At 36.4% G+C, this 144,179-nt stretch overlaps 1 protein-coding gene and 1 long non-coding RNA gene across 3 annotated transcripts; one reads left to right on the top strand and one right to left on the bottom strand.

The window, feature by feature from the left end:
* The first annotated feature begins 61,009 nt into the window (after positions 1 to 61,009).
* On the top strand, positions 61,010 to 140,676 carry LOC125877074 (probable phospholipase A2 homolog 1). 2 transcript variants are annotated; one of them, XM_049558389.1, is made up of 5 exons: positions 61,010 to 61,015; positions 127,600 to 127,739; positions 127,831 to 127,870; positions 127,943 to 128,062; positions 140,005 to 140,676. In XM_049558389.1, the coding sequence occupies exons 2-5, from the start codon at positions 127,635 to 127,637 to the stop codon at positions 140,181 to 140,183; spliced, it is 444 nt and encodes a 147-aa protein (XP_049414346.1). In that variant the 5' UTR covers positions 61,010 to 61,015; positions 127,600 to 127,634; the 3' UTR covers positions 140,184 to 140,676. The 2 variants fall into 2 exon arrangements, with proteins under 2 accessions (XP_049414346.1, XP_049414345.1); XM_049558388.1 differs by lacking the exon at positions 61,010 to 61,015 and having other exon boundaries at positions 127,542 to 127,739.
* On the bottom strand, positions 114,177 to 117,510 carry LOC125877075 (uncharacterized). The gene is made up of 2 exons (XR_007447570.1): positions 116,742 to 117,510; positions 114,177 to 114,455 (listed from the first exon to the last, which is right to left on the bottom strand). It is a non-coding gene; the product is annotated as an uncharacterized LOC125877075 (long non-coding RNA).
* Positions 140,677 to 144,179: the final 3,503 nt, after the last annotated feature.

The raw sequence follows: 144,179 nt of genomic DNA, 5'->3' as shown, positions 1-144,179 counted from the left end.
AATAAATTTCACTTGATTGAAATAGTCCGTAATGCAAAACAAAATGTGTTCATTTTGATCATTTTACCTTAAACCTAGCATATTCATAAAAAAAAGTATTAAATTTAACTATGGACAATATGTGGCCAACAAAATTCATCATTTTTTTTTTGTTAGCTTCAAAGAAAAACTCCTAACATTATTATCTCTATAACAAAAATGGTTATAGGTCGATGGAATAATATTTTAGAAAAGAGAAACATAATAAATTTTGTTTGAGAAAGTAGAGAAAACAGTTTTTTGAAGCTAAAGAAGACAACAATTGTGAATTTTGTTAGCCACATAATGTCCAATCTGTCCTAGTTAAATTAAAATTTTACATTTTGATAAATATGTAGATTTATAATATAAAGGACCAAACCCAGCACTACACCTTTTGTTATATATTAAGAACCATTTCAACCAAGTGAAATAGATTATTCACCAATATTATACTTTTATGATACATTAAGAACCATATCAATCCAGTGAAATACATTAAGAACCAAAATAAAACATTGATTATTTTGGTGATTTTCTAGACTGTTATAAATAAAATAAAAATATTAAACTAAAATAACAAAGAAAATGTAACACCTTGGTATTTGAAAGAACTAGAATCAGAAAGAACTATTTTGGAAAGAGTAAAAATTGGAAATTTTGGCAAGTTATGCTTAGTATGAGTTTAGGGTCAACTTCAAACAACCATAACTTTCTGAACATGATGAGTTAGGTGGCCCATAAGATACCAAATGAAAGGTCTTGGAATAGTCTTTCCAACACCACTGAGTTTGCTAATTTTTTAGCTCGTATGAGAGAGATATGCCCTTTTGAAGTCGAGTTTAGGAAAGTTACCCGAAAATATGAGGGGTATTTTTGTATTTTCCTTACCCCAATAAGATTTAAGTGTTTTTAGTATAGAATTAGGGGTCTAAAATTATTTGGTTTAGTTTCACAATCCTAATTTACACTAGAGTTTTAGAAAAGAGTTCAAGAAGAGAAAAGAGGAGAAAAGTTAAGCGTTCGTCGAGTTCTTGAGATTTTTGGTTGTGGATTTCACCAAGGGTTTGATCCCTAAGAGGTATGTGAGTTTCTCATAGTGTTAGATTCTTTCACCCACACGCCAATCGTGTAATTTTCAGCAAAGTTTCATTCTTGAAGTTGAAGAATTTGAGTTCTTGATTGTTTCTTGAAAGTATTATTTCCGTTCTTGAATTAGGATGGATTGGATGAGTTCTTGAGATAAAAGTTAGTGAATTAAGGGTGGAGTATATTATCGTGTACATAATTTTAGTATTCGAATTTAAGTGATTGGAAAAGAAACCATTCATTTCTAGGCAAATTAGGGTCGAAAAGCTAGTAAGAAAAGATCGGGCAGAAAATAAAGTACCAAGTACGCGACGCGGACTTGTTCCTCAGAAGTGAAACTTTCCTCTCCGTGTCGCGGAGAGAACACGGAGTCCACTGTGTCAAAACTTTTTAGCGACCAAATATTATAAATTATCTCCACGTCGCGGACTTGCTCCCCAGACAATGTTTTTCAACCATTTTTCATGATTAACTATCTGAAACTCATTATATCATAATGACATCCTTCCGATCATAAATCTTAACGTTGAATTCATAATTCTAATTCAAGGTAGAGTTACGAGTTAAGTCTAGAGAGTTCTTCGAGTCTTTTCAAAAAGTCTTTTACAATCATTTAAAACTTGTTTTAAGACTTAAGCATTGAGTTTGAGGAAGAGTAGAGCTGAGTGCATTTTATTTAAAATGATATATGGGAACTAAATATTCCCAAGAGTAAATGTTTTCACATTTAAGATAAGGAGAAACACTGATTTCCAAAAGAGTTTTCATGAGCAGTTTTAGTACCATCACTTTAACAGAAAGATTTTTTGAGTAATAATCTCAAACCATAGAAAGAGTTATGTTTTTAAACATATGAGCTAGTTACATTTTGGAAATAGTGTTGAGCACCAATATGGGACGAGTTCAGATAACTCAAAGTCTCCATAAACCATGTAGCCAACGTGGGTAGAAAGGGTCATACTTTTTAGATGATTCCTTAATGTTTTTTAGCATAGACTAGTGAATCCACTTAGTAGTAGGTTCTATATATACCCCGGCAAAGTATACGACAGTTTTGGCATCGTGGGATAGACGGTGTATCATCACATAGCTCATAGTGATGGTTGTCGGTTAGAGAATCTCCACAGAGCTACTTGTATTTTTTATATACAAAACCAAGTTATTATTGTATTTTTTAATACATTGAGTTTCTATCTACTGTTTTAAAAGCTTTTTCTTTATATTGCATCTTCATCACTACTTTATATTGAAGTGAGTTGAGTTGAGTTTAGACGATGTAAGTGTTTCTCCAATTCCATTTCAAGTTTATTTCTTGTTTTAGAATTCCCCTTGGATGCTCGTACATTCAATGTATTGATGCCATTTGGCATGCATCATTTTATGATGTAGGTATAGGTAATCAGGATCAGCATCCAGCGCTTCGTTGATCCGGTCGAGTTTCAGCTTTATTTGGTGAGCCTCTTTGCTTCCGTAGGATACCTCTATTATGTTTTATCATTTAACTTTTTTTAGGATGATTGGGGGTCTTGTCCCATCATCCTTCATAGTATTAAAGGCTTCATAGATAGATAGATAGATATCAGTTCATGAGTCTTTTCATTTTCATTCGTTTATGTCACGCCCCAAGCCTATACCCTGGGTGTGGCCGACACTCGAGAACCATTGTTGGCCCCAATCAAACCCTTGGCCTGACTTAACTCTTAGCAGAATACTTACTCATAATAAAAGAACTTTAAAAGTAAGTTGTAACTCAAATGATAACTTAGAATAGTTTGCATAGAAACATTCAACTTGCCAAAGTGGAAACTCAAATCTCAACACAACTGAATGAAAATGAAAAGACTCATGAACTAACAAGATCTAACTATCTATGAAGCCTCTAATAACTAAGATGGATGTCGGGCAACACCCACGACATCCTAACAGAACTATAATGATGAAGCAAATAAAAGGGATTCCCCAGAAGCAAGGAAGCTCACCAACAACTCTAAATCTCAACTGGGTCAACAAAGCACTAGATGTTGATTCTCGTTACCTGTATTTGCATCATAAAAGATGCAGGCCAAATGGCGTCATTACATGGAATGTACGAGCATGTGAGGGGAATTGTAAAACAGACATAAGCTTGAAATGGAACTGAAGAAAATTTACCTCGTCTCAACTCAATTCAACTCATTTCAATATAAGGTATTGATATAAATGCAATATAAAGAAAAGCTTTAAAACATGTAGATAACAACTCAGTGTTTTGAAAAAAACACAACAATAACTTAGTTGTATATGAAAATACAATTAACCCTGTGGGAGATTCTCTAACCGACAACCATCACTATGAGCTATGTGATGATACAACATCTTGCCTAACGCATCCAGGCCCTATACTTTGCCTAGGTATAGAACCTACTACTAAGTGGATCCACTGATCTCTGCTAAAAGCATTAAAGAATCATCTAAAAAGTATGACCCTTTCTACCCATGTTGGCTAAACGGTTTATGGAGACGTTGAATTATTTGAACTCGTCCCCATATCGGTGCTTAATACTACTCCCAAAATGTAACTAGCTCATATGATTAAAAATATAACTTCTCTATGATTTGAGATTATTACTCAAAAAATATTTCTCTTAAAAGAGATGATACTCAAAAGCTCTTTTGTAAATCGGTATTTCCTCTCATCTTAAATGTGAAAATATTTACTCTTTGAGAATACTTTTCCCATATATCATTTTTAATAAAATGAAATTTACTCGTACTCTTACTCAAATCAATTCTCAATTCTTAAAACAAGTTTAAAACAATTGTAAAAGACTTTTTGAAAAGACTCGAAGAACTCTCAAGACTTGACTCTTAGCTCTACCTTGAATTTGAATTTATGAATTCAAGGTTATGATTTATGTTTATGGATTATTTCTAGATGTTTAGAAGTCATTTAGAGTAGATAGAATCGATCGGAAGTGTTAGTACACTTTAGAAGGACTCAGACGAGCTAAACGACAAAAAAAGGATGGGGGCAGGCGACCCTGGCACACTGCTGGCGTGGGGCGCCAAGCTCTAAAGTTCAAAGACCCCAAAATGGTGCACTGCTAGCATGCCACTCTAGACTTTCTGGAGCATCTGGGGCACACCGTGCCATTCCTTCCCCAGGTGATTCTGACGAATTTTTCAACTTGTTTTCTTATCTTAACTCGACTAAAATTGATTCTTTTTCTTAATTTCTCTTTAGATTCAATTACTCAATACATTTAAACAAGAACCTACTCAAAAACAACTCTTAAAATCGATACGATTATCTCAAGAAACTCATCAATCCAATCCTAATTTAGGAACGAAAGCAAATTCAAGATCACAAATCAAGAACATTAACTCTTCAACTTTTTAGGATTATATTATGCTGAAATTAACATAATTGGTGCGTGGGTGAACGAACCCAACGCTATGTGAACTCACATACCTCTTTGGGATTAAACCCTTGGCGAAATCCGCAAGAAACCTCAAGAACTTGACGAAATCTTGACCTTTTCTCCTTCTTTCTCCTCTTGAGTTCTTTTTTCTAAAACCCTAGCGTGAATTGTAATTGCGTAAATGAACCAAATCAGTGTAGACCCCTAATTAATTACTAAAAATGAAATAACTTAATTGGGTAAGGAAAAGACCAAAATACCCCTCTTAAATCTGGGTAACTTTCCTTATCTAGATAGCCCGACTTCAAACGGGCATATCTCCCTCATATGAGCTAGAAAATTAGCAAACTTGGTGGCGTTGGAAAGAGGATTCCAATACCTTTCATTTGATATTTTATAGGCCACCTAAATCATCCTATACTGAAAGTTATGATCGTTTGAAGTTGACCCAAAACTCATACTTAGCATAATTTGCCAACATTTCCAACTTTTATTCTTTCCAAAAATAGTTCTTTCTAATTCTAGTTATTTGAATCACTGAGGTGTTACAATATCTCTCCCTTGGAAATATTCGTCCTCGAATGAGATTACTCTAAGTAGCACTAAGGGTGGTGTCATCTAACACCCAACTCAAACACCCAACATGCAAATCTAACACATTCAGTATATCAATTAAAGAGTACCGAGAAGAGAATTAGTACCTTGATTTGGAATTTCTCTAGACTCAACGAGATGTGTATATCTCTTCTTCATATCTTCCTCAGCAAATTGATTTCTCCATAGAACCTTGACTGATGCTACTTCCTTGGTTCTCAATTTGTGAATCTGACAGTCTAGAATCTGAACGGGAATCTCCTCGTAAGATATAAGCTATCCTTAATACCAATATCTTCTATAGGTATAATAAGCGAAGGATCACTCGTACACTTTTTCAACATATAAATGTGAAACACTGGATGAACAACTTCTAACTCTTGCAGTAGCTCCAACTCATAAGCTATATTACCAATCCTTTGGATATTCTGTAACAACCAATATACCGGGGACTAAGCTTCCCCTTCTTACCAAATCTCATAACACCATTCATGGGTGAAACATTCAATAAACTCAATCATCTACTTCAAACTCTAAGTCTCTTCTCCTAACATTAGTGTAGGATTTTTGACGACTTTGTGCCGTTTTCAACCTTTTTTGAATGACCTTCACCTTCTCCATAGCCTGATGAACTAAGTATGGTCCTATCAACCCAGCTTCACCAACTTCAAACCATCCAATAGGAGATCTGCATCTTCTCCCATAAAGAGCCTCATACTGAGCCATTTGGATGCAAGAGTGGTAACTATTGTTATAAGCAAACTCTATGAGAGGTAAGTGATCATCCCAATTAACTTTGAAATCGATAAACACACGCCCTCAGCATATCCTTTAAAGTCTGAATTGTGCGCTTTGCTTTACCATCTGTCTGTGGATGAAAAGTAGTACTCAAATTTACCTTTGAACCCAAACCTTTCTTGAATGACTTCCAAAATTGTGCAATAAATTGTACACCTTTATATGAAAATAATGGACACCAGAACTCCGTGAGGTCTGATTGCCTCTTGAATATATAACTTAGCATAATTTTATGGTGAATGGGTAGTCTTTACCGGTAATAAATGGGTTGATTTACTCATTCAATCTAGAATCACCCAAATCGAATCATGTTGCATGCGAGACCGTGGTAAACCTATAATAAAATTCCTTATATTATGAGCCATAACACCAGGCATCTGGTGCTCTACCTTGACTTTTTGGCAATTTAGACACTTAACAACGAACTCTGCAGTACCCTTCTTCATACTACTCCACCAATAAACTTCTCTCAAGTCACGATACATCTTTATGGAACCCGGAAGGATAGAATATCTAGAGCCATGATCTTCCTCCATGATCCTCTCTTGGAGTTAGTCTACCTTTGGTACACACAATCTACCTTGATACATCAATACACCATCTCCCCCTTGTTCAAAAGCCATCACTTTTTTCTTATGAACATTTGCCTTCAATTCAAGAAAAATAGGATCTTGGTCTTGTTTCTCTTTTACATTAAACACTAGTGACGATTCTGCCCCATTCATCACCACTACTCCTCATTCGTTGGAATCCCTTAGTCAAACTCCTAATCGTGCAAGTCTATGAACATCTTTTTCTTTTGCTTTATTGTCTTCCACAAAATGGGTGGTACTACCCATAGACAATCTACTCAAAGAATCAGAAACAACATTAGCCTTACCTAGGTGATAGAGAATACTCATATCATAATCTTGAGTAACTCCAACCACCTCCTCTTTCTAAGAATGAGCTCCTTCTGACTAAACATATGATGAAGGCTCTTATGATCGGTGAACACATCCACATGAACACCATAAAAATAATGACATCATATCTTCAAAGCGAATACTACAACAACCAACTCTAGATCATGGGTTGGGTAATTCTTCTCTTGAACCTTAAGTTGTCTGGAGACATAAGCTATAACTTTGCCATTTTGCATTAACACACAACCCAACCCAACTCTGGACGCATCACAATATACCACAAAACCTTGTGTACCTTCTGGTAAGGTCAATACTGGGGCATTAGTCAACCTAGTTTTCAATTCTTGAAAGCTTTTCTCACAGGCTTCAGACCATTGAAACTTTACTATTTTCTGAGTCAACTTAGTCAAAGGGGATGAAATAGGTGAGAATCTCTCGAAGAACCTTCTATAATATCAAGACAACCCCAAGAAACTCCTAATATCAGCTTGAGTTGTGGGTCTAGGCCAATTTTGCACTGCCTCTATTTTCTGAGTGTCAAATCGAATTCCATCACTGCACATAATGTGACCTAAGAATGCCACAGACTCAAGCTATAACTCACACTTACAGAACTTAACATACAACTCTCTATCCTTTAGAGTTTGGAGAACTACTCTGAGATGACTAGCATGATCCTCCTCATTCCTTGAATAGATTAGAATGTCATCAATGAATACGATAACAAACATATCTAAATAAGGCCTGAATACTCTAGGCATAAGTTCCATGAACAGTGCAGGTGCATTAGTCAAACCAAACGACATTACCGAAAACTCATATTGACCATAACGGGTCCTGAATGCTGTCTTAGGGATATCACTTTCTTTTACTCTCAACTGATGATAGCCTGATATGAGGCCTATCTAAAACAACAAGTGTCACCCTTAAGTTAATTGAAAAGATCATCAATTCTCGGAAGAGGATACTTATTCTTGATAGTAACCTTGTTCAACTGACAATAGTGCCCCAAGTTGAGACACTTGGTCGAATAAAACACTTCTCAAGAAGATCTTTCAACTTCTCTTTCAACTCTTTCAAATCTGCTGGTGCCATTTGATATGGCGAAATAGAGATAGGACGATTATCGGGAATAATATCTATACCGAAGTCTACTTCTCTCTCAGAAGGGACTCCGAGATGATCATCTAGAAAGACTTCTTGAAACTCTCTTACTACTGGAACTGACTGAATAGGAGGTATCTCAACACTAGAGTCATTAACTCGAACTAAGTGATAGACACACCCCTAAACTAACTTTCTCGCCTTAAGGTACGAAATAAAACGAACCTTAGGCATTGTTGAACTACTCCTCTCCTCTATAACTGGCTTATTAGGAAACTGAAACTTAACAACTCGAGTTCTGCAATCGACTGAGGCATAATAGGCATGAAGCCAGTCTATACCTAGAATGACATCAAAATCTACCATGTCTAACTTAATAAATCAGCCATGGTATTCTTGTGATTGACCAAAATGACACCATCACGATAGACTCTCTCAGCTAGAATAGACTCACCAAAATGTGTAGAAACACTGAAGGGCTCAAGAAGTTTCTCAGGAAGAACATCAAAATTCATTACAACATAAGGAGTAACAAAAGATAGTGAATCCTTTTGCTCTTGGCGACAAGTAATAGCATATAGACGGTTTGCTCCTCCACTTGCCCCTAAAGTAACTACTCTATATGCAGCTCTGTCTGGTGGAGCAACTAAAGAAGATTGGGATCTATTGCCCCCATTACCATTACATTGTCTGTTCTTAGGGAACTCTTTCATTAAATGATATTTCTGACCACACTTGAAGCAACCAGTGGAGCCATCATGACACACTTTTGAGTAGGTCGTACCACACTTAGAACATGCAGGAGTCCCATTACCTTCTTGTGCCACACTACCTTGAGCCTACGCATGTCTAGCTCTGAAATTTTGGGAATTGTAATTATTGAACTCACCTCTATTTCTTGGTGCAGGTGCACTAGCAGATAATGGAGCAGGTCCCTTTTGCTTATGTTGGAAAGAATACCGATTTGCATTACTCTTTCGCTACTCTGACTCATTCCTTGATGTCTTAGCCTTCTAATTTCTAAACTATTCTCTGTCCCTCAGCTTGTACTTCTCAACCTGTTGAACATGGATCATCAGCCTTGTTATGTCCATATCTCCTAACAGCATAGCTGCCTTGCAAACAACCCAGCAACGAACAAACTCATCCTGCTCCACATGTCAGCGACCATCTCCTTAGCATAGCGGGAAAGTTGGGTGAACTTGAGGTTGTACTCATGAACACTAATAGATTCCTTCTTAATAGTGAGGAGTTCTCGTACCTTTACTTCTCTCATCTCATGGGGAAAGAAACTCCCCATGAAGGCACTCTCGAACACAGCCCAGCTCACAATCGGTGCACCCTCAGCTCTACCATTCATCCATTGGTCAAACCAAATCCTAGCAACACTCTTCAGTTGGTATGTAGCTAGTTCCACTCGCTCACCATCGGCAACGTGCATAACCTCAAACACTTTATGCAGTCCCTCTGCAAAGTTTTCCGGATCTTCAGTGACAGTTGAACCAGTGAAGCTTGGAGGATTCATCTTTAAGAACTCACAAATCCTAGAAGTATCAGCCATTTCCTGTCGACTCTCTCTCTGCCCAACTTGATTGGTCACAACTTGACTCAACATTCGGATAGCTTCTCGTAACTCAGCATTGGTAACCTCTCATTGGGTTGCACTTCAGGTGCATTAGGTTCCCCTTGTTCCTCGACATTCCTCCTAGCAGGACGACCTCTGACAACTCTTCATGGAGGCATGATCTGAAAGTTACGCGCAAGCATATTAGAAGAAACTTTTTAGAGATAAACTCTATCGCACGAAATGAGTATGAAAGAAGTGAGATAGTTCCTAAATATTCCAGCCTCCTAATTATAGATGTGGCGTGCTTCACAACGATAACTAGGACTCTACAGACACGACTTCATATACACCCTAGGACTCTTGAACTTTGTGCTATGATACCAAGTTTGTCACGCCTCGAGCATACACCTTAGGTGTGGCCAACACTGGAGAACCATTGCTGCCACAAGCAAACCCTTGGCCTGGCTTAATTCTTAGTGGAAGACTTACTCGTATTAAAAGCACTTTGAAAGGAAATTGTAACTCAAATGATAACTTAGAATGCTTTATAAAAAACATTCAACTAGCCAAAGTGGCAACTCAAATTTTAACATAACTAAATGAAAATGAAAAGACTCAAAAACTAAAAATATCTAACTATATATGAAGCAACTAATAACTAAGATGGATGTCGAGAAAAGACCCATGACATCCTAACAAAACTAGAATGATAAAGTAAATAAAAGGGATCCTCCAGAAGCAAAAAGGCTCACCAATAACTCTGAAGCTCAACGAAACACTGGATGTTGATCCTGGAAACTTGTATCTGCATCATAAAAGATGAAGGCAAAATGGTATCAATATATGGAATGTACGAGCATGTGAGGGGAATTCTAAAACATGCATAAGCTTGAAATGGAACTGAAGAAAATTTACCTCGTCTCAACTCAACTCAACTCATTTCAATATAAGACAGTGATATAAATGCAATATAAAGAAAAGCTTTAAAACATGTAGATAACAACTCAATGTATTGATAAAAACACAACAATAACTTAGTTTTTCTTTGAAAATACAAGTAACTCTTTGGGAGATTATCTAACCGACAACCTTCACTATGAGCTATGTGATGATACAACGTCTTGCCTCACACTACCAAGGTCATCCTATACTTTGTCGGGGTATAGAACCTACTACTAAGTGGATCCACTAGTCTATGCTAAAAGCATTAAGGAATCATCTAAAAAGTATGACCTTTTCTACCCATGTTGGCTACATGGTTTATGGAGACTTGGAGTTATTTGAACTCTTCCCCATATCAGTGCTCAATATTACCCCCAAAATGTAACTAGCTCATATGTTTAAAAACATGAATTCTCTGTGGTTTGAGATTATTACTCAAAAATCTTTCTGTAAAAGGAGATGATACTAAAAAACTAGCTCAAAACCTCTTTTGGAAATTAGTGTTTCCTCTCATCTTAAATGTGAAAATATTTACTTTTAGGAAATACTTAGTTCCAATATAACATTTTTCAGAAAATGAACTTCACTCTTAATCTTACTCAACTCAATGATAAAGTCTTAAAATAAGTTTAAAACAATTGTAAAAGACTTTTTGAAAAGACTCGAAGAACTCTCAAGACTTGACTCTTAGCTCTACCATGAATTTGAATTTATGGATTCAAGGTAATGATTCATGTTTATGGATGATTGCTAGATGTTTAGAAGTCATTTAGAGTATTTAGAATCGATAAGAAGTGTTAGTACACTTTAGAAGGACTCAAACGGGCTAAACGATGAAAAATAAATGGGGGCAAGTGACCCTGGCGCACTGCTGGCGCGGAGCTCCAATGCCTAAATTTTAGAGACCCCAAAATGGTGCACTGCTAGCGCGCCACCCCAGACCTTCTAGCGTATCTGGCGGGGTACCGCTCCGGCCCTCCCCCAGGTGATTCTAACGAATTTTTCAACTTGTTTTCTAATCTTAATTTGACTAAAATTGATTCTATTTCTCAATTTCTCTTTAGATTTAGTTACCCAATACATGTACACAAGAACCTACTAAAAAACGACTCATAAAATCAATACGATTAGCTCAAGAAACTCATCAATCCCATCCTAATTCAAGAATGAAAGCAAATTTAAGATCACAAAACAATAACATCAACTCTTCAACTTTTTAGGACGAAATTACACTGAAGTTAACATGATTGGTGCGTGGGTGAACGAACCCAACACTATGAGAACTCACATACCTCTTTGGGATTAAACCCTTGGCGAAATCCGCAACAAAACCTTCAAGAACTTGATGAAATCTTGACCTTTTCTCCTCCATTCTCCTCTTGAGTTTTTTTCTAAAACCCTAGCGTGAATTATAATTGCATAAACTGAACCAAATTAGTTTAGACCACTAATTAATTACTAAAAAAGGAATAACTTAATTGGGTAAGGAAAAGACCAAAATACCACTCTTAAATCCAGGTAACTTTCGTTATCTAGATAGCCCGATTTCAAACGGGTATATCTCCCAAATAAAAGCTCAAAAATTAGCAAACTTGGTGGCATTGGAAAGAAGATTCCAAGACCTTTCATTTGATATCTTATATGCCACCTAACTCATCATGTACTGAAAGTTATGGTCGTTTGAAGTTGACCCAAAATTCATACTTAGATAACTTCCAAAATTTCCAACTTTTATTCTTTCCAAAAATAGTTCTTTCTAATGTTAGTTCTTTGAAACACCGAGGTTTTACAGTTTATGTTGAGACTTGAGTTGCCACTTTGGCTAGTTGAATGTTTATTTCTAAAACATTCTAAGTTATCAATCGAGTTATAGTTTTCTTTTTTAAAAGTTCTTTTATTATGAGTAAGTCTTCCGCTAAGAATTAAGCCAGACCAAGGGTTCGCTTTGGGCTAGCAATAGTTCTCAAGTGTCGGCCATATCCAGGGTGTAGACTCGGGGCGTGACAAACTTGGTATCAAAGCACAATGTTCAAGAATCCTAGGGTGTCTATGAAGCCGTGTTTGTAGAGTCCTAGTTATCGGTATGAAACACGTCACATCAATAAGTAGGAGGTACAATATTTAGGAACTATCTCACTTCTTTAATACTCTTTTCATGCGGTAGAGTTCATCTCTATAAAATTTTCTTAATAACCCGTGCTTGCGCGTATCTTTCAGATCATGACTCCACGAAGAACTGTCTGAGGTCATCATGCTAGAAAGAATGTTGAGGATAACGGGGTACCTAATGCACCAGAAGTGCAACCTCAAGGAGAGGTCACTAATGATGGGTTTTGTGAAGCTACTGGGATGTGACCAACCAAGCTGGGCAATAAACAGAGAATCGTCAGGTAGTGGTTGATACTTCTAGGATCCGGTGAGTTCTTAAGGATGAATCTTCCAAGATTCACTGGTTCAACTGTCACTGAGGATCTAGAAAATTTTGTGGAAGAGTTGCAAAAAGTGTTTGAGGTGATGCATGTTATTGATACTGAGCGAGTGGAACTAGTTGCATACCAACTAAAGGGTGTTTCTAGAATATGGTTTGACCAATGAAAGAAGGGTAGAGTTGAGGATGCACCGATTGTGAGTTGGGTTGTGTTCGATAGTGCCTTCATGGGGCATTTCTTTCCCCGTGAGCTAAGAGAGGGAAAGGTAAGAGAATTCTTCACTCCTAAGTAGGAATCTATGAGTGCGCATGAGTAAAGCCTTAATTTCACCCAACTTCCCGTTATGCTCCAGAGATGGTTGTTGATTTGAGGAGTGATGTTTGCGTAATCAAGGACACAACTTCCGATGCAAGTGTCTACGATAGTGCACTAGAATAGTAACCCAACCAAGGGTTGGGGTCGAGTCCCAAGAAAGTGGGCGTCAAAATTAGTGGTTAAGTGCGAAAGTGCTAAAGCTAACCGTAGCTAAAGACTTTGGCGAATGAAAACATAACAAATTTAAAAAGGGTGACGCAAGCGTCAAATCTCAAATGGGGGTTTTGTCACAAGTAAGTAAAAACAACAAAATTAACAAAGAGATTTAAGAAATGAAAGGGGAATTCTTGGGATGCGAATGGAATACGGGATAGACTAAATCATTAGGTACATGCTTTTGATAGAGAACTCGTAGAGTAATTATGACTAGGCTAGACTTTAAGGAGGATAAGCTCTCTCTCTCGAGCAACTTACCCCATTTCAAGCAGGTTCCTCTCAGACACCCACTTGCCGCATGAAGAACAGCCTACACCTTAACCCACTCACTCTCTCAAGCTGAGTGTGTGGACATAGGACTAGGGTTCACTCTCTTGAGCTAAACCTTATGTCGAACCCCTCACACTGGCCATCAATTTAGAAGTCTTGTATTTGCAACTACAAATTCATTAAATTCATTCACAACTACTAAACGAAATCACAATTAAACTACGATTAAACTATCAGCCAGGAAGACCCAACAACTAATCTAACCCACATTCACAAAATCACACCCCAAGAATTGGAATATTAGCTACACATGTAGAAGAGATAAAGACGTATACCAATATCAATTTCCATCAATGGGAATGCAAGATTAAGACTTAAAGCAAGCCAAAAGTGAAGAATCCAAGAGACCAAAGTCCAATTTCTTGAAAATGAAACCCTTGAAAACTCCAAGTTCTTCAAAACCCTCTCCAAAACTTAGAGAGAATATCTACAAAACTCTGTCTAAAACTTGATAATCTAAAAACTAGGTTTAACAAGGTAAAACTCGCTACTAAGAATAAAAACTGAACTAGCATTTATAGTTTTCAGAAAATGTGCTCCTAAAGATCATTCAACGACGTTAGAGGGAATCACTGATGCATTTGACTATCCGCCCTTTGGTCTACTTCGTCGCCTTTCATCAGTTGCCTTCAGCATCACTGTGTACTGGATAATTGGGCGATGCAGCACTACTTCACGGAGTCGTTCGGCGATACGCCGATTGCTCCTTTTCACCGCTGATTTTCTCCTTTCTTTCAGGGCTCAGCACACTGGAACAAAAGGAGAGTAAGCGATCTATTGGCGATTCGCCGAATGGGTTCGGCGATTCGCGAATCTTTGTTTCTTCGATCATTCGGCTTCTTTTTGCTCCATTTTGCTAAGTATTGTCCATGCTTTGCCTCAAACTTTCAATACCTAAAACTTAAAGGTTTTAATCAGATATCGGGATAAAACATGCATTTGAGGACACAATTTCTATTAAAATATAGCCCTAAATGAGTCCAATTTGTGGACTCATCAACACCCCTAACTTAAACTTTTGTTTGTCCTCAAGCAAACTCAAGTTTAGCCGTTCAAAAAGGGTTTCTCGAACAGTGCTACACAAGACTCGATCATGAATGCACAAAACAAGACTCAATTTACTTGTGCAAAGATCAATTGTGCACTCAATGATTTAAGTAGTGACTCACCAATATCAAAGAATCTCATGCTCACAATACTTGCCTCAAATGCAAGTCCAGGCTCAACTAGAGTGTTCGAATGCCCTCACAGAAAGAATGATTCCATATTAGGACATAATGATTTAATCATTTAAAGTTCAGGAATCATATGCAATGCTCACACTCACAAAGATGGAAACAATGCATGCTTTCACCCATAGGTTTACCCGTATTTTCCAATCAACATTTTTTTCAGCTTTCTCAAAGATCAGAAAGGTCTTTTCAAGGCTTATAATGGGGCTGAGTGCAAAGGTATGGTCATTTAGGCTCAGTGACTTTCATCCTCATGAAATGTGGTACTCACAACACTTCCTTTCCTCTTCCTTCATCATTTGCTTTAGTGCTCGTGAGTCATCCTATTATTCACTTTCCATGAATTGTTTGGAAATCCCATCTCATTTGTACTTTATTCCACAACTTTCTTTTTCATTCTTTTTCTTTTTCTTTCTCTTTTTTTTTATATGGAAGGGTTCCATTTTTCTCAACACCATGGGTTAAAGGAGACTTTCCTTGCACTTCTTGACTTTCCCTTATCTTTTCACCACACCCCCAACTTAGGCCTTTGGCCTAAGTTGGCTATTCAATTAACCATAATTTTCAAGAAGATTATAGGTAGTGGATAAAGAAAGGTTATGGTTTCATCAAGTTTCTTCCAAAGAAAGGTAAGGCTCAAGGGGTGTTCAAAAGTGGTTCACACACTCACAAGGTAAGTCACAAAAGAAGTGTATGTCAAATTGCCTCACACTCTTAGAAGTTGCCTAAGATCATATCAAGAGATAGCATCACTTAGTTGACCGGACCAACGGGGTAAATTCTAGGTGTATTCATGCATGTTTCAAAGTAAGCTTAGCACACTAGGCATCGACACTAATAGTCAGACAAGACTCCACACTTTCGCTAGTGTGCAACGGTCATCACAAGAGACTCGATTCGATACTGGGCTAGTCAAAATGAGATGCAAAGAGTTCACATATTGTCTATGCAACTTCATTTGGCCTCATCGTAGCCGTGCATTCATGTTCGTTCGATTGAGAGTACTATTCAAGTCATCAGTATCGATCGAAACCGGGACTCAAATTTTGCACAAGAATAGCCATATTCACACAACAGGTTAAAATCATTTTGCAATAAAACAAATAAAAGGAGCCATAAGCTCAATCATCCACAGAAACATATAAAACATATTTTAAAGCAGAACAACCCAAATATATATATGATAAGCTCAAATTACACCTCCCTACAGAAGTATAAGCGATCGTTATCAAGTAAAGAACCCAACTTGTAGGTTGGGGTCGATCCCACGAGGAAAATGGTTTAGACTTTACTTTAACCAACAATTATATTCAATTAGTCAAATTACTTCCAGAAATAGGTAATTAAAAGGGGGGGTTTTGTTTGTGTGAAACAAATAGTAAGAATTTAATAAGTAATTAGTAATCAAAACTCAATTGTGGTTGTTCTCAAGAGGAGAGAAATAACTAGGGTATACGTGTTCCCCACAAGCTCATAACGCAGTAATCCTAGTAATAGTAATCATTTCCTAGTGTACTACATGCAAAGTGATAAGTTAGGTATCTCTAAATCCTTGGTCCGGCATCTAGAGAATTTCACCCCGCACCTTGGTCCGGCTACATGTGTATAATTTACTAACCCTTACCTCTACCTCATATTAGACATCATAATCGATGTTTGGCTTAGTTATTACTTCGCACTAATCGACACTAGCCTATTAGATAGTATCACACTAAATCTATGTTGATAATTCTTTTCTCGTTAATTACCTCCTTGGTCCGGCAAGTAGTAACAAGGCAAGTTCTAACGTTGGCCACCGTTAAAAAGACTTCTAAACGAAAGAATTATCAATGCATGCAAAACACTATTCAAGATTTGCTTATTTACTATTCATATTTTACTAATCGCTCATGGTTCTCACAACCCTAGTTGTGGATTTAGTTACCCATATTAGCAAGAACACAATTCATAGTTTTAGATGAAGAAATCATGAACTTACGTAAAGAGAATAATAAACCCGGAAATTCAACTTTAATTGCAAAGCCAAAATCTTCAAAACAAACATAGGAAATCAATAATTGCTAGGTTTTCGAATTAATCTCTCAAGTCACAAAGTAAAACTAGAATAATAATGTCTAACCCCTCTAAACAAGGTTTTCATGTCCTATTTATAGAAAACAAAGCCTAAATAAAAAGGGAAACAAATTAAGGAAAGTTTGTTCAGGCACGCGTCTTCATTCCACGAGACTGACTTACGGACCGTCAATGGATCTACGGTCTGTAAGTCCCTTCCGTCAGCCAGGACTTAGAAAATATTTCAGCTTCCAAAAATGAGCTTTTCTGAAGCAAACGACGGACTTGCAGTACGGATCGATCTACGGCCTATCAATCCCCTCCGTAGCTCCACACTTAGAATCTTCACAAAATCAGGTACTGGAACCCTCGTAGTATCAATCTACAGATCAACAGTACGGTCCGTAGATCACTCTATGGACCGTCAATTGCCACCGTGGTTCCACACTTGGTCAGATTTTCCTGATTTGTCTTCCATACCTTGCCCGCTAATCTACGGTCACAACCTACGGACTGTCAATGGACCTACGGTCCGTAGATCACCTCTGTGAATCCCCTTTTCTGCATTTCTTTTAGTTGTCTCTATACTTCCGCCCCTGAACATCTTTCCTACAAAATATGATAAAAACTAATACAAAAAGGCCCTAGACACACACAACTTGTAAGTGAAATGTATTAGAAATACCGTAAACTCACAGTATATCAACACCCTCAACTTAAACTCATTTTTTTCCTCAAGCGACGCACTACGACTCTAAACGACACTTGTATAGAAGCAAACATTTCAGGCCCAAGCAATGACATGGCTCTCTACCCCTCTCACTTTTTAGGTGCAAATTCGTTCTTTTAGACTCGACAAGCTAATTCATGTGGATCACACCATGACACAGATCGACCAACTGACACACAACATACACCTTCTAACTATCACCAAGGTACCAACTTTATGACAATGTAACTAGTGCCCTTACTTCAAACGAAATTCCCTTTCCACAAAAATGAATGCGATTCATGGTACAAGGATTTATTCAACACTCATGCTCAGAAGTAATTTCAAATACACTTAGCGCTCAATGCCATAAGTTTTCCCTTATTTTCACTACTTAGACTCTCCAAACTAGACTCTAGGATCACTATAGGACTTTCTTGGCTTGTAACGTCGGCTCAGGGTCAGGTGTGGTACATTTGGGTACTGCTTAGTAACTTTCTGCTCTCCTTGACATTACACTAGGCTTTCAACCTCTTTTTGCCCTATTTTTTTCATCCTATCGTTTTACCTTCTTTCCCTTAATTTTCTTCAACCACGGATGTGACTTCAGGCTTTGTAGATCTTTTTACTTTTATTTTATTTTTCTTTTAGCTTTCAACAAGTCACATCTGTTCCTCTATTTTTTTTTTCAACATCACGCTTTTCATGCCCATTTTTTCTTTCAGTTTCCTCTTTCATAGCCACCCTCAACTTATGTTCCATTAGTTGAGGTGCACAATACCCGATGTCGGGTCAGGACCAAGATTGAAGTTACTTTTTACATTAGCCACCCTCAACTTAGGCTTTTGGCCTAAGTCGAAGTGAACATGTCCAAGGAGGGACCGGGGCCAACATAGTAGATTATGGGAAAGTGAGTTCGGGGTTTAGAAAGAAATGGTTTAATTTTAGGCTAAAATTTTTTGGATCAAAAGGAGCACTTATTTCATTTGGTTGGATCCTTCTTTTAGGCAATTTGCGGACTTTTCAAAACAATGACCTATGATCACTTCCTAACCTCTAGATTGAATTGTCTTAGCAGGACTAACCGGGCAAGTTCTAGTTTTACACAAAAACTGTTTGAACACTCAACGATTCTCACCAACTCTTGGCACATAGTTTCAGTATCAGATTATCAGATTACCCAGTTCAAGTTTCAGCTTAAGTCATGCCATCGAGTTGATTCATTATTATATCATACTTAGAGCCAACACTTTCAACTAATCGTAGCCTACAAATTCTAGCATACATCCCAAAATCTGACGGGTATCATTTTTCATAAGCCATCATGCTTCTTTCTTTATCATGCTTCTACACATACGATCCTAAGACATGCCGGTTCAACAAAAAAAATTAAACAGTCACTTGGGGAAAAAGAACACAGGCAAGAAAACCCCAAGAGAGGATTTATGAGTTAGGTTATTCAGACTTCACCCTATCACTCACAATCCATTTACCCCACCCCAACAAAAATAGATGTGATTGTCCCCAATGCATACAAAAATAGTAAAAGAAAATGGATTGGGTGAAGCAAACCTGTGGCGCAAAGCGGCGGCGAATCATCAACGAGCAGCGGGGTTCGGTTTCCCGGAGCCCACTAGAACAATAGTGGGGGCACCCTCAGTAGTGCCAACATCAGCAATCATAGCACCCTCAGTAGTGCTCTCTATCAATCTCACCGCCCCATCAGTGGTGCTCACAACGTCCCCTAAAACAGGCTGGACCTCTACAACTGGGGCAGAGCTCGATGCCCCTGCAACTCTCTCACGTACCCTTTGCTGGCGCAACTCTTCGTCTAAAATCAAAGCCCTCCTTGCCTCATTCTCCTGCCTACGCTGTCTCTTTTGAGCTTTCTCCTCTTAAGTGCGATGAGAATGGTGCTGCTTGCCTTTGGCATGTGTAGGCGCAAGACCTCCCTCAGCGGTCCCACTGAATAGAGCATCCAACATTATATCATCAGCCAGTGCAGTAGGTGCAACCTGAGGTTCAACTGAAGAGGCAGCAAGAATGACATCAACGTTGGTCTGGAGACTGGCTAAGTCAGCCAACAAAGCAGATAGATCTATGGTAGGGGCTGATCGCTCGAGGACTCGCAATTCAAAGGCATCAAGAGCTTATTAACAGCCTGGACCTTTCGGTCCATCATCATCTCCATCCTGCGCTCCATTCTAGCCTCGGATTCGGCTATCGACTTTTGCATCCATGGCTAGATGTGATGCAGCAGTGTAGCCATCCGAGCCTCTAATTTCTGTACTCTGGCCAATGGGACAACAGTAGCTCCTAACTATGGTGTTGGACCGAGAAGAGCCAGGAGCCATATAGTTGCCTGAGATGAGGAGCCTGCGACAGTATCGGTGTGATCTGGGATACTGGGGTCACCGCCCTGTGCCTGCCCCACTGTGTCTGCAAGATCGGCACCCAAGGGAGGTACCTCAACCTGAGGCTCTCTGCGAGGTGTTGCCACATTTGCCTCATCTCGAATGAGGCCTATGTCTAATGCCCCTGTAGGGAGGACTAACTTGTTACAATGCCATATCGGCACTCCAGAGTCCCTGCACAATTGCAAAATTAGACATGGGAAGGGGTAAGTAGTGGAGGTCTTGAATGCCCTCTCGTGAAACTCTGCCAGCAGCATGCAGGCAAAGTTAATCTCCACTCATGCTACCAATGCCGCAACCATGACCGCTCTGTACCATGTGACTTGGTTGTCAGCTTTTGTAGGCGACACTCTGTTCTGTACTAGCAGCCAGAAGAACTTGGCCACAAAATTTAATGTGGGCTTTCGGATGCCCATACGTGGAACGGCGACCCATTCTGCACGCTCTCCATCTGCAGCAATGTACCTGGCCAACCATAGTAGAACAGCCTCCTGCTGCTCAGCGTTCCTCTGGAAAGCGCCACTCCGCATGATGTCTCATCTGCAATCAAACTCTGCTATGTTGAGAGACCAATAGTGACCCGTGGTAGGACCATAGAGAAAATGGTTGATCGTGGCAGGTGATATGTCCACCGAACAACCTTGAACCAAAGTGAAAGTGAGAGGATCTTGAGTTAGGGACTTTGACCGCTTGGAAATTGAACCTTCGAGAGTGGCAGCATAGGAGGCGTAGAATTCCCGCACAATATCTTCACTATACGTCCCTGGGTCTCGAGCCATCCAGTCACACTTGGGAAGGTTGAACAGCCAGTGAATGTTCGGAACAGCGTGCAAGCTCCCCGTGACTCGAGGTGCAGTGGGAGAAGTCCTAGTGTTGAGAGGAACATATGTTGGATCTGTGTTTGTGTTCGTGTCCTCATCGATTAACTTGAAGCTAGGGGCAACAGATTTTGACTTGCCCTGTTTTGAGTAGGTGACTAGCTTCTTGGGTGCCATCATACCTGCGGAAGCGATATTAGTGCCCAAGACTAACCATAAATATACTAAGAAAAAGTTTAGAACTATAAACGAATAGTAACAAAGTCCCAAAAAAAATCTCAGACAGAGGCTACAGTGGTCATCCACGGTGGGGATCTACGGTCCGTAGAATGATCTATGGTCCGTGGATCCCTTCTGTGAGTCAGAGAGCCAACAGTACTGGTCGCAGATGGAAACCACAATTGTGCAGAACGGTCCGTAGATTGATCTACGGACCGTAGTCCACATTCGTGGTTTCACACTTGATGAGATTTTCAAGTGTGTCCACCCACGACCCCAATCCAAGGTCCGTAGATTGACCTACGGTCTGTAGACGAGGTATCATGGATGTGATTTGTGCCAGGCTTCAGCCATTTTTTATTTGCAAGCCCACATCTTAGATCATTTTCAACAATATTCTAGTCTAACCATGTATTTCAATATTTAATCATGCTTGTTTGTCATTCTCAGGATTCTGATTAATCATTTTAACCAAGTATTGAAGAAGAACTTTTGGAACCCTAAGTCGAAACTTACATTTAGACTTATAATCACATATAATAAGGCTACACAATCACTATCTATCGTTCCAAGGGCATTGTAATTACCAAGTTTAACATGCAATTTCTTCTAACAAGTACCCTAGGTCAAGAGCCAACTCCTAACTTTCTATATTCAATCTATGAATCGAAATTCAAAGTGAGGGGAAAGTCTATTACCTTACAAGCAACGAGGAGTGGGGTAATTGCGTAACGACACTAAGCAAGACCAAGGAATCACCTCTTCGTTACTAACCAAACACCGGACCCTTTCTGTGGAATATGGAATGAGTTGAATTCGAAATGGAAGGGAATTTGGGGGAATTATGGAAGGGATGATATTATGGGGGAGTTATGGAGTGATTTAAGGAGGTTATGGGATGGTTGAAATGGTTGAGGAGTGAATGGAGGGAAGTGGAAATGATTTGAAGTTAGGGGAGTTTTTAAGTAAGAGGGTTCGGGTTGGGTTAGACAAAAATAGGGTTTGGACTCACGAGACCCCGTCTATGGTTCGTGAGTCAATCTACGGTCTGTAGATTAGGGCCGTAGATCACTCTTACACTTAGAAAAATTTAGAGGTTTACCTGGGATCTACGGACACCATCCACGGTCCGTGGATTAAACGATGGACCGTCGATGGGGTCCGTAGACCTCTGCACCAGACCATTTTCTGCAGATTTTTCGTGGTGTACCTGCACATGTAGCAACCAATAGGCTATTCTTTTTACATTTTATGGACAATTTTTTTAGACACGGACCCTATACTAATTCTAGCCAACACTAAGAACTAAAACACTAAAACACCTACCTAAATTAATACAAGGAAGCAATTAAACAAAGACAACTACTAAATGGAAAACAGAACCCTGTCGTTGGCTAGATTGTACATCTTGGGTTACCTCCCAAGCAGCTCCTGATTTAACATCGCGGCACGACGCAAGTGTCTTGATTACTCAGACTTCATCAAGATTGTAGGCCTCAATCACTTCTTGCACAGTTTCAGCATTTGCCAGATAGATCTTGATCCTTTGCCCGTTTACTATGAACCTTGTTCCATCCCAATTTTCAAGCTCAACCGCTCCATGGGGCACTTTTGTGAGCAAAAATGGCCCTGTCCATTTGGACTTGAGTTTGCCTGGAAACAAGCGCAACCTAGAGTTGAATAGAAGCACAAGATCACCAACCACAAATTCTCGCTTTACAATTCTTTGATCATGATACCTCTTCATCTTCTCTTTGTACAAGGCTGAACTTTCATAATCTTTTAGGCGAAACTCATCAAGCATATTCAAGTCATTTATTCTTTGATTAGATGCGGTGCCCAAATCCAAATTCAACTTCTTCATTGCCCACATCACCTTATGCTCTAGCTCTACTGGTAAATGACAAGACTTCCCATATACAAGTTGGTAAGGAGACATACCTATGGGGGTCTTGTATGCAGTGCGATATGCCCATAGAGCATCATCAAGCTCCCTTGACCAATTTGTTCTATTAGCATTCACAGTCTTCGCCAATATCTGTTTGATCACTCTGTTGGATACTTCAACTTGACCGCTAGTCTGTGGATGGTAGGGAGTGGCTACATTGTGATGGACACCATATTTCTCAAGTAGTGCCTTGAACAACTTGTTACAAAAATGAGAACCTCCATCGCTAATAATAGCCCTTGGCGTACCCAATCTGGAGAAGATATTCTTTTTCAAGAATGCGTGACACTTTTACCTTCATTGTTGGAGAGCGCAACTGCTTCCACCCACTTTGATACATAATCAACCGCAACAAGAATACACTTCATCCCATATGAACTCACAAATGGATCCATAAAATCAATGCCCCATACATCAAACAACTTTATCACCAATATAGGATTTATAGGGAGCTCTTGCCTCTTTGAAATCCCTCCTTCTCTTTGGCAACGATCACAGGACTTAGAGAAATCATGAGCATCTTGGTAGATGGTAGGCCAGTAGTACCCACATTGCAAAATCTTATGTGCAGTCCGAATACCACTATGATGCCCACCAACGGGTGATGAATGGCATGCTTCAAGTACACTCAACATCTCAACCTCGGGCACACAGCGACGAATAATCTCATCAGCACAACTACGATACAAGTAAGGTTCATCCCAAAAGAATCTCTTCACATCATGCATAAACTTTTTCCTTTGGTGAAAAGACAAATCGGGGGGCACAATATCGCTTGCCAAATAATTAGCAAAGTCTGCGAACCAAGGAATCAAATCATAAGAAGCAGCCAATACCTGTTCATCTGGAAAAGCATCATTAATTTCAGCCCTATCTCCAAGCTTTAGCATAGCCTCTTCCTCTAATCTGGACAAGTGATCAGCAACTTGATTTTCGGTCCCCTTTTTATCTTTTACTACAAAATCAAACTCTTGCAGTAACAATACCCATCTAATCAATCTTGGTTTTGCATCCTTTTTCGCCATCAAATACCTCAATGCAGAATGGTCAGTATGCACTATGACCTTAGTACCAAGCAAGTAGGATCAAAATTTCTCGAATGCAAAAACCACCGCAAGAAGTTCTTGTTCGGTGACAGTATAATTCTTCTGGGCCACATTTAGAGCTTTGCTAGCATAGTAAATAGGGTGAAGAATTTTCTCTCGCCTTTGTCCCAATACTACACCAAGCGCCACTCCACTCGCATCGCACATTACCTCAAACGGTTGTCCCCAATCAGGTGAAATAATGATTGGTGCAGTAACCAACTTCTCTTTCAACTCTCCAAATGCTCTAAGACAAGCATCATCAAAATAGAACTTACACTCCTTCTCGAGCAGTTTGCACAACAGATGTGCAATTTTGGAGAAATCTTTTATGAATCTCCTATAAAAACCTGCATGCCCAAGAAAACTTCTAACACCTTATACAGAAATGGGTGGTGGAAGCTTTTATATTACCTCAACTTTAGCTCTATCAACCTCAATACCTTTCTCTGAAATTCGATGACCCAACACTATACCTTCTTTAACCATGAAATGACATTTCTCCCAATTCAGCACCAAGTTGCAGTCTTCACACCGTTTTTAAGCACCTCGGCCAGATGATCTAGACAACGATCAAAAGAATCACCTACAACTGAAAAATCATCCATGAACACTTCAATAGTGTCCTCCACCATATCGGAAAATATCGACATCATAAAGCGCTGGAAGGTTGCTGGAGCATTGCACAACCCGAATGGCATCCGTTTGAAAGCAAAAGTCCCATATGGGCAAGTGAAGGTGGTATTCTCTTGGTCTTCTGGATCTGTAGAAATTTGATTGTAGCCCGAATACCGATCAAGAAAACAATACCAACCCTTTCCTGCAAGTCTATCCAACATCTGGTCCATGAATGGCATAGGAAAGTGGTCTTTTTCTGTCCATGCATTCAACTTCCAGTAATCCATACAAACTCTCCATCCAGTAACGGGCCTCACTGGAACAAGCACATTTCTTTCATTTGGAACCACAGTCATACCACCATTTTTAGGCACACACTGCACAGGACATACCCAACTACTATCTGTAATGGGATAAATAACTCCTGCATCCATCCACTTGAGATCTCCTTTTTAACTACCTCTTGCATAGGTGGATTTAATCTTCTCTGGTGCTCAATACTGGGCTTATGATTTGGCATGAGTTGGATTTTGTGAGAGCAAATACCGGGAGGAATCCCAATAATATTCGCAATAGTCCACCCAATAGTTCGCTTGAACCTCTTTAACATATTCACCAAGCACACTACTTGTCTCGCATTCAAATCTACCGCAATGTTGACCGGTAAAGTATTCTCTTCGCCCAAGTATACATACCTCAAGAACGGTAGTAGAGACTTAAGCTCCCATATCGGTGCCTCCACAATAGATGGTCTTGTCGGTGGGGACTCGCGATTCTTCATGTTTAACTCATACTTCCTTGGTTTGGACCGATATTCACACATATCGAGTGTGGCTACCAACTCATCATACTCTTCAATACCATCACTATCGAAATTCATCATAACTGCTGCTAGTGCCTCAACACCTAGTCGCTCTTCAATTTGTACTTTGGTCCCACTCTCCACTCAGTAAGTTATAGTAGATACTGTTTGGAGCTCATCATTCTGCTTCATGGACCCACAGATATTAAAAGTTAATTCTTCATTGTTCCGTCTGAACTTCATCTGTCCTTTTTCCATATCAACCAACGCACGTCCTGTGGCAAGAAATGATCTCCCAAGGATGATGGGAACCTCAAAATCAACCTCACAGTCAAGAATCACAAAATCTGCCGGAAAAATAAAAGACTCCACTTTCACTAGCACATAATGGAGTACACCAATGGGCCTCTTCAATGTTCGATCGGCCATTAGTAACTGCATTGCAGTGGGCTTTGGGTCACCTTGACCCAACTTCTTGTAAATAGACAAGGGCATGAGGTTGATGCTAGCACTAAGATCACACAATGCTTTAGCAAAGTGTAACAACCCTATAGTACATGGGATTGTGAAAGCACAAGGGTCTTCCTTCTTCTGCACCAGAGATCTTGTAGCAATAGCACTACAATGTTGCAATCTATCATCATCTTCAAAACTCACAGCCGTTTTCTTTGTCACCATATCTTTCATAAACTTTGCATGCCCAGGCATTTTCTCCAAGACTTCTATCAAAGGAACGTTGATAGAAAGTTGCTTCAACATAGTAATAAACTTGCGATATTTACCATCTTCAGTCTTCTTCACTAACGTCTGTGGAAAAGGTGGTGGAGGTCTAGGTATGGGGTTCACTTTCTGAGATATTTCCACTTCTTACTCTGTCGCAGTCTTAGACTCTTCTCTAACCTCCACCACATCATCTTCTTTTCTAATCTCAGCATCCACCACAGACGGCATAGGTGGATCTATGGTTTGCTTACCCCCTCGAGTAGTAATTTCCATACAATGACCATCATTCTTTGGATTCTGGATGGTGTTATTAGGAAGAGTGTCAGGTTGACGTGGGTTCACTGTAGTAGACAACTGAGTCATCTGCTTCTCTAGATGCTTTATTGACACTGCATGGGCATCAACCTTTTGACCAATACCAGACAAGTCGTTTCTCATCTCCTTCACATTCTCATCAGTTGCATCAAACCTTCTCATCATCTTCTGCATCATATCTTCAATACGCGCCATATTGCCTCCAGATTCCCTAGCACCAGATTCCTAATTTTGAGGGGGAACATAAGGTCCAACCCAATCATTTCTGTTGCCATAGTTGTTCCTATTATAGTTGTTATCGCGATTGAAGTTCCCATCCCGGACATAGTGACCCTCTCGATTGTAATTTCCATAGTTCCGACCTTGGTTCCCTTGACCTTGGCGCCAACTTTCCGTGTTGGATCCTTGGGCATTTGGTCGGAAATCCCCCGTCTGATCATTCACAGAATAAGCATCCTCTTAAAAGTGACACTCTTCAACTGGTGGTGGAGTTCTAGTTAAGTAGTTCACAATATTTACCTTTTCTGCTCCTCCGCTCACATGCTTCAATACCAACCCCAACTCGGTCCTCATCTGGGCCATCTCCTCACGAATATCATCTGCAGAATTGATAGTTGTATTATGAATGGCAAATGTGTTTCTCCCAGTATCTGGCCTCCTAGTGCCCTATGCTTTATTGTTGCGGGAGATCCTCTCCAGTTTCTCAGCAATCTGTGCATATGTACAATCACCATACGAACTTCCAGCAATAGTGTCAAGTACTGTTTTATTGTTATCATCCTATCCTCGATAGAAATATTCCTTCAATGACTCATCATCAATACGGTGATTTGGAACACCTCTTACGAATGCAGTGAATTTGTCCCAAGAGTTACTCACAGACTCTCCAGGTAATTCTACAAAATTGTTGACCCGATCTTTGTGATTGAGCTTCTTGGACACTGGATAATACTTTGCTCGGAATACCTCTGCCAGTTGGTCACATGTAAATATTGAGTTATAAGGAAGCTCAGTGAACCATACTGCAACATCGCCTGTCAGTGACAGAGGAATCACTCGTAACCTAATGATATCCATATCCAAGTCTGGTCTACCTACACAACTTTTGCAAACCACCCTTAGCTTGGCAAAGTGAGCATGTGGATCATCCGATGGCGATCCTGAGAATATGCCTCTTGCTGTAAGCATCTGCATCAAACTACTAGGCACCACAAATGTGTGCCCTGGAGGTAAAGGGGGTAGGGCAATAGGTCCATCAGAGTTTGCTATATTGATGTTGCCCCGATAGTTGTCGTTTTCTCGTGGGCCTAGTGGATCTTCCACCCTCAACGCATCTCCCAATCGATTTTCAGCTGGAACCTGGTTGTCCTCACCAACTACCCTCTGTTATTGTAACTCAACTGCATCACCAAGATTTCCTCCGATAGGATCAATTGAATCTCTTGGATTGTTCATTCTTTGCAAAGTGCGGTTCAACTCTGGATCGTAAGGAGTAAGTTGTTCACCCTGGCTCGTGTACTTGGCATACACTAGAGTCAGAACCTGAGAGAGACAAAAACAAAGAAAAAAGGTAAAATTAGGAAATATTTGACTAACGTACAATAATGTAGTTAAAATAAATCTAAAAGCCAAATTCCCCGACAGCGGCGCCAAAATTTGATAAGCTCAAATTACACCTCCCTACAGAAGTATAAGCGATTGTTATCAAGTAAAGAACCCAACTTGTAGGTTGTGGTCGATCCCACGAGGAAAATGGTTTAGACTTTACTTTAACCAACAATTATATTCAATTAGTCAAATTACTTCCAGAAACATGTAATTAAAGGGGGGGGTTTGTTTGTGTGAAACAAATAGTAAGAATTTAATAAGTAATCAGTAATAAAAACTCAATTTTGGTTGTTCTCAACATGAGAGAAATAACTAGGGTTTACGTGTTCCCCACAGGCTTATAACGCAGTAATCCTAGTAATAGCAATCCTTTCCTAGTGTACTACATGCAAAATGATAAATTAGGTATCTCTAAATCCTTGGTCCGGCATCTACAGAATTTCACCCCGCACCTTGGTTTGGCTGCGTGTGTATAATTTACTAACCCTTACCTCTACCTCATATTAGACATCACAATCGATGTTTGGCTTAGTTATTACTTCGCACCAATCGACACTAGCCTATTAGATAGTTTCACACTAAATTTATGTTGATAATTCTTTTCTCGTTAATTACCTCCTTGGTCCGGCAAGTAGTAACAAGGCAAGTTCTAACGTTGGCCACCGTTAAAAAGAGTTCTAAATGAAAGAATTATCAATGCATGCAAAAGACTATTCAAGATTTGCTTATTTACTATTCATACTTTGTTAATCGCTCATGGTTCCCACAACCCTAGTTGTGGATTTAGTTACCCATATTAGCAAGAACACAATTTATAGTATTAGCTGAAGAAACCATGAACTTACGTAAAGAGAATAATAAAACCAGAAATTCAACTTGAATTGCAAAGCCAAAATCCTCAAAACGAACTTAGGAAATCAATAATTGCTAGGTTTTCGAATTAATCACTCAATTCACAAAGTAAAACTAGAATAATAATGTCTAACCCCTCTAAATGAGGTTTTCATGCCCTATTTATAGAAAACAAAGCCTAAATAAAAAGGGAAACAAATTAAGGAAAGTTTGTTCAGGCACACGTCTTCATTCCACAAGACTGACTTACGGACCGTCAATGGATCTACGGTCCGTAAGTCCTTTCTGTCAGCCAGGACTTAGAAAATATTTCAGCTTCCAAAAATCAGCTTCTCTGAAGCAAACGACGGACTTGCAGTATGGACCGTAGATCGATCTACGGTCCGTCAATCCCCTCCGTAGCTCCACACTTAGAAACTTCAAAAAATCAGGTATTGGAACCCTCGCAGTATCAATCTACGGATCAGCAGTACGGTCCGTAGATCAATCTACGGACCGTCAATTGTCACTGTGGTTCCACACTTAGTCAGATTTCCCTGATTTGTCTTCCATACCTTGCCCGCTGATCTACGGTCACAACCTACGGACCGTCAATGGACCTACGGTCCGTAGATCACCTCTGTGAATCCCCTTTTATGCATTTTTTCAGCTGTCTCTATACTTCCGCGCCTGAACATCTTTCCTGCAAAATATGATAAAAACACATAAAAACCAATACAAAAAGGCCCTAGACACACACAACTTGTAAGTGAAATATATTAGAAATATCGTAAACTCACAATATATCAACACACAAAACACAACTATCAACACAAAAGGTGTGGGCCTCACCCCACCATAAATAAAAAGTATTTGTCCTCAAATACAACTAAAAGTATCCAAAAGTAAAAATATAATAAGACAGAGAGGGAGGTAAAGAAAGGTCCTGTCTATGCAGTCTCTCTCTTTGTGGGGGTCTTGGTGGCTGGTGTAGCAGTCTGTATATGGGCATCAGTGCCCAGAGTAGCCTCAGACACAATAGAAATGCCAGATCCACTAGGAGCTGTTGTGGACGTCTCAGTCGGCAATGTCTGGATCACCAGCTGCACAACCGTCTTTATAAGATTTGGCAAGTCTCTGATTATGCCCTCATATCTGCTCTCCTGTGTCTCCTCATCATGTACTAATATCAACTCCTCGTCGTTCTCTAAATCCAACTCTGCATGTGTTGTGCCATCCCCCTGAACATCTCTGGTGGTAGCTGGAGGAATCCCCGAGGTCTCAGGAGCATCCTCATCATTTGCATCCCGCATCAGTGAAGTGAAGTTCGTAGTCTTCAAATAGTCTACATCCTTCCTTAAACTCACAATCTAAGCTTTTAAATTCGTCACCTCAGAGGTCTCCCCCTGTCTGCTCTCACAAGAAATGACTCTCACTATCAAGGCATCAACAGAAGTCTGAAGGGGGGTCAGTACAGCCAAGATGGCACTGTCAATCATCCCTGGGATGGATCTCTCCAATAGAGTAGCTCTTATATCAGCTGAATAGGCCAACTTCTCCATCTTCAGGATCGTGGTTTGAGTAATCCTGGTAGGCTGGGAGGATGAGGAAGCACCTGGAGCCTGTGATAAAGAGGAAGAAAGAGCGGGTATACCTGAGAGCTCAGAGGCCGGAGTAGGCGAAGATGCCTCTGCTAGTAATGAGTTAACATTGACCTCTGGAGAAGTGTTTGTTGGAGGTGCTCTCCTCCTGTCAACCTCCTCCCATGTGAATTCGACCTCAATATGCCTGATATCGGTGGAGGAAGATGGGGTGACCTCAACATTCCTCATAGTGTAACAAGGTATTCCAGCTCGTCGGCACAGCTCAATGACCAGAACTAGAAATGGCAGAGATGTTAGCTTCTGTTTGGCTCTCATGGCCATCTTCTGTGACATCAGCAGTCCCAGATCGATCCGCCTCCTGTCCATGATAGAACCAAGGCAAGCCGCCTTAGGATGGAGGAGAATAGACTCGTTTTGGGATGGTATTATGGTGCTGCTGATGAAGTCAAACCAAAACCTAGAGGCGTTGTTCATGTCCCTCTTCTCAATAGGAGCCCCTACATCCATCCACTTCGGGGTGATGTGAGAAATCATTGGAGCCAACTAACCCGTCAAATCATCCAGGGAATGAACAATCGGCAACCCCTCATAAGGGAGTGCAGAGTGCAGCAGTCCACCTAATACATCATTAATATGCTCGCTGTGACACTTCACCTCCTTGCCTCTGACCATGACCGACTTCACCGGTCGAAACTCACTTTCCTTCTTCTTGTTCTTAGGCACCAACTCCCCATAAGTAGTGTAAAACTCTCTTACCCAAGAAGGAATGTAAGGGCCTCGGGACCGTGTGAACTGCTCGAATCCATGGTATCGTAGAGTTTCAAGCACATCAGGATGCTTGCCTTCCAGACCCTCCATGGATAGCACCTTCTCCTCTATGATGGTTCGTAAACCATCACCTTTCAATCTATTTAACAACCTCGGTGGAGGAACTATAGGAATTGAAGGAGTTACTGAGGGTGCCTGGACTGGCACTGAGTCTGTCGTTGGAGGAGTGGCAGTTGAGGGAGTACTAGTGGTTGTTGGGCTGAGATCTATCCCGGAGTGCATCCCTTCGGTTAATTAGAGGTTGTTCGTCCTCTGGTTCAGGGAAATCTAGCTCAATAGCTACTCCTTTTGAATGTAAACTCGGGATTTAGAAACCAACCTTTGATTCCGATTAAATTGTAATTGAAAAGCTAGGCGGCAAAGTATTCCAACTCTGAGCACAAATCAACAAACTAAAATGCTAGAAAAATGCTAAAATAAAGAAAATACTAGCTTAGTGTTAGTTTAGGAAATTCAAAAGCGAGGGAAAGTGAAGAATTTCAAATTTTAAGTCTCTTGGCCATTATAAACAATCTAGTTCGCGCCCATTCAGTGAAGTTAGTTGCACTCGCCGATCTACTCGACGACTCGCTGAGTGGTCACCTACCCACCGATTGCAAAAATTCTTTAGTTTCTTGGGGTCAAGACGGCGGTCTACATCGAGGTCGTTGTTCTGGTCAGGGACACACCAAACCATTTCGTAAGTTCATCGAGTTTTACAGGCTCTCACTTGAACTTGAATTGAGCCAAACGACGGGTCAAGTTGGGCTCGCCGTCTTCATCGGCGATCCACTGACTGACCATTTTCTTGCCAATCTATATTTTTCACCACTTTCCTCATTCAAACCTGCACCACTAACATACCATTATTTATAAAAGTAAACTAAAGAATTTAAAACCTTAGGTTGCCTCCCAATAAGCGTCTTATTTAACATCGTGGCACAACGCGAGTCCTTACTCACTCCCCATTGGTTGGGTTGGCCCTAGTGTTACTAGGTAACCCCAATAGTTTGTTTGAGTGAAGAGGAGGCACCGCATAATTCAGGAGTGTCTTGATCAGCTGGATCGATCTAGAGTGAGAGCCAACCATTTGATTCAACTCTTCAATACTTTCCTTCATCTCTTCCAACATTTGATCTTGTTCGGTGATCTATTGGAGAATGATTTGGAGTGTGTCCTCGACACAAATGGTCTCTTTGTCACTAGATTGCTTCCTCTCGTGAGGAGGTATATACCTCCCTTGACTCTTACACTGGTTTTCCACCTTTGTTATTTTTGTGGCCAACTCGTTCAGCTGAGTTACCAGTGCGGGTAATGTGAAGTCCCTCTCGACACCCACTTGCAGCATGAAGAACAGCCTCCGCCCTAAACCACTCAATCTCTTAAGCTAAGTGTGTGGACATGGGACATGGGTTCACTCTCTCGAGCTCAACCTCATGTCGACCTACTCACACTGGCCATCAATTTGGTAGTTTTAGTTTTACGACCTCTCTCTCGAGCAAGCCGAAAACACATAAATAAACTTGTATTTGCAACTACAAATTCATTAAATTCATCCACTACTACTAAACGAAATCATAATTAAACTACGATTAAATTATCAGCCAACAAGACCTAACAACTAATCTAACCCATATTCACAAAATCACACCCCAAGAATTGGGGTTTTAGCTATGCATGTAAAAGAGATAAAGACGTATACCAATATCAGTTTCCATCAATGGGTATGCAATATTAAGTCATAAAACAAGCCAAAAGTGAAGAATCCAACAGACCCAAGTCCAATTTCTTGAAAATAAAACCCTTAAAAGCTCCAGTTCTTCAAAATCCTCTCCAAAACTTAAAGAGAATATCTCCAAAACTCTGTCTAAACCTTGATAATCTAAAAACTAGGTAAAACAAGGTAAAACTCATTACTAATAATAAAAACTGAACTAGTATTTATAGTTTTTAGAAAATGTGCTTCGAAGGATATTTTGGCGACGTTAGTGGGAATCGCTGATGCATTCAGCGATCCGCTCTTTGGTCTACTACATCGCCTTTCATCAGTTGCCTTCAACATCTTTGTGTACTGGATAATTAGGCGATGTAGCACTGCTTCGCAAAGTCGTTTGGCTATACGCCGACTGCTCATTTTCACCCCCAGTTTTCTCTTTTTTGTCAGGGCTCAACACACTGGAACAAAAGGCAAATAAGCAATCTGTTGGCGATTGACCGAATGGATTCGGTGATTCACAGATCTTCATTTCTTCGTTCCTTCTGCTTCTTTTAGCTTATTTTTGCTAAGTGGTGTCCATGTTTTGCCTAAAACTTCATAAACCTGAAACTTAAAGGTTTTCATTAGATATCGGGATAAAACATGCATTTAAGGACACAATTTATATTAAAATATAGCCCTAAATGAGTCTAATTTGTGGATTCATCAAGGAGCAGGATAAGTTTGTTTGTTTCTGGGTTATCTTGTCTGTCAAGAAAAGAGGGTAAGGCAACTATGTTGATAGGGGACATGGACATAGCAATACTTATGATCCATGTGCAGCGGGTTGAGGAAGATAAGTTGAGGGATAGAGAAGAGTTCCGAAATAAGAAAGCTAGAACAACTGGAATGAGTCCGGACAGCAGAAGAATAATGCAAACTGGTCATCTTTCCAACAAAAGCTAAAGGAACCTGCTCCGTCATCTTCTAGTACACCTGCACCATGGAACATAAGTGAGTTCAATAATCAGAATTCATAGAATTTCAGAGCTAGACCTGCACAGTCTCAAGGTAGTGTGGTACAAGGAGGAAATGGGGATTACGCATGTGCTAAGTTTGGTAGGACCCACTCAGGGGTGTGTCGTGATGGCTCCAATGGTTGTTTCAAGTGTGATCAAGATGTTCACTTCATGAAAGAGTATCCTAAGAACGGGTAGGGCGGTGGAAATAGGGGAAATAGAGTCCAATCTTCTTGAGTTGCTCCTTATGTTGCTATGAATTTTGATATTCTTCCTGACCAACTTCTTGAGCCCTTGAGTGTTTCTACACTTGTAGGTGAGTCTATTCTAGCTAAGAGAGTTTATCATGGTTGTACCATTTCCGTCAATCACAAGAAAACCATGGTTGACTTAGTTGAGTTAGATATGGTAGATTTGATGTCATTCTAGGTATGGACTGGTTTCATGCCTGTTATGCCTCATTTTATTGTACAACTCGAGTAGTCAAGTTTCAGTTCCCTAGTGAGTCAATTATTGAGTGGATGAGTAGTTCAACAGTGCCTAAAGGTCGTTGTATTTCATACCTTAAGGCCAGAAAGTAAATTTCCAAGGGGTGCATCTATTACTTAGTCCGAGTTAATGAATCTAGTGTTGAGACACCACATATTCTGTCAGTTCCAGTTGTAAGTGAGTTTCCATAGGTCTTTCCATTTGATCTTCCCGGAGTCCCTCCTGAGAGAGAAATAGACTTCGATATAGATATTCTTCCTGATACTTATCCTATCTCTATTTCGCCATATAGAATGGCTCCAGCAGAGTTGAAAGAGTTAAAAGAGCAGTTGAAAGATTTTCATAACAAAGGTTTCATTCAACTAAGTGTCTTACCTTGGGGTGCTCCGGTCTTATTTATGAGGAAGAAAGATGGTTCTCTTAAAATGTGCATATATTACCGTCAGTTGAACAAGGTTACTATCAAGAATAAGTATCCTCTTCCGAGAATTGATGATCTCTTCAATCAACTTCAGGGTGCCACTTGTTTTTCTAAGATAGACCTCAGATCAGGCTATCATCAGTTGAGAGTAAGAGAAAGTGACATTCCTAAGACAGCTTTCAGGACCCGCTATGGTCATTATGAGTTTCTAGTCATGCCGTTTGGTTTGACTAATGCTCCTGCAGTGTTCATGGACCTTATGAACAGAGTGTTTAAGCCTTATTTTGATATGTTTGTTATCATCTTCATTGATGAAATTCTAATCTATTCGAGGAATGAGGAAGATCATGCTAGCTATCTCAAAATAGTTCTCCAAACTTTAAAGGATAAGAAGTTGTATGCTAAGTTCTCTAAGTGTGAATTTTGGCTTGAGTCAGTGGCTTTCTTAGGCCATATTGATTCCGGTGATGGGATTCGAGTTGACACTCAAAAGATAGATGCAGCGCAGAACTGGCCTAGACCCACATCCCCAACTAATATAAGGAGTTTCTTGGGATTGGTTGGTTATTATAGAAGGTTTGTTGAAGGGTTTTCATCTATTTCATCCATGTTGATTAAGTTGACTCAAAAAACAACTAAGTTTCAATGGTCTGAAGCTTGTGAGAAAAGCTTTCAAGAATTGAAAACTAGGTTGACTACTGCCCTAGTATTGTCCTTACCAGAAGGTACGCAAGGCTTTAATGTGTATTGTGATGAGTCCAGAGTTGTATTGGGTTGTGTATTAATGCAGAATGACAAGATTATAGCTTATTCCTCTAGACAACTTAACATTCACAAGAGGAATTACCCAACCCATAATCTAGAGTTAGCAGTTGTAGTGTTCACTTTGAAGATATGGCGTCATTATCTTTATGGTGTTCATGTAGATGTGGTCACCGATCACAAGAGTCTTCAAAATGTGTTTAGTCAGAAAGAACTTAATCTCAAACAAAGGAGGTGGTTTTAGTTACTCAAGGATTATGATATGAGTATTCTCTATCACTCAGGTAAGGCTAATGTTGTTGGTGATGTTTTGAGCAGATTATCTATGGGTAGTACCGCCCATGTTGAGGAAGACAAGAAAGAAATATCCAAAGATGTGCACAAACTTGCAGGATTGGGGGTCCAGTTAATGGATTCCAATGAAGGTGGAGTGGTGGTGATAAATGGGGCTGAATCATCATTAGTGTCTGAAGTAAAAGAGAAATAAGACCAAGATCCTATTTTGCTGGAATTTAAGGTAAATGTTCATAGGGAAAAAGTGACGGCTTTAGAAAAAGGGGAGATGGTGTACTGAGGTATCAATGCAGTTTGTGTGTACCTAATGTGGATGAACTCTAAGAGAGGATCATGGAGGAAGCTTATAGCTCCAGATATTATATCCATCCAGGTTCCACAAAGATGTATCGCCACTTGAGAGAAGTCTATTGGTGGATTATTATGAAAAAAGGTATTGCAGAGTTAATTGCTAAGTGCCTGAATTTCCAACAAGTCAAGGTAGAGCTCGAGAGGCCCGATGGTATGGCTTAGAACATAGATTTTCTAGAATGGAAGTGGGAGATGATCAATATGGATTTCATTACAGGTTTACCACGGCCTCGCATGCAGCATGATTCGATTTGGGTGATTGTAGATCGAATGACTAAATTAGCCCATTTCTTACCGAGAAAGACTACCCATTCAGCAGAAGATTATGCCAAGTTATATATTCAAGAGATAGTCAGACTTCATGGAGTTTCGATATCCATCATTTCAAATAAAGCTGCGCAATTCACTGTGCAATTTTGGAATCTTTCCAGAAAGGTTTGGGTTCAAAGGTGAACCTTAGTACTGCTTTTCATACTCAGACAGATGGTCAAGCAGAGTGTACGATTCAGACTTTAGAGGATATGTTGAGGGTGTGTGTGATCGATTTCAAGGGTAATTGGGATGATCACTTACCTCTCATAGAGTTTGTTTACAACAATAGTAATGATTCTATCATCCAAATGGCTCCTTATAAGACTCTTTGTGGGAGAAGATGTAGATATCCTATTGGATGGTTTGAGGTTGGTGAAGCTGGGTTGATAGGACCTGACTTGGTTCATCAAGTTATGGAGAAAGTAAAGATCATTCAAGACACACTACTAAAAAACTGCCGAAAAACGACAGTCAAAAGCGACAGACTGCGTCGCAATTTTGGTCAAAATTGATGGAAAAAGACTCAGTCATGTCCGTCGCTTTTTGGCCCGACGCTTTTCAAAAAGTGACTGAATGCATCGCTAAAAAGCGACAGACTGCGTCCCTTGTTGATTTGTTTTTTCAGGATTTGTTTTAACAAAAGCGACGAACTCCGTTGCTTTTTTAAAATTTTATTTTTTATTAATTTACAAAAAGTGACACAGTCCATCGCTTTTCTGGAAATTTAAATTTTGGAAATCCCATAAAAGTGATGGACTAAAGGACCTTGTCCGTCTCTTATCTGGAAATTATTTTTTTGAAAAATCCAGAAAAGCAACGAACTAACACTCTGTTTGGATCATTGTTACCCATTGTATTGTATTGTATTGTATCGTTACTATACCTACAATGTTTGTTTTGATTGTTGCTTAAAATGTATTGTATTGTATTGTTAAATTTCGTTGTTACGTAACAATGAAAACCCTTATTTTATGGAACAACCGATTTGATGTGTTCCCATTGTTACTTAATTTCTTTTTCCAATTATATCTTTACATAATATTTCAAAATATTATTTTACCCTTTACCTTATATTATTTAATTCTAGTCAAACCTCCTACCCTAGAATAATTAAGGATATTTTAGTAAATTTATAAATTACAATACTGTACAATACAATCAAACCAAACAATTAAAATGTTATTAAACAACAACAAACAATACAGTCTAGCCAAACATTGTATCTACCATACAATACAGTATAATAGAGTACAATACAATACAATACATTATAAAACAATGGGTAACAATGATCCAAACAGAGTTTAAAGGACACTGTCCGTTGTTTTTCTGGGTTTTTTTAAAAAATAACCAGAAAAATGACGAACAAAATCACCCTGTCCGTCGCTTTTTCTGCTATTTTTTTGACATTCTGCTGCCAACCTACAAATGCAATTTAATTCAATTCAGCCCAATCAAACACAATATTATAAAGAAGCTACACAAAGCATAAACAACAAACTTAAATTAACATTCAAAAGTGTCAAAATCACAATTTAAAGACTTACAAAGTCTTTCAAAATTCATTTCAAAATTTCAAAAACTTCATAAAAGCGACCTAAACTAAACTAGGGAGTGCGATCTACAAAATCATCATCCTCGTCACTGTCGTCGTCGGTGTCCTCGGCAGGAGAAGATGTAGTAAGTCGACGAGCGAGGTTCATCACTTGTTCTTTGATTTCCTAAACAGTCGTACTCATGCTTTGTTATTCAACTACCTTTCTCCAGTCTGACTCTGCCAGTGCCGATGTAAGTTGTTTTATTTGAGCCGACATAGCAGCAATCTGAACACCGTCAAGTGCCTCGGCTTGATGTGAAAGATCCAATACCTTGTAAGCCTGAGTGGAGTCGTCTTACATCATTTCTTGAGCCTATACCATAGACTCTACCCTTGTGTGTCCCCCTACCACTTTTTCTGTCCAAATTTGGGTGGACAGTTCAGGTGTAATTTGGACCAAACTATCTAGATTCTCAGCGACATACTAATGAAACACATTTTGTATATTAAATATAAAAATTGACATAAATATATATACATATCATAAATATATTCACTATTAATATATATTATTCATATTAAATAACCTACAAAAGTTCATTCGACCCTTTCGTTCACTCACACATCCGGATCCAACTCTTTTTTTTTCTTCTTCACATGAGTCTTTTCGAGAACCTTCGGTCCAATGGGAGTGCGCCCCAATTTTTTTTCCTACAAATAAAAATTGAAATTTATAACGATATATATATGAATCAACTAATTATTTATTTAAAGGTTTGAATTAGAACTTACCATCTCTCTTGTAATTGTTCCAACTGTCTTTGCACCTCCGGTGTGCAACGAGCCACCCTTAAGACTGCATCTAGCATTTTTGGATTGTTCTGACATTGCCTTAAACTTATCTGTGTTCCAATACTGACGTAATTCATCAAAAACATGAGGCAACATCCAACTCGGACGTTGATCAGTATCCCAAACTTTTTTTACCCAGCCAGACAGTCTCGCAGATGCCCTCCTCTCAAATGTGGTCGCAATGACCAAATTGTACCTCAATTCCCAAGTACAGATAGTCTGAAAAAAATTTGAATAGCGTTAATTAGATCAATAGTAAGAAAAATTAAAGTATACTAAAATTATTAAACTTAACTAAAAAATATATACCTGAAATTCATTAAACATCGCCTAGCGTATACTGTTTGGAATCTCGCTCCAAGAGTGATAAGCATGTATATAAAGTCTGCTAACACAGTCTTGTAAATCCCGGGCAATATCCTTTGCAGGATGCCATGTGCAAAACACATAATAAATATGTTAGTTCATGAATAATATATTAAAGTATAAGAAATAAATAAAATAAACTAACAAATAGATAACAAAACAAACTTATGATGATCCATCTGACTCAATCATGACTCTACCAAGTCTATCCTTCTGGCCAGGAGCTAGAGCTGACATCTAATCATATGGTGTAGCACTAGGTGCAATTGTAGATGAAGGTGATACACCAGGATGCACTAAATGTTGAGTCAAGGGAAGCGTATTGTCCATAGCATCCGACTGCTCGCTATTAGAATCTCCAATCCTCATGGCAGATAACTGAGGAGATGTACCTGTGGGAGATGGAGTACCGTCCGATATCCTACCTTCCGATAGGGGTCGTGGTCTACGAATAGCCTATAAAGGTAGGTCCTCGTAGTGCCATGGAGGCAATGCCTGTGAAGTAGAGGAAGCACTGACTGGTTGACGATAATTAGGATAATATGCCCGAGGATCCGCCGTACCAAATGAAGGAGCAAATAAATGAGTATCATGACTGATGCGCTCTGGTTCAGAAGAAATAGATCCTGGAATATCCTCAGGATCTATGGGTCTCCTAGACTTCTTCTTTTTAGCCTTATTAGTCTGGCTAACTCCAAGATGCTCGCGATGTCTATCACCGTCACCGCCTGATGACATCTGAATGAAAATTTACATGTATAATTTATAAAAATCATAAATTAAATAAAATTAGCAAAATAAATTAACTTACATATATACTAGCTTTCATTCTACTACTATTCCTCCTCGTTTGTTTCAATTCCATCATTTTCCCATTCCTCCTCCTCAGTTGTTTCATTTTCATTATCGTCCCATTCTTCGTCATCAAATGATTCATTTTTATCATTCTTGGATATTTCTTCCTCAACATTCATTATCTCATCATCAGATACTTCTTCTAATATGTGTTGAGGATGTTGTAGTGTGGTTTCCAATTCAACATCAACTTGTTAAAGAACAATTACAACATCATTTTGAAACGCCACATCTAAGACATTGTCAATTTCAATTCTTTCCACAGGCTTAGTGTTTATAACAACCCATCAATCATCTTTGTCTCTACACAATGGATATGGAGCGTAATACACTTGTTTAGCATTTTGTGCAACAATAAAAGGATCATAACTTCTGTATTTCCTGGTGTGCTTAACCTCAATTATATTATGATGATGATCCACCTTTGTGCCTTTATATGATGGGTCAAACCACTCACACCGAAACAATACAATCTTCTTCTTAGGCCAACCTGAATACCTCACTTCAATAATCTCATGAATGACACCATAATATTCAGTAGTTTGGCCAGTACCATCAACATCACCTTGTATGTAGACACCACTATTTTCATGTTCCTAGAAACTTCTTCGGTTTGAAACTTAAAACCATTAACACAATACTTATTCATTATCAGTACTTGAGATTTAGGACCAAATGCTTCTTCTTTCACTAATTGCAAATGTTGAACACTTGAGTATTCATCGTAAACCAACGTGATTGTTATTTCAAGTAATATAATGTAGTATAACATTAATATATTCTTAAATACTTAGTGATTCAATGTAAGCTTGCACACTTACATAGTTTGTTAGCCATTTGGAAAATTATGTATAGATGGCTTCATTAACACATGTGCTTACCAATAACCTGATCATTTAACATTCAAGTATTTCGTTAGTTAATGATTACTTATTAGTATGTAATTTGATAGCATATTTTAACACTTACTTGAGATATGGTTGAATCTCTGGACAATTAAGAAAAATATGTGTCACAGCTAATTGCATTTCCGTATTAGTGAAGCCTCACTTTCCACTCTTTTTAGATCCTCGATCATTTTGATTAAAAATTAATATCGGTAGAAATAAAGGATCAATATCGCCTACATCATTGAGATTGGTCTTGTTTCTCCTACATGACACATCATCACAAAAGTAATAAGAATAAAAATCACTAGTTTCTCTCCCAATATGACCTTGAACAACTGATCCTTCGATCTTTCCCCTTTGCTTAATTGTTTGCTTAGAAATGCCAATTTTTCTACATGTATATATGTATATATATGTTAATAAAAGACTTGGTGAATATATATAACTTAGTGAATATTTCAAATGGATACCTCTCAAATGGATACATCCATCTTGTTTGAACCGGACCTCCGAAGTGGGCCTCTTGTACAAGGTGAATTGGAAGATGCTCCATCACATCAAAGAAACCACATGGAAATATCTTCTCCAACTTAGTAGTAATAACAAGAATATTTTCCTCCATCCTATCTAAATTACTCTCCAACAACTTTCCAGAACACAAATCTTAAAAAGAAAAGACTTATCTGTGTGATTGGTTTCCATATCCTTTCGAGTAGATGGCTAAAAGTGTTAGGAATTTAAGTTTCCATGAACACATGACAATCATGACTTTTCATACCTATTAATTTTCCTTCATTCATATCTTCTCGCTTTCCTAAATTCGAAGCATAGCCCTCCGGCATCCTCAAATTTTTAACCCACTCATAAATATCACGTTTCTCATCCAATGTGAATGAAAAGTTGGCTTTGGGCTTAACTATTTTACCATTTTGTAATTCTTGCAGCCATAACTCTTTTCTCCTACAATATTCCTTTATGTCCATTCTAGCTTTTGGATTGTCTTACCCTTAACATCCATCACTGTGTTAAACAAATTGTCAAAACATTTTTTCAATGTGCATCACATCAAGATTATGTTGTAGCAGATTGTCCTTCCAATACGGCAACTCCCAAAATATGCTTTGTTTGGTTCAATGATGTTCAACATCATATCCAGGAAGTCTAGAAGGTGAAGCTTCTGTAACTTTAGGTAATTGAGAAACTCTCCCTCAAATTTGATAACCTGTGAGTAATGGAGGTGGGGGTTCACTTTCAATCTTATTTTTCGTAAATGAATTTTTCATCTTTCTAAACTCATGGTCCATTGGCAAGAACTAGCGATGACAATCAAACCATGTATTTTTTCTGCCATGCTTTAAAGTGAATGCCTTACTATTTTCCATGCAATATGGACATGCTAGCTTTCCAGCTGTCATCCAACCAGACAATATCATGTATGCATGAAAATCAATAATAGTCCACACTAAAGAAGCACACGTAACAAAATTCTGCTTAGTTGATATATCATAAGTCAAAACGCCTTCAAACCACAATTGTTTGAGCTCATCTATCAATGGTTGTAGATAGACATCAATCAAACTTTTTGGATTACGGGGAACTGGAATAACAAAACTTAGAAAGATGTAGGGACTGGTCATGCACATTTCAGGAGGAAGATTATACGGAGTAAGAAATACCGGCCAGCATGAATAAGGTGAAGCAGCATTAGAGAATGGTGTGAAGTCATCTGAAAGCAACTCCAATCTAACATTTCTTATTTCACTAGCAAAATCAGGATATACATTATCAAAATGCTTCCATGTTTCACCATCAGATGGATGAGACAAGACACCCGGCGACCTTCTATATTCACGATGCCATCTCATACGTGGGGCAGACCTCATTGATCCATACAACCTCTTTAGCCTAGGAATAAGAGGTGGATAATGCATCGCTTTAACTAGACCATCTTTCCAGTCGGAGTCCTCTTATAACGAGCATGTCCACAAAACTTACAATTTTCTAATTCACTATCAGTCTTGTAAAACAACATGATGCCATTAACACAACAATGAATTCTATCATACGTCAATCCTAACTTGGAAACCAAACGCTTTGCCTGATAGAAGTTCTTAGGTATGTTGAACTCCAGATTAACTAGTTCACCCAAAAGATCAACCATTGAGTCAATAGCCGCATTAGGAACATTCCAATCCAATTTAATATTCATTAATATAACCGCAACTGACAAGGAAGAATGCAGACTCCCTTCACATAGTGCACGGCTAGATTCTTCTAATTGATCATAGAAGCGTCTTGCTTCTTCATTAGGAGCTTCATCAAAATATTGTTCGGGTTCCATCCCACCTTGAACCCCGAAAGCATCATTGATCATATCATGAACCCTATCATGTTCAACCCTAATTTGGCCATGTGGTGCAAGCATATTATATTCATCCACAGGCATCGAATTATAAAACATGTCATTCAATCCATCTCTTTCTCCATGATCAATCCATACAAAATATCTAGGCTTAAATTCATTATGGTACAAATGAACTATGACTGTATCTGGTTCAAAAAAATTTAAGCACCTGCATGCACTACAAGGACACCTAACCAATCCATTATTTTTTAAAATGTCAAGTGTCATTGTATATTCAATAAAATCTCTAACACCGTCAATAAACTCATGTTTCAAACCAACACCAGTTTCATAATGCATATTATACATCCACAAACGATGATCCATCTACAAAAAATATAGTTATTCAAATCTTATAAATTAAATTTAATAATAATTTTAATACATTAATTAATTGTTAATATATATTTATAATAATTACTTAATAATTATATTTATAATAATTACTTAATAATTATATTTATTATATATATATATATATATATATATATAAATAATTAATTAGTTCATAAATACTACATTTCAAGATCTACAAAGTGCAAGCTTAATTAATTCATAAATTTTAATTAAGTTTAAGATTTCAAATAATTAATTATATTAATTCTAATTAAGTTCAAGTTATTATAAATTAAGCTCAAAGTTTTAATTAAGTTCAAATATATTAAGGTCAATAAGATTTTAAGTGGTTAATTCAAAGTTCAAATTAAGTTCAAAGTTCTAATTTATTAACTTCAAATTAAGTTCAAGTTCTAATTAAGTTTAATTATTAAGTTCTAATTAATTAAGTTCATCAAGAATTAGTTATATTCAAGTTCAAGTTCTAATTAAATTCAAGTTCATATAAAAGTAATTAGTTATATATAAACTTCAAGTTCTAAGTTCAATTAGTTCAAGTTCTAAATCTAAGTTAATTCATATCTAATTTCTAAACTTAATTATGTATAAACTTCTAATCCATGAATTGCTTATATTCAAGTTCAAGTTAATATTAAAGTTCTAAAATTAGTTAAATATAAAATTCAAATCCAAGAATTAGTTATATATATATTCAAGTTTTAATAAGTTCAAGTTTTCAATTCAAGTTCATATCTAATTTCTAAACTTAATTATATATTCAAGCTAATTAGTTCCAAGTTCAATTCAAGTTCATACTACTTAGTTATACATTCAAACATTCATCCTATATATTCATGATATTCAAACTTCATTAATACTAACTTCTAACTTCAAAATAATAATTTACTAACTAACAATCATCAAATTTACAAAAATCCCAATTCACAATAAAATTAAAGATTTTCAAATTCAAACTAGTACTTAAATCAAAAACCCTAATTCATTTGCGAACAAATACAATCAATCATTCAATAAAACACAAATTCAATAACTAACTAACAAAATCAAACAATATACCACAAATGGAAATAATTAAAAACTAATTTTATGAAACCCTAACCTTAAATTAATGGAGAAAGAGACAATGGAGAAGGAGGGCAACATCAGCAGCAGCGGTAGGGACAGTAGTAGCAGCGGCGTCGGCGGTGGCAGTAGAAGCGGCGGCGGCGGGGTCGACGCGATTTTAGAGAGAAGGAAGAGAAGAAAAATGGGGAAAATAGTGTCTGGTATATGCAAATATTTTAAAGAAACCGACGGACAACGTCTCTTTGTCCATCGCTTTTTTTAAAATGGTTGACCAATATTTTGACAAAAAGTGCGGACTAAGAGACATTGTCCGTCGCTTTCTTAAAATATTTGACCATATATTTTGACCAAGAAGCGACGGACATACAGATGTCGTCTGTCGCTTCTTTAAAAAATAATTAAACAATTAAAATTAATAAAAAGCGACGGACGGTGTGGCTTTTTTTAAATTTATAAATAATTATTTTTAATAAAAAGCGACGGACTGTATCGCTACCTATATAAAACAATTAATTATTGATTATATATATATTTGGCGTAAAAATCCGCGAAAAAAGCGATGGACTAAGAGATGCCGTCCATCGCTTTTTGCAAAATAATTTTTAAAATATTTTTTTAATTTAAAAGCGACGGACAGTGTGTCAATTGGCGTCGCTTTTTGGAGCGACACCATCCGTCATTTTTTGGTAGCTTTTTAGTAGTGAGAGATTGAGAACAACGCAAAGTCATCAGAAATCCTATACAGATGTTAGGAGAAGAGACTTAGAGTTTGAAGTATATGATTGAGTATATTAGAAGGTTTCACCCATAAAGGGAGTTATGAGATTTGGTAAGAAGGGGAAACTTAGTCCCAGGTATATTGGTCCTTACAGAAAATCTAAGAAGATCGGTAACGTGGCTAATGAGTTGGAGCTACCGCAAGAGTTAGCAGCGGTCCATCCAGTATTTCACATTTCTATGTTGAAGAAGTGTATGGGCGATCATTCACTTATCATACCTATTGAAGATATTGATATTAAGGATAGTTTATCTTATGAGGAGATTCCCGTTCAAATTCTAGATCGTCAGGTTCGCAAGTTGAGAACCAAGGAGGTAGCATCAGTCAAGGTTCTGTGGAGGAATCAGTTTGTTGAGGAAGCTACATGGGAAGCTGAGGAGGTTATGAAGAAGAGATATCCACATCTCTTTGAGTGTGGAGAAATTCCAAATTAAGGTACTAATCATCTTCTTAGCATTTATTTTAAGTTGAAATGTTGTGTAATATATTGCTTATTGGGTGTTTGAGCTGAATGTTAGATGTTACACCCTTAGTCTACTTAAAGTACTCTCATTCGAGGACGAATTTTCCCAAGGGTAAGATATTGTAACACCTCGGTATTTGAAATAACTAGAATTAGAAAGAACTATTTTGGAAAGAGTAAACATTGGAAATTTTGGCAAGTTATGCCAAGTATGAGTTTAGGGTCAACTTCAAATGACCATAACTTTCAGTAAGAGATGAGTTAGGTGGCCCATAAGATATCAAATGAAAGGTTTTGGAATCCTCTTTCCAACGCCACTGAGTTTGCTGAGTTTTGACCTCGTATGAGGGAGATATACCCATTTGAAGTCAGGTTGTCCAGTTAAGGAAAGTTACCCAAAAATATGAGGGGTATTTCGGTCTTTTCCTTACCCCATTAGATTTAAGAATTTTTAGTAAATAATTAGGGGTCTAAACTGGTTTGGTTCAGTTTTCACAATCCTAATTTACGCTAGGGTTTTAGAAAAGAGTTCAAGAATAGAAAAAAGGAGAAAAGTCAAGCGTTCGTCGAGTTCTTGAGATTTTTGGTTGTGAATTTCGCCATGGGTTTGATCCCTAAGAGGTATGTGAGTTTCTCATAGTTTTGGGTTCGTTCACCAACAAGCCAATCATATTATTTTCAGCGAAGTTTCGTTCTTGAAGTTGAGAAATGAGTTCTTGATTGTTTCTTGAAAGTATTGTTTTCGTTCTAGAATTAGGATGGATTGGATGAGTCCTTAAGATAAAAGTTAGTGAATTGAGGGTGGTATGGAGTAGATTATCGTGTACATAAGTTGAGTAATCGAATCTACGTGATCTAGAAAGAAACCATTTGATTCTAGGCGAATTAGGGTAAAAAAGTGAGTAAGAAAATATCGGGGAGAAAATAAAGTACCAGGTCCACATCGCGGACCTGTTCCTCAGAAGTGAAACTTTTCTCTCCGTGTCATAGAGAGAACACGGGCTCCATTGTTTCGAAACATTTTAGAGACCAAATATTGCAAATCATCTCCGAGCCGTGGACTTGCTCCCAGACAGTGTTTTTCAACTGATTTTCATGATTAACTATTTGAAACTCATTTAATCATCACGCCATTTTTTCTATCATAAATCTTAACCTTGAATTCATAATTCTAATTCAAGGTAGAGTTAAGAGTTAAGTTTAGAGAGTTCTTCGAGACTTTTCAAAAAGTCTGTCACAATCATTTTAAACTTATTTTAAGACTTAAGCATTGAGTTTGAGGAAGAGTTGAGCTGAGTTCATGTTCTATAAAATGATATATGGGAACTAAGTATTCCCAAGAGTAAATTTTTTCACATTTAAGATGAGGGGAAACACTGATTTCCAAAAGAGTTTTCATGAGTAGTTTTAGTACCATCACTTTTAAGAGAAATATTTTTTGAGTAATAATTTCAAACCACAGAGAGAGTTATGTTTTTAAACATATGATCTAGTTACATTTTAGGAGTAGTATTGAGCACCGATATAGGACGAGTTTAGATAACTCAAAGTCTCCATAAACCATGTAACCAACGTGGGTAGAAAGGGTCATACTTTTTAGATGATTCCTTAATTATTTTTAGCATAGACTAGTGGATCCACTTAGTAGTAGGTTCTATACCCCGACAAAGTATAGGACAGATCTGGCAGCGTGGGCTAGACTTTGTATCATCACATAGCTCATAGTGATGGTTATCGGTTAGAGAATCTCCCACATAGTTACTTGTATTTTTTATATACAAAACTGAGTTATTATTGTATTTTTCAATACATTGAGTTGCTATCTATTGTTTTAAAAGATTTTTTTTATATTGAATCTTTATCACTGCTTTATATTGAAATGAATTGAGTTGAGTCGAAACGAGGTTAGTGTTTCTCTAGTTCTATTTCAAGATTATTTATTGTTTTATAATTCCCCTCACATGCTCGTACATTCAATGTATTGATGCCATTTGGCTTGCATCATTTTATGAAGTAGATACAGGTAATCAGGATCCGCATCCAGCATTTCGTTGATCCGGTCGAGTTCCAGAGTTATTTGGTGAGCCTCCTTTCTTCCGGAGGATCCCTTTATTATGTTTTATCATTTCAGTTTTTGTTAGGATAATTAGGGATCTTGTCTCATCATCCCTCATAGTATTAGACGGTTCATAGATAGATAGATAGACACTAGTTCATGAGTCTTTTCATTTTCATTCGTTTATGTTGAGATTTGAGTTGCCACTTTGTCTAGTTGAATGTTTATTTCTAAAATATTCTAAGTTATCAATTGAGTTATAGTTTAATTTTTTTTAAGTGCTTTTATTATGAGTAAGTCTTCCGCTAAGAATTAAGTCAGGCCAAGGGTTCGCTTGGGGTCAGCAATGGTTCTTGAGTGCCGGCCACGTCCAATGTGTAGGCTCGGGGGGTGACACAAAGGAAAGAAAGAGTAGTAATTATTTTTTACTTCTATCTTGTATATCTTTATTTCATATAGAATGGAAGGTTTTATAAGCCTTCAAACTTGGAGTAGTATACTTGCTACAGTAATCTACTTGGCCTCCAAGATGAGTTGCCTCATTCACATGTACATCCAATTCTTTATTATACAACACTCCCCCTTAGATGTTCATGTAAAAGAAAAATTATAGTAAAAGAACAAATATGTATGGTTATAATTAAGGCGTATTGTTTGTTGCCTCATTACAAACTGCTTGAAGGAAGATAGGTAGGGCTACTTGTAAGTTGCTTATAAGAACCTGCTTGTGTAAGCCGCTTATAGGAACTTGCTTTCGGAGCTACTTGTAAGGTGTATTCTTGATTTCAAGCTTATTCAAGAAACTGTGTAATCAGCATCACAATATGTTGTATTTACTATTCATTGGATTTCTTCCATAGATAATGTACCTCGTTAAAACCTTACTAGGAAAAACCCAATGGAAAAAATTCTAGTGAAGGGAAAAGAGTACACATATCTTGTAAGTTGTAATACGCATAGGTAGCTGCCTCATTAAAAACCTTACCAGGAAAATTCAGTGGGACCAAACTTCGGCTAAGGAAAAAAGAGTGTAGCGCATATTATACTCCCCTGATTAAAACATCACTTAACAACTCGAAGATGATGCATTCCAATCTTATATCTCGACTTGTCAAAGGTTGAAGTTGAAAATGCCTTGGTGAATACGAAGTGTTGAACATCGGCTACATCCTTCTTTTAAAGATCATGAATAAGAAGAAGAACTAGAATATATTTTGTTCAGTATTCTTTGATGTGTCAGTCCTTTTTGTTGACCTAGACATGCATCAATGTCTTCATATAATGTTGTTGGAATGTATCTTTTCAAAGAAAGATCACATATTTTCTGGATATCTTTATTGATCTCAACAAAATATATTTTTGACAATCACTTAATTCGAGATCTTGTTGACGTAGACAAGTTGCTCGTTCGATTTATTAGCAGCAACAATCGAGCACTGACGAGCAATTTCAATAAAATTGATTGTCTTGTGGAATGACTTGATATGACAGTATTTCCAAATGAAAATATATAACTTTCGTGAGATCAAACTTCATAATTTCCTGCAATTTCATGATCAATAAACCTTGACACAATTGATCAAAATAAATAATTTATATCGATATTTGATCACTCTAATATCTCCACTGATAAGAGTTATGTTATATTTTACATGCTTACTAATAAAATTATTTATCATGAATAATAATAGCAGGATACATAAGTGCACCAATTGCACTATGAGATGGTACTTTCTAACCACTTTAATGAGATCGAAATTGATCTTTATGTTATACAATCTTAGAACCATTGGGGTACTATTCAATGGAATCACTTTATAACCTTTTAAATCCTTCAGAGATTTTCATATAATATTTACTGTCTAGCTATGATAATCAATGATCATGCATATTCAAGTTTTTCATATATTGTCAGACTGAAAGAAACCTCATTGCATCCACCTTAGGAGTATACATCTCCATACAATAATGTGAGGACTTTTGCAAAAAGCTTTATTTTTCAATGCACAAGCCGTACTTTATATTTTACGATTTTACTTATCGTACAATAATTCATTTGTACCCCACTAACATTATATCTTAGTACATGGACAAAGTAAGTCGAAAAAATCACTTTTCCAAGTGAATAAAAATATACTTGAATTGTATTTTATTTGGCCAATCATTTATCTGTAAACTCTCGGCAGATTTAATATCAAGATCATCATCACCATTTATAATTTTGACGACTCTAATGTGACATAACTTGTTGAGTTCTCTTTAATCCTTCATTATTTTCAGGTAGCTGAACTTTTGCCAAGGTTTTTATAAAGTGTTATGTCATGGTGCTCTTTCTAAAGAACTTGTCTCATTATTATTACCATTTTGATCAATTGCTCATTTTTTTCTTCAAGAAGTTTTATCTTACGAATCGATTAATCTATCACGCTTCAGGTGTGCCATAAATTATGTCCTTCGAGGACTTTTCATTGGATCATTCATAACTGGATTATAAAATAGGATCAGCAAATGTGTCTGACAATTGACTTAAATTATCTCTTAAATGAGGATCATACCAATGATAATTCATTATGTATAACTTATTTTTCAGTTGTTTATCACCCAACATTATTTGGGGACTCATCTTTGTGCATTGCGTAATGGTGGAACAATGGAATAATATACCACACATTTAAATTTCTAGATGAGAATTATTTTGGTTCCTGATCCTGAACCAATTGTGATAGGGGAACCTTGTTTACTTGATATGTATAAGTGTTGCTATACTCTAAATAATACATCTCATAAAAAATTTCTTTTGAGAGTTTTGTTCTCATACCAATGGTTTAGCTATAATTGGAGGCATATAGTTTATGCTTAAATCATTTGGATATAACCAACATTATCAATATAATTTTATAATATGAAATGTTCTCTTGATTTAACAATTCGAGCAAACAATCTTAACAAAAATCAAATTGCAAGTTGATAATAAAGCACATGTGATCATAACATAGATTCATCTATATAATAGTAAATGGTCCACATGACAGGTGAACGAGCCCATATCCACCTTTTTATATATTTCAAAATTTCGGGAGATACAATCTCAACCTTAGCTGGTACAATGATAATTTTATCATGAGAACAAACAACGCAAGAGAATTCTTGAACAATTTATTATTTCTTCAATATACATAACCACATGAATTCGCATTTATTTTGGTATCGTATTTGAATCGGGATGGTCATCAATCGGTCATGCTAACTGATATTCACATAAATATTTATAACCCACTTTGATTATATGAAGATCTTAAATCTTTTCATATTTTATAGTCTTAATATAATTTTTTTTACTATTTCTTTGAAACATAAAAAGTTTCTTTCGAGACTTACTACAATTTCAATATCATGAGAAATTTTATTTCTTTGGATAGTAGCACAATAGCTCACAAAGCTCACAATTAACATTGAATACTATCACAGATTTCATAACATTGTTTGTGTGGTGAACATCTTTTTCAAGGAGAAATTTATATCATTATTGTCATGGTCAAAATCATTACAAGTAAAACTTGTTTCTTGATTTACTTTTGTCATTAATATCTTCTCCCTTTTGTTTAATACATGGAAAAATATGTTTGACGTACAAAGATACATAATCAATAACAAATTATTGTGGTCAAGAATTATTTCTTCTTTTGCCATTTTGATAGTTCATAATAAAACGTACCACAATATTTGTGATATGTACTAAAAGTACTTGACCAATGACCATTTATACCAACATAAAATTTCTTTATTTCTCTCTAACCTCCCATAGGGGTGAGTGTGATATTTATTAAATCATACATGAGTATGTCCTTATTTATAATTTTCATCATCTCTTGACATGTTCATTTCCAAGAATGGTCAACTTTTCATGATACTTACCACAAGTCACATTCTCTTCATGGAATTGACCATAATCATATATACATGTGCTTCATAATTATTCCTTTCATTAGAAGTTCATTGCCATGCTTTGAAATTTATCGTATTCATATGACATACCCCGACATCACTTTTGGAAGTCAAATGCATCACCACTTTTTCATCCTTTTCTTTGATGGAGGATTTATAAGCTTATCAAATTATTAGGTCTCATAACAAACATATTGTTTCTAATGACCTTTCATACCATTTTGATGACAAAAATAACCTTCATATTTTGAAGGACTATCTGAAAAAATTACAGTGTTCTTCATTTTTATGACAGTGATGACTATTATTATTTTGTCTTTTGCCACACCCACATTCATTATACAATCTCAATAGTCATCTTTTAGACTTATCATGTATTGCTACCACAATTATTTTTGAGAATGGAGTAAAATCATGTGTTTCATAATTTTCATCAAGAGCACATTAGTTTGCTCAGTCATCATTATGTTATCACTATGATGCATTAGAACTTAAATCCAACATCTTACCCTTTTGATTCGATGAACTTGAATTCATCAATTTACCCTTAATCAATGAGGTAATAAGCCAAGGTGTTACATGACTCACTCATAAGCCTTTAAAAGAATATTGTGTTCACTTATAGAAACAAAATAAATTTGCTTCTTCGTACTTCAATTCTCTTTTGAAACAAAATTGTTAGAATTACACAAATCAAAGTCTAAAATTATTGGGGTAAAACAAATTAATGTATTCAATCTTTATATAACACATGTGAGACAATGAGTCATTCATATAGAAAACATTCAATGTAAAAGTCAAAACAAGAGGCTTAAAATGATTTCTTCATATTCTAGTGGAAATAATACAAGACAAATTCTTTTCAAGTTATAGTTTTTCCCTTTTCTTTATCACAGTCGTACAACTCCTTTACAAAGAGGGAGTGGAGTTGTTTTAATAAGAGAAAATTGTATGAAATAACAAACTATTAATTCAAATTAAATATTATAGTCATAGTTTATTTTATTTGTAATTCGCAGCAAACATCTCTTTTTTTTTCATCTGGTTCGGTATACAATCAGCCATTTTTGATATACAATTACCCATTCGGTATACAAATATATAAAATACGTTTGTGTTTGTGTAAAGCGGGAGAAAAGTGTATATATAAATACAAATATATATATTTTCGTCATATACACTTATAATTATACAAATACAGATCTTATTATACAAATTACAATGTATAAATGAATTTATACAAAACTGAACAATTTGTATAAAATTGGATGTATCTAGCGAATTATACAAATCAAAAGCTCCATAGCAAACATAAAATGTGTTATGGAGCGCAATTATGCAAACTATAACTATAACATACAAATATGATTTTTATGTTTGCTATATGTGAAAGTTGCTCTTTTACTAATTGCAACTTTTTTTTTAAAATGGAGAATATGCAATCAGATCTCAATAAGACATAAGAATTGAGGGTAAGACGGTGAATTCAAGTTTCACCGCACCAAGCGGGTAAGACATTGAGTAAAGTCTCGATCCACCATGATGATAAGAAGTTGGGTTCAAGTCCCATTGATTTATGACCAAAGGCGTCCTTATATGGGTAATACATTGGGTTTAAGTCCTAATGCACACTAGTAATGACATGATGATGCCAAACATAAAGTTGTATACTTTTGACTGAAAGTCATGAAATTTGCCCAATTAATTGGCTCCATTCTCTTATGTGAATGTGGTAGCAGTGCATAGTATGTCTAAAAAAGGATAAGTGATTGAATGTATGAATATGAGTGTGGTAAAATTTTAATGATCATCAATTATAAGGAAGAGCATTATGGGTTCTTAAGATGGTCCTTCAAATGTGAAGGTAATTGTGTCCATCAAAGTGGTATGAAAGGTTATTAGGTACATTGTTTCTTAAGATGTTCCTTCAAATGTGAAGGTAATTTTTATCCATCAAAGTGGTATGAAAAGATAATGGGCACATTGTTGTTGATGCAATCCAATTTGAAAAGTTTGTAAATCTTCCATCAAAATAAAGGAATACAAAGTGGTAGTACATTTGGTACATTTGACCTCTTAAAGTGATGTTGAGGTGAGTCACATAAATTTGATAATGCCAAAGCATGACAATGAGTTTCTAATAAAAACTTATGGAGCATGTACAAATGGTTATGGTTCATTTCTTGAAGAAAATGTGACTTGTGTTCGTATGGATAGAACTTGTTCATGTATTATTGGATAAATGTCACATCTCACCTCTACGGGAGGTTTGAGAGATTGAAAAAAAATATTTTGACATAAATGGTCATTTTGGTCATATACTTTGAGTACTACACAAATATTGCGGTATGTTTTATTATGAACTATTGGAGGAGAAAAGAAAGAAATAAATCTTTTCTATAAGCGTTGTGGCAATGACCAAAATAAATGTTGTTGTGTGGCAACACAAATTTGTCATTGGTGGTCAAGAAATAAATCTTGCATGTAATAATTTTGACCATGATAATATTAATAAGGAGATGGTCACCATAAAAATGGTGTTGTGAAATTTATGGTAGTACACAAAATTAATTGAAAGTTCCGAAAGAGCTAATTTGTTACTATCCGAATAAATAAAATTGTTCATAATATTGGAATTGTAGTAAGTCTCAAAAGAAACTTTTTAAGTTTCGGAGGAATTGAAAATTTTTTTATTATATTAAGACTGTAAATTATTGAAAGATTAAATATTTTCAGATTACTATAATCAAAGCGGGTTATGAATATTTACATAAAGGTTACCCACCTTTCTCTTGTTTGTTGAATAAAAATATGAGCATGATGAAGGAATCACATCCAAAAGTAAACTAGAAGTTTACTAGAATAAATATCAGTTGGCATAACCGGTTGGCCATTCCGGTTCAAATGTGATGCAAAATAAGTTGAGAATTCACGTGGCTATATGCTTGAAGAAATAAAAGATTCTTCAAGAAAATTTTCTTGTACTGTTTGTTCTCGTGATAAAATGATCACTGTACCAATTAAGGTTGAGATTCTATCCCCTGAAATTATTTGGAACATACAAAAAGGTGAATATATGCCCGTTCACCCACCATGTGGACCGCTTACTATTATGATTTAATAGATGCATCTATGGTATAGTCACATGTGTATTTGTATTAACTTAGAAATTGGTTTTTGTAAGGTTGTTTGCTCAAATTGTTAAATTAAGAGCACAGTTCCAAACTATAAAATTATATTGATGATACTGGTTGATTTAGCCGAAATTGTTTGCCTCCAATTATAGCTAGAGCACTAATTATGAGAATAAATCTCTCAAATTAAATTTGGTATGAGATGTGTTTATTTAACATGTATGCATCAAGCCAAGAAGGTTCTCCCATCACAATTGGTTCAAGGTCAGGAACCAAATAATTTCCATCTAAAAATTTGATGTGTGCACATATGATTTTATTGCTTCACCACGCACAAAGATAGATCCCCAAATGAGGTTGGGATAAATGTTAGATTTGCTAACATTAGGGGGAGATGTGTTTAGCAGCTGAAAATTATGTGTGGGGTGAATTATCTAGATCCTCGTTAAAATGTGAACTTGAAGTCCAAGAGATAATTCATTTGCAAAATGTTCCAAGTAATTTTCCAGATGTATTTGCTGACCCAATATTTTAATTAAGCTACAAATGCTCCAATAAATAGTCCTTAAATGACAGAGTCTATGGTACTCCAGAAGTGTGATAGACCAATCGATTCCAAACATAAAACTCATTGAGGAAGAAGCGGAGCAAATTATGAAAATGGTCATGATAATGATGTAAGTGCTTTGAAAGAGCACTATGACATAACACTTCATAAAACTTTGGCAAAGGTTCACGTACCTGAAAATGATGAAAAATGAAGAGATCTCGATAAGTTATGTCGTATTGGAATCGAATCAAAATGATCATCAATGGTATCTTTGATATGTAGTAGTACTCAATGCTATAAATGATTACGAGGATCTTAAATTCAAATATGTCATATAGTGTGGACAGATAAATGATTGGCCAAATAAAATGCACTATTCAAGTATATTATGTTTCACTTTAAAAAGTGATGTTTTTGAACTTATAGTTCATAAATCAAAATATATATCAGTGGGATACAAATGAATCATTGTGCGAAAGTATAACCGTAAGGTATAAAGTACTATTTGTGCCTCGGGGCATAAAGGGTTTTCGCAAAAATCCTGACATTATTAAATGGAGATATATTCTCCAGTGGTGGATGCAATGAGACTTGTTTCATTCTGGCAATAGATGAAATACTTGAATATGTATAATGAATGATTATTATGCCTAACTAGACGATGAATGTTATATGAAAATTCTTGAAGGATTTAAAAGGTCTTAAAGCGATTCCATTGAGTACTTTATGGTCTTGAGACTGCTTAACACAGAGAAAGAATCTTTTTAATCTCATGAAAATGATTTAAAATGTCATGTATTAGTGCAATCTAGTTATCAAATGCTAGAAGATTATTTGATATACATAACGAAAGTTCTGTGAAAGGATTGTCATATTATCATTCAAGTTGTGACAAAAAAACTAACAAAGCAAGTGACTCAACACATAGAAGATGTGTGCTTTTCTTTGAGAAGAAACGAAGAGCTTTAATAAAATTGAAATGATCAATCTCCGAGCAAACATGATTTGATTATGTAGGTGCAAAATATTTATTTGATCTGCATAAATGTCACGACCCAGATCGTCGTGAGTGACACCCACACTAACCCTCCGGTGGGAGAACCGAAACTACAGCCCAACTAATCAACTTAACCAAAGTACTACACATTTAAAGCTACGAAAGCAGTTTAAATGATAAGGAAAATTAGGGAGTTCCCAAAAACTCCAAAGGTTTAAATAAGTAACTATCCAAACAAACGCGAAAGTTTAACCCCTAGAACTTAAAAGTCACTGCACCAAAATTCTACTAACGACAAGTCTAAGAACAAGGAGTACAACCTCGGGACTAAACAAACACCTTAAACAAATAGTCTGAGTCCGAAAAGAGTGGACTTAAACAAGAGAGATCCATGGCAGCCTATAAGAACTGGCTCACCCTTGAATTCGGTCACGCTCAATGGTCACCTAGTTGAGGTCTATGAATAGCCGTCTGAAGATGCTCTATACTCAACAAAGAACAAGCAAGTGTAGTATCAGTACACAACCACAGTGTACTAGTAGGATCATACGACTATCCCAATAAGTGAAACACATTCAAGTAACCACAACATTATAAAACAGGCATATACCGAACATATACAATATTAGTCATCTTTTCAGGATCAATGTAGCATTCCACTTCTCACTAATACACATTGGTTATCATTTTAGAGCAATATACGGTTTTCCAATATCAATCATCATTAGATATGAATGTAATCATCACAAGTAGATACACAACACAATTCAATGGTCCTCTCACGAAACTCAATTCAATGGTCCTCTCATGGAACTCATACCCAAACTGTTAGTGTACCGGTACGTGGTACCTGATCCAAGTTGGTGTGCCTTACGTGACACCCGATCCCATGTTTATGTCAGTACGTGGCAACCGATCCCAATTAGTATGTCGTACGCGATACCCGATCCCATGTTTTTGCCGGTACGTGGCAGCCGATCCCAGTTAGTGTGTCTGTGTCGGAATGTAACACCCGATCCATTCAACAAGCCACAATCACAACCACAATCACAATGTCCATTCTCATAATCATACAATCAAGAGTTGATTCATGGCATACAATTCTTCATTCATACTCAATTATGATTAGTGTGATAAAGAATGTAACATTCGAATATGTACATACATTATAATGGAGTAATTACTAACATACATCACACCAACATGAAATCACAACCATCACCTACCTCGAATCTAAGGTTGAATCCCCTAAGGCACTTGAATCTTCCCTTTCCGGATTCTTCCCACTTGTTCGTAGTCTAAAAACATACAATTAACGCAAAGATCATTAAACGAGGCCTAATTACCTAGATTATAATCAACATTATCAACCCTAGGCCAAACCAAAATCCCAATACCCAAAATAGGGCTTTTTCCCACCATCCAATTTAGTCCAAAAACCCTTCCCCAACAATAATCACCCAAGAAACTAAGTTCTACGGATCAAAAAATGGATTCGGGGAGTGAAAACCTTACCTTTAGCCTCACGAATGGTGGAAAGTTGTCAAGAAAACCCCTGGGGTTGTTCCTTAGCTCTCAAAGTCAAAAAGTGCAGAATAAAATGTTTGGGGTTTTATTTCTGATTTAAGTCGCGTCTGCCCCGCCATGGCAAGCCTAATCCCGCTACAGCGGCCCTGCCTTGGCGGGAATAATTCCGCCATAGCGTCTTGCACGTAAATAGTGAGAAAATTTATGAATTCCAAACCCACATTTCACAACATACCTTCATCCATGACAGTTAGAAAATACACTTTCACGCTAGGATCAGTTTTGGGAGTTCTACTCGCCCGAATTCAATTATGTAAAGTCGTACGGGTTCATCAACGTGTTAGATATCCACTCATGTGATCAAATTCATAATTAGATATCTTATTCGTTCCAGATTTCCCTAGACCTTTGTGACGACCCAACCCATCGGTCGTGCGGGAACCCACTTTAACACCTAAGTAGGAGAACCCTCAAATCCCAATAGTGAAAACGTGCGGAAAATTAATGAAAATGAAATTAAATATACTAATATGGTTTCATAAATAAGGATTTTTTAAACTTAATTTTGGTTTAAGACTTGCAAAGTAATTAACACCCCCAAGGATCTAGTCTAAAGAGGTACAAGAGCTACTAATAGTACAACGGGACATAATAATGAAAAGACACAGCTCCCACCATGCGGAAGGAAATGTAGAAGCTGCTGGAGAATTCTTCGTCCACATCTAATGAAACATCACCAACCTGCATCCAATTTATGCCAAAAAGGCATAGCAAGAGTAGTATCAGTACAAAACCACATGTACTGGTAGGCATCATCGGTCTACCCGACGCCCACCACATAACATAAGAAATCAGCCAATAAGAATATGCCATAAAACCACTCGCTTCTACACTTTTTAGCCTCACTAAACCTACTCACAAGTTTCTTGACCATAGTCTAACCATTTTAACGCCTAGAAGAGACCACAAATTTAACTACCAACATTTCGACTAACCACCCACTACATACCCTTACTACAAGGTGAAATCTACCTAAGTAATTACATCACGTACATTACCCCCACTTCTAGCCATTACAACACACGAATAGCCCTTCCGATCAATTATTACGACCTTTGAACCCTTGGCCTTTCCAATTCATTCGACAACACGTTACACAACAAGTTCACTCAACACAAAAGAATAGTCAGATATAAGTCCTCATAAACATATAGCCACTCTGAGAAATTGCAATATCATTTATCATTACGAACCACGTTCAATTTCACAATCCTCAAAATACACAATTATGTCAAGTCATTGGTCCTCTCATGGAACCAGAACCCAAATTGTTAGCATACCAATGTTTTTGCCGAAACATGGCAACCAATCTCATATTTTATCCGGAACGTGGCAACCAATCCATGTTAGCGTATCGGAACGCAACACCCGATCTATTCAACAAGCCACAATCACAATCACCAAGTACATTCTCATAATCATACAATCAAGTCATGATTCATGACATTCATCATTTGTATATCTCATTACAAATAATATGGCCAATAATGCAACAATGCATACCTACACGTATTATCATGAAGCAAGAACAACATATATCTCCTAATCATGAAATCACAACCATCATAATGAAGTATTCATCGATATATAACTCTTAACAATAATTCGACCAACTTAGCCCTAGTTTCAACACCTAAGGCTTCTTACCATGATTAATCATCTTTTGTTCGGTGCACGAAGGCCTGCGCATAAATCCTACCATTTATTTACATTAGATTAGGCAGTGAGCATAGATTTATAACTACTCAATTAATAAAACCTAGCCTACCTGGGCGCCAAGCAGTTGCACGGAGTTTTGGCTTCGATTCTTGTTTTTCTGACCTTGTGACAGTGATCTTGACCGAAAATCCGCCATCCACAACGCTCCTTATGCTATGAATCTCCTTCTCCTTCCTTCACAAGATTGGAGCAGGTTTTTGAGGGTTTCTAGGATTTTTTACGACTAATTTAGGTATTTTAGGAAGGAGGAAATAGGATTTCGTGTTATTTACATTATGTCACGCCTATCCCGCTCCGGCGCCAACTTACCCCGCCGTGGTGCCGCCGCCCTAGCAGCATCTGGAATGCCCTAGAGGGACAGTGGCAGAGTAAATTCCCAAAATTTTTAATTTTCCTAATTAACGACGATTCGGGTCATTACAATAGATACCAATTTACCCCTCGTTCCTACCCGAATGACTAGTGCACAGATCATCACACGCCCTAGATCGGGTTATCTCTAACTAAAGGATTAGTCCATTACGAAAACCACGATGGATGGTGACTCCTTCAATCGAAACACAAAAATGTTATACTCAAAATGGGTCAGTTAGGTATTTAGGGCAACACACGAGAAAACAAACACGTTTAATTTACACAGCCTGACCCGCCAGAGCGGTAGCCCTTCCGCTAAGGTAGGGCTACTGTGGCGCAGGATCTCCCGCTGAAGCGGGAGATCGGGAACCAGTACATATGGGGGAAAATCTATTTTCCCCCTATGTTCCAAATTCTTCCCCCAAAACGTTCCAAAAAACTCTTGATTCGCTCTTCTCCGAACATCAAAATTAAGGTAAACTTCTTATTTCTTACATTTTTTACTTCAGTACTTACTTAACTATGATTGCATGCTGCTGAACAATCGATTAGAAATGGTTTTGAGGGTCGCTATTTGAAAATGAACATAGCTTGCTAATTTGATAGAAAAACGTAGCATGGGTACTTCCCTTACGTCCCCAATGTCTCCACAACGTCTTGGGTGTAAGGATTTCGTAAAAATGTGGTCAAATCGATACCAAAAAGGGTGGGGGAAGTTAAAGGGTCTCTAAATAGAAAACTCAAATTTGAGGGATATTTAGGGGTTATTTTGCCGAAATAATTGCATATTTAGGTTCTAGGACACCTTATATACTCTGATCTGCTGAAATTCTATCAAAAATGGGGAATTTTAGATGAATAGGTGCCATGATTGTGCCTGGTGTTCAACCCAGATGAAGGACACTCTGGCGACCTTCATCCCACTGTGGCGGCCTCCATCATCCCGATGTGGCGGGATATCGGGAACCAGTGGCCAAGTCCCCTTTACTCAGAAATTTCTTTCCTCCCTTTCCAATCATAAACTGTTTATTTCTATCGTATTCTAATGTATATATTCCATATTTTGCAGGCTTTTTAAAATGGCTCGTGCTAATGAGGAAAAGTTACCTTTTGTTCGATTTCGCGACGCTTCTAGTCGGGAAAGATTCCATGACTTCCGGAACAACAAGTTTTTCTGTGAGAGGGGCTTTGTCTTACTCCGACTGGAGGAGAAAGAGCCTGCTTTCTATGCTCACTTGATGGAGTTTGGGTGGGCGCCACTGATCGAGGCTCCCCCTACTGCACGAGCTGACTGGGTGCGGGAGTTCTAAGCTATACTGCCCATCGTCCGCTGGGATAACCCTCACCCCATCATCCGCATCCGGGAGTCGACATCCCCCTAAATACCACTTCTATAAATGAGTTACTAGAGTTGCATGAGTCTTCGAATGTTGAGTACGAGGCTAAGTTGTGGGAGATGGATCTGGGCTGGTTGAGGGACACACTAGTGGAGCCTGCACACCAGGACAGGGTCTATTGGCCTACCACTAAAGGGATTACTAGTGCAGAATGGTCACTGGATGCTAAGAGTTGGCTTCACTTGATCACTAGGAGGATTCTCTCGTCGGACAATCACACAGACGTGACATTTCCTCGGGCCTGGGTGGTGAAGTGTGTTGTGCAGGGCATCGAGCTAAACATGGGGGTGTAGATTATCGCGGAATGTAAGATGTTTATCGGGGTAACAAGAAGGCTTTCTTCCAACCGCGGCTTATCACTGCACTGTGCAAACATGCTGGGGTGCCGCTTCGAGATACGGATGAGGTACTTCCTATGGATCCCCCCCCCCCCTCGTTTACTCTCGTTTGGTTAGATAGACTTCTACTTCTCGGAGCAAGAGGAGGAGGATGGATAGGGCTAGTAGCAGTCAAGCGGCCACGGAGTCGGACGAGGAGGGAGGCGACAACACTCATCCCACCGGGTCTCAGCCTCTACTTTCAATGGCATAGGTAGAGGAGGACTTGGTAGCTGTCTAGAGGAGGATGGGGTGCCCTATCACTGCCACCACTCCGATTTCCCCCAACACTGCTCTAGAGTTTGAGATACTCCATCGCAAGCTATGCCAGGAGAAGAGGAAGGGTCTGGCGAGGGACAGTTTGCTGGTTCGAATATGGAAGACGGTGAAGAGCATGTTCACTTGAGTCGCTCCCAGGCAGGAGATTCCCATCGTGGATAAGGGAGATTTCCATCAGTTCTCTTGTCTGGAGGAGGCCATGTCAGGCCTGGTGCCCCCGGAGGATCTAGACTCTGACATTGACACTTTTCGGTCCCAAGGTTCTTGATTGTTTCTTCGCCCCTTCTTGGGCTTGTACTTTTTGGACAGAACCTTGTTTTAATATTTTCGCCTTTCTTATATTTTGTAAGCACACGGATGCTGGTTTTTCTGTTGTTTTTCGTGGTACATGATCAATTTCTATGTTTTATAATCTATTCTCGACTTGCTGAACATTGAATGAATTGCAGGGGTTAGCCCGGATACCATTTGGGGTCCTTTTTGGGTAACTTTGGAAAACAGGGGAGGCATGCTGAGGTTCAGCCTCTCCTCATCCCGCTCTGGTGGGAGGAATCCTACTCTCGCGGTCTCGCCCTGGCGGGAATAATCCCTCCCCAGCGGCTCAGACAGAACCTAAACCCGGACCAAGATTTTTCTGGGTTTTCTGTTCTCTAAATTTCACAAAGTTTACCAGCTTTACCAAACAAACTTAGGATAATTCTCTGAGCTAGAAGAAATCCTTGACTACTCCAAGTTAAACCCATGATACGCAAACCAATTTGTTCTTATTAATTCAGCACCACAACCCACACATCCCTAGGATACACCTAGACATTCACGCGGTTATTACACAAGTGCAAGACATGTTCAGATCTTCCTCACAAATCGCCTCATAGTTTTTCATCTAAACCATTGCATCAAACCTAGTCAAGATCTTCTTTTCACCACGAGTTTCACGATACCCAAGCATTTACAACTCGCACGACTTAAATCAATTAGGCCAACACATTGCACATATCAAAGTTCATACACACATTTATAGTGCACATAATCACATCATCACATTCAAGCAATTACAACTTCACATTTGTAGTTGATTCAGACAACAAGAAGCACGTGTTTACAGTTTCAAAAAATACAATTCACAAAAAGTACAAATCATTAGATAGTTTGCTCCATGGATGACCATTCCTGATCATCCATGCAATTACACGACCCCTAGGGCCAGTTACCAATTGGAACCTTCTCAGTTCCAATTTACCTTGCTTGTGTTCCCTCAGTCATGACCACGACGTCTAGTTCACCTTGTTGAGATACCAATTGGACTCAACTCATACCTCAAGTGGCACTCGCACAAAATGAGAGAAGGAAGGTGGAACGACTTCCTAGAATACTTCATAGCTTCTGAGGATTAGATGTGGATATCAACACACCCATCCGCATGAGTCTAGTCCACATTTTGCTCTTTTACTTGGAGACCGGTAACCTGGGATCTGATACCAATTTGTCATGACCCAACCCATCAAGCCGTGCAGGCACCCACTCTAACAACTAAGTAGGAGAACCTTCATATCCCAATAGTTAAAACATGAGGAAAATTAACGAAAACGAAATTAAATATACTAATAAGGTTTTATAAATAAGGACTTTTTGACACAATTTCGATTTAAGACTTGCAAAGTAATTAACACCCCCAAGGATCTAGTCTAAACTAGTACAAGAGCTACTAAGAGTACAACAGGACATAATAATGAAAAGACACAGCTCCTACCATGCGGAAGGAAAAGTAGAAGCTGCTGGAGAATTCTTCGTCCACATCTAATGAAACATCACCAATCTGCATCTAGTATATGCCAAAAAGGCATAGCAAGAGTAATATCAGTACAAAACCACACGTAATGATAGGTATCATCGGTCAACCCGACGCTCACCACATAACATATGAAATCAACCAATAAGAATATTCCATAGAACCACTCATTTCTGCACCTTTACCCTCACTCAACCTATGCACCAGTTTCTTGATCATAACCTAACCATTTTAATGCCTAGAAGAGACCCCAAATTTAACTACCAACATTTCGACTAAGCACCCACTACCTACCCTTACTCTTATGTTACATCCACCTAAGTAATTACATCACGTACACTACCCCCACTTGTCTCTATTATAACACACGAACAGCCCTTGCGATCAATTATTACGACCTTTGAACCCTTGGCCTTTCCAATTTATTCGACAACACGTTACACAACAAGTTCACTTAACACAAAAGAACAGTCAGATATAAGTCCTCATAAACATATAGCCACTCCGAAAAATTGCAATATCATTTATCATTACGAACCACGTTCAATTTCACAATCCTCAAAATACACAATTATGTCAAGTCACTGGTCCTCTCATGGAACCCAAACCCAAATTGTTAGCATACCAAAACGTGCTACCCGATCCAATGTTTATGCCAAAACGTGGCGACCGATCCCATATTTATGCCAAAACGTGGCAACCGATCCAAGTTAGTGTGTCGAAACGCAACACCCGATCCATTCAACAAGCCACAATCACAATCACCAAGTACATTCTCATAATCATACAATCAAGTCATGATTCATGAAATTCATCATTCATATATCTCATTACAAATAATATGGCTAATAATGCAACATTGCATACCTACACGTATTATCATGAAGCAAGAACAACATATATCTCATAATCATAAAATCACAACCATTATAATGAAGTATTCATCGATCTATAACGCTTCACGATAATTCGACCAACTTAGCCTTAGTTTCAGCACTTAAGTCTTCTTCCCATGATTAATCATCTTTTGTTCGATGCACGAAGGCCTACGCATAAATTCTATCATTGATTTACATTATATTACGTAGTGAGCACATATTTATAACTACTCAATTAATTTAACCTAGCCTACCTGGGCGACAAGTAGTTGCACGGAGTTTTGGCTTCGATCCTTGTGTTTCTGACCTTGTGACGGTGATCTTGAACGAAAATCCGCCATCCACAACGCTCCTTACACTAGAAATCTCCTTTCCTTCCTTCCCAAGCTTGGAGAAGCTTTTTAGGGGTTTCTAGGCTGTTTTACGACTAATTTAAGTATTTTAGGAAGAAGGAGGAAATAGGATTTCGCGCTATTTACATTCTGTCTCGCCTATCTCGCTCTGGCGCCAACTGACCCCATCGTGGCACCGCTGCCATAATGTCATTCGGCCCGCCTTGGCGGGACAATGGCCAAGTAAATTCCCAATTTTTTTGCTTTTCCTAATTAACGACGATTCGGGTGGTTGCAACCTTACTGACTCCGATTTCGTCCAAATCTGGACTAGGTTAGGAAATTCCAAGTTACTACTAAAAAGTTTTCTGACCCCAATTCTTTCTCCATTGGCTTTTCCCTAACAATGGAATCAGGTCGTTACAATAGTTACCAATTTACCCATCACTCATCCCCGAGTGATCAACTAGGGAAGACTGGCTAAAGTAAGGGTAGGGTAGTACTTGAATTGCTCAAAAATAGGGGATACTTGTCTCGCATGTCCTTAGCTTCTGGACATCGCGATCAAGAATTTCAATCGGTTCTTCTTCATACAGAAGGTCTTGTCTAACACAACTGAGTCTCACTTTATGATATTATCTTCGTCTCCAAACTAACCAAGTGAATACCTAGACATCCTTCCATACAATTCCTCAATGAAATCATCACAATACTCGAGTGATAATTATTATTGTATGTGCACTTAACTAACAACAAAGTTATTCCCTATAACCACCAAAGTTGATCGTTCACATGTCTGCAACATGTTATCAATCACTTTGACACAACATCAGGACGAATCCTTTCTCACATAACCATGATAAAATTCTAAATCAATACCTGCCACAATTAGAAGTGAACCTGAACCAACCAACACACACTCATAATACCCCACAATCATAGTTCTTAACAACTTCTCCATCCCACAACATAAATTTCCACGAGATTAAGTTACAAAAATTTGGTCTTTAGACATCAGATACTCATTGAAAGATATGTCATAGCATACAAACCCTCTAACAACACTATCTAAATGCTAGATTTAGCAATTGTGATTGTAGATTACCTTAAGAACAGTAGAATTGGACTCAATGATCCCCACATTCAACCACATATAATCGTTACATGACTTCGACGACAAGATAAATATTAAGATTGTCGAACAACCATAATTACACATGGTAGCTCTTTTATGAACTCTCATAGGCAAGGTGGTACATGTAGAACCACTGAAATATTTTAACTACTCAAGACAACGCCAAATATATCATCTGAAATAACCAAGTCGTCCCAATCATCCCACTCAACCAAGAGAACATCGTAGGATTGGTACCCCTGATCCACCACTAGGGATCCACCCACAAAAGTGAAACCACCCATGATATTAGCTAGTGAAACATACTCACCATCGTGTACAAAATAAAATAGATGGTCACGTCAGAATTTTACAGAATAACACTAAAGGTTTTCCTCTGAAGAGTCAATACCAATCCGTTCCATTAAGTTGACTCCACATACTCTTCACATCATTCCACTGAAGTCCACACTCTCAATACTAACAACCATCATGAACACTCCGACCATTTACCGTATTATAAACCCACATTTTTAAATGAAAATCTTTCTTAGGTACTTAACAATCAAAAGCAATAAATTTTTCGACTCAGCCCAGGTGTAAGTCCTTTCAAATGCTCAATACTGGATACAACTGATCGTTTCCCACATTGCCAATTCATATCTTGGCAAAATATATCATCACGAATGTAAAATTATAATGAAAAATATGAATTGTAAATTCAATTGTATAACACAATCTCCTTATCTATCAATATTAGCTTGTACCTTGAAGTATTTTATTAATTCATGGATCTTCGCATATCATTAAATGCATCTCCATCAATCTTACAATATCCTTCGCTAAAATCCCATCGTACACATGACTAAATGATGAGTCCACAAATTGGACTCATTTAGGGCTATGTTTTGATAGAATTAGTGTCCTCAAATGCATATTTTATCTTAATATCTGATGAAAACCCTCAAGTTTTAGGTATTTAGAGCTTGAGGGAAAGCATGGACACTACTTAGCAAAAAGGAACAAAATTAGCTGAAAGAATGAAGAAATGAAGATCTGAAAATTGCCGAACCCATTCGGCGAGTCGCCAAAAGGTTTTATCCTCACCTTTTGTTCCAGTGTGCTGAGCCTTGAAGGAAAGGATCAACCTAGCGGTGAAAAGGAGCAGTCGGCGTATCACCGAGCAGTTCCGCGAAGCTGTACTATGTCGCCCATTTATCCAAAACCCGATGATGCTGAAGGCTAACGTAAGACGGCGATGAACTAGACCAAAGGGCAGATCACCGAATTGATCGCCGATCCTAACTAACTTTGCCGAGTGATCTTTTGCAGCACATTTTCTGAAAACTATAAATACTAGTTGAAATTTTTTGGCTTAGCATCAGAGTAGAAATTATTATTATCAAATATTATTATTAAGTTTTAATATCAGACTTAGAATATTCTGTCTAAGCTTGGAGAGGGTTTTGAAAAACTTGAAGATTCAAAGGGTTTCAACTCCAAGATTTTGGACTTAGGTTTTGTGTATTCTTCACTTTGACTTGTTTTAAGACTTAATCTTGCATACCCATTGATGGAAACTGAGATTGGTCTACATTTTTACCTCTTTTACATGTGTAGCTAAAACCCCAATTCTTGGGGTGTGATTTTGTGAATATGAGTTAGATTAATAGTTGGGTGTTGCTTGCTGATAGTTTATTTGTTGTTTAGATGTGATTTTGTTTAGTAGTTATGTTGGAACTTAATGAAATTGTAGTTGCAAATATGATTTCACCTTTGTGTTTTCGGCTTGCTCGAGAGAGATGTCGTAAAACTAAGACTACTAAATTGATGGCCGGTGGGAGTAGGTCGACATGAGGTTCAGCTCGAGAGAGTGAACAGTCCTTCTCCCACACACTCAGCTCGAGAGAGTGAGTGGGCTAAGGAGGAGGTTGTTCTTTATGCGGCAAGTGGGTGTCCAAGAGGAACCCATTTGATTCAGGGTAAGTTGCTCGAGAGAGAATTTACCCCCATTATAGTCTAGCCTAGTCACAAATATTCAACGAATATACTATCAAAAACATATACCCAATAGTCTAGTCTAACCTGTATTCCTATCACATCCCAAGAATCCCGTCTCTGCATCCGTATCTCTCTTTATTTTTACTGATTTTGCTCTTTACTTGCTTACAAACCCCCCATTGATAATTGACACTCATGTCAAACCCTTAAATTTGTCATGTCTACATTCGGTAAAGTCTTTAGCTATGGTTAGCTTTAGCATTTTTGCGCTTAACCACTAATTTTCAGGAACCACTCCCTATACTATTGTATGATCATAAACACTTGCATTGGAAGTTGTGTCTTGATTACGCAAACATCACTAAACTCAAAAACAAAACCAAAGAACTTATCATCACACTCGAGCTAATGTCTGTACACTCCTTTCTCAAGTCTTTCTCAATAGTTTTTTACCAATCCCGTGACACTATTACCATATCCAAAAAAAACGAATGAAATCACGTGTCTCTAAACCCAATTATCTACCCCTCTGAAGATACCTCTTTATCCTTTGCAATCAAATAAAATATTCTTGCTCTCGCCTCTCTCTAAAGGTTGTACTACATCCCACTATTTTTCTTCATCATGACTCTAGCTCTTTTAAATTCTATTTGAATGGTGTCCCACCATCTCTTAAAACTTTCCATACAACCACGTTTCTCACCAAATATTAGAAAACCACAACCTTAGATACTCCCAAGTCGTAATTACTATACAAAAATTTGCTTAACCAACAATTTTATTATATAGTTTCATCCCGTCACAATCCATCACAAACTCTTATTACCATTACGCTCAGTCAGCCTTGACTATTACTACGAAGTCAACCTATTCATCAATACGACGCCTCAAACTCAAGTAAACTCATCAAATTCAAAGGATTAACCCAATTTTATATGCACTTTCTTACTAAAATACTTCAATTTCCTTCACCCAAGTATACTCAATGGAACTTTCCTTATCCATAAGCTAGTCATTCCGGTATCAATCAACCCATTTATGGCTTAAGATAAAATCACCAGTCCTCATACTACCATCCTTCTTCTTAACAAACAAGACAGGAGCAGCCCATGGGGAAGCACTAGGACGGATGAAACCTTTATCAAGAAGCTCTTGTATTTGAGCCTTAAGCTCTCTCAATTCTACCGGAGCCATGCGATAAAGGAGGAATGGGGATGGGGGCGAGTGTCAGTTTCCAAGTCAATACAGAAATCTATATCTCTATCCGGAGGCATACCAGGCAAATCAGTAGGAAACAGTTCTCTAAATTCTGACACCACAGGAATAGACTCAATAGAGGGAGACTCAACCCCAATATCCCGAATATGAGATAAAAAGCCAAACAACCCTGTCCCACCAGTTTCCTAGCCCACACGAAAGATATGATCTTAGCTAGCTTAGGCTTGTACACCCCTTCCCACTCTAACATTTCCATACTCGGGATCTCTAGAGTTATCGACTTAGTATTACAATTAAGCCCGGTATAATAGGGGTACAACCAAGTCACGCCTAAGATTATATCAAGTCAGTCATATCCAGCATAACCAAAGCAAACCAAGTCTAAAAATCCATAACACAACAGGACAACACGATATACATGGGTGACTATGACTAACTCTTCAACTGGGGTAGAAACATAGATGGGCAGCAAGTATATCACAATTCATATCAAATTCTTAGACAAATCGCACGGACACATAAGAATAAGTAGAACCCGTATCAAACAACACATTAGCCATCTGGTCACAAACAATAAGAGTACTTGTGATCATTGTATCTGACCCTTAGCCTCGATCTTGCCCGAAAAGGCATAAAACTAAGCCCTGTCATCTTGAAAGGCAAACTTCCTTGCCTGGCTACACTGCTCCTCTACCCGCATTACCATTTCCCCTGCCTCCACTGCCTCACTAATTTCCTCCTCATATGCCCAAGTTCTCCACAATTTCAACACACTTAATAACTTAACCAAGTAAGCATTGTTGCTATTGTAGTAGTCGTATCATGTCTCACTTTGATATACCATTAATCCATGGAATCATAGTATAGCTTCTAACCTCAATTGGCATAACGTAATTTCATCATTCGTTAAACAACCCATACATTTTATGACAACAATACTAAATGCATTTTCTAAAATAATACACATTGGTTATCATTTCAGAGCAACATACAGTCTTCCAATATCAATCATCATTAGATATGAACGTAATCATCACAAGTAGATACATAACACAATTCAATGGTCCTCTCATGGAACCCAATTCAATGGTCCTCTCATGGAACCTATACCCAAATTGTTAGTGTACCAGTATGTGGTACCATATACAAGTTAGTGTGCCGAACGTGACACCCGATCCCATGTTTATGCCGGTACATGGCAACCGATCCCAGTTAGTGTGTCAAATGCGACACCCGATCCCATGTTTATGCCAGTACGTGGAAACCGATCCCAGTTAGTATGTCGGAACGTAACACCTGATCCATTCAACAAGACACAATCACAATCACAATCACAATCACAATGTACATTCTCATAATCATACAATCAAGAGTTGATTCATGACATACAATTCTTCATTCATACTCATTTACGATTAGTATGATGAATAATGCAACATTAGCATACATACATGCATTATGATGGAGTAATTACTAACATACATCACACCAATATAAAATCACAACCATCACCTACCTCGAATCCAAGCTTGAATCCCCTAAGGCACTTGAATCTTCCCTTTCTAGATTCTTCCCGCTTGTTCGTGGTCTAAAAATATACAATTAACACAAGGATCAATAAACGAGGCCTAATTACCCGGATTATAATCAACATTATCAACCCTAGGCCAACCCAAGATCCTAATACCCAAATTAGGGATTTTTCCTACCATCCAATTTAGTCCAAAAACCTTTCCCCAACAATAATCACCTAAGAAACTAAGTTCTACGGATCGAAAAATGGATTCGAGGAGTGAAAACCTTACCTTTAGCCTCAAGAATGGTGGAAAACTGTTAAGAAAACTGTTGGGATCGTTCCTTAGCTCTCAAAGTCAAAAAGTGCAGAATAAAATATTTTGGGTGTTTATTTCCGATTTAAGTCGCATCTGCCCCACCATGGCGGGCCTAATCCTGCTACAGCGGCCCCGCCCTGGAGGGAGTAATTTTGCAACAACAGCTTGCACGAAAATAGTGAGCAAATTTAAGAATTCCAAACCCCCATTTCACAACACACCTTCCTCCCATGACGCTTAGAAAATACCATTTCACGCTATGATCACTTTCGGGAGTTCTACTCACCCAAATTCAATTTCATAAAGTCATACAGGTTCCTTAACGTCTTATCTATCCATTCATGTGATCAAATTCATAATTAGGTCTCTCATTCGTTACTAGATTTCCCTACACCTTATTGACTCTGATTTCGTCCAAATCTGGACTAGGTTAGGAAATTCCAAGTTACTACCAAAAAGTTTTCTAACCCCAATTCTTTCTCCATTGGCTTTTCCCTAACGACGGAATCAGGTCATTACAATAAAGCTCGATCACAAATGGACTATTTATTTACATAAGGAGGCACAACAATATCTTGGCATTCAAAGAATAACCACTTCTTCAAATCATGCAGAATAATATTGATCTATAAAGTAAGTCGGAAGTGTGTTTGGTTGGAATCATGATCTATCATATTCAGAAAATATGTGATTTTCTTTTGAAAAGGATATTCCAGACACCATATACAAAAATGATATATAGCTCAATTGAAGGGAGGATACAATCAAAGAAGATAACACAAAGTATATTTCACCAAAAGTCTTTTTCACACATGATCTTCAACAAAATGGTGAGATAGATGTTCAAAAACTCATTCAAGTGATAATCTTGTAAACTTATTCACTAAGGATTGTCAACATCAATATTTGAGAAGTTGTGATATAAGATTGGAATGCATCGTCTCTGAGATATCAAGTGAAGTTTTTATCAGGGGAGAAAAAATATGCGTTGTACTCTTTTCCTTAACCATGGTATATCCCAATTGGATTTTCCTGATAAGGTTTTTAACGAGGCAACATTCAAAGTGTATTAAAGATTTGTGTACTCTTTTTCCTTCACTAGGATTTTTTCCCACAGGATTTTTTCCTAGTAAGGTTTTAACAAGGCACATTATCTATAGACATTCAAGGGGGAGTGTTATAAAATATTATGATATGGATGTCCACTACACCAAGAAGTTACTATGACTAATTATCTTCATTACTTCCCTCCATTATGAAGATAACCTCCACTTTTATGACCATTATTCTTGAAACCTTTCACCTCCATAACCTCCTCCATTATATTCATGTTAATGTCGTGTTTATGACTAACATTTTGTATGTCTCTATGTTATACTATAAATAGAGGCATAAGTGTTTATATTGTATGCACTTGAATACTTTGAAGAATAAGAAATACTCTCATATCGTGTCTCTATATTTCTATTGTTTTCATCTTCTATATTTCTTGTCTTATTTTGCTTTAGTTTTACAACAGATCGATCATTAATTAAAATTTTCATCATTATAAAAACTCTTGAGAAACTTTAGAATATATTCGTTGATTCACTTTAATTTATTGATATGTGGTCTTCGTAAGCTAAAATAAATAATAAATCTATAAAGGGATAATGACCAATTATAATTATAATTATTTAATATTAATTCTATATCATGAAAAATATAAGGAAATTTGTAGAAGTAGAAAAGTGAACTTAATTGAGTCCATCAAATTGTGAAACATATTTTAAACTTAAATATATTTACTAGAAATCTTCACAAAATAATAAAAATAAAAAAGATTTAAATTAGTTTTGGTTACATCAATGTCATACGATTCTTGTGATATCTATATATAATAAATAATATATAAAAATAATAAAAAGATAAGGTAAATATTAGCACCTTTCTATGGTGTAGAAAATTATTTATTTCCTTTTTTTTATTTTTTTTCCTTTCATTCTTCATTAATCAATTTGATTAATAATTAAAAGAACTAATCATATTTATTACATCTAATTATATATCCCATGAGTTATAAAACAAATATCCCACTATTTGTATTCTCTAATTAATAGTATGTCTCATCAATCTCTTCTACCTAATTCTTATATTACACATATTTTAAAGCTAGCCGAAGGAAGAGTAATGTAACACCTCTCTTTGAAATTATTATAATTATTATCTCTGATTATACAAATGAAAATGTTTATGACTTATAATAAGACGTAAAAACGGACAAACACCCTTTTGTACATACATTTTTGATGAAACTGTTGACTTGAATTGATATTGGTAATCTAACGCGCGTACGCACACGCGTGTGTAACCAACTTATAATTGATTCAAATATTAAAGAACACTTAAATTTAACTTACGTCAGATTTTAAAAACACTTCAATAACAACATAAATAAAATACAGATGATAATACATTACTTTTTGTTTGGTAATTTCTCCTTTTGATTCTATAATATTTGTATATTTATTAAGTATATAAATTTCATAATTTTGACATGTATTAACCATGAATTTATTTGATGTAAACACAATATGTAAGAAAATATTTTCAAAAGGTTGAAGATTGAACATTGAATATTGGATCTAAGATTGTGTCGATTGAATATTGGCAAAAGGATGACTTTTTGTTTTCTCTGTTTTTCTTTTTTCACTAATTTTTAACGTTCTCCCATTTTTGTCTGTTTTCCCACGTTCTCCAAAGACACTCCCATTAGGAGTATTTTAAGGAGAGGCTAAGCACTTACCTTGTAATTGTTCCCTTTTATCTTTTAAAAAGGATTATCCATGTAATTAAATAATTAATTAAATTGGATGGGGTCGGGCAGAACCGGGTCGAGTCGGGTCGGTCCACATGGGCGACCCATGATCCAAAACTTACATCTCCCACTTCGCACATGGTGGACAAGACCCAAGCCAACAGTAAACCTCTTTAAGAGGATGAACGATCGAATAAGTAACTACTGAATTAATGAATGAAGTATGAGGTATTGTGAGTAATAGTGTTCTTAAAATTGTAATGAATTCTTTCCACATGTGATGGAATTCCTATGTAGGGCCTGTAAAACCTTAATGATAAGCTCTTGATGCTCACAGGTCGCACAAACTATTTGTCATATGAATTGTATACAATTACACTCAATACCAATATGGTTAGTGCAATAGCCGACTTGTGTATACAAGTTTTTTTATTCAATTAATCGTCTATCCTTTTTTACTCGAATCTATATATTCTAACTCAACTACTTTCCTAGACATGCACTGCATTGCCGAATCATTTATGGCTATTAGTAACATGCTAAAGTAGCAACTTTGATTGAAACTTCTAGAAAACAACAAAAGGTCAAAGGGTATTTCATTGAAACATCATTTTAACTTTCACTACTAAAAACCTGCCAAAAAACGACGGAGTAAAAAGCGACTGACAGCGTCGCTCAAAAAAATGATGATTTTTGCCACGCTGTCCATCGCTTTTTAATTAAAAAAATTATTTTTTAAATTATTTGACAAAAAGCGATGGACAACATCTCTTAGTCCGTCACTTTTTCGCGGATTTTTGCGCCAAATAGATATATAATTAAAAATTATTTATTTGATATAAATAGCGACGCCGTCCGTCACTTTTATTAAAAATATTTTTATATAAATTATAATATTAACGACGCTGTCCATCGCTTTTAATTTATTTTAAGATATTAATTTTTTTCTTACTATAGCAACGGCCAACATCTTTATATCTGTCGCTTCTTGATGAAAATACTTGGTCAACTATTTTTAAAAAGCGACGGACAATATCTCGTAGTCCATCGCTTTTTGGTCAAAATGTTGGTCAACTATTTTTAAAAAAGTGACGGACATAGAGACGTTGTCCGTCGCTTTTATTAAATATCTAAAACAGATCCGCATTTTTCCCCCATTTCCCCGTTTGTGAAATTCTCCTCTTTCTCTCCACTCCTCACCACCACCACTATGTCGCTACTGCCGTCGGACCCGCCGCTCGCTAGCCGCCGCCGCCTGCTTCTCCAGAGCTGTCGGACCAGACGCCGCCTGCCTCTCCTCTCTCTTCAATCTCTCCTTCTCCCTTAAGGTTAGGGTTCAATAATGCATCAAAAAAAAATTTCAAATTGAACTATATTTTGATTTTGTTAGCTATTTAATTGTAAATAGTTTATTGAATTTGTGTTTATTGATTGTTAGTTTGAATTAGGATTATTAGTTAGTGAGTGAATTGAAAATTTTAATGTTAGGGTTAGTTTGAATTAGGGTATCTTAGGATTTTTTTGAATTTGGGTATTTCTTGAGTTAATTAGTTTTCTTTTGGGATTGTAGGTTTAGTTTGAATTAGGGTATAATTTAAGGGAGTTGTTTGAATTTGGGTATTATTTGAGTTTGTTTGATTTTCAGATTTTAGGACTAACTAGAGTTTGAATTATTATTGAGATTTTAGGACTAATAGTTTGAATTTGGGATTAGGAATAGCTAGCTAGTTTGAATTTGAGATTTTAGCACTAGTTAGATTTTAGGATTTTAGGACTAGTTTGAAATTGTGATTTTAAGACTGGTTTAAATTTGGAATTTAGGACTAGTTTGAATTATATTTGAGATTATAGGACTACTAATAGTTTGAATTTGGGATTTTAGCACTAGTTTGATTTTTGAATTGTAGGAGTACTTTGAATTTGTGATTTTAAGACTAGTTTGAATTTGGAATTTAGGACTAGTTTGAATTATATTTGATATTTTAGGACTAATAGTTTGAATTTGGGACACAATCTAGCTAGTTTGAATTTGGAATTTTAGGGATTTGAATTACAACTTAATTAGGACTTATAATTAATTATAACTTGAATTTACTATAAATTGAACTTAATTAGGAATATGAACTTGAAATGTTGTTGACTTTAATTTATTAGAACTTAATTTTTATTCTTATTAGAACTTGGATTTTATTTGAACTTAATTAGAATTTTGTAGTACTTGAAAATCTTATTGAACTTAATATAAATTAATTAGAACTTTATTAAACTTAATTAATTTATAATAACTTGAAAACTTAATTAGGAAATAATATAAACTTAATTTTGAACTTAACTAGAACTTGAACTTATTTGAACTTAATTAATTAGTATTCATTAATTAATTAAGCTTTAACTTTAATTTGTAGATGTTGAACTAATTGAACTTAATTAGAATTTGAATATATAACTAATTATTGGATTTGCACTTTATATATAACTAATAACTTTTATAATATGAACTTGAATTTAGAAATTGAACTTGAATATACTTTAGAAATTGAACTTGAAGTTGGTCTTGAACTTGAATTTTTAATTAATTAGAACTTAATAATTAAACTTAATTAATACTTTGGACTTAATTTATAATAACTTTGACTTAATTAGAATTAATATAATTAATACTTTGGACTTAATTTATAATAAATTGGACTTAATTTATAATAACTTGGACTTAATTTATATTAACAATGAATTAATGTAGTAAAATTATTATTAAATTTAATTTATAATATAATTGAATATCTATATTTTTGTAAATGGATCATCGTTTGTGGATGTATAATATGCATTATGAAACTAGTGTTGGTTTGAAACCTGAGTTTATTGACGGTGTTAGAGATTTTATTGAACTTACAATGACAATTGACATTTTCAAGAATAATGGATTGGTTAGGTGTCCTTATAGTGCATGTAAGTGCTTAAATTTTTTTAAACCAGATACAGTTATGCTTCATTTGTACCGTAATGGATTTAAGCCTAGATATTTTGTATGGATTGATCATGGAAAAAGAGATGGATTGGATGGTTTTATAATTCGTTGGTTGTGGATGAATATAATATTCTTACACCACATGGTCAAATTAGGGTTGAACATGATAGGGTTCATGAAAAAATCAATGACACTTTCGAGGTTCAAGGTGGGATGGAACCCGAATAATATTTTGATGAAGCTCCTAATGAATAAGCAAGACGCTTTTATGATCAATTAGAAGAGTCTAGTCGTCCACTATGTGAAGAGAATCCTCATTCTGCCTTGTCAGTTGTGGTTAGATTAATGAATATTAAATCAGATTGAAATATTCCTAATGCGGCTATGGACTCAATGGTTCATCTTTTGGGTGAACTAGTTAATCCGGAGTTTAACATACCTAAGAACTTCTATCAGGCAAAGCATTTGATTTCCAAGTTAGGATTGACGTATAATAGAATTCATTATTGTGTTAATGGTTGCATGTTGTTTTACAAGACTGATAATGAATTAGAAAATTATAAATTTTGTGGACATGCTCGTTATAAGAGGACTCCGGCTGGAAAGATGGTCCCAGTTAAGGCGATGCATTATCTACCTCTCATTCCTAGGTTAAAGAGGTTGTATGCATCGATGAGGTATGCCCCACATATGAGATGGCATCATGAATATAGAAGGTCGTCGGGTGTCTTGTCTCATCCATCTGATGGTGAAGCATGGAAGCATTTTGATAATGTATATCCTGATTTTGCTAGTGAACCATGAAATGTTAGATTGGGGTTGTGTGTAGATGGCTTCATACCATTCTCTAATGCTGCTTCACCTTATTCATGTTGGCCGGTATTTCTTACTCCGTATAATCTTCCTCCTGAAATGTGCATGACCAGTCCCTACATCTTTCTAAGTTGTGTTATTCCAGGTCCCCGTAATCCAAAACGTTTGATTGATGTCTATCTACAACCATTGATAGATGAGCTCAAACAATTGTGGTCTGAAGGCGTTTTGACTAATGATATATCAACTAAGCAGAACTTCGTTATGTGTGCTTCTTTAATATGGACTATTAATGATTTTCCTGCATAAGGGATGTTGTCTGGTTCGATGACAGGTAGAAAGCTAGCATGTCTGTATCTCATGGAAAATAGTAAGGCATTCATTTTAAAGAATGGCTGAAAAATACATGGTTTGATTGTCATCGCCAGTTCTTGCCAATGGACCATGAGTTTAGAAAGATGAAAAATGCATTTAGGAAAAATAAGGTTGAAAGTGACCCCTACCTCCATTAGTCACAGGGCATCAAATTTTGGAGAGAGTTTCTCAATTACCTAAAGTTACAGAAGCTTCACCTTATAGACTTCCTGGATATGGTGTTTGATACGCTCAAATTACACCTCCCTAAAGAAGCATAAGTGATCGTTACCAAGTAAAGAACTCAACTTGTATGTTGGGGTCGATCCCACGAGGAAAATGGTCTAGACTTCACTTTAACCAACAATTATATTTGTTTAGCCAAATTACTTGCAGAAACAAGTTATTAAAGGGGGGGATTTGTGAAACAAATTGTAAGAATTTAGTAAGTAATCAGTAAACAAAAGTCAATTTTGGTTGTTATCAGGATGAGAGAATTAACTAGGGTATACGTGTTCCCCACAAGCTCATAACGCAATAATCCCAGTAATAGCAATCATTTCCTAGTATACTACATGCAAAGTGATAAGCTAGGTATCTCTAAATCCTTGGTCCGGCATCTAAAGAATTTCACCCCGCACCTTGGTCAGGCTACGTGTGTATAATTTACTAACCCTTACATTTACCTCATAGTAGACATCACATCGATGTTTGGCTTAGTAATTACTTCGCACCAATCGACACTAGACTATTAGATAGTATCATACTAAATCTATGTTGATAATTCTTTTCTTGTTGATTACCTCCTTGGTCCGGCAAGTAGCAACAAGGCGAGTTCTAACGTTGCGCACCGTTAAAAAGACTTTTAAGCGAAAGAATTATCAATGCATGCAAAACACTATTCAAAAATTGCTTATTTACTATTCATACTTTGTTAATCGCTCATTGTTCCCACAACCCTAGTTGTGGAGTTTCGTTACCCATAATCATATGAACACAATTCATTGTTTTAGATGAAAGAATTATGAACTTACGTAAGAAGAATAATAAACCCAGAAATTCAACTTGAATTGCAACACCAAAATCTTCAAAACGAACTTAGGAAATTAAGAATTGCTAAAGTTGCAAGTTAATATCCCAAGCTAAGAACTAGAATAAAATTAATAAAATCTAACCCCCAAAAACAAGGTTTACATCCCCTATTTATAGAAAACAAATCCTAAAATAAAAAGGAAACAAAATAAGGAAATAAAAATGCAGGACGCGTCTCCATTCGACCTACGGTCCGTAAGTCGAATGACGGTCCGTAGGTCTCTTTTGTGGCTCCATACTTAGCCGATTTGAAATCTTCACAAATCCACTTCTCTCAGTCAGCTTCCACAAACCAGCAGCACAGTCCGTCAATGAGACGACGAATCGTCAGTCACCTCATTCGCTCTATACTTAGATTATTTCAACTCTGGTATTGGAACCACTCCTCTGATCACTTCTACGGAGCTGCAGGACGGACCGTAAGTCATCGACGGTCCGTCAGTCCCCACCGTGGCTCCACACTTGGTCAGATTTCCATGAGCTTCAATCTTGCCCTGCCTAGTCATCCCACGACCCTTATCTATGGGGCGTCACTCTTCCTACGGTCAGTAGGTGCCTCCGTGGGTGCCTCAGTAGGTGACTCTTTTCAGCACTTGCCTCAGCTACATCTTCATCTTTTCACACCTAAGTTTATCTCCTAAAATTACAACAAAAAATAAATAAAACGAACACAAAAATGCCTTAGACATTCACAAATCCTAAGTGAAACATATCAATAGTACCATAAAGTCACGGTACATCAACACCCTCAACTTAAAATCGTTGTGTGTCCTCAAGCAACACATTATGACTCTAAATGGCACTTGTACAAAAGCAAACAATTTCAGCCCAAGCAATCACATGGCTCTTCATCCCGACTCTTATTTTGAGTGTGACTTTGTTCTCTTAGACTCAACAAGCTAACTTGAGCGGATCAAAACATGACAAAGATTGACCAACCAACACACAACATAAACTATTGTATTATCACCAAAGTACCAATTTTCCGACAATGTAAATAGTGCCCTTACTTCAAACAAAATCCCTCTTTTCACACAATGAATATGAATTTGAGTACAAGGATTCATTTAACAGTCTTTCTCAGAAGTAACTTCAAGTACAGTTAGTGCTCAATACCATAGGCTTGCCCTTATTTTTACTGCTTTGACTCTCCAAACTAGATTCTAGGATCACTATAGGACTTTCTTGGCTTGTAATGTAAGCTCAGGGTCAGGTGTGGTACATTTGGGTACTTATTAGTGATTTTCTGCCCTCCTTGACATTACACTAGGCTTTCAACCTCATTTTGCCCTATTTTTGACATCCTACCGTTTTACCTTCTTTCCCTTGATTTTCTTCAACCATGGATGTGACTTTAGACTTTGTAGCTCTTTATTTTTCACTTTAATTTTTTATTTTTTTGCGTTTTGTTCTTTTCTTTAGCTTTCAACAAGTCACATCTTTTCTTCTCTTTTTCAACATCAAACTATTTTCATACCCATTTTTCTTTTGGTTTCCTCTTTCATAGCCACCCTCAACTTATGGATTTTCCATTGGTTGAGGTGCACAATACCCGATGTCGGATCAGGGCCAAGATTGACGTTACTCTTTACATTAGCCACCCTCAACTTAGGCCTTTGGCCTAAGTCGAGGTGCATATGTCCAAGGAAGGACTGGGGCCAACATAGTAGATTATGGGAAGGTGAGTTAGGGGTTTAGAAAGAAATGGTCTAATTTAGGCTCAAAGCATTTGGATCAAAGGGAGCATTTCTTTCATTTGGTTGGATTCTTCTTTTAGGCAATTTGTGGACTTATCAGAACAAGGGTCTATGATCACTTCCTAGCCTCTAGAGTAAATTTTCTTAGCAGGACTAACCGGGCAAGTTCTAGATTGGCACAAAATTGTTTGAACAATCAACTATTCTCACACACTCTTGGCAAATAGTTTCATTATCAGATTATCAGATTACCCAGTTCAAGTTTTAGCTTAAGTCATGCCATTAAGTTTGCTCATTATCATGTCATACTCAGAGTCGACACATTCAACTTATCTAGCCTACAAATTCTAGCACATATCACAAAATTTGGACGAGTATCATTTTTCATAAGCCATCATGCTTCATCTTTTTTTTCATGCTTCTACACATACGATCCTAACACATGCCGGATCAACAGAAATTAAACACTCTCTTGGGGGAAAAGAACACATACAAGAAAACCCCAAGAGAGGATTATGAGTTGGGTTACTCAAACTTCACCTTATCACTCACAATCCATTTACCCCACACCCTAACAAAAAAATAGGTGCATTTGTCCCCAATGCACACAAAAAACAGTAAAAAGTAATGGATATGGGTGAAGCAAACCTGTGGCGCATAACGCCAACGAACCATCAACAAGCGGGTGGGTCCAGTTTTCTAGAGCCCGCTAAATCAACACTCGGGTCACCTTCAGTAGTTCCCGCATCAACAAGGACAGCACCATTAGTAGTACTATCTATCACTCTAACTGCACCCTCAGTGGTGCTCACATCAATCCTCACGGGCATAGAACTCGATGCCCCAGCAATCATCTCACGGGTCCTCTGTTGCCTCAGCTGCTCATCTATTATGGAGGCTTTTTGTGCCTTCTTCTCCTGCCTGCGCTGCCTTTTTCTAGTCTTTTCCTCCTCCGTGAGCTCAATTTTGTGACAAGACCGGTGCCTCTTACCGCGGGCACATGCAGGCTCGGGTTACTCCTCCGCATCATCTCTACTGAATATTGCCTAATGCAGAGGGTGCAGCCTGTAGCTCGACAGCTAGTGTGGCCAAGATGGCATCAACATCGGCTCGGAGACTAGCTAGCTCGGTCCGGAAAGAGGACATATTAGTAGTAGGAGATGGCCTCTCTAGAACTCTCAACTCGAAGGCAACGAGGCGCTTATGAACGTCTTGGACCTTTTGGTCCGTTTTCGTCTCCATCATCTTTGTTACTCTCTCTTCAGACTCATCAATCAACTTCCGCATCCACGGCTTAATATGGTGCAGCAAGGTGGCCATCTGACCCTTCAACTTCTGGACTCGAGCCAATAGTATCATAGTCGTTCCGGAGAGTGAGGTGGCTCGAGATGAACTCGGGGCCTGGCTAGCTGTCTGAGAAGAGAAAGTTGGGTGCTCATCAGGCAAAGCTATAGTAGGGGGCCCATCTCCCTGCATCTGCCCTACAGTGTGTATCAGATCTTCGCCCATAGGTACATCGACACGAGGCCCTCTGTGTGGTGCTGCCACATTCGCGTCATCTTGAATCAACCCAATGTTAAGGGTCCCAGTCGCATGCACCAATTTATCATAGTGCCAAATAGGCACTCCTGCATCCCTACAAAGCTGAAAGATCATACAGGGGAAAAGGTAGGTAGTGGTGGTCTTGAAAGCCCTCTCATGCAATTCTGCCAGTAGTATGCGGGGGAAATTTATATCCAATCCAGAAACCAGTGCAGCCACTATGACCGCTCTATCCTAAGTGACTATATTATCGGCCATTGTTGGTGACAATTTATTTCGGACCAATAGCCAAAAGTACTTGGCTGCCAAAGTGAGGGTGGCCTTCCGAATACCAAATCGGGGCGCAGCAACCCATTCCGCTCTCTCTTCATCCAAAGCCAGATGCCGAGCAAACCATGATATAACTGCCTCCCTTTGATCTGCATTTCGACCGAAGGCTCCTGTCCACACAATCTCCCACCGATAGTCAAATTCAGCAGTGGAGTCCGCCCATGTGTGGTGAGGGTTAGAGCCATAAAGGAATCGGCTGATGGTGGTGTGGGATAAGTTCACCGAGACACCTCGGACCATGGTGGATGTGAGGGGGTCTTGTGTTGCGGGCTAGGCGTTCTTGTCAATTCGCCCTCGGAGAGTGGCAGCACAGGAAGCATAAAACTCCCGCACAATCTCCTCGCTATAAGTACCCAGATCACAAGCCATCCACTCGCACTTGTGCCTTTGGAAAAGCTAGTGGATATCTAGCATAGTGTGGAGGCTCCCGGTGAGAACTTTGTTCTCCTCGGTAATTGTACGAGCCATCTTTTCCTTGGCATTCTTCATCTTGGTGTCACGGTAAATCTTCCACTGCCCTCGATGCACCACCAATTCGGCTCTCTATCTACAGGATCCGGTTGGTCATTTTGAGGGATGTGAATCCCGTCAGAGCTAGATGCCTCATCAGACGAGGCAGTCGCTTCATGTGCACTTGAACCAGTGGCGAACCCGGACCCTAACCCGGCAGCAGAGTTGGACGCAGAACCAGACCCAGACCTAGTTGGTGACCTGATCAGTGTATCCTCCTCATCAGACTAGGAGGCAGTGACTATGTCAGGGAGCACCTTCTTGGACTGGTTCTGAGCGGTCCGGGCAGGTGTGGGTGAGTAATCCGGGTCCCGTTGTCTGTCAGTATCCTCATCGATAAGTCGTAAGGTCGGCGCCACTGATTTTGACCGGCCCCTGTTGATGACGACTTTCTTGTTTGGTATCATGGTACCTGCGGAGGAGATGTTAGTACCCAACACAAGCACTAAACATGGTGGAAAGATTTTAAGAACCATAAACAAACAAAATCAAGAAGGAAAAAAAATAATAATAATAATAATGAAAAAAAATTACAATAAGCTACAGTGGTAACCGACGGATGGTACTGACGGAGGGTACCGACGGTCCGTAGGTCAACCTACGGTCTGTAGACCTGCTCCGTAAGTCAGAAGTAACCAGGGCATAGTTATAGATGGAAACATCGGAGATGCAGAACGGTCTGTGGGTCATTCCACGGACTGTAGTCCACCTTTGTCGTGTCACACTTGGGAAATTTCCCAAGTTTCCCTGCTATGGACTTGATCAACGGTCCGTCGACCGAACGACGATCAGTGGACGGAGTCTTGTGGGTGGGTCTGGGCCAATTTTATGCATCAGTGCTTATCATTTAGACATACAAGAGGATCAACAACAACACTAAGCAAGTCTAATCATGCATTTCAACACTCCACATACTAGTTCGTCATTCTCGGGGGTCTGATAATTCAGTTAAGCACGCCATTCATACAAGTTATGGAACCCTAAGTCAAAACTTACATTTAGACTCGTAGTTCTACTGGTTTTTTAAGTAAGAATTACCTACAATCACTGACAATCGTCCCAAGGGCGTCTAAATTATTATATTTAATAGGCATTTAGGATTGATTAGCTACCCAAGGTCAAAACCCACTCCCGACTTACCCTATTCATGCAATGAATTGTAACTCAAAGTGAGGGGACAACCAGTTACCTTACAAGAAATGAGGAGTGGTGTGATTGCGTGCCAAGACTTAGACTCCGACTGAATTTGACCCAACGTTGTACCGTAACCGAACACCGGACACTCTTGAATATGGGATTTTTTGGGAAAGATGGGAAGGGTGTGAGTATGTGGATTTTGGAGTGTGGATTTCTATAGGAGATCTGATGGAGGGTGGTATGACGGAGTGAATTTTTGGACTTTGGGGTGTGGGGGTTCGGATGAGGGTTTTGGAAATAGTGGGAAATGTTTTAAACTTTGGGGTTTTTAAATAGAGGAAGTCCAGGTCGGGTCAGGTAGACTAGGGTTTCGACCTATGAGACCCTACTTATGGTCCGTAGGTCGATCTACTGCCCATAGGTCGAGACCGTAGATCACCTCAACACTTAGAAAAATTTAGGGACTTACCTGGGGTCTACGGACACCATTCACGGTCCGTGGAGTGAACGACGGATCGTCGATGGGGTCCGTAGACCGCTGCACCAGACATTTTTCTACAGATTCTGCTTCTCGCCCTTGTACATGTAGTAACCATTAGCCCTTTATTTGTACATTTTCTGGACACTTTTTAGACACGGACCCTATGCTATGTCTAGCCAACACTAAAACAAAACTAAAACAACTGTCTAAATGAGTACAGAGGACCAACTACTAAACGACCTATTATTGGCTAGATTTTACATCTTGGGTTGCCTCCCAAGTAGCGCTTAATTTAACGTCGTGACACGACGCATGCCTCTTGATTACTCAGACTTCATCAAGATGATAGGCCTCAACAACTTCTTGCACACTTTCTGCGTTTCCCAGATAGATCCTGATGTTTTTCCCATTAACCATGAACCTTGTTCCTTCACTGTTCTCAAGCTCAACCGCTCCATGGGGGAGCACTTTTGTGAGCAAAAATGGCCCGGTCCATTTGGATTTGAGTTTGCCCAGAAACAAGCGCAACCTAGAGTTGAATAGAAGCACAAGATCACCCACAAGAAATTCTCGTTTTTCAATTCTTTGATCATGATACCCCTTCATCTACTCCTTGTAGAAGGTTGAACTTTCATAAGCTTTTAAGCGAAACTCATCAAGTATATTCAAGTCATTCATTCTTTGATTAGATGTGGCACCCCAATCCAAATTTAGCTTCTTCATCGCCCACAAAGCCTTATGCTGTAGTTCCACCGGTAAATGGCAAGATTTCCCATACACAAGTTGGTAAGGACACATACCTATGGGAGTCTTGTATGCAGTGTGATAGGCCTATAAAACATCATCAAGCTTCCTTGACCAATCCATTCTAGTAGCATTCACAGTCTTTTCCAAAATTTGTTTGATCTCTCTGTTGGACACTTCAACTTGCCCACTAGTTTGTGGATGGTAAGGAGTGGATACATTGTGGCGGACACCATATTTCTCAAGTAGCGCCTTGAACAACTTATTACAAAAGTGGGAACCTCCATCATTGATAATCGCCCTCGGTGTCCCAAATTTGGAGAAGATATTCTTTTTCAAGAATGCGGTGACACTTTTACCTTCATTGTTGGGGAGCGCAACTGCTTCCTCCCACTTTGATACATTATCAACCTCAACAAGAATATACTTCATCCCATGTGAACTCATAAATGGACCCATAAAATCAATGTCCCATACATCAGACAACTCTATCACCAATATAGGATTCATAGGAAGCTCTTGCCTCTTTGAAATCCCTCCTTCTCTTTGGCAACGATCACAAGACTTGGCGAAATAATGAGCATCTTAGTGGATGGTAGGCCAGTAGTACCCACACTGCAAAATCTTATGCGCAGTCTGAATACCACTATGATGCCCACCAATAGGCGATGAATGGCATGCTTCAAGTACACTCAACATCTCAACCTCGGGCACACAGTGACGAATAATCCCATCAGCACAACTACAATACAAGTAAGGCTCATCCCAAAAGAATTTCTTCACATCATGCATAAACTTTTTCCTTTGGTGAAACGACAAATCCGGGGGCACCAAATCACTTGCCAAATAATTAGCAAAGTCTGTGAACCAAGGAATCAGATCATGAGAAGCAGCCAATACCTGTTCATCTGAAAAAGTATCATTAATTTCAGCCCTATCACCAAGCTTTATTATAGCCTCTTCCTCTAATCTGGACAAGTGATTGGCAACTTGATTTTCGGTCCCCTTTATATCTTTTACCACAAAATCAAATCTTGCAGCAACAATACCCATCTAATCAACCTCGGTTTTGCATCCTTCTTCGCCATCAAATACCTCAATGCAGAATGGTCAGTATGCACTGTGACCTTAGTACCAAGCAGGTAGGATCAAAATTTTTCAAATGCAAAAACCACCGCAAGAAGCTCTTGTTCAGTCACAGTATAATTCTTCTGGGTCACATTTAGAGTTTTGCTAGCATAGTAAATACGATGAGGAATTTTCTCTCGCCTCTATCCCAATACCACACCTAGCGCTACTTCACTCGTATCACACATTACCTCAAACGGTTGTCCCCAATCCGGTGAAATAATGATAGGTGCAGTGACTAACTTCTCCTTCAACTCTCCAAATGCCCTTAGACAAGCATCTTCAAAATGAAACTTACACTCCTTCTCGAGCAGTTTACACAAAGGATGAGCAATTTTTGAGAAATCTTTGATGAACCTCCTATAAAAACCTGCATGCCCAAGAAAACTCCTTACACCTTTTACACAGATAGGTAGAGGAAGTTTTTCTATTACCTCAACTTTCACTTTATCTACCTCAATACCCTTCTCAGAAATCCGATGACCTAGAACTATCCCTTCTTTCACCATAAAGTGGCACTTCTCCCAATTTAGCACCAGATTGCAATCTTCACACCTTTTAATCACCTCAGCCAAATGATTCAGACATCGATCAAAAGAGTCACCTACCACAGAGAAATCATCCATAAATACCTCAATAGTGTCGTCCACCATATCAAAGAATATCGACATCATACAACACTAGAAGGTCGTTGGAGCATTGCACAACCCAAAGGGCATTCATTTGAAGGCGAAAGTCCCATAAGGGCAAGTGAAGGTGGTCTTCTCTTGGTCTTCCGGAGCTACAGATTTCTGATTGTAGCCCGAATAACCATCAAGAAAACAATACCAACCCTTACCAGCAAATCTATCCAACATCTGATCCATGAATGGCATAGGGAAATGGTCCTTTTCTGTCCAAGCATTTAGCTTTCGGTAGTCCATGCAGACTCTCCATCCAGTCACGAGCCGCATCAGAACAAGCTCGTTTCTCTCATTAGGAACCATAGTTTTCCCACCTTTCTTGGGCACACATTGAACAGGACATACCCAACTAATATCTGCAATGGGATAGATAACTCCAACATCCAACCACTTGATGATCTCCTTTTTAACTACCTCTTGCATAGGCGGATTTAATCTTCTTTGGTGCTCAATACTAGGTTTGTGATCTGGCATGAGTTGGATTTTATGGGAACAAATATCGGGAGGAATACCAATAATATCCACAATAGTCCACCCAATAGCTCGCTTAAACCTCTTTAACACAGTCACCAAGCACTCTACTTGTCTCGCATTTAAATCTGCCACAATGATGACCGGCAAAGTATTATCTCTACCCAAGAATACATACCTCAGATGCGGTGGTAGAGCCTTAAGCTCCAATTTTGGTGCCTCCACAATAGATGGTCTCGCGGGTAGAGACTCACGATTCTTCATGTCTAACTCATACTTCTTTGGTTTTGATCGATATTCGCACCTATTGAGTGCAGCTACCAATTCATCGTACTCTTCAATACCATTACTATCGAAATTCATCATAACTGCTGCTAGTGCCTCAACACTGAGTCGCTCTTCAATTTGTACTTCTGTTCCACTCTCAACTCTGTAAGTTATAGCAGATACCGTTTGGAGCTCACCACTTTGCTTCATGGACCTACAAATATTGAAAGTTGCTTCTTCATTGTTCAGTCTGAACTTTATCTGCCCCTTCTCCATATCAACCAACGCATGACCTGTGGCAAGGAATGGTCTCCCAAGGATGATGGGAACCTCAAAATCAACCTCACAGTCAAGAATCACAAAATCTGCCGGAAAGATAAACGACTCCACTTTCACTAGCACATCATGAAGTACACCAATGGGCCTTTTTACAGTTCGATCGGCCATAAGTAACCGCATCGTAGTAGGTTTTGGATCCCCTAGACCCAGCTTCTTATAAATAGACAATGGCATGAGATTGATGTTAGCACCAAGATCACACAATGCCTTAGCAAAGTGTAACAACCCTATTGTACATAGATTCGTGAAAGCACCAGGATCTTCTTTCTTCTACACAAGAGACCTTGTAGCGATAGCGCTACAATGCTGCAATCTATCATCATCTTCAAAACTCACAGACCTTTTCTTTGTCACCTTATCTTTCATAAACTTTGCATACCTAGGCATTTGCTCCAAGGCTTCTATCAATGGAACATTGATGGAAAGTTGCTTCAACATAGTAATAAACCTGTGATATTTACCATCTTCAGTCTTTTTCACTAACCTCTATGGAAAAGGTGGTGGAGGTCTAGGTATGGGGACCACTTTCTGAGATATCTCCGCTTCTTTCTCTGTCGCATTCTCAGACTCTTCTCTAACCTCTACCACATCATCTTCTTTTCTAATCTCAACATCCACCACAGACGGTATAGGTGGATCAATTGTTTGCTTACCCCCTCGAGTAGTAACTGTCATATAATGACCATCATTTTTTAGATTCCGGTTAGTGTTGCTAGGAAGAGTGCCAAGTTGACATGGGTTCACTATAGTAAACAACTGAGTCATCTGCTGCTCTAGATTCTTTATTGACACTGCATGGACATCAACTTTTTGACCAATAGCAGACAAGTCATTTTTCATCTCCTTCACATTCTCATTAGTTGCACCAAACCTTCTCATCATCTTCTGCATCATATCTTCAATAAGTTCCATATTGCCTCCATCTTCCCTAGTATCAGATTCCTGATTTTGAGGGGTAAAATAAGGTCCAACCCGATCATTTTTGTTGCCATAGTTGTTCCGATTGTAGTTGTTATCGCGATTGAAGTTCCCATCCCTGACATATTGACCCTCTCGATTGTAATTGCCATAGTTCTGACCTTGGTTTCCTTGACCTTAGAGCCAATTTTCCGTGTTGGATCCTTGGGTGTTTGGTCGGAAACCCCCTGTATGATCATTCACCGCATAAGCATCCTCTTCATAGTAACACTCTTCAACAGGTAATGGAGTTCTAGTCAAGTAGTTCACATCATTTACCTTTTCCGTACCTCCGCTCATATGCTTCAATACCAACCCCAACCCGGTCCTCATCTGAGCCACCTCCTCACGAATCTCATCCACAGACTGGTTATTTGTAGCATGAACAACAAACGTGTTTCTCCTAGTATCCGACCTCCTAGTGCTCCATGATTTATTGTTGCAAGAGATCTTCTCCAGTTTTTATGCAATCTGTGTGTATGTGCACTCACCATATGAACCTCCAGCAATAGTATCAAGCACCGCTTTATTGTTGTCATCCTGACCTCGATAGAAATATTCCTTCAGCGACTCATCATCAATACAGTGATTCGGAACACCTCTTATGAACGCAGTGAACCTGTCCCAAGAGCTACTCACAGACTCTCCAGGTAAATCCATGAAATTATTGACCTTATCTTTGTGATTGAGCTTCTAGGACACTGGATAATACCTTGCTAAAAACACATCCTTCAGTTGGTTCCATGCATAGATTTAGTTATAAGGAAGCTCAGTGAACCATACAGCAGCATCGCCTGTCAGTGATAGAGGGAATACTCGCAATTCGATGACATCCATATCTAAGTCTGGTCGACCTACACAGCTCTTGCAAACCACCCTTAGATTGGCTATGTGAGCATGTGAGTCCTCTGATGGCAACCCCGAGAACAAGCCCCTTGTTGTAACCATCTGCATCAAGCTACTGGTCACTACAAATGTGTGCCCCAGAGGAAAAGCGAGGTAGGACAAGAGGTCCATCAGAGTCAGCAAATTGACGTTGCCCCTATAGTTATCATGCAGTTGTGGGCCTGGTGGACCATGCAACTCACTGCATCTCCTAGTTGATTTTTAGCTAGAACTTGGTTGTCTCCACCAACTACCCTCGGAGGTTGCAACTCAACTTCATCACCTAGATTGCCTCTGATAGGATTACCTTGAACTCCTTGATTGTTCATTCTTCGCAAAGTTCGGTTCAACTCTGGATCGAAAGGAGTAAGTGGTTCACCCTGGCTCTATGTACTTGGCATACAGTAGAGTCAGAACCTGAGAGAGACAAAAACAAAAACAAAAAGTAACATTAGGAAATATTTGACGAAAGTTCAATAATGTAATTAAAATAAATCTAAAAGCCAAATTCCTCGGCAGCGGCGCCAAAATTTGATATGCTCAAATTGCACCTCCCTAAAGAAGCATAAGCGATCATTATCAAGTAAAGAACTCAACTTGTAGGTTCGGGTCGATCCCACGAGAAAAATGTTCTAGACTTCACTTTAACCAATAATTATATTCGTTTAGTCAAATTACTTCCAGAAACAAGTAATTAACGGGGATATTTGTGAAACAAATTGTAAGAATTCAGTAAGTAATTAGTAAACAAAAGTCAATTTTGGTTGTTATCAGGATGAGAGAATTAACTAGGGTATACATGTTCCCCACAAGCTCATAACGCAGTAATCCTAGCAATAGCAATACTTTCCTAGTGTACTACATGCAAAGTGATAAGCTAGGTATCTCGAAATCCTTGGTCTGGCATCTAGAGAATTTCACCCCACACCTTGGTCCGGCTACGTATGTTTAATTTACTAACCCTTACCTTTACCTCATATTAGACATCACATCGATGTTTGGCTTAGTTATCACATTAGACAATTAGATAGTATCACACTAAATCTATGTTGATAATTCTTTTCTTCATGATTACCTCCTTGGTCCGGCAAGTAGCAACAAGGCGAGTTCTAACGTTGCGCATCGTTAAATATACTTTTGAACGAAAGAATTATCAATGCATGCAAAACACTATTCAAGAATTTCTTATTTACTATTCATACTTTGTTAATCACTCATGGTTCCCACAACCCTAGTTGTGGAGTTTAGTTACCCATAATCATATGAACAATATTCATTATTTTAGATGAAAGAATTATGAACTTACGTAAGAAGAATAATAAACCCATAAATACAACTTGAATTGCAACACCAAAATCTTCAAAACGAACTTAGGAAATTAAGGATTGCTAAAGTTGCAAGTTAATATCCCAAGTCAAGAACTAGAATAAAAGTAATAAAATCCAACCCCGAAAAACGAGGTTTACATCCCTTATTTATAGAATAAATCTGAAAATAAAAGGGAAACAAATTAAGGATATAAAACTGCAGGACGCGTCTCCATTCGACCTACGGTCCGTAAGTCGAATGACGGTCCGTAGGTCTCTTCCGTGGCTCCATACTTAGCTAATTTGAAATCTTCACAAATCCACCTCTCTCAGTCAACTTCCACGAACCAGCAGCACGGTCTGTCAGTGAGACGACGAACCGTCAGTCACCTCCGTCGCTCTATACTTTGATTATTTCAACTCAGGTACTAGAACCACTCCTCTGATCACTTCTACGGAGTTGCAAGACGGACCGTAAGTCATTCGACGGTCCGTCAGTCCCCACGGTGGTTCCACACTTGGTCAGGTTTTCATGAGCTTCAATCTTGCCCTGTCTTGTCATCCCATGACCCTTATCTATGGGGCGTCACTCATCCTACGATCCATAGGTGCCTCTGTAGGTGCGTCCGTAGGTGACTTTTTTCAACACTTGTCTCAGCTACATCTTTATCTTTTCACGCCTGAGTTTATCTCCTAAAATTACAACAAAAAATAAATAAAACTAACACAAAAATGCCTTAGACATTCACCAATCCTAAGTAAAACGTATCAATAGGTTGAACATAATTGTACCAAGCAAAGCATATTTTGGGAGTTGTCGTATTAGTAGGACAATCTACTACGAGATAATCTTGATGTGATGCATATTGAAAAAAATTATTTTGACAATTTGTTTAGCACAGTGATTGATGTTAAGGGTAAGACAAAAGACAATCCAAAATCTAGAATGGACATAAAGGAATAAGGAATATTGTAGGAGAAAAGAGTTATGGCTGCAGGAATTACAGAATGGTAAAACTATTAAGCCCAAAGCCAGCTTTTCAATCACATTGGATGAGAAACGTGAAATATTGAGTGGGTTAAAAATTTGAGGATGTCGGAGGGCAATGCTTCAATTTAGGAAAGGGGGCAGATATGAATGAAGGAAAATTGATAGGTATGAAAAGTCATGATTTTCATGTGATGCACATTGGAAAAAATTATTTTGACAATTTGTTTAACACAGTGATGGATGTTAAGGGTAAGACAAAAGACAATCCAAAAGCTAGAATGGACATAAAGGAATATTGTAGGAGAAAAGAGTTATGGCTGCAGGAATTAAAAAATGTTAAAACAGTTAAACCCAAAGCCAGCTTTTCATTCACATTGGATGAGAAACGTGAAATTTGTGAGTAGGTTAAAAATTTAAGGATGCTGAAGGGCTATGCTTCGAATTTACGAAAGAGGACAGATATGAATGAAGGAAAATTGATAGGTATGAAAAGTCATGATTGTCATGTGTTCATGGAAACTTTAATTCCTATCGCTTTTTGCCATCTACCCGAAAGGTTATGAAAACCAATCACAGAGATAAGTCTTTTTTTAAAAGATTTGTGTTCTGGAAAGTTGTTGGAGAGTAGTTTAGACAGGATGGAGGGAAATATTCTTGTCATTACTACTAAGTTGGAGAAGATATTTCCATGTGGTTTCTTTGATGTGATGGAGCATCTTCCAATTCACCCTGTACAAGAGGCCCGCCTCGGAGGTTCGGTTCAAACAAGATGGATGTATCCATTTGAGAGGTATCCATTTGAGATATTCACTAAGTTATATATAATCACAAAGTCTTTTATTAACATATATATACATATATACATGCAGAAAAATTAGCAGTTCCAAGCAAACGATTAAGCAAAGGGGAAGGATCGAAAGATCAGTTGTTCAAGGTCATATTGGGAGAGAAACTGGTGATTTTTATTCTTATTACTTTGGTGATGATGTGTCATATAAGATAAGCAGGCCCAATCGCAATGATGAAGGCGATATTGATCCTTTATTTCCACCGATATCAATTTTTAATTAAAATGGTCGAGGATCTAAAAAGCGTGGAAAGTGAGGCTTCACTAATATGGAAATGCAATCAGCTGTGACACATATTTTGCTTAATTGTCCAGAGATTCAACCATATGTCAAGTAAGTGTTAAAAATATGTTATCAAATTACATACTAATAAGTGTTCATTAACTAACAAAATACTTGAATGTAAAATTATCAGCTTGTTCGTAAATACATGGGGTAATGAAGCCATCTATACCGAATTTTCCAAATGGCTGAGGAACTATGTAAGTGTGCAATCACTAAGTATTTAATAATATATTCATGTTATACTAAATTATATTACTTAAAATATCAATCATGTAGGTTAACGTTGAATACTCAAGTGTCCAACATTTGCAATAAGTGAAAGAAGTAGCACTTGGACCTGAATCTCAAGTACTGACAATGAATAAGTATTGTGTCTATAGTTTTAAGTTTTAAACTGAAGAAGTTTCTAGGAACAAGAAAATAAATCATAGCGGTGTCTACCTACAAGGTGATGTTGATGGTACTGGCCAAACTAGTGAATATTATGGTGTCATTCATAAAATTATTAAAGTGAGGTATTCAGGTTGGCCTAAGAAGAAGATTGTATTGTTTCGGTGTGAGTGGTTTGACCCATCACATAGAGGCACAAAGGTGGACCATCAACATAATATAATTGAAGTTAAGCACACCAGGAAATATATGATCCTTTTATCATTGCACAACATGCTAAACAAGTGTATTACGCTCCATATTCATCGCGTAGAGACAAAGCTTATTGGTGGGTTGTTATAAAAAGTAAGCATGTGGTAAGAATTCAAATTGACAATGTCTTAGATGTGGCGTATCAAAATGATGCTACAATTGTTCAACAGCAAGTTGATGTTGAATTGGAAACCACACTACAACATCCTCAACACATATTAGAAGAAGTATCTGATGATGAGATACTGAATGTTGAGGAATAAATATCCGAGAATGAGAAAAACGAATCATTTGATGATGAAGAATGGGACGATAATGAAAATGAAACAACTGAGGAGGAAGAATGGGAGAATGATGGAATTGCAACAAGCGAAGAGGAATAGTGTAAAATGAAAGCTAGCTAGTATATATATGTAAGTTAGTGTATTTTTCTAATTTTATTTATATTATGACTTGTACATATATTATACATGTAAATTTGCATACATATGTCATCAGGTGGTGACGGTGATAGACATCGCGAGCATCTTGGAGTTAGCCAAACAAAATAGGCTAAATAGAAGAGATCCTGAGGATATTGTAGGATCTATTTCTTCTGCACCAGAGCGCATCAGCCATGATACTCATTTATTTGTTGTTCCATTTGGTACAGCAGATCCTTGGCAATATTATCCTAATTACCGTCGACCAGTCGGTGCTTCCTCTACTTCACATGCTTTTCCTGCACGACGCTACGAGTACCTACCTTTACAAGATATTCATCAAGCATGACCCTTATCGACAGGTACTCCATCTCCCACAGGTATATCTCCTCGGTTATCTGCTATGAGGATTGGAGATTCTAGTAGCGAGCAGTCAGATGATATGACCGATACGCCTCCATTGACTCAATGTTTTGTGCATCCTAATGTATCACCCTCATCTACAGCTAGACCTAGTGCTACACCAGATGATGAAATGCCTGCTCTAGCTCCTGGCCAGAAGGACATACTTGGTAGCGTCATGATTGAGCCGGATGGATCATCGTAAGTTTGTTTTGTTATCTATTTGTTAGTTTATTTTATTTATTTCTTATACTTTAATATATTATTCATGTACTAACATATTTATTATGTGCTTTGCAAGTAGCATCCTGATGAGTCCACAATTTGGACTCATTTAGGGTTGTATTTTGATAGAATTAGTGTCTTCAAATGCATATTTTGTCTCAATATCTGATGAAAATCCTTAAGTTTCAGATATTTAGAGTTTGAGGAAAAACATGGACACTACTTGGCAAGAAGGAACAAGGCAGCTGAAAATAACGAAGAAATGAAGGCTTGAAGATCGTCGAGCCTAGTTAGCGAGGCGCCGATAGGCCTGGAGTTCGCCTTTTGTTCCAGTAGCTAAACCCTGAAAAAAAAAAAGTCAAGTTGGCGATGAAATGGAGCAGTCAGCACATCGCAGATCAGTTCTGCAAAGCAGTACCATATCGCCCAACGATTCAAAATGCGAAGAGGCTAAAAGCTAAATTAGGAAGGCGATGAAATCGACCAAAAGTTGGATCGCCGAGCGTATCGGCGATCCCGACTAACTGCGCTGAATGGTCCTCCGCAACACAAATTTTCAAACACTATAAATACTTGTTTAAATTTCTAATATCAGATGACTTCTATTATTCAAACTCTTTACAGTTTTTGGAGAGATTTAGTTTTAGAGGGTTTTGGAGACTTTGTTCTAAAACCTTGAAGATTCAAAGGGTTTCAACTCCAAGAAATTGGACATGGGTCTCGAAGATTCTTCACTCTTGACGTGTTTTAAAACTTAATTCTTCATACCCAATTAATAGAAACTGATATTGGTATAAATTTTTATCTCTTTTACATGTCTAGCTAAAACCCCAATACTTGGGGTGTGATTTTGTGAATATGGACTAAATTATCTTTTGGGTCTTGCTTGTTGATGATTTATTTGTTGTTTAAATGTGATTTCGTTTAATAGTTGTGTATTAACTTAATGGGATTGTAGTTGCAAATATGATTTCATCTTAGTGTTTTTGGCTTGCTCGAGAGAGAGGTCGTAAAACTAAGACTACTAAATTGATAGTCGATGGTATTGGGTCGACATGGGTTCAGCTCGAGAGAGTGAATCCTAGCCCTTTTCCCACACATTCAGCTTGAGAGAGTGAATGCGCTAAGGCAGAGGTTGTGCTTAATGCGGCAACTCGGTGTTTGAGAGAAACCGAGTTGATTCAGGGTAAGTTACTCTAGAGAGAATTTACCCCACTATAGTCTAGCCTAGTCACAAATACTCAATAATTAACTATCAAAATCATGTACCGGATAGTCTAGTTTAACCTGTATTCCTATCACATCCCAAGAATCTCGTCTCCATATCTCGTTTCCTTATATTTTTACTCTTTTTTTAGTTGTTAATTAATACAAACCCCCATCGATAATTGATGCTTGTGTCACTCCTTAGATTTAGTATATTTTTATTCGTTAATATTTATAGCTATGACTAATTAGAACTTGATTTTATTTTTTCTACTAATTCTCAAAACAACTCCCTTGGGAACGATCCCAACCCTTGGTTGGGTTATATCAATACACGCGATCTTTTGGCACTTGAACCGAAATAGTGTCAGTTGATTACGTCGAACATCAAAATGGTGCTATTGTTGGAGAGTGGTGTTATTTACGAATTTGTAGTTAAGTAGGATTTTCGTTCATGTTAGTCGTAGTTTACTTACTTAAATTTTAATTTTGTTTTCTTTTGTTTGTGTGACTATTTCAGAAAAAATGAGTGAGAATGAAAGCTATGGGTATCAAACGGATCACCCTCTTCTGAAATTGTTGAACCTTAGGGGCAATCTCCTGACATTCAAGCAAGTAGGGGGTGAAACCGTCCATGAGATGTGGTTGAAATTTCAGCCAGTGCTACACCCATGCACAGATCATGGGATGTCTGATAAAGTACTACTATAGTGATTCTAGAGGGGTCTTGGACCCGAAAATAGAAGTATCACTGACCAACTTTTTGAGGGTTGCTTGCTACAACAACCCTATGAAGCAGTAGCCAAACTCCTCGACGGCATGGTTAAGAACAACGATGAAACAAAGAGAAAACAAGAATGGGTTACAATGTTAACTCAGCTGGATTTCTTAACCAAGAAAGTCACGAAATTGGAATAGCAGTCCACGAAAAAGGATATGCACTTTCCCCTTCACAAGTGCGGAAAGGGAAAGAAGCAGGAAAGTGGGTAAAATAAAGATGTCCTCTCACTCATTCAACAAAAGATCGATGAACAAGATAATGTGTTGAAAGATATAAAAGAGAACATCGAAATGCTGAATCAGATGACTACTTCAAATTCCATGATTAATTAGCTACAGGACGCCTAGATAAATCAATTGATAGGAAAAATATTCTTACAGAACATAAAAGAGTCACCTAATGACACCATGGCTGACTTTGAAAATGAGGATTAGGTGTTAACTTGTGTCGTGGCATGACGTTAACTAAGGTGCTGCTTGGGAGGAAACCCAAGACCCCTTATGGCTTTATTTTTGTTTTAAAATAATGGTGTGCTGTTTGTGTAGGTCAAAGTGTAGAAATTGTCTGAGAGGTACAGTTTGGCAAACTAAAGTTCAGTCGGTGAAACACCAAAAATGTCGGTGATGCCTGACCCAGATCACCGTTAGACTCAAGATAACTTCAACATAGAGTCTGTAAAACTAGGCGAGCCCAGGAAATCATTGGCGAATCGCCGATCATGTCGGTGATCTCGATCTTGCCCGTCGTTTGGATCACCACATCAATTGAGGGACCTGCAAAACTCAGCGAGGTAAGTGATCACTCGGTGTTCGGCCAAGTGGTTCGGCGATTGTGACTAATGTCGACGAATGGGTGAGAACTGGACGACCTTTAAGACCAAGGATTTAAAGTTAAAACCCTTCCGCTCTTACGCATTTGCATTCTTCCAAACTCACACCTGCATATTATGCTCTACATTTTTACAATTCTCTAAGTGTTATAGTCGTTGATCTGTTCTCGGACTTTGGCATCCCTTGCCACCTAGCATTTCAAAATTCATTAATCAGCATCAAAGCGATAAGCATAAGGTGACCCCGGGGCACTGAAGCCCAAGTCCAGAATGCTACTCCAGGCATTGACGCCCAAATAATGGAGAGACTACATAGACAGGATCCTCTCTTTACCTCCCTCTCCGTTTTGCTTTACTTCACTGTTGAATAATTCTTATTTGCACTTGAGGACAAATGGTTTTTGTTTGTGGTGGGGTAAGGCCCATCTTTGTATGCTGATTACGACTCTTGTTTTGTTGATATATTTGTTTATATATTGGGTTTTTAGCTTATATTGTGGTAACACTACTTTTCGTGGAGGTTTGAGCTTGTGGCTCCTTGATTTTAAATTGAAAATGATTTTTAGACCCTTCTGAAATTTTTTTACAAATTGTTGCCACCCCTTTCGTATGGAATGTGGTTGTTCTTTAGCAAATTTAAGTTTCGGTTTTGATCAATATCGATGACTCAAATAGTACTCATAATCGAACGAACATGAATGTGCAGCTACGATGAGACATAGTGAAGTTACATAGTCAATATGTGAACTCTTTGCATCTCGTTGTGACTAGCCAATTATCGAATTGATTCTCTTGTGATGAACGTTGCACACTAGCAAAAGTGTGGAGTCTTGTTTGACTCTGGTGTCAATGCCTTGTGTGATGAGCTTATTGTGAACCATGCATGATGACACCTAGAATTTTCCCCATTGATCCGGTCGACTAACTAAGGCTATCTCTTGATATGATCTTAGGCAACTTCGAAAGAGTGTGAGCCAATTTGACATATACCTCTTTTGTGGCCAACCTTGTGAGTGTGTGAACATCTTTTAAACACCCCTTGAGCCTTACCTTTCTTTGGAAGAAACTTGATGAAAACATGACCTTTATTAAATCCACTACCTATAATCCTCGTGATTTGTGGTTGATTGAATAGCCAACTTAGGCCAAAAGCCTAAGTTGGGCTATGGTGAAAAGAAAGGGGAAGTCAAGAAGTGCAAGAAAAGTCCCTTTTAAACCCATGGTGTTGAGAAAAATGGAACCCCTCCATACAAAAAAAAAAAAAGATAAGAGAAAAGAAAAGGAAAAAGTTGTGAAAATAAAGTTATGAGAAATGTCAAAACAAATGGGGTTCCGAACAATCCATGGAAGTGAATAATGGGATGACTTATGAGCACTAAAGAAATTGATGAAAGAAGAGGAAAGGGAGTGTTGAAAGCACCACTTTCACGAGGATGAAAGTCACTGAGCCTAAATGATCATACCTTTGCACTCAGCCCCATTACAAGCCTTGAAAAGACCTTTTTGATCTTGAGTGAGCTGAAACAATTGTTGATTGGAAAATACGGGCAAAGCTATGGGTGAAAGCATGCATTGTGTTCTTCTTTGTGAGAGTGAGCGTTACATTTAATTCTGTAACTTTAAATGATTAAACATTGTGTGTGAATATGGAATATTTCTTTGTGTGAGGGCATTTGAATACCTTTGTTGAGCTCGAACTTGCATTCGAAGCAAGTATAGTGAGCTTGAGAATCTTTGGTAATGGTGTGTCACAACTTGAGTCTTTGAGTATACAATTGATTCTTGCATGAGTAAGTTGAGTCTTGTTGTGTACATTCATGGTTGAGTCTTGTGTAGCATTGTTTGACATATCCTTTTTGGACTGCCGAACTTGAGTTTTACTTGAGGACAAGCAAAAGTTTAAGTTGGGTGAGTCCACAATTTGGACTCATTTAGGGCTGTATTTTGATAGAATTAGTGTCCTCAAATGCATATTTTGTCTCAATAGCTGATGAAAATCCTTAAGTTTCAGATATTTAGAGTTTAAGGCAAAGCATGGACACTACTTGGCAACAAGGAACAAGGCAGCTGAAAAGAAAGAAGAAATGAAGGCCTGAAGATCGCTGAGCCCAGATGGCAAGTTGCCGATGGGCCTGGAGATCGCCTTTTGTTCCAGTGTGCTGAGCCCTGAAGGAAAAGATCAAGTTGGTGATGAAATGGAGCAGTCGGTGCATCACCGATCAGTTTCGGGAAACAGTACTATATTGCCCAACGACTCAAAACACGAAGAGGCTGAAGGCTAAAGCAGGAAGGTGATGAAATCAACCAAAAGGCATATCGGTGATCTTGACTAACTGCGCTGAATGGTTCTCCGCAGCACAAATTTTCAAACACTATAAATACTTGTTTAAATTTCTAATATCAGATGACTTCTATTATTCAAACTTTTTACAGTTTTTGGAGAGTTTTAGTTTTAGAGGGTTTTGGAGACTTTGTTCTAAAACCTTGAAGATTCAAACGGTTTCAACTCCAAGAAATTGGACGTGGGTCTCGAAGATTCTTCACTCTTGACGTGTTTTAAGACTTAATTCTTCATACCAAGTTGATGGAAACTAATATTGGTATAAATTTTTATCTCTTTTATGTCTAGCTAAAATCCCAATTCTTGGGGTGTGATTTTGTAAATATGGGCTAAATTATATGTTGGGTTTTGCTAGTTAATGGTTTATTTGTTGTTTAAATGTGATTACGTTTAGTAGTTGTGTATGAACTTAATGGGATTGTAGTTGAAAATATGATTTCATCTTAGTGTTTTTGGCTTGCTCGAGAGAGAGGTCGTAAAACTAAGACTTTAAATTGATAGCCGGTGGCATTGGGTCGACATGGGTTCAGCTCGAGAGAGTGAATCCTAGTCCTTTTCCCACACATTCAGCTCGAAAGAGTGAATGGGATAAGGCGGAGGTTGTGCTTAATGCAGTAACTCGGTGTTCGAGAGAAATCGAGTTGATTTGGGGTAAGTTGCTCGAGAGAGAAGTTACCCTCACTATAGTCTAGCCTAGTCACAAATGCTAAACAATTTACTATTAAAAGCATGTACCCGATAGTCTAGCTTAACCCGTATTCCTATCACATTCCAAGAATCCCGTCTCCATATCTTGTTTCCTTATATTTTTACTCTTTTTCTTTTAGTTGTTAATTTATACAAATCGATAATTGACGTTTGTGTCACTCCGTAGATTTAGTATATTTTTATTCGTTAATATTTATGGCTATGACTAATTAGATCTTGATTTTATTTTTCTACTAATTCTCAAAACCACTCCGTGTGGGAGCGATCCCAACCCTTGGTTGGGTTATATCACTACACGCGATTGTTTGGCACTTGAACCGAAATAGTGTCAGTTGATTACGTCGAACATCATATCATGTAAAGGATACTGCCCGGGCTTTAATAGACTGTGTTAGAAGACTTTATACACAGGCTTATCACTCTTGGAGCGTGATTCCAAACAGAATACACCAGGCGATGTTTAATGAATTTAAGGTATATAATTTTTAGTTAAGTTTAGTATACTTTACTTTTTTTACTATCAATCTAATTAACGTTATTCAATTTCTTTTCAGACTATGTGTACTTGGGAGCCGAGGTACAATTTGGTCATTACGACCACATTTGAGAGGAGGGCATCCGCCAAACTGTCTAGCTAGCTAAAGAAAGTTCGGGAGAGTGCTAAACGTCCACATTGGATGTTACATCATGTTTTTGATGAATTGGGTCTGTATTGGAACACAAACAAGTTTAAGGCAATATCAGAACAAGCCAAAAAGTTTAGAGGCAGTCTTAAGGATGGCTCATTGCACATCGAAGATGCAAAGACCATTGGAATAATTACAAGAGTGATGGTAAGTTCTAATTCAAACTTATAAATAAATAATTAGTTGATTCATATATATCGTTATAAATTTTATTTTTATTTATAGGAAAAAGAATTGGAACGCACTCCCATTGAACCAGAGGTTTTCAAGAAGATTCATGTTAGGAAGAAAGAAAATGAGTCGGATCCTGATGTGTGGGTGGAGGAAAGGGCCGAACGAACTTTTGTCAGTTATTTAATATGAATAATATATATTAATAGTGAATATATTTATGATATGTATATATATTGATGTTAATTTTTACATTTAATATGCAGAATGAGTCTCATCACTACATCGCTGAGAATCTACATAGTTCGGTCGAAATGACACCTAAATTGTCCACCCAGATTTGGAAAGAAAAAATGGTAGGGGGGACACTCAAGGGTAGATGCTATGGTCTAGGCTCTCAAAACGATGTAAGATGACTCCAAACAGTCTTAGAAGGTATTGGATCATCACGTCAAGTCGAGGCACTTGACGGTGTTGAGATAGCTGCTATGTCAGCTCAAATAGCACAACTTATAGCAGCACTGGCAGAGTCGGAGCAAAGAATAGTAGTTGAACAACGAAGCATGAGCGAGACTGTTCAGTAAATCAAAGAACAAGTGATGAACCTCGCTCGTCGACCTACTACTCCAGCTCCCGAGGACACCGACGACGACAGTGATGATGATGATGATGATGATGTAGATCCCACTCCCTAGTTTAGATCTCTAGACATTTATGAAATTTTGAAACGGATTTTGAAAGACTTTGTAAGTCTTAAATTGTGATTTAGATACTTTTGAATGTTATTTTAAGTTTGTTGTTTTATGTTCTGTGTAGATTGTTTATAATTGTGTGTGATTGATTGAGCTGAATAGTGTAGAATTGAATTGAATTGAATTTCCCGAAGGGCAGGGCAGTTTCTGCTATAAAAAAAATTGCAGAAAAAGCGACGAACAGCGTGGTTTTGTCCATCGCTTCTCTAGATTTTCCCAAAAAATAATTTCCAGAAAAGTGATGAACAGTGTCCTTTTTTCTATCGCTTTTCTGGAATTTTCAAAAATAAAATTTCCACAAAAGCGACGGAAGGCGTCGCCTTTTGGAAATTAAAAAAAATGAAAATTACAATAGAGCAACGGAGTCGGTCGCTTTTTTAAAAAAAAATCAAAAAAATTCAAAAAGTGATGCAGTCCATCGCTTTTTGAAAAGCGTCGAGCTAAAAAGCGACGGAAGTGACTGCGTCGCTTTTCCGTCGATTTTGATCAAAAAAGTGACACATTCTGTCGCTTTTGACCGTCGTTTTTTGGCAGCTTTTAGTGGTGTTTTGGGGTCTCACAATATGAAGAAGCAGGGTCCACTCTTTCATTGACCCATTGATCGCTTGACATACGTGGTATGTAACATGTGCTACAATGTTCTCACCTTATACTAGTGTATGTATTTCATTCTTTTGATTATCCAACATCGTACAGACAAGTCTAATTTCTCTCTTCAGTTATCCTAAAACTCAATTTCTTAGGGAAATACTGGTTCATAAAACAAGTCATAATATGGTGGTGTAACTAATCTCTTCATGTTCCTCAACGTAAGAGGCGATTTCTCGTGTGAGAAAACCAATCTCTCGACTTGTTTGACACATTTTATTCCTTACAAAATATCGCATGCATACTATAATGAACATAAATTCAATAGTATTGTATAGAAAAGAATATTATAACAACCAAAATATTTTATAATATTAGAATATCACAAATCCTACGCAAACCTTGAGCTTTAACATGTTTTTCAAACAAGCCTCTAGAAATGACTTTTGTAAAAATATCAACTATGATTTCACGTGTAGGGATGTATTGCAAAGTTATTTCTCCACTAGCCACTATGTCTCTCGCAAAGTTATACTTGATGTCAATGTCTTTGGTCTTGCTATGATACTTAGGATACTTCATGTATGCGATAGCCGCTTGACTATCACAATATAGAATCATGGGATCCTTAGAATTCTTTGCAATACTCAAATGCTCAAAGAATCTCTTTAACCAAACAACTTCTTGTACTGCAGACATACAAGCCACGAATTCAAATTCCATGATTGAAAGAGTTGTGCAAGTTTACTTCTTACTTTTCCATGAAATAGCACCACCATTTAGTAAGAAAGTATAGCCGGAACTTAAGGCATAACAAAAAAAATTTGGGTGAGTACACATCATAGCATACATTAAACTCCCGACAACACTAGAATATGGAACTCGGGACATGTCTTCCTTTTCTTTCTTTTTTTCAATCTTTGGACACATTTCAAGGCTTAAGGTTTCACCCCTTGCTATGGGGGTATCCATGGATTTGCAACTATTCATTCAAAAGTGTTCCAATATTTTCTTTATGTAAGTTTCTTTGAGATAAACTCAAAAATTTCTTGGAACGGTCTCTTTGGATTTTAAAACCCAATATATAGTCTGCTTCACCCATATCTTTCATATCAAATGATTTTGAAAGCCATGACTTAATAGTTTTCACATACTCCAAATTATTTCCAGCTAAAAAAATATGATCTACGTAAAGAGAAATAATTACAAAGTTACCATTGGACTTTTCACATAGATATAGTGATCTTCATTGATTATGGTGAAATCAAATGACATCACCTCTTTATGAAATCTCAGGTACCACTGTCTTGAAGATTGCTTTAGGCCATAAATTGATTTGTTCAATTTACAAACTTTCTTTTCTTGGCCTTTGACAACGAAACCTACTGGTTGTTCCATGTAGATTTCTTCATTTAATTCTCCATTGAGAAAAACGGTCTTCACATCCATTTGGTGTAATTCTTGATCTAAACGCACAACAATAGCTAAAAGTAATCGTATGGAGGTAAACTTCACAATAGGTGAAAAAAATTCCTCATAGTCTATTCCAACTTCTTGAGTAAAACATTTTCCCACCAATCGTGCTTTGTGTATTTCTATTGACCCATCTGATTTCATTTAACTTTGAGAACCCATTTATTCCTAATAGTTTTACGTTCCTTAGGAAGGTTAACTAGATCCCAGATTTTGTTGGTTTTCATGGATTCTAATTCTTCTTTCATCGCTTTTAACCATTCAGCGATTGTGTAATAACTTTTTCTTCTTCTCAATCATTCAAGATATTATGTGAATTAATATATTACTGAATCTAATGAGTTAAACTTAAATTAAAGTAAAAAGAAAAAGTTTTCTAGTTTTATAAGTGTTCGCTTTAAAATAGAAAATGGATTCGATGCAATTCAACAGAATCTAAGAAATGATCAAAATAGAAATGATTTTCTAATTTGATTCTATAAAAATTCCAGTTTAATTTTTGAATGAAGTTAGACGATACAGCTCTTATTAGTTTAATAGTTTACCCAAGAGTTACTCAATGAATCGGTTGATTGGAATTGCGGGATGGATAGATGTTACAGATGATGAATCAATTTCTTTTATATGTCTGTCACTTTATCTTTGTTATCTTTTTAAGATTTGATAAAGCCTCAGCTACAGAAGTAGGTTCATCTAATTGTTTAGGAGATACCAAGAAAACGTAATCCTAAATCTCATAAGATTGTTTAGGTACACCTTTTCTTGTACTCTTACGTAATTGAAGTTCAAATTCCTCAATAGAATTTTTGTATTTATAACTCCCACTTGGACCAGGAATCATTTCTTGATCCATTGAATTATCAAGTATGCCTAAGGACATTATCTGATCTTTTGAATTTAACATTTCATATAGAGGCTCACATTCATCAATTTCATTCTTTTTGGGAAAATCATTTTCCTTAAATCTGACATCACGTGATACAATTTCAGTAATACTTCCATCCTCCAATTCCTCAATGAACACATGCACTTCAAAGTGTTTTGAGTATCTTATAAAGATACATCTCTTTCCTTTTAGATTTAGTTTACCAAACTTACCAAAATGATCTTTCATATATGCAACACAACCCCAAGGTCATAGATCATTTAGGTTTGTTTTATGACCAGTCCAAAGTTCATAATGAGTCAAAGATACTGATTTAGAAGGAACTTTGTTCAATATGTAAGTTGCAGTCAATAATTCATCTCCCAGAAAGAGAGAAAATTTTGTATGTGCCATCATTGATCTTGTCATGTCCAATAATGTTCTATTCCTTCTTTCAGCTACACCATTTTGTTGAGGTATATAAGGAGTAGATATATGTATGATAATACCCTTTTCAATACATAATTCTTCAAATTATTTTGGCAAATATTCACGTCCTCGATCGGTTCTTAAAGCCTTTATGCTTTTATCTAATTGATTTTGAACTTCATTCATATATCTTTTAAGCACTCAAGTGCTTCAGATTTATGAGAAATCAAATAGACATGACCAAAAACGCGTGAAATCATCAATAAATGTAATGAAGTATGTAGCACCAAACCTTGCCCTCACATTCATTGGACCACAAATATCATAATGAATTAATTGAAGTAGGAACTCAGGTCTCTTAGCCTTCCCAAATGGTTTATGCATAATCTTTCCAGCAAGACAATTTTCACAAGTTAGCATATCAATTTGGGAGAAAGAACCTAAGTGTCATTCTCTTGCCAACCTATTCATTCGATATATCCCTATGTAACCTAATCATGCATGCTTACTTGAATTACATGACATTACACAATCGTCATCATAATAGTCATAAGTTGAAGAATTACAATATAAAATGATAAAACGATCATAACAAAGTCCAAAACCATATAAAACATTATCTAGAGTTATTCTAACACTATTACGACTAAAAAAACAAATCAAAACCAATGTCTAAAAGAACAGACACAAACACTAAATTTTATCGAATCTCTGGAGCATACATGTACGTCATGCAACATCAAGGAACGGCCACCACTCCAGTCCACTTTGCAAGTGCTTATTCCTTTGACTTCCAGTTTCGTATTATTTACCACGTAGATCCATTTTGATTTAGATGAAACTCGATGAAACTCCACAAACGCTTTCTGATCTCGACTCACATGGTCGGTGGATCCTGAGTCTACAATCCACATAGGATAATATTCAGTTAATCAGAAATTTCTAGAAACATATGTAGCACTTAGAGATGCGTTTGGAAATGCTATATTTTTCGGCTCGGTACATTCATGAGCAAAGTACCCTAACACTTGGAAATTATAGCAATTTATCTTGCTCTTGTCTCTCATCTTGAAGAACCGTTTTCCTTTCTTGGAATTAGGTTTCTCCTTTTTCTGAGAGGGTCCTTCTCCAATCTCTTTTTTTCCCATTTCTTTTCCAATTCTTCTTGTGGTTGAAGCCTGAAGGTTTTGTACCACTTGACTCTACCACAAGGGGATTAGAAGCAGTCGGTTCTCGAACCGGTCGCGGGCTGACCCGGTCCCCGCCAATCCTAGTTGCAAGTGGTAAAGCTTTGTTAGTCTTTATTCTTCATTGTAGGAGAAACACATATATTATGAATAAGAGTTATAGCACATCTAAAATACCAATAGATTAGACATTAAAATAGAATGTATTTTAGAACAATTAGAACTCATATATTGCCAATAATTGTTTCATTACACGAGAGATTTAAAATGGATAATATTGTTTTTCTGTGTTCATCTGTAGAATTGTCTCCCACTCAATAATTTTCAGTTGAATTGAAAATATATTTTTATCCAATTATTCTAGGACATGATTAATAAGATAATGAGATGGTTATAAACTCTGTCGCGGCAACAATAGAACAAGGTCACAACAAACTGTTTGTTTCTATATGTCTCGAAAATAAAATGTAAAATACATAGATAATTATGATTGAATGTCAAGTTGATATAAATAAAATATTGTAAGTATAGTTACTATCTTCTGGCACTTGTTTGAATGACTACGTGCAAATTTTGGAGAATCGCTATATCTGTAAATAGAAATTGTTATTTAGGCCCGTTTGGCCATGTATGGTATCATGATATGAAATTATGAGATGAAATTAAAATTTTGTTTGGACATGCGATATGAAATTTTTGTGTTGTATATTTTCTCATAAACATAAAAATCTCATAAATTGTAAAACTATTAAAATTGTCCCAATTGTTTATTCTTATCAAATAAACAAAAATTTATAAAATCACATAATAAATTATTACAAAGTTATTTGTTCTCCACTTAAGTAATTGTTTCATCAAACTTTAATTTAATAAAAGAATTGAACATAAATTGTAGTGTACTAGTCTTTAATATAGTCCTCCCACATAGTACGGACAATTTCCTCACGTTGAACTTGCATTTCTCGATCATGTGACCGAGAAGACGAACCAACATTGTTACTTTGAGCCATTTGTTGGTCAATATCATCCGCAACTATATTTTCATGCTCATAGACCATAAATATTTCATAGTACTTTGATATTCTCGCAAATAATTATGTAACACTGCACAAGCTATGCCAATTTTCACTTGTGTATCAATATCATAATGGTTCATGCCTTGTTTCAGTATTCTAAATCTATTTTTTCAAGCTCCAAAAGTCTGTTCAATCACATTGCGCAGAGATGAATGCCTATAATTAAACAGGTCTTGGGATTTTGAGGCTCTCTTTCACTTCCTCGATAATCTTGCAAATGATAGCGTAGTCCTTTGTATGGAGCTAAAAATCCTTTTGTGTTTCGAAAACCAGCATCAACAACATAATATTTATCTACCAACAAACATTTTATAAAGAATTACTAAAAGCATATGTGACGTAAATGAGACAACTTTGTGTAAATAAATAATATTTATTCTAAGGATGTAATTTAAAGTTACCATATGGCGAAAATGGAAATTGTGACGTTGGTTCAACAAGTGCATTCTCAAGTACTTTATTATCATGTGCAGTACCTTTCCAACCAGCAACAACAAAGGTAAATCGCATATCAAAATCACAAGCACATATATAAGACATTTTGTGATGTTCTTCCTTCGTGATTACGATATGCTTGTTGCACCGCTTTAGGAACCTCCCCTTCTATATATGTTCCATCAATCGCACCAACACAATCCTATCAAATAAAAAATAAATCAATTTTAGTTTAGTGAACATAAAATAAATTGGAAGCATTATAGAATGCACTTCATAAAAATAATGTTTGTAAGACTAATAAAAATAGTGCTTCCAAGACAATGCAAAGTCATAAAATAAATATTATTTCTTTAAACAAAGTTGATAGGAAATATGTAACTAAATACTAATAACTTACACATAAAATATAAATGTGCACTTATTAAGGCCATAAAATAAATTTATTACTCAACAATCGGCTGGTGTGAGTTAAAGTGACTATATGTTGGTGAGAATAATAAATTTTATGTCGGTGAGAATAATAAATTTTAAAAAGTAATGATGTGATTATAAATTTTATTTACATATGAAATAAATGGTTAGTAGATATAAATGTGGGTTGTTTTAACAAAATATAAACTCGTGGATCAATTTTTGTATTAAAATATCTCAAATCATGATATGGAATTCCAATACAATTTCATATCATGGTTTTTGGAGAATATGGAATCACATCTCATGATATGGAATCATGAGATGGAATCAGCATAAAATCGCATGTCCAAACGTTGATTTCATCTCACGATACCATATCGTGATATGGTATCGCATGGCCAAACGCCTACTTGACCATTTGGCCATGCAATATAGTATCATGATATGGATTCATGATGTGGTATCATGATATGGAATCATGAGATGAAATTGAAGTTTTGTTTGGACATGCGATATGAAATTTTTGTGTTGTATATTTTCTCATAAACATAAAAATCTCATAAGTTGTAAAACTATTAAAATAGCCCCAATTGTTTATTCAATCTTATCAAATAAACAAAAATTTATAAAATCGCATAATAAATTATTACAAAACTATTTGTTCTCCACTTAAGTAATTGTTTCATCTAACTTTAATTTAATAAAAAAAAGTTGAACATAAATTGTAGTGTACTAGTCTTTAATAAAATTCTCCCACATAGTACGGTCAATTTCTTCACGTTGAACTTGCATTTCTCGATCATGTGACCGAGAAGACGAACCAACATTGTTATTTTGAGCCATTTGTCGTTCAATATCATCCGCAACTATATTTTCATGCCCATAGACCATAAATATTTCATCACTTTAACAATCGGTTGGTGTGAGTTAAAGTGACTATATGTTGGTGAGAATAATAAATTTTATGTCGGTGAAAATAATAAATTTTAAAAAATAATGATGTGATTATAAATTTTATTCACATATGAAATAAATGGTTAGTAGATATAAATATCGGGTTGTTTTAACAAAATATAAACTCGTGGATCAATTTTTATATTAAAATATCTCAAATCATGATATGGAATTACCATATAATTCCATATCATGGTTTTTGGAGAATATGGAATCACGTCTCATGATATGGAATCATGAGGTGAAATCAGCGTAAAATCGCATGTCCAAACGCTGATTCCATCTCACGATACCATATCGTGATATGGTATCACATAGCCAAACGCCTACTTAGCCCGTTTGGCCATGCAATATGGTATCATGATATGGAATCATGATATGGTATCATGATATGGAATCATGAGATGAAATTGAAGGTTTGTTTGGACATGCGATATGGAATTTTTGTGTTGTATATTTTCTCATAAACATAAAAATTTCATAAGTTGTAAAACTATTAAAATAGCCCCAATTGTTTATTCAATCTTATCAAATAAACAAAAAATTATACAATCGCATAATAAATTATTACAAAGTTATACTCCACTTAAGTAATTGTTTCATCTAACTTTAATTTAATAAAAAAAATTGAACATAAATTGTACTTGATATGCTCATATCTCTCAACTACTCTTAGATAGCGTTTGGTCATAGATTTCTAAATATTCTTGGCAAATATTATTTGGGTGAAAATTTGGGTGAAATTTCACCATGTGTTTGGCTATAGTATTTGGGAAATATATTTCACTTTATTAGAAAAATATGAGTTATACCCATAAGTTTAAAAAACTATCAAAACTAACCATAAGTTTGTATTACAAGTCAATTGAATCTTCGTTGCAATAATAACAAATAGTGTCCATGACACTAGAGCAATGTGGTAGATTGGAGTGAGTGTCATACATCGTGAAGTAGACAAATCACATGACTTTGTTACCCTGAGCCGATTGTTCATTATTTTCATCAACAACCATATCATCATTTAATATTCACTGAATATTTTATCACTACTTTGGTGTTCACGTGAAACATTATGTAATACGACACCAACAACTACTATAGAGGGTGTTTTTGTAAAAGATAAAAATTTGGGATAACATTTCAATTTTCAAAAGATCCCAAATAATGAGATTTGGCCCAAATACTAGAAAAAACTAGTATTTGGGAATTTGGGATATTTGCCAAATAATGGCAAATTGTATGGACAAACACTATTAGCCAAATTTTTCCCAAATATTATTTGGGAAATCTATGGCCAAACGGGCCCTTACAAATAACCTATAAAGTAGAAAAAAAACATACATTAGTGAGTAAATATTAACTTAGAAGTAACATAAAAATTAACAAACATCACTGACTTCTAACTATTTACAAGAAAAATCAATAGTTAAATATTATAGAATAACTAAATTTTAAAAAGTTATCACAAGTTTGAGTCAAAAACACTTCTAATAAAATTAAATCAAAAAAAATTATAACTAGTCCACTTGACTAAATATTAATAACTAATTGATCAAATTTTTCCCAAGTCCTCAATCCATTGGACTTGATATTCTTCAGTCATGTGAACGAACATTTTGTGAATACTAAGATTAAGAAAGTGCGGCACCACCAATGAAAATTGTCTTTTATCAATATTATGCTTAGTCATAAGATTAAGACGTTTTTTTTTATTATGAAAAATCAAAAAAGTATTACTCCCTTCGTTCTTATTTATATTCACCGAATGAATTTCTACTTTATCATTTATATTCACCAAATTTAAAGTAATAATAAATTTTATATTGGTGAGAATAATAAATTTTAAAAAGTAATGATGTGATTATAAATTTTATTTACATATGAAACAAATGGTTAGTAGATATAAATGTGGGGTTGTTTTAACAAAATATAAACTCATGGATCTATTATTATATTAAAATATCTCAAATCATGATATGAAATCTCCATATAATTCCATATCATGGTTTTTGGAGAATATGGTATCACCTCTCATGATATGGAATCATGAGATGGAATCAGCGTAAAATTGCATGTCCAAACACTGATTCCATCTCACAACACCATATCGTGATATGGTATCGCATGGCCAAACGCCTACTTAGTATGTTCTAGGTTTAAAATTTTGAAATGTAACTTGTAGAAGCAGAGGATATTTTCAAATATATAATGAAAAGAAATTTCCAAACTTGATCTATGAATTTGTACAAACGTTGTGACATTAAGCTTGATCGGTAGTGATAATGGTCCGTCTTCCTGATCACCTGGTTGGACACGTTCTACTATAGTTTCTTTGTCAAGTACCCAATAAAGTTATTCTCCTTAAACTTTATTTATATATATTTAAGAAAACTGATTGTGTAGACAATAGATAAAAAAAAATTATATATCTACTGGCAAAATAAGATCTAAACAATAACATGCTCAATGTAGTTCCACAAAGTAGAATTTGGGAAGGATAAACTGTACACAGACCTTACCCCAGCCTCAGAGGTAGAGAGTTCCAATAGACTCTCAGCTAAATGTGCCATTTAAGATCATAAGCACTAAAAATCCATGTTGCTGAAAAGTAATTCACTACAAAAAAACACTTAAAATGCAGGGGTTAAAATTACATATTGCGGGGTCAGTAACCCCCGCAACTAAGTGTTACGGCAGTTGAAAAAACTCCTACAATTAGATGTGCCACAATTAAGTCACAGGGGTTTTTCTCCAACCCCTGGTACCATTAACAGGGGTTTACTAGTGGGGGTTTTGAACTACACTTCAAATTCTAGGATTCAAAATCCCAACAATTTGTAAATTCTGAGAGTCAAACCCCCACAATTCATGAACTTTACATTAAAATTAACAAGAGTTTTAACTCCTGCAATTTATGAAATGTATCTTTTTATAGAATTTTGCTAGAAATATTCAATTTTAAATATTAATAATTAATTAACTAACATGTACATCATAGTCAAACCTAAAAGGGCATATTAGTATAAGAAATAACACAATATTTCAATACAAAAATATATAATAAAGTGTACTATAGTTTTAGAAACTAAATCAAAATGTCATTCACTTCAACCATTACAATTACAAGAAACTTCAAATCATATGCTTGAACTTCAAATCACTAAAAAAACTTGCTCAAACTTCAAATCGCTAGCATCCAAACTCAAGATAGGATCTGCAACAGTTCATGAAACTTCAGCGGGTTTCGCTAGGATTACTGTCACTAAGCATCTCCTGGCTACAAAGAAAAATACACAATAAGCAACTTCATCCAAACTCAAAACATGGATGAATATAGCATACTTGATGAATTTAGTACTACCAGCCAGTTAAGTTAGATGGTGGAATAAGACATGTTAGTTGACTAGCATATATTACAACAATAACAACATATACAGTGGAATTTCACAAGCGGATTTGGGGAAGGTAGAATATACGCACAAGTAATGGCTTATCCCCACTTACACTTGTCAGGGAGCAAAAGGAAAACAATTAATATTGTTTATGTTCAGCAAAACAATACAACTTAGAGGAATAAGAGCCTGCTCAAGAAATACATCAGTAGCTACATTTTTGTGTAACTCAGACCAACTGGGTCTGCGATGGCCACATGCCACTACTCCCTTGTACTACTTTTAGTTTTTAATGAAATGCTTCATTTTTCCTTACAAAAAGAAAATAACAACAAATGGGTTCCTAGTTAGATAAAGTCTAAAGATTAATTCATTGGGGAAAGAAATTAATTAGTAATATCTATGGCTAGATCTCACATTAGTTGTACCCTGAAATGTACCTCTAATCCTTAATTCTTTGAAGTATCAAAGTTCCAGAGAAAAAGATTTTACGTATCAATACTAACCACCTTGCCATGCCTATATAACATAACTATAGGTGCAGTAAGTTCTCAAGACAATGTAAAATATTCATTAAACAACACCAACAACTATATAAAAGCTATAACTTGAAATGTAAAAGCCCAACTAGTGAATTAGAAAATAAGTACCAGTTATTATTCGGATGATCAATTATTATTTTTTGAAAAGGCACAATTACTAAAAATAATGTGACCTCTCAAAACTGAACACGAGTCTAATGATGCTTAGGATCGGGTCCGTCAAGGGAAATTGGATTTTGCTTGCAAAAAGAGTCCTCTGGCCATCCAAGATGTAATCTTGGCAGTAATCTTATCCACTAACGGTTTAATTGGACTATTGTAAGCCTTTTAGGTGTCGTTTGATACAAAGATTAATAATGCAGGGATTAGTAATGCAAAGTTCCTTGGTAAAATTGTTTGGCACACCTAGATATTTGAAACAGAGTTCTCCAACCTCATATCCAAGCATAGTCAAGATGGTTTCCTTAGTAAACTTGTTAATACTTTCAAAACATACCTGACTTTTCAGAATGTTAGCCTTCAAATCAGAAGCATCAGAGAACATATTGAATTTACCCCTCGCTAGTTGTAAAGATCTGACATCTCATTTAGTAAACATAATAAGTCAACAACAACAAAGTACTGATTCAAAACTGATGTCAACTGCTAGATGGAAAAAAATGTTTCATCAAACTTTCTTAGTTGTAAGTCAGCACAACTACAAAGAAAAAGAGACATTCTTGCAACTCTTCCAAATCTGTTTGGGTCAAAGGAATTTTGCATTTAACTTTCATTCCATCTTCACTAACTATCTAAAGGACAAAATCAAATAAATAAATACAATAAACTCACAAGATGTACTTTCCTTGCAGTGTCTGTAGCACAACCAACAAGAATAAGAACTGATATGCCTGCAATGCCTCGGAAAGCAGTGAGGTGTGGCTTGTTCAATTACAGCAGGACCAACAGCGAGAAGTGCCAAAAATGCAGAACCAAGAACTGATATCTGGCTGAGTACCTGTAAATACCCCATTTATGACATGAATCTTGACAAAGGTTACCATGTGCAGCTATTTATACGGGATATATACAGTACATCAATTACCGATTCTAGAGAGTCAAGTATACAGAAAAGGGACACTATCCTTACTAGAAAAGAAACGGTGAGGTGAAATCACACTACCAAAGGTTGTGGTGGGATGGACAGTCAATGCTTATTCTTGTTGGTTGTGCTACAGACACTGCAAGGAAAGTACAAGCGGAGATCATATCTTATCATCGTAACATGTATACTCAATATACTCGATATGGTTAGTCAATCGATAAAGTGAAACAACCTTATGGTGCTACTTCTAATCCTACACGGGCTGATGACGCGACAAGAAAGAACATTTCATCATCAAACAGGTTGAAAACACCATATTTCTCCAACATCACCACCTTATAAGATAGAAACAAATATCATATCTCTCAAATTTACCAGATTCACTTACAACTAACAAATCAATTAAGAAGTTAATCTATCCAACCAAAAAAATCAATTACTAGCAAGTTATCCTCCATGTAAACCTTATTTAATTAGATTATCCATATTGAAACCCTAAAAACTCGAAGTTTAGGAGAAATCCGAAACGTACAATAGTTAAAAACCTTAGAAAGAGCCGAAGCTTCTCCATGGTGCAGGACGTATGGCAGCGAGCCTATTGGAGCATTCTTTTACTCCGAAATCGGCGAAGATGAATTTCTATTGCAGATTTTCTGGAAAAAAATAATAGATTCAATATAAATCTCAAAACTTTTTACAAACAATTTGAAGTTGAGAAAAAAAAACTCAGTTGATTTATGTATTGAAAATGCATGAAAATGAGGAAAGGAGAACTCATTTTTGAAGCTTTCGATATCTAAATTAGGGCGCAATTGTTAAATAGAGAGAAATTGGGAAGTAAGAGAGGAGAAGAGAAGTATGAACCAACGATACCGCCGCCTCCATCTTTTCCTACTCCGACCACTGCCATTGTGGATGAAGACAGTGATAGCTCCGCCACCATGAATTCGTTACCGTGCCGCCTCCATCTCTTCCTACTCCAACCCTAATTATCATATGAAAACTGATAGAGAAAATAGAATCGAACTTTCTTTTATTTGGGGATTAAATGAGCAACGATATCGTAGAATTTTATTTTTTAGGATTACGGAGGTAATAACCCCACAAATTCTACTAATACTATAGGGGTTAATCAAACCTCCGTAATTTGATGTAATTTGTGGGGTTGAGTTGACCTCTATTATAAAACCTCTAGGGTGTAACTTGTAAGTATTTCTTTTGTAGTGATTGAACAGATTGCTACATTATCAAACAATTACATTAACTGTTTTCTCAATGCTGTCCATGAATTCATACACATATATAGCTAATGTAAGTTATTAACTTGTCCAGAAATCATGTCATAAAAGTTTAGGTGGCATAGGAGTTGGCCCCAAATAGGCATATGAGAATCATCCCTAACATTTGCAGCGGAGCCTGCAACACTTAGAATCGCCAGACACTGAAGATTTTGATAATCTATCTATATATAATAGGAGAAGAAAAAAGGACACATGTCAGCATCACAAAATTTAAAATTTTAAATAATAAATAATTAAATATTATATAACTAATTAAATATTTTAAATTCAAAATTTGAAATAAAAACACACATGTCAAATAAAGATCAATTGGTTATAAAACTCTACTTCAAATCAGTTTAATTTTTTTTAAAAAAAACTAATTTATGCTTTCTTTTTTTTAAATGCATTTATATAAACACGGATAAAATGTCATCTATTTTTATATAAAAATGCTGACAAATGTCATCACCAAAATTTTTTTATTTTATTTTTAATATCGTATAAAAAATTTGCTTTTTAATATCGTATAAAGCGGTTTTTTAAAAAACTTTTAAATCTGCTTTCTTTTCTTTTTTTGGATGCTGGTTTTTTTAAAAAAAAAAAAAGTAGCATTGAAAAAAAAAACTGAATTTGTTTAGCAGATTTCTAAAAAGTACACAAACGGTTTAAATTCTTAAAAAAAGTTTTAAAAATAAATTTTAAATTTCAAAAGAATTCAAACACACGGTTTGCAAATCTTTCTAATAAATGAGTTAAAAAATACGGTTACAAAATTGAAACTATTTATATATATACTAATACTGTGATGTTGGCAAACCATTCTTTCAACTTTCTTTGTATCAGTTTTTGTTCTTCTTTTATCTTTGTCTTATTTATGTGTATATTCATTGTTCTTCATTTTTGCTAAAAATTTTCAATCTAAATGTTAAATTTTCGATATATTTTTTTTAGTACGTTTGTGTGTCACTTCAAAATGTGACAGGTTAATATTTGGAAGATTCTTGGAGTATAAAATCAACACTAGAGGTAAGTATTTATAATTTTTTATTTTAGAATTTAACAAGTTTGTTCACTGTATTAATTCATATCTCTTTTTTAAATATAGATTTTTAATCTTAGCGCAAGATAAATTAGTCATGATCATAAATTTAATACAAAAATTTAGCATATGTTTTTATTTGATTATATAAACAATCATGAAATGATCTCAATATTTTGTTGAAGTTATCTAAGATTCTATACTATTTTAGTAGTATATTTTGAGTTTGTTGGTTTGATGCTTATGTTTTAATTAGTCGAATAATTTAGTGTGTTGATTTTATTTTTGATACTTTCTAATAAGGAAGTAAGAAAATATTTAAAAATTATAAAAAAATAAAATTAAAAGAGTTACATATTTTTTAAGTAGTATTGTTGTGAAGAGTATGATGTTTAAACATATGTTATTTATGTTTGCCTATAAAGTTCGATAAAACTATTATTTGTCTTATAGATGGGATATCTTTGATAATTCTATTTGTTTTTATTAGAGCATGCTTGGATAGATTTATAACTTATGGTTTATAAGACAAAAGTCACAAAATATAATTCGTAAAATCTTATTGCAATAGAAAAATAATTTCCTTATTAAAATTAATTATTTGTAATTTGTAATCATATTAAATTCTAAACTTAAATTTTAAAAATTATTTTTTATAAAGATTACTTAAATGTATCATGATATAACCATTTAAAAAAATATATAAAATTTATATCTTCTATCTATATATAATCGGACAAGTAAAAAGTGCCACATGTCAGCACCACAAAAATTCTCCATTTTTTAGTTTTAAAAATAAAAATAAAAATTTTAAAATAATTTAAATCTGCATTGGTTAGTAATTTTAAATTTAAATTTTAGAATTTTGAAAAATCAATATATTTTATACGGATTATTTTTAAAATTAAAAAGTTAACATAGATAAAATAACTCTTCTTTATTCTTTTTATTCTTTTAGAAATAATTGATTAGATGGCTAATGTTTAAATTTTATTGGACTCTTATATTTATTCTAATTAGAATTAGAGTATTTATTTTTATCCCATATATTTGTGAGTATAAGTGGGTAATGGGTACCTGTTGTGTAGTTTATTTTTAAAAAAAATTTAAAAAAAAAACTGTCAAAAAATTTAAAAACCAAAACTGTCAATTCAAATGTCTTAAAACTGCCACCCCCGTTTAAATTATATAGCTTTTGATCTTTTTTAGCCGATCTCTCAATAATTGATTTTACTCTCTTTGATTCTCTATTTCCGTATCATTGTCCATTATTGATTCTCTATAAAAATTTAAAAGTCTTCAATTTACAGAAAAAAAAAAAGTGAAGAAGAAGAAGAATGATTATTTTAATACCAATTTTTTTTATCGAAGATCATATATTTGTTCTCTGTTTTATATTTGTGTTATTACAAAATGAATTTAAAATGTATTTTCAATTGATTCATCCTTTTTTTTTATGTATATGTATTTAGTTGTATCCACATAATAAAAATATAATTTTGATTTCTTTAGGAATGAACTACTTCTAGGACTTCATCACAGATTGAAGAATTCTCCACCATACAGGTAAAACACAAAATTTGGGAGTCTTTATTTTCTTTTTTTTGTTATATCTTCTAAATTATAAATAAAATTTAAATTGTGAGGATTTCTATTAGAATTATTATGGAAAAAAAATTCATTTAAAATCAACTCATGTCGTTAGTAATTTAAGTGCATTGAATATGTATGAAATTCTATTAACCTTAAACTTTTTAAATTTGTATTTAATTAAATCATCTGAAGAAGAAAATACTTATATTCAATCATTCATTCTTGCTTATAATGATGTTGGAGTCATAAAACAAGAAGAAATATGTAAATTTTTAATTTTGTCATTTATTCAGAAAATTCTAATGGGCTACTAATTATCATTATATTGACCATAGTTGTTTGAAAAGTGTTTGATATATAATTTTCATAACAATTCTTATCATTATCAACATTTGAATTTTTATCTTTACAAAAGTTATATAGAAAAAATAATTTGAAATAAAAAAATCACTTTGTGAAACGATTCCACTTATTAAGGCAAATTCAAAGGTTACATGTGTAATCACATACTAAACACTATTGTGAAAAACAGTTAGAGAAGATATCATGGGGTTATATTTTTTGTTTGATTAAAAAAAAGGGCATAAATAGAGCAAATAATTAAATGCTAAATATTATTGTTAATACACTTAGACAATGGAAGAATTCTAACCAATAAAATAGAGAATAACATTAAGTTTAAAATTTCACGCTTATGAAAAATATGTATTAATCAATATCTTTTAGTTATTTATAATATGAGATGTAAAAATTGTCACATGTCATTATCATAAAAAGTAGTATTTTTCTCATTAGAAATAAAAGTTAATTCAAATTCCATCTATGTGTAAGTAAAAGGAAGAAAATCTAGCATTAAAAGCAAAATTCAATTTAATCTTAAAATATTTAAATATCTTTAAGTCTAATTGTTTGTCTTTAACTTAAAAAAAAAATCAAATTCAAATTTTAATAGTTTCTATTATTTTTGAAATTTTATTTTTAAAAAATCAAATTTTGGCAACTGTTTTAAATAATGAAATCTAAAAGTATTTTCAATTATAAAAGAAACAGAAGGAAATGTGAGTTATTAGTAGTATTTTTTTTAATAGAAGATAAGATAAATTTTAAAATTTATGCATACATAACCAATAAAAAGTTATTAACCCAACCCACTTCTAAGTAACTTAGTTAAAAAAAAAAAAAAACTTCTAAGTATCTTCCCCTTTCCCTCATTCACATTACTCAGAATATTGATATTTTTTAAAAAGTAAATAAATTGAATAATCATTTATTTATGAGTCACAACAACTTTAAGTAAACAAGGGGTTCAAACTTAAAAAAAAAAACAATAAAAATTATTAAATTTTGACAACATATGCTTCATTCTCTATCTAATTTGGATGATATTATATTTCATATAGTGAATGAAATTACATTTGTTGGATTTAAACAATGAGAAGATTTTTACTAAGGAAATAAAAGCAAAATATAAAATAAATAAAATTTTGAAAGTAAGAAACTATATATTTATATACGTAATATTAAAATATGAGTAATAGAAAGATATAAGTGAAAAATATATATATTTTTAAAAATATATATGGCATAAGGTTAACACAATAACGATAGACATGAACAAGAAAATGAAAAATATATAAATAAAATAATTTCAATGTAAAAGAATAAATATTTAAATTTGATATGAGAAAGTATTCTGAAATATTAAAAAAATAATACTATATGAATAAGATCATGTAATTGAAATCTTACTAAATAACGACAAAAATAAAAATAATTAATTGAAAAAATATTCAAGAAACATATTTAAAATAAAAAATTAAATTCAAATTTTCATGTTGATATTTCCGTTTTAAAGATAAAAAAATTCTCACTTTTATATGTAAGATAATTAATTTAAATTCAAAATTTAATAATGACATTATTATTTATTTGAACTATAAATGAAAAAGTTGGTAAAAATATCATTGTAGAAAAAGAATTAAATAAAGAGGAGAATGATAATGTATAACGAAACCATGCAATAGATAGTATCGTGTAACTTAATTATTAAGACATAAAATCTAGAATTGAAAATCTAATATAATGAAATAAATTTAGCAAAATAATAAAAGATTTAAAAGTACTAAAATTTCATATAGGAAATTTTATAAACTTAATTTAATTAAATATAAAATTATAAGTTAAAAATAAAATGGAAGGAAATTTTTGTATCTTATCACATGCATATAATATAAAATGATAATCCTTACAAGTATCGATAGCTTTTTCAAAAGCTTTAAACATTGAAAAAAAAAACATTTCTTCTTATATTTTGGATACAAAATTCAATTTAACAATATTAATTAATATAATCTTATTTCGATTACTAAAATCCTATATGACAAAACTATTTAAAATATACAATAGAAAATTATTTACAAAAAGAGTGATAGAGATAAAATAAAAATATTTGCACTGTGAATTCGTTGCAAAACTTAAGTAACAAAATGAAATAATACAAAAAAAAATGTTATTAATAATTTAGACAATAAAGAATTGCAAGAAATATAATTTTATTTGTACCAACAAACACTTAATTTGCATAAATCAAATTTATTTTTATCGTTATCTTTAAATGTGTAAAATTATTTAATGATTCAATTTTTAGTAAAATAGCCGCGCATCGCGCGGGTATGTATACTAGTTGGGGATAGAATGAGAGAGAGCGATAGTAACCAAAAGCGAGGAACAATTGAACTTCTCTAAGTTACATTTTATTTTTGGCGGAATGGTCTGGGAGCTCAGGTACTTGGCTCCGTTTGTAAGTTAAACCCTCCTACTTATCAACTGAACCCCTATACTTATTAGAACGCAATATTTTAAACTTTTTTTTCATTTGACTAGTGTGCGTGAAATACAATTGCTTACACGTGAAATTCCAGGTCATTTTTTAATGACATGTAAGAAATTACATGTTAAAAATTAAAAAATTCAATTAAGCCACTTTTGTAATTTCTGGAAATTTTAGATAAGCAGTTCTTTTTAAAAATAAATAAATTCAAATAAGCATGTTCTTCATATTTATTCCAAATTGAAAACTAAATTCATGTCAAATAGATGAAATCTTTCGCCATTTGACTTGAAAATTCAAATACAAGTTCACCACCACAAATCCAACTAATCCCAAATATAATTTCACAATTTCACAAGACTCATTTATTATTTTTCAAGTTTTCTCTAACTTATCAATGGAGTTTTAATTTTTCAATACCCACCATTATCCTTCGTGTTAATCCATACTTAGACCTCTTTTTTGCAGCCTAATAAAACAAATGATAATCTCAATACTTTTAGACTAAAGATTTAAAATTTAAAAGGGTTAAGAGAGGGGTAGATCTAAGTGGTTAGGGTGGGTGGCTGATTTGTAGTGAAAAAGAAGTGTGGATTGAGAAGGAAGTGGATGAAGGAGAGAATGAAGAGGAGGACAGTGGGTGTGGTGGATGATAGTCTAAGAGGAAGAAGAGAGAGAGGGGGCTGGGGACAAATGGGTTTGAATTATTATTTTTTAAAATTGATTATTATTATTATTATTTAAATATTTTAAATTAAAATACCTTATTTACTCGTTGTCAAACGCGTGTAATCACGTATTTTTCCAACTCAGCATTATCAATGTCACATATGTTCGGTCAATGATCAAAGGGGTTTTAAATATCGTATTTTGATGAATTTAGGGGTTCAGTTGACAAATTGATAAATAGAAGGGTCCAACTTACAAATGGAGTCAAGTACAAGGATCTCCTAAGTCATTCCGCCTCTATTTTTTTTTCTCACTGCATTCTCATTATGAGTGTTGTCTTCGACTTGGGTTTATAAGTCCAAAGAAGTGTAAATGGTTGATTTTACGTTGTTGTTCGATGATGTTTTGATACCTATAAATATTTATGTTTGAGCAATAGGTTCCAGATCACAACATTTAGCATACAAGATCGAAACATGCAATTATTTCATCTATATCGAAATATAGATTATGCAGTCAACAAGCATGTACAAAATCTAAAAATAACGAAAAGTCACCAAATTTTTATTAGCAACACATCGGTGAAATAAACAAAGAAGAGATGGGAGAAAGGACTCACTAGACATAAACAAATGAAACCGATAAAATTAGTAACACGATGGAAGAAAGAAATAAACAGGGGATAAAAACTACCAAAAAATGAAGTGAAATTGCAAGAGGCAATGCATACCTAGGCTAGAGTGACTTAAGTTTCAATGAAAAATGGCATATTAGACCTTCCATTTTACAAATCACCTTTTCTAAAAGCTTGAATAGAGAATAAGGACGGAAAGATTGAACTGGATATTTTAGTGGGAAGAGGAAACACATGTGTTTGAAGATGCACTACACGTCATTTGAAAAAGTAATGGGTCAATTTGGTAAAGTGACCCTTTATCGGTACAACTTATGTTGCTTTTGGTATAACAATTTTATGCAGTGTTTGTACTCATCTTGTTAGCTTATAAATATGAGAATATATATATATATACCAGATGAGCAAAGCCCGTGCAAGCCCAATATGCTATTTAGTTTAGTTAAATATGTTGTAAAGATCTCAAGTGTACATACTTGCTCTTCAAAATATTACATCATGGCTACTATTGCAACATCATGATTTTAAGTTGAATTCCTCAAGAATCCATGAATTACCCTATTTTCTCAAATTGGATCGTAAAGTGTGGGTATTGAATTATGCAAGTAGAATACTATAGAATTATGAATGTTATGAATTGATTACTTGAATCATGTTATCATCCATGTCTAATGTAGTAATTCTTGATGTGTTGGTGAAATTATGATCCATGGTTCTTGAAGGGCAAATTATGAGAATTATGTATGATCATGATATTTATGTACATGTTTTAGGAATACTTATGAATACTTTGAAAGTAATGTGATTATGACTATGATGTAATTGTGATGTTGTTGAAAGGCTATTCTCAATTATACTCTTATGAATGATGATGACATGTTGTGAACGGTTTTCTCACAATATGGGGATTCTTAGGTTGAAAGGCTCTTCTCACCTATTGAATCTATGAGCTATCTAATGAATGTTGTTGGGTTGAGATGGATATTGATAGAGATGAAAACACATACGTGAGTTAAGACGGGATTTCTATTGACAATCTCTTGAGATGGATACTCATACGTGAGTTGAGGGGGGGGGGGGGGGGGGGGGGGTATCTAGTAGCAATCTCCATATTCCATTTCTCCCATAATAATGAACTCAAGTAATGCAATGATAAGTACTCCGTGGGGAATAATGCTAAGCACCGAGTGGATATTGATTGAGATGGAAACTCATACGTGAGTTGAGATGACGTTTCTAGTAGCAATCTCTTGAGATGGATGCCCATACGTGAGTTGAGGTGGGGTATCTAGTAGCAATCTTCTTATCCCATAAACTATGTGCCCTCATAGGTTATTAGCTAGTGGATCCACCTAAGCTAAATGTTATCGGTCCTACCTTAGGCAAGTAGACCACCCTTTCCGGTGTGGGTAACACCGGATTCCATGATTTGCACACATGGTCTATGTCGGTTAAGGCTTACTCCCCACAATGAATGAAAATGAACTATGGCTTCTCAAGAATGCACTACTTAGTGTGGGTGGGGGTATGAGACTTCATCCATGCATTGCACAAGTAGGCTTTGAGAGTAGTCATAGTGTGTTCTTTTATGTAATAATGTTTTATGAAATGAATATGCTTATGATGATGCTACTAAGTATGTTGATATGAAGGCTAATGGTAATGAAGTATGCTTAATGTGGATTTTTGCTATGAGTTGCTTTCCTTGATATGACTTAGTAAATATGAAGGTTTCCTTGTCTATGAGTATGAACTAAGGATGACATCAAAGAATGGTAAGTACGATTATGGTGACCTAATTAAAAGTGGTACTTAGTATAGATGTGATTATGGGATCTTTATCTATGCATTGCACAAGTATAACTTAGGGTTACTTATGAGATGGTGCTATTATGCTATGATGGTCTATATGTTGAATATGCTTGTGACTTATGCTTTTATACTAAAGTGCATGATGATTCTCAAACTTGATAAATGCATGTTTTTTCAACTAAAATGTCCTTTTTAGCATGTTTTCAAGGTTTTTATGCATGACTATCATACTTAGTGCATTTTTGTACTAACCCATATTTTCTACATTTTTCACAAAGTGTAGGTTCCGGTTCTTAAGGTGATCTTCTTTTGGTTCAAGCTTGGATCGATTATTCTCCTAACTTGTGGTGAGTCCTCAAGATTCGAGGACGTATGAGTCATTAGTAGTTTCATTCTAGTTATTTCATTTTGGATTGTTGAAAGGGCTGTGACCCTATTTTTGATTCAAAGATTGTATTAGATGGCTAATTGAGACAAGTTTAGACTTCCTCTTGCTTTAATAAAAGACTTTGATTGTATGGATAAAGTTTTAAAATTTCCGCATCATTTCTTTTATCCTATGTTATGATATGCTAAGGGCTTGTATGAGACCCCTTCGGGGTCAAGTAGGCCTTGTCACATCTAGGGGTACCCCTGGGTCGTGACAGTTCATCCCACCTAAATGCCATTTCTAATATAGGGTAGTGTGTGTGTCTGTGGAGACGAAAAAGTACCAATTTATCCTTAAGTTGATTCAAACTTTTCAGTATAATTTAAGTAGCTTTCCGTACAATTGTATGTTGCTGTGTTTGTCCCACCTAACTGCCATTTCTAAAATAGTGTGTGTGTGTGGGGCGGGGGGTGCGTGTGTCAGTGCGTGCACTTGCTTGATCAATAGTTAGGATTTTTGTCATGTTTTTTCAGACATATATATTGATGTAAATTTAAAAAATAGTTACATAATAATTACTTTTTAAAAAAAATAATCAAAGTCACTTAATTGTGTCTCTCTAACACAAGAATCATAGAATTTTGAGTCATCCATTTGGACACAAATTTTGAAATTGAAACTTGAAAATTTGGACATGCATTTTAATTAAAAAAGATTTGAAGTGAAAATGCCAAATATCTAAAAGCTGATGTGAGTCTATATATTTTGGGGCTTCAAAAAAGCCAAATATGCTAAAAAATTGATTAGCAAATAAATATATTTTGAAGGGTAATGCTAAATGGCCAGAAAATTTGGTCAGAATTTGATCAGAAATTTAAAAAGTCTATAATATTTTTTTTATTTTAAAATAAATTAATTCTTCTTCCATTTTTTAATTAAAAGATATTAAAGTTAAAAGTTTAAAAATATTCAAAAAGGTAAAATAACATAGTGTGAAATATGTTATTTTATAACCAAATTCAGGCCAAATTTTGTAGCCAAAATGATTTTTCATATTTTGAAAAAATGCTAAAAACATTGTTTCCAAGACGAGATATGGATGGACCAATGAGAGAGGGCTGCTAAGTCAATAATAGGTTCTCTGAATAGCTCTGCGCTTTTTCCCCAAGGAGAGAACTGAGAAGACAGCCTGTAACGATTCGATCATAATGTTGCAAGGCGACAAATCTCCCATGGGGAAATGGGTCGCCTCATCATTCATCCTAACCATATTCCTCTTCTTCTCCATTGCGGAATCCACCAACAATTCTCAGGCAATTCTTACTTTTTTCCTTTTCCATTCATCTACTTCAATGCATTTTCCTTTTTGCATTCACCAATCCATATTTTTTATATAAATGCCAGGTTCGATGTAGCAAAACATGTGTAGCAGAGAACTGTAATTGTATGTCTTCTCTTTCCCCCTTTTTAAATTCTTTCTTACACAATGCATACTTAATTTACTTCTTCTTTTCAGCAATTGGAATTAGATACGGGAAATATTGCGGAGTAGGGTGGAGTGGTTGTCCAGGGGAGAAACCTTGTGATGATCTAGACGCCTGCTGTAAGATTCATGACGAATGTGTAGAGAAAAATGGTACTATTCCTTTTAATTCTTGTTCAAATTTATTCCATTTACTTCTTCTTGGGGTTTTGATTACTGCTTTGAGCTTGAGTACAGCTTGTCTCTCTTGTGAGAGTGAAACCTTATATTATTGAAAATTAGTTGGTAGCAGCATTGCCACATCTTGACATACAAACTTTGGTTGTATATTTGTACCTTAGTATAAAATCAGTTGTCATACTTGAACTATGTAAATTTTATCTGATTGGCATATTGTAGTTAAAACGAATACAAATGAATAGCTAAAGCGATAAGCCATAAATTCAAGAATAGCAAAATAGCATATATGCAGAGTGCTAATGTGGTATTTTCAAATTAACGTTATGTGACTCATAAGATATACATTTTTTGATAGACATAGAAGAAGTCATTTTGGACTCATTACTAGTAGATAGTAAAGAAAAGTATCTTATCTTGACATTGACGTCTTCAAAATGCATATGAACCTAGTAGTCTGTGAGTTTCTAAAAATCTGAACTCTAAAGTCTTAGTTCAAAATATGTGGACTTGGAATTGAATAAGACAATACAATTAGAAGGATTAACAGTTGATTCAAAAGTCAAGTACTGCATGAAATGCACCTTAGTTACTTGTCCAAGACAAGAAACTGTCAGCATCTATTTCTCTGTAGCTTAAAAATATGATAGGCCTATTATGTACTGGGAGGATATAGAGGCTTACTTGGTGTTAGGCCTTCAATCTTTGATGTGACGGTCAAATGTCTGGCTGCATCAGCCTGAATTTCGATCTGAGCATACTAATATGATGAGGAATGAATCGGTTTCAAGTCCTGTATTTTGTTGCCCAAAGAGCTATATATGCACCATTCAAATAACTGCCCAATTGAGAATGTGGATATACCTTCAGAAAATCCTGATATTGTTTGTGTATTTTCGCACAGTTGCTCCAAAACAATATTACCTTTAAGGTGAAAATGGAGTAATTTCTAATGGCCATTTATCTATCACATCACTACTAGATTCTGACCACTTAGCATGCAGTTAAGCTATTTCAAATCAGACAAGGAATCTCAAGACAATCTGATTGTGTAAGAAAATTGAAATACAAAGAATACAAACAAGGAAACACTACTGTTGAATGCTGTTTTCTTTTTTCTTCTTTCCTTGTCCTCTTTTGAGATCATTGCCTGAGGAAGAGCGTTTACATACTACACTTGACACATCTTTCAAATATGTTATTTTATTTCTCACATGGTATAAGAGTTCTTATGAGAAATTTCTTGCTATGGAACCACCAGTGCCAAAAGAGAATATATTCTCAGCTGCAGTTTTCGAGCCAATCCCAGTGCCCTTTGTGATGCTCTAGAGGTCCACTATCACCTGCATTAACCTGTTATTCTCAGAACCCTTTTTCAGGGGAGTTGGAAACTATTGCATCTTTTCTAAAGAGGATTTCTCCCTCTTATCTAACAAAAATTGAATTATGGAACTTTCTCCTCTTTTTCTGGCTTTACCAGTTATTTTTCAGCGACCTTGACTGAGCTTTCCCGCAGAATTATGCCTTTCTGATTACTTTTGAAAATTATCTGATACTTGAGGGTCAGTCAGGGCTTTTGACTTTAGCCCACAAAGTTTCTGAAGAAGCCAGTGAAATATTGTAAGTCTTAAGCAAATAGATTATTTCAGCGACCTTTTCGTGCTTGAATATCCTATATGATTATAATGCCTTCCTTCGGTGCCAGATGCAATAGTTTCTATTAGTAGCTTTTGTCCCTAAAGTAATAATCTTGTCTACTAAACTATGATTGGCCATCATAATTCATATTAGGAAGTAAATATTTTAAAGCAAAAAGGGATTAGCTCAAGGAATACTAAAGAATGTGCTAATGACAATGTTATGTAACCTGCCACTCCTAATCACTTGATAATATGTTGTAGTTAAGTTTCTTTCTCCCAAATAGGCTTTCCATATGTTAATGATGAAAACCTGGACAAAGATCCCAAAATTCATGAGCATGGTACTTCTGGAATATCTCCTCTATGTAATTTTTAAGGGCCTAGTGTCACGTCCTGCCACTTCACAATCAAATTTTGCAGTCGGATAGGGGCGGAAGAGTCTAGAGTTATGGAGAGGTTTATAGAGAACTCTAGAAGCCCTTAGAGTTTTCAAGAAGGCTTAGAAATCCCTAGGTCCTTCCTTAGAATTCTCTAGAATGCCTTAGATATTTTCTTGGAAAACCTTAGAAATTCCTAGAAAGTGTAGAGATTTCTAGAGAGGGACCAAAGTGTAAATAGTCTAGGGACTTGTAAAGTAATTTTAAATTGCACTTTAGTCCCTAAGTGTTAGTATAAATAGAGGTGCCCCTCATTTGCTAGGCACCAAGAAAGAAAGAAAGCAATCCAACAAAGTGTAAGCAATCTTCCAAGCAATATAAAGCCTTCTTCCAAAATTCTCTAAGTCTTTCTTTTCATTCTCTTAGCGATCTTAGCATAAAAGGCTTACTTGAACTTACAAGATCGTGAAAGATTCGTGAGTAAGTTGTCAAGTGCCGCACGGAGCTTTAGTAAGACTCAGACGTCCGTGAACAGTGGTATCAGAGCGAGGCTTGATACTAAGGGAATGGCAACCGAAGGAGACGTGAACGCCGCTAGTACCACCAACGTCCGTTCGGATGGTGGAAAGAAGAACCGCAAGGGAAAGAAGCACCAAAAGAGTCATGAAGAAATGCTGCTGGATCCCACACCAAGCGTGGCGCTAACATCTTATCCACCTTCAACCACCGAAGCAAGTGACGATGAACTTGGCGAGGAGGCCATTGACGTCACCGCAGGAGAAGAGTGGGTCGCAAGGGTTGAAGTGGCGAGGCAGGCCGCGGAGATATTAGGCCGGCGCATGAACGTTGCCGATGGAAAATTCAAGACTCACGAAGACTTCACCCTTGAGGAGACCGAAAACATTCGTAAGGAGTTGGAAGGACGTCAGCGGGCCGAGTTTGAGATGAAGGAGGCTATCACTTCCTTGGAGTGTCGGCTCATGGAGGCGTTGAGCACGATTGAGACCATGAAGGCTGAGATGAAAGCACTCAAGGAAGGTGTGGCAGCTGGAGGATCATCGTCGCTTGACTGAGATAGGGAGGCCAGGGTCGAAGCTCCCAAGCCACCTACGTTCAAAGGCGTTCGTGACGCGCAAGAGGTGGAGAATTTCCTTTGGCATTTGGAGAATTACTTCAAGTGCAACGGGCTGAAGAGCGACGAGAATAAGATCAACACCGTTGTGTTGTATCTTTCGGAGATGGCCATGCTATGGTGGAGACGCAAGGAGGCCGAGATAGGGAAGGGAGCGTGCACCATCAACACCTGGGAGCAATTTCGAGAAGAGTTCAAGAAAACCTTCTTCCCTAACAACGTCATCTATGAGGCGAAGCGCAAGTTTAGGGAGCTGAAGCAAACGGGCAGCATCCGTGCATATGTGCAGGAGTTCACTACCCTCACGCTTCAAATTCCTAACCTCACGGATGATGATATGTTGTTCCACTTCATGGATGGGCTGCAAAATTGGGCCAGGACGAAGTTGGAACGTCGGCAAGTCGGGACCATAGACGAAGCCATCACGCAGGCCGAAGCTTTGACAGACTTCAGGCATGAGAAGCCCGACAGAGCCAGAGGAGAGGAGATGAGAGGTAGTCATGACCATGGTGGGGGAGATCGTGGCAAAGGCGAGGAGCATCGACCACATCCCAAGAATCATGATACCTACAAGTCCGATGGCAAGAAGTCTGGACGTCATGGCAACACGGAGAGAAAGACAGAGGTTACCAACAAAGGTGGTTGCTACATATGCAATGGGCCGTATATCTATGCAAAATGCCCTGAACTGAAGAGCCTTAGTGCTATCCTGCGAGAGCAGAAGGCGAAAGACGCACAAGAGCAAGGACAAGGCGTAGAGACAACGCAGTTGGGCTCGATAGGACTATGCGGAGCCATCACGAAGCAGCCAGAGAAGCCAAGAGGATACGACGCGCAGTATGTCGACATTATGATAAATGGAAGACCCACGCGTGCTATGATCGACACGGGTGCAGAGGTCAATATCATGGCCAAGACGACAGCGACAAGGTTGGGCCTGGGTTACAGTCCAAGTAAAGCCCAACTCAGGACGGTCAGGTCACCCCTGACTCCTGTGAGCGGAGTCGTGCATGGAGTGAGCATCACGTTAGGCGAGTGACTATGTAAGACCAATTTCACCGTCGCTCCTGTAGATCTCTTCGATGTAATTCTTGGTCAGGAATTCTTCCAGCAGTGCCACGTGGTGATCGACCCTTACCTCCAACGACTTCTAGTCATGGAGCAAGGAAGATCATGTATGGTGCCCCTGGTTAAGGTACCGAAGACGGAAGGACAAGTCCGTCTAACAGCCCTACAGCTCATAAGAGGCCCTAAGAAGAAGGAGTCGACGCATAGAGCCATCATTGCAAGTTCGAAAGAAGACAATGGTGCAAAAGGGTCCCTGCCACCACGTATGGAGAAGGTTCCAGAAAGGAACAATGCTGTGATGCCAAAGAAGCCGCCGAGGCGCTTGCCTCCTAGGAAGGAGGAAGATCATAAGATCGGGCTGAAAGAGATCAGGAAGCAACTGAAGGTGGTGCGCGAGGGCGTGGATCGAGTGAGTAGATTATTGGCCCTTCACAATCAAATTTTGCAGTTGAATAGGGGCGGAAGTGTCTAGAGTTATGGAGAGGTTTATAGAGAACTCTAGTAGCCCTTAGAGTTTTCAAGAAGGCTTAGAAATCCCTAGGTCCTTCCTTAGAATTCTCTAGAATGCCTTAGATATTTTCTTAGAAAACCTTAGAAATTCCTAGAAAGTGTAGAGATTTCTAGAGAGGGACCAAAGTGTAAATAGTCTAGGGACTTGTAAAGTAATTTTAAATTGCACTTTAGTCCCTAGGTGTTAGTATAAATAGAGGTGCCCCTCATTTGCTAGGCACCAAGAAAGAAAGAAAGCAATCCAACAAAGTGTAAGCAATCTTCCAAGCAATATAAAGCCTTCTTCCAAAATTCTCTAAGTCTTTCCTTTCTTCTCTTAGCGATCTTAGCATAAAAGGCTTACTTGAGCTTACATGATCGTGAAAGATTCGTGAGTAAGTTGTCAAGTGCCGCACGGAGCTTTAGTAAGACTCAAGCGTCCGTGACACTAGGTAACATATCAATGATACATTTTAGTTTCTTGTTGCACGAAGTTTCACCGATGCTTATGTCAGGACCTAAGACTATCCCCTAGATGTGACATAGTGCCTAGAGCCACAAGTGACCCCAAGCTAACCACATGGCATGAGATGACACTAAGATAACATACATAACTGAATAAAATGAAAACAGACTAAAGTCTCAAAGAGCTATCATATCATAAAGGAGAGATTTGATACCAAGGCAACATATGAGGAAACAACTACTGTCCGAAAAGCCTCTAATCATAATGAGTTGCTAGGACAAGTCCCTAGCTAACTATATGCTATCTGAAAACTAATGGTAAGGACAAGAAGAAAATTATAAGTGGTGTCCTCGAGGAGATGAGGACTCACCTGCTCTCCTAACTGGTTGATAGGGGCAGGACTAATCGTGGGCCTGATGAGGTTCGTCAGAACCTATATTATGAAACAATATAGGCAAAAAAGTATACGGTGAATACTCGAAATATACTGAGCATGAGTAAAATGCATAAACATGATAAGTTTGTAGAACATGCTAATGCAATGACCAAGTAAACATAACATGAAAACAGATGACTGAATGGGAAAACATAGTGCAAGGTCATGCAATATCTGAAATTTGTGGGATGTTAGTCGATATAAACCATGTGAGCTACAACATGGGAGTTCATTCTGCTCTCACATCAAAAAGAGAGTGTTTTACTTGCCAAGGTAAGGACCATGAAATCTGAGCTAAGGTGGATCCATTAGCTAATGTCTATATGAGACAAATCCTATGGTGGCACATAGTTTTGGGACTTAGAAATTGCTACTAAAGGTCCATGGACGCTAAACGGAAACCTTCATCCCAAAAGTTCACTTAGTGCTAAGTATACTCCCAACGGAGACATGTATAAATCTGAAAACAATAATGATCTGAAAATACTAAATCATTCATGAAAAATATGATAATTTGAGTAGCTCCTAAATCTTGATAACTGAACATAATATGAAGGCCTAACCCATCGGTGGCCTCCTAAAGTTGGCACGAAGTTTCACTTAGACACCTTTACTGTGTCATTTTGACACTTTTTCTTACATGGCACAATGAGTGTGATACATTATATGCGCGTGAGAGACTTATTAAACTATTTTTAATTTTATTTTCTTCATCTTCTTCCCCATTTTCAGACAACATCTTCCCAAACTTAAATGAATTCTAGCAGCATAGATTTCCTCAAGTTTGAACACATTTTCTTATTTTGTTTCCCTTCTTCCTCGATTTAGTTTGACAAAAAATAACATATATCTTACCTCTGATTTTTTTAGAATTTGAAGCATTTAAAAAGAGATAGGTGTTAATGGAGGAAAGCACATCACATCGCCCTTGTCCTTTCTTTTAGTAGCTGATCTGATTATTGAAAGGTCTAGAAAAGTTTCAAGAAATTAATCTTTAGTACTAGAGAACTCATATTGCACAAGACTTTGATTGTTGGGGGATAAAACAAAGCAACTTTGGATAAGAAAAACCGTGGGGGTCGGGATTGTTTTCTGCAAAAGAACGCTGGAGAAGATGTGTTGTGGGGGTGTGTGTGTGTAGTGGGGATGCGGGGTGCAGGGGAGGGGATGGAGTGTTGCAAAATAAATTTTAAAATAGTTAAATTGTTTAGGTAAAATGCTACATGTCATTCATTCATTGGCTATTTTTTTCTTAAATTTAAAATTCATTGTTTAAGAATTATTTTGAACACAAATGACAAATGTCCAAATTTAATTTGACACTTTACACATCAACCGCGAGTATAACACACCCACCCACTATATTTTTGCTAATTAAAAAAAAGTGTCAAAATGACACAACGAAACCCTATATGAGGTGTTTAAAATGAATATCGTCCAGTTAAGGTGTCTAAGTGAAACTTCATGCCAATTTTAAGGGGTCACCGATGGGTTAGGCCTAATCTGAATGATACAATATTTTAAAACATCTAAATTATGATAATCATATATACTGAGAGATACTTCAATTAGAAGCATCATACTTCATGGAAATTATGATAACATGAGACATGCATGTGAAAAATAGCATAATTATTGTTGGGTTTTTAATAAAGAAATAAAGAAAATAACAGAGAGACTTTGAGAGAAAAAATACTTCAATATTATCAAAGAAAATTATTTTATTAATAATTCAGAGACTTGCATTTATAGATATAATTCCTAACTAAAAATAGAAAAATAAGATACTAACTTATCAACTTAATTCAAATAACAAATAAAAAGAACTAACTCCTAAATATAAGTCAATAGGACTCTAATAACATAATTTAAAAATCCTAAAAATAGCTAACTATTTTATTTCTGCAATATCCTTAGACATATTCTCAACACTCCTTGGATCAGGAATTGCAGATTGTAGTCTCATCTGAAATTGACCTTGTGAACAAATCTGCTAATTCATCCTTTGTCTTGCAAGGCTTGTGTGCATCTTTTGTTGGATTAAATGAGAAGCTCTTACCTCTCATTTCAACTTGTAAAATCTCTTGCTTAGTAGAATAAAAAATTCGACAATATTTGTCTCCAAATAATAATTTAAATCCTTTTTCTATTAACTGACCAACACTAAACAAACTTTTATCAATATCAGACACATAAAGAACCTCTGAAATTATTTTTGTACCTGAATTTGTTTTAATCGAAACATACCCTTTTCCTTTTGCAGGAATACAATCACCATTCCCAATTCTGACTTTCTTATTTTCCATAGGAATGACCTCTTTAAAAAGATTTCTTTTATATGTCATGTGGTTTGTACAACCACTATCAATCATCCAAAAATCAGATTTTTTGGTTGAAAAACAAGTTGCCACAAATAAGTGGTCTTCCTCTTCTTCTTCAGTAGTGACTTGGGCAACTGTTTCATCTTTTTGAAATTTGCTTTTGCAAATCACAGCTTCATGACCAAGTTGTTTGCAGTTCTTGCATTGTGCATCTGGTCTTTTCCAACCTTTATATGGAGGATGTCCATTTTTTCCACAGTGCTGACAAGGTGGGTAATTTTTCAAAAATGTACCCTTGCTTTGAGTTTTGGGGCTGGCTACTAATGCTCCTTCAACCATGCCATCTTGCCTCACAAGTCCTTTGTTCCTGAGCCTGCAAAGAATTTAACAATTCTGCCAAGGTAATTTTGGACAGATCTTGTGTGTTTTCCAAGGTAGTTATACATGCTTCATATCTTTCGGAAACTGTAACAAGAACTTTTTCAACAATTATTGTATATTTAAACTCAGTGCCTAGTAATCTTACCTTGTTGACAATACCAAGCAATCTGTCATAATATTCCTTGACTGTTTCTGACTCTTTCATTCTCTGCAATTCGAATTTCCTCATTAAATTTAATACCTTCATTCCTCGTATTCTTTCATCTCCAGCATATTCTTTCTTTAGATAATTCCAAATATCGTTTGGTGATGTGAGAGTCATGATTTTCGTGAAAACAGTTGTCGAAACAGCAGCAAACAAAGTTGCTTTTGCCTTCGACTTAATGGTTTTCTTTTCCTTGTGACTCTTGATCTGGGCCACGGTGGGATTATTTGGCAGTGGATTAATTTCATAATCCTCGATCATGAAAATACTTGCTTGCTATGAGTTCATCAAAATATCATTGAAAACATTGAATTAGAATCAATTCCTGCATAATAGGATCAATCATTAAGAAGAAATCGAAATTCAACAAGAACCCATAAGAAATCATGAAACCCTAGAATTTGGGAGATTTATAATTGAGAAATTGAAGTTTCTTTGGGACTACCCATTAATAAAGTTCCCACATACCTTGATTGAAACCCTAGCTTTAATCCTTCAATGGAGACTCGAAATCTTGGTTCCCTAGATTGCTTTAGGGAGAAGACTTGAGAAAGGGAAAATTGGATTTTGGGAGAATGAGAGTGAATGGGGAGGGTCTTAGGAATCAGTTACACCCACTTAGAATAAGCCAAAACGACGTAGCATAGGAATTAAAAGAGTAGGAAAAGACTAAAAAGTCTCTTATTAAAAATTGCCGAATAGGTACTACGAGGGCATCTACAGACCGTAGTTCCTTCTACGACCCGTAGAAGCCTATCTACAGAAATCACCTGATTTATGAACTTCCAACCACGAGACCATACTACGGATCGTAATTCCTTATACGATCCGTACTATCCAATCGTAGAATCCCAACTACTGGAATTACCAAGTCTCAGAAGAATGAACCACAAACCTAATTACAACTCGTGGTTCCTTTTACGAGTCGTACTGATGGGTCGTCAACCTAATGCACTGATGGTCCTAAAGTTTTAGGGCTTGGAACTATGAGAGCCTTTCCACGACTCGTGAAACAAACCACTACTTGTAAATATCACTCGTCCTGTTCAAGTCAACTTTCCAACTTTCAAAAATTTCTTTACGCGGGGTGTCTACGACCCGTAGAACTTAGTATGATCTGTAGAGTCACTTGTAACCATTGAGACCCTTAACCTGATTTTTGAAGTCCAATTCACGGATGGTTCCCACGAGCCATATGCCATTCTACGACCCGTAAACTATGCTTGTAAACTCCAAAATTCTGCACACTTCCGTAGACTTCTGCACTTTCCTGGTTTATCGGAGTTAGGCACTTTCGAGGTGTTACAGCTAAAGTATGTGGCTTCTTAGGTTATAAAAGAAAAGGCAAAAAACCTAATATACCCCTCAATTATGTCATTTAAAACTGATAATCTGATATACCTCTCGTTATAAAAGTGACTCATATATCCCTATTGTTACACAAATGACTCAAATATCTTTTATCTTTTTCCTCTAACGGAAGTGAAGAAGATAATTTTAAATTTATTTTTTAAGTTTTTTATCAAAATTATATCCATATAGGTATATTTGATCGTTCTCACACGTATTTTTTTTTTGACTTTTTAGATTCAATGGCTAATTTGAATTTGTTATTTCAATGATCAAATTTATTTTTTCACCATCTTATAAAATTTATCATAGATGCCCAACTTTTTTTTTTTTTTACAGATACAAAAAAAATTACAATATAGCCGCAAATTTTTTTAAAATTTTTTTCATACTTTTTTCTCTTTCTCCATTCACACTTCTTTCATTTTATTTCTCATATTTTTACACAAAAGAATGAAAAAAAAATTGAGATAAGAATAAGAAACTCAAATAATGATAATCAAAGAAGTAAAAAAAAAAATATCATGTGTGAGAAGGATAATATATACCCCTATATGATTTTAAAAAAAATTAAAAATCAAAATAATAATTTATAATCAATTTTTTTCATTTCTGTTATATGAAAAGGGTATATGTGAGTCACTTTGGTAACAATAGAGGGATATATGTGGGTGATTTTTGTAATGGTAGGGTATATGCGAGCCACATTTGTAACGAGGGGTATATCAACTCTAACTAGCAAAATTGAGGGGTATATCAGACCATTTTCCCTAAAAGAGAAAAAACATTAATGTTCAGATCACTTCTAGACTTCCATTTGAGTTTTTAGATTATTGTGCATCAAATAACCTTTCTTATTAGGGGTGGGTGTTCAGATTGGATTTTGGGTCTTCAGATTCAAGAAATTACAATCTAAATAAGTTTGGATTGGATCAGTTTTTTCGAAGTTCGGATTGGATCAGTTTTTATGTTCTTCTTCGGATTAATCGGTTTGGTTAATTTGGATTTTCAGTTTTGAGCCTACAAGTTGAGTTGGTTCTTCTTCTTCCTACAAAAATGAACATCCAAGTACAGTATTCATGTCAAACTGTCATTGATAATTCCCCATGCCAAGCATTGAGGTCTGAGATTGACTAGTCTAAACATAGTAAAAAATCATGTCTAAATAAAAAGTATTTTAACAGACTATTAAATATTTTGGATTTTCGAATATTTCAAAAATCCGAAGCTATCCAATCCATAATTTGAAAATCCAAACCAAAAATTCAAAATATTCGGACTTCGGATCTGCCCAAACTATACCCACCCCTATTTCTGATACATTAGGTTCTTGTGATTCTCATCATTGGCTTACACGTGAGATTTTTCTCTAATACTGCAGAGTACTTGGTCATTCTTACACTGCCATTTCAATTGAGACATAAAATGCATTCTTGGTTTAACTTTGTACATCTAAAATGGGGCACCACTCTTATGCATAAAGTTGGGATAGATGACTTCCCTTTCAGCAGCCTATGGTACTACAGTCAAGAAAGAATCATGCCTTTCAGTTTATGAAATTTTTTAGTTGTTTGTCTTTCTGGTGCCCCATGTCACTACACTCTACAGGGATGGGGAGGGCCCTTGGTTCTTGGTGAGTTGGTATAAAATCAGGCATGCTTTGATCAGTTTCTAAATTTTGCTGGAGAGGTGATTTTGTTGGTTAAACTGATCATAAAGCGATTCTCGGCCATTTTTTTTTTGTTAAAATCCTGCTGATGAGGAAACACTGAGAAATGTTTGACAAAGAAAGAGCAGTAAACTCAAAGGGGAACCTGTTAAACGGCAGCTTCTTTTGCTGGCATGAATTTCCATGTGAAGCTATAAGCCTCCAGATGATGCCTACTTTCCTGTCCCATATTATTCCAGAATTGACCATTTTGTTAGCAGTTTTTTTCATCCTAATTTTGGTAATTACACCTGTTAAAGAGAGGAAGAGCTTGCAACAGAATATGGTTTGTTCGTTTGTCAGACTTCTAGTTAAGTGTTTAATTCAACTGCTTCATACTTTCAGGTATGACCAATGTTAAATGTCATGAGAAGTTCAAGAGATGCATAATGAAAGTGCAGAAGTCTGGGAAGGTTGGGTTTACTAGAGATTGCCCCTATGATGTAGCTGTTCCAACGATGGTACAGGGTATGGACATGGCTATTATGTTTAGCCAACTTGGAAACTCGAAGCTTGAACTTTGATCATTTCACTCTGCTAGCGGGAAACCGTATACTTGAAATGCTTGCATTAACCATTGCTTGCTGATTCAATTGTACAACAGGAATGTTATTCATCTCTTTTTAGGTGCTTTTCCTTTTTCAGAGGTCCATTTTGTATTAGCGCCAAAGACGTAGCTATTCAATTGTAAGGTTTGTCAGTGGAGGTTTCTGTATGTTTCTAATTGGTACCACTGTTTAGTGGTTTTTGAATAGGAAGAGACTTGACAAATTCTTGTTGATTGGCTGCTGGATAAGCTGCATATTCGAGACACCTGCTAGTTTTACTCAGATTTAGGGGAATGGATCAGATTTTCCCATCTACAACAATAACAACATATCCAGTATAATCTCATATTTGCCTTTCTGTTGATAAACATAATATATACTAGTTTTGACACACGTGCGTTGCACGTGAATATCAAATCATGTATTACACTATTTTTAGAAATAATGTGAATATTATTATTTTTTAAAATTAAGTAGAAAGTTATAAAATGAATGATTAAGTATAACTGTATAAGTTCCTATGAATAGTGGATGCAAACTTTCTTATGATTATTACTAAAAGTTAGTCACTCTTAAAATCTCTTAGTTATACCTCTAAAATATACTTTCTCCTCCCTCCCCCATAGTGCATTACTTAACATTTATGTTAGGGAGTGTTCAAATTTTACTGAACTTTGAGATTATCAATATCTATAAATTAGACGTGAAATTTTAAGAAGAGAATAACAAAAAAACATATAAAAATTGTAGTTTAAAAATGTAAGGAAGCCCCTCCATTTATGGTTAACAAAGGATAGTATGAGCATGTGCATAGTGTTTTTTATCATAAAAGTCACAACCCTTTGAAAATGTCACAATTCATCGGTAAAGTCACAACTATTTGAAAAAGTTGTAACCATTCAATGTGAAATGATGTCTTCTTTTAATATAATATATTATAATATAATATAAATAAATAAAATATAATATAAAATATAGAAGATATACTAAATTGGGTGATTTAAGAAGAAGAAGAACAATGAAATTTTTAAAAAATTGTAGTTTTAAAATTTGAGGAATCCCCTCTTTTTATAGCCAACAAAGGGTAGTGTATAAAAAAAAATGCTTATTGTGCCTTATAAAAAAAAAAGTCACAACCCTTTATAAAAGTCACAACCCTTCAAAAAGGACACAATTCATCGGAAAAGTCATACTTCTTTGTAAAAGTCACAACCCTTCGGAAAAGTCACAGTTTTTTGAAAAAGTCGCAACCTTGTAGAAAAATCACAACCCTTCAAAAATGTCACAACTCATCGGAAAGTTATAACTCTTTCGAAATGTCACAACCCTTCAATGTGAAATGGTGTGTGCTTGCAATATAATATAACGTAATATAAATAAATAAATATAATACACTATAAAATATCGAAGATATACTAAATTTGGTGTTTTAAGTTGGGTGTGTTATAATAATTTAACATTTAACCTTGATAGTTCATTCTTTTAAGGTAGTATAGATATACATATAGATACAGATAAAAAAAAATGTAAGACATAGATTTGTCTAATTTCAATTTTATATGAAATTGTAAAAAATAAAGAAGCCTTTTAATATAAGGATATGAAGAATATATAAAAATGTCCTTTAAATTTGTGGTCCTAAAGAAGCGCCCCCACCTCCAAGAAAAAATAATATTCTACATTAAACTAAATAAATATAAAAGTATAACAAATAAATTGGAAACAAAGGAGTACTTATTAAATCTAGTTTGAACTCTTCAAACAAGTTTTTGGTCAAATCCTTTTTCGCCACTAGTTTGAGATTTTCACAGCTTGAACACCAAGTTGTAGTTTGTGCAAAAGAAAATCATTGAACTTCTTGTCCAGTAGAAAATGCTGCAAAAGTATATATGGCCAATAAATGAGTACATATTAATTATCTAGATAGTCTTCTGGTTTGAAGTTGAGTTATTCCTTTCTCCTTTTTGCATCATTTTTTGTTGATCTATCTAATTTACCCATAAAAAGTATTGTAATTGCGTAATTGAACACCTCTCATAATCTTCCTTGTTTTAAGAAAAAGAATAGAAAACTTACAAAATTTGTAGTTTAAAAGTGTGATAAAACCTCTCTATTAATAGACAACAAAGCATAGTATGAAAAAGGGGCTTATCGTGCCTTATCAGAAAAATCACAATCGTTCAGAAAAATCACAACTTTTCAGAAATGTCATAACTCATCGAAAAAGTCATAATTCTATAAAAAAAGTCACAACCTTTTGGAAAAGTCACTACTCATGAATGTGAAAAAGTGTAAGCTTTTAATATATTATAGAACAAATAAACAAATGAATAAATAAAATATAAAATATAGAATAGATACTAAATTGGGTGTTTTAAGTGGGGGTATTATAAGAATTTAACATTCAAGTTAGGGAGTTCATGCTTTTAAGGTAGTATAGAATAGATAGATTGAAGATTCGTTATACTTCTAATCCTACCTCGTGGAGGTAGAAGTTGTTTTCAAAAGACCTAGATTTGCCTTTATTGAACTTACCATTACCATGTGGAGGTAGAACGGTTATTTCTGAAAGACCCAAATTTGTGCCTCTGTTGATAAAGATAGTATATATTTAACATGTTTTATACGTTGCAAACACAAGCATCCCTATCATTGAGATTGTTGTTAAAACAATACCCCTATTATTAAAGAAAGCTCATGGTGCAAGGATCTAGTTATTAATATCTCATGTGGCTGGTCATTTTGTGTAAGCTGGAAGGCACGTGACATGCCGTCACACCATTGTACCCCCATTTTACCCTTCCCCAAATATCTTCTCCTCCTTGACTATCACCACTTAAAGTTATCGATACTCCATCCCCGGTACCAAAAACATAGGGGTTAGGGTTCATGCTCCAATACATCTCTTTTTTGCCCATTCATGTTCTCAAGGTCATAAATTGCTCCTAGAAACTTTCCATTTATATCCCAAATTATTCTAAACTATAGAATATGTAGTTAGTTTCTTTTTAATTATGATTTAAAAAAAAAAAGAAACAAGAGAAAAGCTTTGTGGGAAAGCTAAAAGAGATTTGTTTTGGTACACCAGAAAAAGCTAAAAAAGATTACTCCCTCCGTTTAAAAAAGAATGTGCTAGTTTGACTTGGAACGGAGTTTGAGAAAAGAAAGAATATTTTATAATCTTGTGGTTCTAAATTAAAGTTATGTCAAATGTACCAAAATGCCCTTTAATCTTGTGACCTTAAACATGACATGTGTAAAGTTGAAGTTAAAGAGTTGCCAAAAAAGGAAATGAGTCATTCTTTTTGAAACAAACAAAACAGGAAATGAGACCATTCTTTTTGAAATGGAGGGAGTACTATTTTTAAAAAGCGACGCCACTTAAGTTTGTTAGGAGAAGAAACTCCATATATGTATACGCACTTCCCAAGATTATTAAATCTTCATCATGTTTGTGTCCTTCATTTGCCATGAAATCAACACATTGATTTGCCTCTCTCCAGATGTCTTTAGTCAATTCCTTGTTGGTATTCAATAAAATTTACAATCTTCAATAATAGCTCCAAAAGGATGATGTTCTATGGCTTCATCCTTAATGAGCTTGCCAATGGTTAGGATCTGTTTTCACTACAATTTCTTGGTATTGTATTCGTTTAGCTACAATGAGCCTTTCAAGCCTCTAATTTATTCACAATCATATTTATTAACGATATCTTGGTATATTCAAAGAGTGAGGGTTAGAAAACAAATCATCTCATATTAGTTTTATAGGCACTTCAGGATCACAAGCTTTATGTTAAGTTTTCTAAGAGTAAATTTTGGCTGAATTACGTGTCATTCCTAGGCCATGCCATTTTCAGTGAGGGTATCAAGGTAGATTCCCAATGATCGAGGTAGTAAATAAATAGTCGAGACCCACGACGCTGACGGAGATTGAGAGTTTCTTGATTTGGTTGGGTAATATAGAAGATT

Source organism: Solanum stenotomum, chromosome 9 (assembly GCF_019186545.1).
Source record: "Solanum stenotomum isolate F172 chromosome 9, ASM1918654v1, whole genome shotgun sequence".
NCBI lineage: Eukaryota > Viridiplantae > Streptophyta > Magnoliopsida > Solanales > Solanaceae > Solanum > Solanum stenotomum.
Note: the sequence above shows the minus strand (reverse complement) of the source record. Positions and strands in the feature narration are given on the sequence as shown.

Excerpts from the sequence above, each read along its gene's own strand:
- LOC125877074 (XM_049558389.1), top strand. The coding sequence starts at position 127,635 with ATGTTGCAAGGCGACAAATCTCCCATGGGGAAATGGGTCGCCTCATCA. Across the intron at positions 127,740-127,830 it reads AATCCACCAACAATTCTCAG|GTTCGATGTAGCAAAACATG; the intron begins GCAATTCTTACT and ends TATAAATGCCAG. Across the intron at positions 128,063-140,004 it reads CGAATGTGTAGAGAAAAATG|GTATGACCAATGTTAAATGT; the intron begins GTACTATTCCTT and ends TCATACTTTCAG.